The sequence below is a fragment of the Adiantum capillus-veneris genome, chromosome 12 (genome assembly GCF_014529385.1).
Source record: "Adiantum capillus-veneris isolate H3 chromosome 12, ASM1452938v2, whole genome shotgun sequence".
NCBI lineage: Eukaryota > Viridiplantae > Streptophyta > Polypodiopsida > Polypodiales > Pteridaceae > Adiantum > Adiantum capillus-veneris.
Window position 1 is genome coordinate 79,270,659 of NC_140942.1, and position 144,179 is coordinate 79,414,837.

The 144,179-nt window shown below is 40.5% G+C and overlaps 1 pseudogene; it reads left to right on the plus strand.

The window, feature by feature from the left end:
* The first annotated feature begins 54,191 nt into the window (after nt 1-54,191).
* Nucleotides 54,192-55,652, plus strand: LOC147446007 (uncharacterized; annotated as a pseudogene).
* Nucleotides 55,653-144,179: the final 88,527 nt, after the last annotated feature.

Below are 144,179 nucleotides of genomic sequence, written 5' to 3' on the forward strand. Positions count from 1 at the left end.
GTCAATATGTATAAAAAGTGAGGGCCTCTCTTTAGATTCTATCACCTATGCATGCATCTTGAAGGCATGTGGCTCTACGCAAGATGCTGATATGGGTGCAAAAATTCACAATTATATTGATAGTCAAAGGATATTGAAAAACAATGTCGTGCTTGGAACTGTCTTGGTCAATATGTAGGCCAAAATGTGGTGCTCTTAAGAAAGCACAAAAAGTGCCCGAGGAGCTTCCTGTCCAAAATGTCACATCTTCAAATGCACTAGTTGTGGGATGTGCGGAACAAGAGCACCACTAGAGGCTGTTGAAAAAAGATGTCCTACTTGGCACGGTCTTGGTCGATATGTATGGAAAGCGAGGGCCTCTCTTCAAACGGAGTCATCTATGCATGCATCTTGAAGGTTGTGGCTCTAAGCAAGATACTAATATGGGCACAAAAAATCAAAATTATATTGTTAGTTAAAGGCTCTTGAAAAGAGGTGTTATGCTTGGAATCATTGTCAATATATATGCGAACCGAGGCCCTGTGTCCAAATGCAATCACCTATGCATGCATCTTGAAGGCATGTGACTCTAGGCATGATGTTGATATGGGCACAAAAATTCATAATTTTATTGTTAGTCAGAGATTGTTCAAAAAAGATGTCGTGCTTGGCACTGTCTTGATTGATATGTAAAGAGAGGGCCTCTCTCCAGATGCAATCACCTACACATCCATCTTGAAGGCATGTGGCTCTACAGAAGATGTTGATATGGGCACAAAAATTCAGAATTATATTGTTAGTCATAGGCTATTGAAAAAAGATGCCGTGCTTGGCACTATCTTGGTCAATATGTATGCCAAATGTGGTGCACTTGAGAAAGGACAAAAGTGCTTAATGAGCTTCCTATCGGGCACTGATTGGCAGGATGTGCATAACAAGAGCATCTCCAGAGCTTGTTGAAAAAAGATGTTGTGCTTGGCACTCTCTTGGTTGAGATGTATGCCAAATGTGGTGCGTTTGAGAAAGCACAAAAAGTGCTTGAGGCGCTTTCACATGGTATCAGAATTCACGATGTGAGTGCTAGTCAGGGTTGTTGGGAGAATGGTGTCATGCTTGCTAGTGGTTTGATCAATATGTATACCAAATGTGGTGTCCTCACAATAGCATAGAAACTTCTTGAAGGACATCCTCCCTAGGATGTCGTCTCTTGTAGCGGAATAAGTGCAAAAGATGCCCAACATTGTTGATGCAAGGAAGTGCATTGCCGATAGACATTCAATTGTGTGATGAGTAAGCATTATCATTTTTTGATTTTTGACATTGAGAAAGCAGTTAATGAATGCACTAAAATTTGTACGCTATCGTGAGAATGGCTTCACTTCTATTATAAAAATTGGGGAGGACTCTGCAAACTTCCCCATCCAAGGAGACTTGCATGTTTTCTTTCTTTTGAAACATAAAAATGGAACAACAAACAATTAATCACATTGACATCGTGTATGATCATGAACATTGATCTTGAAAAAACTCTACCCCTCTGAAGCACTACGCTCGTTATCCCATTTTTGTGAGGTGCACCTTTGAAGCACGATGCAGTATCCCAAGCACTCTTAGGTAAAAAAATCTAACATGCTCTGATAAAAAATGTGTGTGTGTGTGTGTGTTTCATTTTCTCTCTCTCGGGTAAGAAAATATAACACCCTTTGATGAAAACTCTCTCTCTCTCTCTCACACACACACACACACATTCGTGCACACACATACACAAACTGTTTGCTCATAGTCATTCTTCTGTCACTCGGTTAGGTTCTTAGAGAATCCAACTCTTGTTAGGTGGAAAAACATTCAGGTAGAGAATCGCGACGCAAGGGTTAAAGCCATGAATGGGGAAAAGGAGATAAATTGATGCAAGCAACGATGAGCCTCCCTAAAAGTGCCAACATCGGATGAAAAGGAAAATAATGTGAAGGTGATAGTTTATCACTTGCTATGTCTCCAACAATGCAGGGATGAGCTTACCTATGAGCTAAGCTATTTGCAAAAAAGAAGCCCATAAAGGGTGGAAGGAGCATCAATTTTCAATTACATCATATGAATATCAAGGTTATTGGAAAGCATCCACTTGTTAAAAGTATACAATCTAGTGGGATCATTGAGACCTAAATAGGTGATGCAAACGTTGTTTTTGGGTTGAATTAAAGCGAATCAATTGAGATGCTATCTTTTGTCTTGAGGAAAAAGAGGGAACAAGGAACGTGGAGGTGTCAAATTGAGGAAGAGAGAGAAGGGAGAGGTGTAAAGGTGGGAGAAGAGAGAAGGAGAGATTTTCTCTGTCGGACACGACAGGTGGAAGAAGATTAAGGCCTTCTCTCTCTTATGGCGATATGCAGGGTGGAACCCGGGTACACAGGGAAGTGTCACGATGCAGGCAGGGGCAGGTTCGCAAGAGCAGTGGTTGAGGCAGATCTGTTGTGATCTCTCTCTCTTTCTCTGTGTGTGTGTGTGTGCATGTGCACGCGCGCATGTAAATCTCTTGGATGCGAGAGATATGCCCCTTGTCACCCTGGTGCCATTGTTGCTACTGCCAAAGTTTGTCCTTGTTGTTGGAGCTGTTAGAAATGCCAATTGATCCTTAGGCTTAAAAAAATGGATTTCAAACAATCTAGAACTAGCATAAATGATTTTATCAACTACTGGGTGCTTAAACCCCGTGATTTCAGGCATGTGAGGTAATTTACCAACAAAGAACATAACCACATATCGATCTTTGAAATTTGCTAATTGTGACCATATAACAAAAGATTTCAAGGTTACTACGTGTTCCCCTTTCAATTCAAGTTCATGTGAAGGTCAATGCATCATTCAAAAAATTAGCCATGATAGCAAGGTCATATTCAACAGAACACTGTCCTAAGACTACATGTTCTGCAAGAGTGCGGGGGTCTAATTGGAAAGCAGAGGGCAAATCCATGCTCAATTGAGCAAAATGCTGACCTTATGATGAAGTTGGCAATGATGATTCACATCTCTATAAGAAGAAATTAGATATGTGTTCTTGTATTGTTTTAGTGTCATATCACTTCATGTCTACAAGGAGAAAAGAAAGAAAAAGGGCCAATGTTTGGGAAAGGTGTGTCACATCTCAACATTGAGCTAGTTAAAAATTCAAGACAACCAATTGAAAGAAGATTAAAAGGAGAATATTACGCTCAAACTTTGCAAGAAAATATCTAAATTTGGAATTTTTTCGCTCGAGGATTGGCTTAAAGGGATTTGAGTGTGTTCAAAATAAAGGTTTTTCCCAAAAAATTGCTTAGACTTTGGCCATTATCTGGTTCTTTGGGCAGTTGGTCAATAAGGCACTTGAACTTTGAGTGCCAACAAGGATTTGGGCATGTAGGCTTTTGGCCACAATGGTTATCCATTATTTTAAGCGGTTTTGGCAATTCGGATAAAATTATGGGGAGCATTACAAATTTTGTGGGTCTTTGGGCTTGGGCACCGGCTAATTGAGCACCCTAATTTATAATGTGGAGGCAATTTATTGTAAGAACCGAGAGATTGCTTGAGAGATTCATCCACCCTACCTACCTTTATATAGGCTCGTAGCCATCTTTTTTAGAGTCCCCTATCCACACCCAGCAGCAGGCCATTTGCCTGAGTCCATGATTCCCCTTGGGTTATCCCTTGGCCTTACATTACCCCCCCCCCCCCCCCCCCCCTTGGAGAATTGTTTTTATCCTTGAAAACAAAAGTGGTGATAGTCTTGTAAAGAACACAATGGCATCCTTCACGGACCCAACTGTCCGTTTGACCAAAGCACCGTACAATAGGAGGCTCATTGAAATCAAGAAGAGTATCTTGGATTTCCACATTTTGTCTTTTTGCAACCGTTTGCATAATCGGCCCATATCTAACATAGCGTATAAACTCTAATTAGAATTCACTTGAGTATACTAGCTGGGTTATCACAACGAGGAGGTGTTGAAAAGAATATCTCCTCTCACTTTTCATGAAAGTAACAAGTTGACATAACTCATCAACAAATCTTAAGACCTTGACTTGTTATTTTATCACATCAATAAACAACCCCACCATAACTAGTGTTCAAAGTTGAGAACTTGATTTAAATGTAAATAAACTTCTAGTCACCAACATGCTTTACCTTATGGTAAGCAAATTCCAACTAGAGAGATACATGCTTTCTAATTGGATTGCTTAGTGCTAAGGTGCACGCTTTGCATATCCTTTAGAACAAGATTGCACTTGTAATCTGCCTATCCTCTTTGGATAAATGACAATACTGAGGTGTGTTTCCCCACAATTTAGAGACAATCTTCTAAATTGACTGGTAAACAGTGATCACAATGCCCTACAACATTGTTGAGTAATCAACAATGTTATAAATAACCATCTTGCTTAACTTGAAAGATCCACAAGCGCCACCCAAACCAAGCCATGATCTCTATTGGTGATTGTTAGATCTACGTCATGAATCAGACTTTTGTAATTGAAATCGGTTTACCCAATCATTAGAAAAGTGGATTACAAGCTGGAGCCTATTAGAAAATTTCGTAGGTCATTTGGAGGGCCTTGTAAGAAATTGTATTTCTCTCTCTAGAAACTTTTTATAAAATGCACTTGCACCTTGTGAGTACGTCCAAAAGGACAACCAGACACTCTAAAAAGTAGATTTATATTCCCAATCGTCCTTGAAAACGGTCACTTTTTTATTTAATGCGAGCGTCTTTTTCAAGAGGCAGGTGCGGCGCATTCAATGCAGCTTACGTCATCACTAAAAGTTAAAAAGTCACAAACTGTCAAATAGTGATAGATTTTGAGGCTTTTGACACCACCAATGCGTCCGGAACGCCAAAATACCCTAAAAACGAATGTTTACTTGCCTCATTCCGACAACCGGAGAGGCAAAAAATATCAAAAAACCCCAAAAAATGGGCTTTTTACTTAAGGCGCGCGAGGAGGCATTTCTAAATTCTAGAATGCCCCTCTGCGCGCCGTTAGTACAAAGCTTCTTTTAGTGATTTTTGGACACTTATCTTTCCAGAAAGCCCCTGTTTAAAGGTTTTTGGACATTTTCCTCTCAAAAAGCTCCCTAAAAAGAGGAAAAAGGGGCTTTTTACTAACGGTGCGCAAGGAGGCATTCCAAAATTCTAGATTGCCCCTCTGCGCGTCGTTAGTATAAAGCTCCTTTTAGTGATTTTTGGACACCTATCTTTTCAAAAAGCCCCTTTTTAGAGGTTTTTGGACATTTTCCTATCAAAAAGCTCCCTAAAAAGAGGAAAAAGGGGCTTTTTACTAACGGCGCGCGAGGAGCATTACAAAATTTTGGAATGGCCCCTCGCGCGCCGTTAGTAAAATGTTCCTTTAGGGCTTTTTGACATTTTTTTGCCTCTTTGGATGTCTGAGCGAGACAATTGGACATTCATTTCTAGGAGATATGTGCGTTCCGGACGCATTGACAATATCAAAAGTTTCAAAATCTTCCACCACTTGATTGTTTTGTGACTTTTTGAGTTCTAGTGATGACGTAGCCCGTATCAAATGCACCGCATCTACCTTCTAAAAAAGGTGCTTACATTAAATGAAAGAGAGTGCTCGTCTTCAAGGACCACTAGATTATTAAATGAGGAGAGGGACACCTTTTATATTTTTGTTAATATCAATCTATTTTTCTACGTAACGTAGGCTCTTCTCTCATTGGAGGAGATTATTTTCCTCTCTATTCCAAAAGGCCCTCCAAAAGACCTCCGAAATCTCCTAATAGCTTTGGAGTCGCTTGAGCGTACATACAACAAAATTATTTTCTCTTCCAAAGTTAAGACTCCCTTCACATTAAGGCTATTGACATTTATACCTAGGGATTTCTAAATGGTCAGTGGCTAGCTCACATGGACCTTTACAATTACCATGACATAATTACAACTCAGAGAATTAACCTACTATGCTGGAATCATGATTTACACACAGTAGCTCAAAAAAAAAAAAGAGTACAAATGTGGTGTTCGGCTACGTATTCGGCCAGGTGGGCACCCGTTTGATCAATCTGCTAACACACTTTAAAATAAGTATTTCAAGAAATTACTATGCTTGTAGCTATGTGTTACGTTCACAAATGTTCACCTATCATATAATTGGTAGGAGACAATGTACATGGTGGAAAGGGCCGTGCACGCCAAAGAATAGATATACCATATCTTATCAATTTACCTAAATGCAAATGACATAAGGAGATTCACCATGTGTATTTAGCAGTCAACATTTCTAAGAATCAAAGAACAAAGCAACATTTGCAATTTCTAGACTACATAGGCTATATCTATATTGTATCCTATACAAAGAATATAGCAAATAGATACCTACTAAATGGCATTTAAAAGATGGTTGACAACTATTCATTAAAGTTCTATGAATCCAATGCATGAAGACACTATTTTCTCTCATGTTATCCCATGAAATTAAAGCATAACTTTTGCAATTTTTCTCGCTTAAACTTTGTAATTGAAAGCCTCCTCTTTTCCACATTGACCAAGATTTTCTCAACCTTTCCCCGTGGGTAGCGAGTAGGTAAAAACATGTATTTGTGGTACCACTCTTTGCTCTTTTTGGTGGTACTTTTAAAAAAAGTAAGGACTTGTAATTTTTTTGCTAAAAAATTCAAAACTTGTCGGACTTTTTAGTTTTAGATTCTACATGAAAAAATCTATCCATTGATATATAACATACTATCTTATTTTACATGTAACATAGGAAGATGGGGTTTATAAAGCGCTACCAAAGGACTATCCAAGATACCCCTTTTTGGTACCACCAATACATGCTTTGGCCCGACTGCATCTTGCAAGATATATGAGGTGATCAACTCTGTAAGTTGCTCTACTTGAGTAGCGAGCAGTTAAACCCGAACAACTAGTTTTTGAAATTGATCATCAAACTTTTGAAGCTCATGTTGCGTGATGTACTCCTTTGGTTCAGGTAAATTGCTGGTATCCTCCAGAATTTCCAATACACTCTGAGGATGAGGAGTTGATTCCCTCGGGGAAAGTTCAAAATTGAAAAGGTGACTCTCAGGTAATTCCATCTCTAGAGAATCAAACATGGGGTTGATGATGCAATAGAAAATAATTACCTTATCAATATGGTGCTTGTCCGTGCCAAATCAAACCTGGAAAGAGATGAGGTCAATGCCGAAAACAAAGTCATAGTTTTCAAAAAGATCACTTTGATACTTTGCCGAAGGGTTGCAAGAGCATGTCAAAATATCATGAAGAAATCTTCAAATCTCGTATCGAATGAAGGTAACCCTTCTGTTGACTTTTGTCTAGGTAGACGGGAAACCTATAATCCCAAGGTACTTTGAACTCCTCATTGGAATTTGTCTGTAGAAATCTATCAAGCATCGACTTTGACTACACAGGAGTGTGTGTGGGCACTTCCTTGCTGAGTTTGCTCGAACCCTTCTTGAGAGAGTATGTTCACTTGAGGGATGTGTGCCCCGGTGGTTAACCAAATTAAATTGGCCAAATGGAATGACTTGGGCACCCTAAGGTATGAAAATACCTTTAAAATCTTAGCAATGGGATCTCTTCAGTAGCACAACAAAGACGTTTTGGAGAGAGAGAGAGAGAACCACTTGAGGATGTATGTTCACTTGAGGGATGTGTTCCCCGATGGGTAACCAAATTAAATTGGCCAAATCAAATGACTTGGGCACCCTAAGGTATGAAAATACCTTCAAAATCTTGGCAATGAGATCTCAGTAGCACAGCAAAGATGTTTTGGAGAGAGAGAGAACCATGTTTCTTGGTTTGGCCCGTGACACAGATGCAAAAAGCTACCCAAAGACACACAATTCCAAAGGTCTTGGCCCTATGCACGTTGGTGTAGGTCGACTTTCCCATCCTCCTCCAAGCTAGCCGGCATGCACGTGCTGCAACCAGTCCAGCTTCATCTTCCCCTTGCTTAGCTGCCTTTCACACGGGTTCCACTTGCCCTCCACGGTTTGCATGCATGCAAATTATGCCAATTTTAAAGGACCATGCCCCCCTCTCTCTTCCCAAAAGCTTTGATACCAATGTAAGAACCCAGGGACTGCTTGAGAGATTCATCCACCCTACCACCTTTTATATAGGCTCATAGGAGTCTTGTTTAGAATCCCATGTCAATACCTAGCAGCCGACCCTTGGCCTGAGTCTGTGACCCCCCCTGGGTTTTCCCCTGGCCTTACATTTATACATGTGAGTTTTAAAGCTCAACAATGAAATGATGGTGGCAAACAAGATGATGTGAGATGCGTTTTGGAACTTGTAGTGCTTAAAAGTCAATTGAATATGCTATTGAATCAAGAATTCTTCAAGGATCTAATGCATTCCGTTTTGGTACCAAAAGTAGTGTGTTTTGTGTGGGTTAGGATGACAGATGTCACATCATCTGTCAAGTTTCCCACGTAGCATTTTTGAAAAGGAAAAGGGGGCATTTTGATGTCCACCATGTGAGGGTTAAAAGCTAGAACTAGGTAGAGTAGGATCTATAAATAGGGGGGTTTTGATTCATTTGTAAAGGAATTTGGTTGTAGAAATGCAGAGTCAGCAATCATGGGAGGGAATATAGGGACATTAAGTAAGAAGAAAATGTTGGAAGGCATTCAAGTGGGTTTCAAAAAGTGTAAAATTATTTATTGATGTATATTTGTGCTCAACTTCTCTCAAAACTCATTTAGCCAAAGGTCCCCTACCTATCCAGCTAAAGTAACATTCTTTTGCTCATAAAATTTTTTCCTCGATCTAACATTTGGTAAACCTGCAAAATGGACAGAATGGAGGCATAAGAGAAGATGGCCAATCTAGAAGAGGGAGGGATGCTATCGATGATGGATGGATGTATCACTTTTCTTTGGTTCAATAAAATTATGACATGCGTGATGTGGGGTGAGGATCCAGAGAGTGCAAGATGCAAGAGAGGGAAGGAGAGATGGGGGAAGGAGAACACAGCCTGTTTGGTGGGAGCTTAGTGAGCCAATGTTCTCCGACTCCTTATTTCCATTATAACCAAAATAATAGAATGAATGGGCAGGCGCCCAACCAAACCTGCCACGGGCCTGAAGCCTAAAAATATCCCACTTGAAGGTGAATGTGGCCCAAGTGGCTGAAGAATGTAGGGGCTATTATGTACAAATATACAAAATGTGAAGCATGACCATATCTTCACCCTACGCCCATCATCTCTATGCAATGTGCAAACCACTATGAGGCTAAGCTCTTCGTTGGAGCATCCGTTGGGTTTTCATCTGTGTGAACTTTGGCTCACTCAATGCGTTTGCTAGCCAAAATATCTCATACCACCTGATACCTGACCTCTAAGGCTCTATGTGTTTTGACTTGGAGTAAAATACGGGGTTCTTTACTAACACAATTGCACTCTGACTGTCGCAATGTAGTACTCGAGTCTGGTGTATACCAAGGTCTCCCACTAGATGAGATAACCACACAACTTCCTTACTGGAATTGGAAACTGCAACATACTTTGCCTCAGTGGTGGAAGACAAAGTGCAATTTTGGAGACATGATCTCCAAGAAACTGCTGCTCTAGCAAACAAGAAAACATAGCCAGATGTGGATTTCCTAGTGTCCACACAACCTGCATAATCCGAACCAGTGTATCCAACTCTATGGATGAATCACTATTCCCAAAGCGTAAGCACTTACTAACTGAGCCCTTGATGTACTCAAGATGTGCTTCATTGCTTCCCAATGCTTTTTGCCTAGATTTGCTATATACATGCTGACTACTCCCACTGCATATGCAATGTCTGGCTATGTGCTAACCATGGCAAACATGAGACTACCGACTACCAAAGAATGCGACACCTTTTACATTTCTACCTCTTTGGCATCCGATTTGGGACAATCATGCTTGCTAAGTTTTTTGTATTCACTCAATGATTTTCCCCCTTGCATAATAAAATGCTGCAAGACCTTGTCAACATACTCTTCCGTCAAAAGTTCAAGTATACCACGTTTGCGATCGCTCTTCATACGCATACCAAGAAAGTGATGTGCATCGCCCAAATCTTTCATAGCAAACTGCTTGCTTAAGGCATCCTTGAGAAGTTCAATCTCATCTTTAAACTTCCCGGCTATGAGCATATCATCCATGTACAAAATAAGAATGATGAGGGAACCATCATTCAACCTCCTTGTGTACAAGTAGTGATCCTCTTGGCTCCGTACGTAACCTTGGGATTGAATGTTATTATTGAACTTGATGTACCATTGCCTTGAGCCTTGCTTTAAACCATACAAAGCCTTCTTGAGTCTACACACCAGTTCTGCCCGTGTTGGCTTCTCAGGCTTTATCAAAAACCTTCTGGCTGTTTCATGTAGACATCCTCTTTAAGATCCCCATGAAGAAATGTTGTCTTCACATCCAGTTGGACCAATTCCATGTCCTCGATAGCTACTAGACCAAGCACAAGATGCAGTGTAGTCATCTTGACCACGAGAGAAAAGATTTCATGGACATCTATGCCTTTCACTTGCTTGAACTCTTTAGCAACCAATCTAGCCTTATACTTAGGCTCAAGATTATCTGTGGTATATTTCTTCTTGTACACCTATTTGCATGGCAATGCCTCGCCATAGGTACCTCTATCAATTCCCAAGTTTCATTTTCTAAGATCGAGCTATACTCAGATTGCATAGACTCTTTCCACTTCACGGTATTGTCCATTTGAATGGCCTCTTTGTAGCAAGTGGGTTCAACACCGTTAGTGACTAGCAAGTAGTCCAATCCTGGCTCAAAACGCTCAAGTGCAATAGATATACGTGTAGATCTTTGAAGTGCCTAATTGCTAGATTTTTCTCTCTCTAGAGTAACATGTGTGCGTGTACTAGTGGAAGGTGCATCACTAGCACATCCAACATTCTCTGTAATTGGTGGTGAGGCAACATCCTCTACCGTACTCTGCAATATTCAATGTCTTTCACTGGCCTCTATGCATCTTAAAGTCATTGAATATCACCTTTGAACTGCATGTAAGCTTCTTAGATTCCAGGTGCTAGAGACGATATCCCATCTCTCCGTCTTCACCAAATCCAATGAAGATGAACTTGTGTGATCTGGGGTCCAGCTTTTGTCTAAGCTCTTTTGGCACATGTGAGAATGTCTCACACCCACAAACACGTAATCTGTCATAATTGGGTTGTTTGCCCGTCCACATCTCCTGCATAACCTTGTACTTCAATGGTGTACTAGTTGACCGATTGATCAAATAAGCAGCCGTCATAACAGCTTCTCCCAAAATTCTTGAGGTAAACTGGTTGTAGACAACATAGAAGTGACCCATTCCTGAATGGTTCTATTCATCCTCTCAGCCACACCATTTTGGGCGGGTGTGTAAGGCATGAAAAACTATCTTCTAATGCCTCCTTTACTGCAGAAATCCTTAAACTTGAAGGAGATGTATTTACCTCCGTTGTCACTTTGCAAAGATTTAAGCTTTCTATCCAATTGGTTCTCTACCAATGCTAAGAAATTCTAAAAGACACTAAAGACGTTTCTCTTTTGGTTCAAGAGATAAACCCACACCTTCCTAGTAGGGTCATCTATGATTGTCAGGAAGTATAATGCTCCTCTAGAGACTTGATTGGAATAGGTCCGCACAAGTCTCTATGAATGAGATCTAGAGGACTTCCTAACTCCTTGTCTAAAGGCACTAATGTCAACCTAGTTTGTTTGCCATAGATGCAACACTCACATAAAGAGAAGTTAGAGTAATCTAACACAAGTATATAACCAAAATGTTGCAAGACTTTTATTTCCTTTTAACTCATATGACCTAGCCGGCTATGCCACAACTCTATAGATGACAGCTTGGCTACACAAATAGAATTTTCTTTCATGGAAGAGACATAAAGTGAGTACAATGAGCCAAACTTCTGGCCTTTAAGCATGACCAAATTCCCCTTCTTGATAACATAAGAACCATAAGCAATGTTTGTAGTGTAACCCAAATCATCAAAATTGTCCAAAACTCTTTGTCAATTTGGGTACATGTCTGACATTGTGTAGCATAAACTCAGTTCCATTAAGCATAGAAAAATTGATGTTACCACACCGCATATATCAATCTCATAAGAGTTGCCTAGCTTCATTGTGCCATGAGTGGTCTTGTATGTAGAAAACCACTCCTTGTGAGGAGTCACATGAAAGCTAGCACTTGAGTCCAAAATCCAATTCTATGCATAACTTTGTCAAGAGCAAATAATGCATCAGGACTCAAATCTAATGTGAAAATCGACACATCATTTGGCACGTCAAAAATTGTCTCAATGGCTGAAGACTCAACCACATTAATCTCTTCAAGTTTTATGATGCTTTTAGGTTTGTCAGACTTTGCTTTCTCCTAGCCCTTGTCATGCTGTAATGTGTGGAAATCTTTCTTCAAGTGTCCCTTTTTATGGCAGTAGTCGCACTCAACATTTCTCATGTCTTTGACGTGACTCTTGCTACGACCTTGTCTGCAACCTGAGATCGACCTCGGCTACGACAACACTGCCTTTGCTTGTCATGACTGCCACTAGCCATATACGCATCACCATGCCCACTCGCATAAAGAGATTGACATCTAATCTCCTCAGTGAGAAGCGCATTAGCAACATTGCTGAAAACTAGCTTGCCATTAGGTGCAAAATTGCATATAGCTGGATGTGGTGGGATCTCATTTGAGGAGAATAGTACCCTCAAATTTTTGGACCCACAAGATTACAAGGGGCCTCCACCCCTCAAAAGAGAGTGTCCAAACACTTTTGCAACACACAATGCGGATGAGAGTTGATTTTTCAAATCTTGGTTTACCATGCCTTTGCTGATTTTCTTGTGAACCTACACCAAATTTATCCTTACATAAGTCCCACACAAAGTGTGAATTGCCTTGCTTATGGAAAGACTTGAGTTTGTGTGGCACCTCTCCACAGTCTAAACATAGCCTTACATTGAAAAAGGTATGCAATCAACCTCTTGATTGTTAATGAACTGTCTTTTATATGGAAATAAATCATGCTTGGTTAACACAAGTAATTTCAATATGAGTAGTATCATAGAGTTTGTGCCGCAACTAGTGTTGTCAAATAAGGTAGAAGATAAGGAAGTTAATAACATGGTATGATGCGATTCTTCTATAGATAGATGAGAAAGTTATCCGCCTCGCAAATCCTTTCATGTAAAGTACTGTTACCATGTATCTTGATGACCACATTCAGCCATATAAAAAGTATAGCAATTTTGTGTGTGTGTGTGTGTGTGTGTTTTCACATTAACCAAAAGTAAGCTGCATGATCAGGCTACACCTAATCACTCTTTGTATTTTTAGGCTCACAATCAACTTGCTATTGTCAAGTTTCACTCACTCTTCTCTCTCTCTCTCTCTCTCTCTCTCTCTCTCTCTATCTCTCTCTCTCTCTCTCTCTCACACACACACACACACACACACACACACACACACACAGGACGCTTATATAGTATCCATTTGTGTTTGCATTTAGAACACATTTTGTGTCAATTTTTTTCTAATTCTCACATCAATTAATTTCATTGAGTTCATTTTCTCCTTGCATTGGTCACATAACCTTGAAGTGCTCAACACAAGCTCTCCATAGAACCTTCAAGTTATCCATTTTGAGCTTGTAAGCCCGAGATTAGAAAGTTATCCATCTGTAAACTCCATCCATGTTCAATACTGCTACTAGCTTAATATTCATGTTGTAATCATGTTGTATATATACCATCTCTCTCTCTCTCTAAAAATTCCTTGATTCTATATTAGAATATGTTACAATTTTACATTATATGTAGGAACTTCATCATAAGTTCCTGTTGGGGTGCCAAATCGAGCCAAGCAATATTCAAGCAACTTATCTCTTATGATATTCCAAAGCAATGTGAAATTGTGAAATGTGTGACCATCAAACAAAGTGAAATTTTTCGCATTTCATAAAATATACATCATCCGTATTCTAAGAGAAATAATACATAAATCTAATCATGTAGATTTTGTTAGGATTGTACCAAATAAGAGTCTGAATTGTGTAGCTTTAATTTTCCAATGAAAAAGAGATATATCATACAAACATTCTCACCAAGCATGCACCGTAGGGAGTTTGGTTGTCTCTAGCTGACCACATCTGGGACATTTACTATTTGACACCCCCTTTCTTGCCAAGAGTTCCTTTAAAGTAAGAACCCGTAGCATAATCCTCCACAAAACCATTTTATCCTTGAAGCTTATAAGGGAGCACCAGACTTTGCTAAGCTTTAGAAAGCACCATTTTTCATCTCGACTGAACTGCCAAATCTTGTTACCTCTGACCTCAATCAGGGATTGTAGAAACAACTACTTGTAAAACTATTTGGTTGGGGAGGTCTACCAACTAGCTGAAGTATTAGATAGTTCCCAATCTTTAAACCTCTTATTCACATCCTAATTACCTTAAGGTTGCTAAGATGTGCACAAAATTGACCCATGCAACTATGAAACCATTCCTTCTCTCTCTCTCTCTCTCTCTCTCTCTCTCTCTCTCTCTCTCCTCTTTTTTTTGGGAAAATTATGTACATTAAATTACATCATGTCATCTTGGTCTCTTCTTTTGCAGTAACGTCACAATTGTGCCATAAACTGCAAACATCTCTCCCTGAGCTTTCCATCAGAGTCATTGGTAAAATCCTCCATCATCTTTTTCTTAATGATCTCCCATGGGATAGTGACTTTACACAGCAAGACTATTTCAAAGCATGCATGATTCCTCGCATTCCAAAAGAAAAACGTACCCATACTCTCAAAGACTGCATACAAAACTTCCTAGCATCATCTTGAGACTTGCACGAGCCAAAAGTCATAGAGAAAATAGACAATTTAATAGGGACCCAATTTTGCACATGTTGTAGAATCCACAACCACCACTGCCTTAAACTTTTACAATTCCAAAACTTATGTTTGACAGTTTCCTTAGCCTTACATATAGGACGTTTTCCATCAGCAATACATTTTTTCAATAGTAGTTCTCCACAGCGAAGGGAACACTTTGTCTCCACATAAACACTTTGTGTTTGTTTGAGCAAAGGAGACTTTATAAAGTAGCCAGTCTCTGTATCCACCAGTCTTGTTAATCTGTTTAATCTCTAGAACCTGTTACATCTAGCAAATCTGTCCACAATTGGAATGACCAAACTGTAAAATTGAGTTGTAGAAGACCCCTGCATTCCTCGGGAGGTAAATCTCTCCCATAGGTTCTCTGTAATGGGAACTTGCAACCTGAAAGTATGAATACACAAATTTGTCCAACTTGTTCTGAAAGCATTGGAAAGTTTGAATTGTCTTCTAGTTGCAAAAAAGGGGCCAAGCAATCCTTGAGTGTCCAACATTTTTTCAATGATAAAACCCATTGAACCAGCGTGCACCCCTATGGGTGGATGTATGAATAGGTGGACCAAAAACCTTGTCCCGGACAGAGGTTTTATAACCGGTACATAAAACCATCTATATTAGTTCAATTCGATATATTCTTTTGAACAGCTTTTTAATTAAATATAGAATTTCCACAGCTTTTTTAAATATAGAAGACGGCTCTGTACCTCTTAACTATGCATGTCACCAAGCTCTTTATACCATTACTATTTCCACACCTCTTTTTCAAATATAGAAGATGGCTCTGTAGCTATGAACTATGCATGTCAACCAGCTCTTTGTCTTCTCTCTCTCTCATTTTCCTGTCTCTCTCTAACTCTCTGTGTAGGAGCACATATTATTGTTTTACTTTGTAGGCCTATCATACATCTATTGCAGTCATATACTGCTCTTGCTCTCTGTAGGCCTATCACCTCGCTCAATCTCTCCCTCTCTAGCATGGAGCAAGAACATCACATTGTATGTGACTGCTCTCAGCCTCACTGTGAACTGTGTGCTAGGTATGTTGTTGATGCGGTCAAGGAATATCATGCTAGGAGAAAGAGGGAGCAGCGTGCTAAGAACAAGCTTGAGCAGGTAGCACGTGAGGAAGATAATGATCAAAATGGTGCTGATGATGCAAAGCATCAAAGACTTTGCAATGACCTTGTTATGCTCTTCAATTGGCGTACAAAGGCCCTCAATGTTGCATCACGCTCAGATATTTTGTGCAAGTTTGTCAATCATCCTTCTCTTGGAGACCTTGAAATGCCCAGGGCACAAACAACCTTCGTTGAAGCCATACGCAACACAATAGATGCAATCAAATTACCCAAGAGCGGACAAGAGCTCTTTCTTAAAAGGTTTATCACCACAATGCTTTTGAATGTTGATTGTATATCTACCTCAAAAGTGAATGTTTCAGCTGCATCTAAATTGCTAAATTTGCACAAGAGGAACTTCATAGATGCAAAGAATCGGTTGAGGGCAGCAGGTGATGGCAATTTGCCAATATCTTTGTATGCTCGACAGCCCATGGATCGAGGTTGCATAACACCTGATGAGAGAGTTGATCTTCTCTTTTTGGATGTCTAACACTCGTGTTTCACCCAATAAGAAGGATGTGTGCAGAAAGTGTATTGGAAGAAATTCATATGTTAAACATCCTGTGCATCTTCTTGAACAATCTCAGGTAATAACTTGCTTCACTATATCCATTTTTGTTTTCTAATATTTGCATTCATATATTCACTATAATTGGGTTGATAAGAGTAGATATGAAATTGGATATGAAGTTATAAATGGAAATAAGGGGAATCTGTATTTGGTCCTAGACTAAGAGTAGATAAATATTGGATGTGAAGGAGAATGTAAATGGAAACATAGTTTTTATCATACGCGTATGTTTGCTGAAACATACGTTTGCAGACGCATACTTTCACACGCGTATGATATGTATAAACAAATGGGACTAAAATTAAAAACCCCAAATTTCCATGCGATTGTACTATGCGAGTCTGCTCCTGCCTGCATAGCGTTCATAGTATGCCCTTCCTTGCTTCGCAGCCTTGCCTCATCTCTTCCACATGGTAGTTGCTCCCCAATTGACAGGTCCGAGTCAGCACTAGTAGCGAATTCAGTATGCAGGTTTGTGCTAGGTTCTTTGTGCTAGGTTAACCTAACCAGTTATGTAATAACTAATACCGATTTCAAATGAAAAAATTGGTTTACATAGCCAGTAGATTAATTTTAGCTGGTTAACACTTTTTTCCCACCAGTATAGAGCTTGGTCAAGTGTATATATGTGGTATGTGAAAGATGTACTAGTTAGCCCGACCAATTATGCACTTACTAATACCGGTTTGAAATGAAAAGACCGGTTATATAACGAGTAAATTAATTTCAACTAGTTAACACATTTTCAAAGTAGTTTACAGCTCGGTCAAGTGTATATGTGGTATGTAGTAGACATACTACATAACCAATTATATAAAAACTAATAGCGGTTTGATATTACAATACCGGTTTACATAACCAGTAAATAGATTTAAAATCGTTTACACATTTTATGCCTGTAAACATCTTGGTCGAGTGTTCACATGTACTGTTTGTCATACCAGTTAGGTAAAAAAATGGTTTACATAACCAGTGAAAAACTTTTAGCACTTATTTCTCACTGGTATACATCGTGGTTAAGTGTTCACATGTACTGGTCGAGTGTTCACATGTACTGTTTATCATGTCAGATAGGTAAAAAACATATCGGTTTGAAAGGAAAATACAAGTTTACATATCCAGTAAATTTTTTTTAACACTTATTTCTCACTGGTATACATCGTGGTTAAGTGCTCACATGTACTGGTTAGGTAAATAACATACCGATTTTAAATGAAAAGACTAGTTTACATCAGCAGTAAGAACATTTGAACTGGTTGACACTTATATACCACTGGTACGTACCAAGGACATGTGTTCATTTTTTTTAACACTTATTTTTCACCGGTATACATCGTGGTTAAGTGCTCACATGTACTGGTTAGGTAAATAGCATACCGGTTTTAAATGAAAAGACTGGTTTACATCAGCAGTAAGAACATTTGAACTGTTGACACTTATATACCACTGGTACGTACCAAGGACATGTGTTCATTTTTTTTAACACTTATTTCTCACTGGTATACATCATGGTTAAGTGCTCACATGTACTGGTTAGGTAAATAACATACCGGTTTTAAATGAAAAGACTGGTTTACATCAACAGTAAGATCATTTGAACTGGTTGACACTTATATACCACTAGTACGTACCAAGGACATGTGTTCATTTTTTAAAACACTTATTTCTCACTGGTATAAATCGTGGTTAAGTGCTCATATATACCAGTTAGGTAAATAACATACCGGTTTTAAATGAAAAGTCTGGTTTACATCAGTAGTAAGAACATTTGAACTGGTTGAAACTTATATACCACTGGTACGTACCAAGGACATGTGTTCATATGTACTGGTTTGCCTAACCAATTAAGTGAAAAAACATATTGGTTTGAAATAAAAATACTGGTTTATAGTAATGTAACAGTTTTCTTCAAAGATAATAAAAACCTGCAGTTTTCTTCAATGTTCTTTAACCATATATGTTTTTCATTGTAGGTGGAGCTCTTTCTCAACTTCAAAGAAAAATACCATGAAATTGTAATAAGGCAGCGTGCGTTTGAGTACATGAAGCCATATTTTGTGCGGAAATTGAGAGACCAATATACTTGCTGCTACATTTCACATGTTCAAATGTCCTTCCTAAAGGATGCCATAAATCACATGCGAAGTTCTGTATTCGGTCTGCATGGAAAAGCTTGCCAATGTCAATGCAACATATGCAAAGACGATGGTGGATGCAAGGCACCAAAAAACCCTATCAAGAGTGTAACAGCCTTACTGGACTCTATACTGTGTCCAAAATCAGATACGTCCACCTTCCATGGCCTTGCCTGCTTGAGTGGTCAATGTAAAAGGTGTGGCCCGGATAAGTTAGATTTTTGTGCTGCAGAGGCTGCATTTATTGCTAAAAAGATTGTGGTGAAGATTTTTGAGGACCTAGAAGTAGGAATTGCGCGTGACGATCAGAAGAAGAAAAGGAAAGTCTTGTCGCATAAGGAAATATCATGCCAGGATCTCTCAGTCATGTTCAAAGACCATCTTAAGAAATACATAATGCATAATTTTGTGTATAGATGGCAAGCAGAACAATATAAGGAATGTATACAAAGCTTTCCAGAAGATGTTGTTGTGTCAATTGTTGACTTTGCTGAAAATTATAGTTTCAAAGAACAAAATGAGATTCAATCCATGCACTGGTATTCAAATCAAGTAACTATTTTTGTGCACATAACATATTTCCGAATTGCAGGTAATGAAATCACCCTAGATCAATATTATTTCTTTTGTATTAAGCATTCAATAATTTATGATTTTTATATTATGCAGGTGACATCCACAAGACAATTCACTTCTTCATTTCAGATGATAAGCAACATGACACACATTTTGTTCAACACTGTTTTCTGAAACATGCGAAATGGCTAAAGCAATTTGTTCTAAACATAAGGCGTCATTGGGTATGGTCTGATGGAGCAGCTTCACAATTCAAAGCAAGAAGACCATTCTATTTCCTTGCGAGGTATACCATGTTCTAACAAACATTATCTGAAGGTGGTTTTAATATAGAGACCTATAATATTGGCATTAAAGTTGTAATAAAATGCTTGTCTAACATTAGTAATATTATAATACGTGTTTTTTTTGGTAATTTTATCGTGCCAAGAGTATATTAATCTTCTTCTATCCATTGAATAAAAGGCAGATACAATGTTTTTACGGGATGGAAAATGCCTTGGAACTTTTTTGGATCCGGCCATGGTAAGGGAGAACACAACGGTGCGGGAGCAGTGATAAAAAGGTCTTTAACTCAATAGCAATTGCAGCCAAACTGCTCAAAGATAGACTGTGATGCAGATGTTGTGGCATTATTGAGACGGACCTTGTCAGATGGTGCTACAGCCACCTATGCATCCCACGCCCGTTATGTAAGCAGTATTTTTTGGGTGATTGAATTGGGGGATGTCGAAAGGGGAAAAAATTGGGATGTGAAGGCTGTAAAAAGTACCCGCTCAATGCACTCTGTTTCTGCATAGTCAGAGCATGATACAACTGCTTTGAGAACATGTTCACTGTCTTCTTTTTGTAGTGCATGTAAACAGGTAAAGTGCAGGAGATGTGTGAGCAAGTCACACGTTCCTTTCTGGACATACCTTATTTTGGATCCTACAGAAGAAGGGGAAGACGATGACGATGAAATAAATGAGGATGCAGCGTATAAAGGACACTATGACACCCTCAGTCAAGCTCTTATTGTTGGTGATAATTTTGTTGTTCCCGTACCAAATGACAATGAAGAAAAAGTGGATTTCTATATAGTGAAATGCACTGCAGCTACTCAGGAGTTTCATTGGGACGCTGAAGATGACTGGGGCAATATCATTGGGCGAGGATCCTATGCTATCAAAGGGTTTTACTATCGTATGATAAATGAGCAGACCTACGAGCTTTTGGACAAAAAGCCAGAGGTGTTCATATATTCACATCTTGTTTGGGAAATCAAAATCCTCATGATACCCCATCCTAGCAACTCAAAACTATATACAATATCACTTGATGCGAGTGAGTCTATCTACAATAGTATGCCTTTTGAGCTATAACCATATTAAGAAATACATAATGCATAATTTTGTGTATATCTGCCTTTAACTGTAAACTGAACTGTGTTTGAAACCAGTCACTTCTCAGTATCATACCGGTATCATACCAGTCACTTCTCAATATCATACCGATATGATACCGATATCATACAAGTCATTTCTCAGTATCATACCGGTATCATACCAGTCACTTCTCAATATCATACCGATATGATACCGATATCATACCAGTCATTTCTCAGTATCATACCGGTATCATACATCCCCTCTCTCTCTCTCTCTCTCTCTCTCTCTCTCTCTCTCTCTGCTACAGAGACAACTTACACAACACCCCACCTAGATAGGGCCATGGCTACAACCATTGAAGTGTTTTCTTGCTTCCACAGGTCTATCTCTATCTTTGTCACTTCTTAGTATCAAACCGGTATCATACCAGTCACTCCTCAGTATCATACCGGTATCATACAAGTCTCTCTCTCTCTCTCTCTCTCTCTCTCTCTCTCTCTCTCTCTCTCTCACTCACACACACACACACACTTCTCACTATCATACCTGTCACTTCTCAGTATCATACCGGTATCATACCTGTCACTTCTCAGTATCATACCGGTATCATACTAGTCACTTCACAGTATCATACCAGTATTATACGAGTATCATACCAATCACTTCTCAGTATCAGACTCTCTCTCTCTCTCTCTCTCTCTCTCTCTCTCTCTCTCTCTCTCTCTATGTCACTTCTCAGTATCGTACCGGTATCATACCAGTCACTTCCCGGTATCATACCAGTCATTTCTAAGTATCATACTCTCTCTCTCTCTCTCTCTCTCTCTCTCTCTCTCTCTCTCTCTCTCTCTCTCTCTCTCTCTCTCTCTCTCTCTCTCTCTGTCACTTCTCAGTATCGTACCGGTATCATACCAATCACTTCCCGGTATCATACCAGTCGTTTCTAAGTATCATCTCTCTCTCTCTCTCTCTCTCTCTCTCTCTCTCTCTCTCTCTCTCTCTCTCTCTCTCTCTCTCTCTATGTCACTTCTCAGTATCGTACCGGTATCATACCAGTCACTTCCTGGTATCATACCAGTCGTTTCTAAGTATCATACTGTGTGTGTGTGTGTGTGTGTGTGTGTGTGTGTGTGTGTCCCTCTCCCTCTCTCCTTTTATTTGCAAGATACTTCAAATATAGAACACAACGTATTTCTATGCAACTTGCTTGTAAATGTATTATACATGAATTTTGTTACATTGATTGACAAGAAGGCTGAGTAATTCTCCATTTACATCCATCGACAAAAAAATACATCGACAAAAGTTGCCCACTTCATAGACTTTATGAAGCTTCTTTTTAATTAAAAAAATATGTTCCTTTCTTCTGGAAAAATTCAATCCTCTATTTCCAATAAAAACGACGCACATAGGTGTCGTCAGGTTGTCCGTCTGCACAAATTACAGTCCTCTTTGTATACTCAATTTTGTCCTTAGAGATCAACCAGTGTGCCAGCCAGTTTATGACAGTGGTTGATAGAAAACAGGCGCGCACTTCTTTAGACTGCTTTTCTAGCTTGGGAAAAACAAGAAATGACCCCAATGGATTAAACATTAGCTTATATCCAGAATCATCAAAGATAAGTGTGTCAGGTGGTAGGTCAGGAAATGTTTTGAGATTCTTGTGGAACACCAGTTTATATGTCGCGCCCAATTTAAAAGGGGCCCTTGTGCACTGCGCCTGACTTACCACTCTATTGAATCTTTTGTGGTGGTCAGGGAACACTGTCGCTAGCGTGCGTTTGAGCTTCTCAAACTCACAGCAGCTCCATATCCACACTTCGAACCATCTGAAACAAAAATTCAGAAACACTTCTGCATCGGGCCTTACCCAAAACTGTGTATCCCCTTCAACAACATATCGCATTTCTGGCCAGTAGGGCAATTCTTCACCATATTTTTCATCAAATTTCTTGAGCAGTAATCCATTAACACTAGAATGGTAACAGGACACTTTTATGTCCTTGGACACTTTTGTGTCCTGTTAAGTGACCATTTTGCTTGAATTATTTGAAGAGTATGAAAATGAATTTCTAGGTGCTATATATCCACAAAGTTTCCTTATGAGCTGAAAAAAACTTAGCATTTTTTTTGGAGTATCAATCTCACCATTAACCTTACTCTTGCAAAACATTTTTGAACCTAAACTGTGTGAAAAAACGGGTCCTATTTTTGGCTTTTTTTCAAATTTTGGCAACTATACCACTCTAAACTTCATGTTTGTGAGGTTTAGATGGCTAGAGGTTAGGCCTTCATAGTTCTCAACATGTTTTGATGCTTGTAGGGAGAGCTAAGTGTTAAAATTGAAAGTTATTACCGATTTACAAGAATTGCATAATCCTGTTTTTTGGCCAAAAGTAGCACTTTTATGATTTTTTTGGTGGCTTTCTTGATATCCAAATTCAATTTTGATTTTGTAAGTGTAATGTATAACATAAATCTAATATTCCTTGAGTTTTGGGGGACCTAATATGCTATATAGCATAGTATATGATGATAGTTGAGTTTTTTGATTGCTGAAGAATACGATACATTTTAGAGTAGCAAGTATAACTTTCTCAATATTACTAGTTTCTTAAGCCAATTTGTGTGTATTTTGTAGGTAGTAACCATATCTAATCATAGACTACAAACTTGGCTAGATGTTGAGTAGTTTCTATGGGTTTCTAGAGGTCATAATGCTAAACCGAGTTTTTTCATGTTTGCTGTATTTAGCACTTTATCATTGCCCCCAAAGTTCCAATTGTAAGAGATCCATTATCCTTTTGACATGCTCCATGGCTCCTTTTGAATCCAAAGGCCCAAAGGTAACTAAGAAAACATGTATATAGTATCTGTATTGAGCGTGACTATAGAAACTTTGATGATAGGTCCGCAAAATGGAAAAAATGCAACTTTTTTGTACCTTTTTTTTGCCCAAAAAAAAATTAGTGAGGTAAAAGCAACCATATGTTTTGGTCACCAACCCACTGAAGTTAACGGGGCATTTTATCTCATGTCCTACAAAAATCCCCACTCTTATTTATATGCAATCAACTGTAAGAAATTGTTGTTTTGGGCAAAATGCACTGGTCTATCAACTTTGGAGGCTTGTAGTGACCAAGGGATGAGAAAAATTACAAGTTTCTCATTTTTTCCATACGTAGTAGTTATTGAACTATAAGCTCATGAAAGGATTTTTCAAAATGAGTGGATCTACTATGGTTTTGGATTTTTTTCCCAAAACCCTGAAAGGACACTTTTATGTCCTGTTAGGTTACCATTCTAGTGTTAAGGTCCAAAATGAGAACCCTACGGTGGACGCTCAACGGAGGTGGTGGCCTTGGCCATATTAGTGGGATTCTTTTAATTAGTCTATACCATAGAGGAAACACGAGCACTACAGGAGACAACACGCAATTCCATATTGCACGAATGTCAGCCCTGCCATTCTGCTTGTCAGCCCTGAACCTATCTGCAAGGCACCATTCTTCAACTGAAAACATACTGCAGATGCAAAATTACACAAGACTCAAACATCAATATGCAATTAGGACATATCTACAGATTGAAATCATACAATAAAAATACACAATGTTCAAAAATTAGGCACAAGATGAAAGAGACGTCGAATGGGAAAGAAAGTTATATTAATTTCAGAAGTGGTTACATAAAAAGAAACATAGGGGGGGCAAACTATAATCTTTTGCAAGCTCTGGGTTTAGGGTCAGAACTTGTGCCAGTATTCTGCATCTCCTTAGTGTCTTCTATGTCCATCTCCTCTTCTGGCTGCCCCTGGGTCTCTTCCTCTTCCTTTCTTTTTTGCTCCATTTCAGGCTTCTCATCTGCAGTCTTCTCGAAAAAAAAAAAATTTGCCTTTCTTATATGCTGAGCAAGGGTCTCCTCGATACTTCCCTCCAGCCTAACATCTACACAACCATCAGCTTTAGAAAGATGTGCAGCAAAAGATCACTTATTAGAGCCTTAATCAATGAAAAAACTTACTCTTGCCACATTGGCCTTGTTTTCTCGGGGTCTTTGATCTTGTCACCCGCACGCCAGAGTCTAGCAACACATCGTCTTCCTCATTCTGGGTTTTCTTTTCAGCACCAGTCGTACTCTGCTCCTTTACCTCAAAGTTTTATTCTTCTTCTGTTGTTTCCAAAACAGGTTTCTCATCATTACCAGGGACACTTTCATCAAGAAAAACCTCCATAGGTGTCTTGTATGCAGGCGTCACTGCATCGTTCCCTGTGTCTTTACTGGAAGTAGTTCTAAAGCACCTTGACTCTGAAAAAACATCAGAGAAGACAAAAATCAACCACCTGATTAAAACAATGGTGTGTTTCTTACCCATTGAAACAATTTTCTCACTTGTTTTTGGGCATGGTTCAACTAGCTTCTTCTTTAGAAGGGACTGGTCTTCTGCAGAAATAACTCCAGGGAAATCCTTAAGTATGCACTTTCCTTTCTCAGCCAAGTGAGCATAGCATAATGCATGGTATGCATGTGAACAAGGCAATAGAACAACATGGCTTGAGCGATTGTGATCATGAATTTTCACACCACAAGCATTGCACACATCAATGAGAACAACACTATGTCCAGGAGCTGAAACTCGTGCAGGCAAGACTATGGTTTCAGGTAGCATTGGTTGACTAATCATGTATGTCGCAAACATGACACAGAGACTAAAGGTTTCCTCACGCTCCAAGAATTTGGATTCTTCTTGTAGGCAAGAGACCTCTGTTATCAGACAATGTCAAACAGGTATAAAATCGGTATGAATGCTTGAAGATCGAAATAATGATGTTATCATACCGGTATGATTACATCTTGCCGGTATGATGTTATCCCACCGGTATGATGTTGTTATACTGGATAGTATAACATCATACCGGTAGGATAACATCCAATACATCATACCGCAAGCATAACATCAAACCGGTTGGATTTTATCATACCGATCGGATCTACCCATACCAGTCGGATGTAACCATACCGGTAGGATATAATCATACCGGTAGGATGTAATCATACCGGTAGGATGTAATCATACCGGTAGGATATAATCCTACCGGTATGATAACATCCTACCGGTATTGTCATCTACCCTTACCGAATATGATATAATCCTACAGGTATGAAAAATCATACCGTATGGTACTTTGTGCTACAGCCGAAAGCCTGGCTGCCCTGCAAAATACTCAAAAATAGCACATAGCAAGACATAAATGACTAAATCTACGTACTTGCCGACTCGCATAGCACATAAACACGACGTATGCAAATAGAGAGAGATAGAGAGCGGGAGAGAGCGAGATAGCACGTGTAGACGCACCTCCTAGAGTGGAGTGCTACGCCGGCACTGTGAGAGAGGAGGGAGGAGAGAAGAGAAGAAGACACAAGCACTGGGTGCAATCTCCCCCCGTGCAAGAGTGACCATTTCCCTTTTGCACGTATATCATTTATAGATTTCTTGAATGGTCAAATTGAGTACAAACTGGCCGGCCGGCCATAAATGGCCAAAGCTCATAAAAGAGCACTTGAATAATAAAATGTACAATGTATATATTTTCATTCGCATAAGCCTAGCTTGGTCTAGTCTTTTCCACCTGTCATCACAACTGCAATAAATAAGATATCAATTCCATAACATACCTCTCCGCTGGAAAGCAACTGTCCTCAGTTTGCGAAGATAAAAATCTGCAAACAATACTTGTCAAAAACAATGATTAGAAATCTATAGAAAATAGTAAAAGAAAAATCCATAAAATTAGACAACTTATGCCTGCCGTCATCCACATACTACCTATTCTAGTGTCCCATACCACTAGAATAAGCAGTATATGTCATACCCTGATGAATCAGGATATCATTGGTCACACTCATCATTGTATAAATCAATTCTCATCAATCTCAAGTTCACTTCCATAAAGACTGTCACGACAGAAAATCATCATATACCAATTCCAAATCCAAAATATCTTTCCTTTTCTATACCCGAGTTACAGTGGTGGCCAGCCACTGCAGCATGATTTTGTGATTGGTGTTGCCTCATCTGGGGAGTCTACACCAATAAAACGTACTGCCTAAATCGGAGAATCTGCACTAATGCTGCCTAGGTATAAGTGTAAAAATAATGAATCTGCAATTTATCAATGTGCTACCTAAATCGGCGGATGTGCACCAAGATGAGTATCTACACACTACCTAAATCGGCGAATCTGTGTGTCCGTGACCAATGGACTAGACAAGACATAAAAGGGAAAAGTATGTACTATGTGTGTGACACCATTTTGGAGTATAGCAAGGTTCTTACAAAGTGTTGGTCACTATCCAGAGCACCGTAGCTCACATGAGTATCTGCATAGCTTATTGACAAATCATCTCAACAAAGAATTCTTTCAATACAATCAGAATCCATGTCCTTAGTAGTGTTGTTTGAGTATTCAGCGTAGAACACAATGGAGAGAAATGAAATAAGAAAAGAGGAATGACGTATTTGATGTACCTACCAGGAGGGTAAACTGTATTTGAATATATAGACCATTGTTGGTATATGGATGAGGTACAAGTGCTGCAACTCACGTTTTACACCAAAGTATAGTTAACAAAGTCAAAAATGTGGTAATTTTGTGTTAGTAATTTTCAATGAAATAAAAGAATATCCTGCCTATCGATTCAATATTAGTGTTTGAGTACACTTTTAGAATGTACAGTGTTGGCAGCTTGACTCGACAATCGAAAAGTTAAAAATAAAGTAAACTCGAACACAAATAAAAAGTTATACACAACCTTGCTGAAACTGAAACGTGAGATAGCTTAGCGAGAAGAAAAAAACTCTGTAGGCAAATTAATATCATAGATGAATTTGAGTCATAAATAAAGACAGAAACTCATAAGAAAGCAAAGCTGTCTATCGAGCGAGAATATGTAGAGCGGGTGATTGTTATAGAAATTAAAAATACTCTTTTATATCCCAATTTTCATGGATGATATATATATATATATATATACCATGAAAATACACCTAGTAATTAAATTGATAGGGAAGTTATGAAATAACTGTCTATGTATGAATGGAGTGCCACGAGGGGAAGTAAACTTTTGTACAAAGGAAAATAAGCCAAATTGACAAGGTTTAAAACGCTCGCTTAATTGTCAGGTCCCTGGATTCAATCTATAAATGAATTGTGGTAATGAAACTTCATTGTGCCACGTCTACACTGACACGGACCATATTGTAATGAATCTTTTAGGGTTGTCTACAGCTGTTAATACACAAGTTTGAGAGATAGAGATAGAGATAGAGAAAGAGAGAAGACTTAACACTTGACGTGGCCATGAATCCAAGTACAGTAGTACGTGAGCACCTCACCGTGGACACCAAAAAGCCATAATAGAATTTTGAATATCAACCCGGCCCCTGGCTTAGGGCTTGGTAATATAGTCTATATCCATCATTTTACAAAGAAAAATTGAACTTGAAAAAATTATGGATGTGAACAACAACTCCCCGATATGAAAGATCATATAGAACACGCACAACATGTGTGTGTATGTGTATTTTAAAAGGTCAAAGAGACCAAACTGAAACTATCTTTGTGGATCTAATCTACTGCTGGGTTTTTTTTCAAAATTATTTATAAATGAATTTAAAGTTAAAGATTACTAAAACTAAAAGCATAAAATAGCAAGGTGTAAATCATCATCATCACGATCAATGCCCAAGGATGCCTAGGGTTGTGCAAAAAAAGTATTGTAGCAGCCGCGGTAGAGCTTCGTGAAAGGGCCAGCCACCGGAGGTAGTCGCACTAGGAAGGGGAAGAGAGATGGAGAAATGAAATGTTATATGAATAGTTTACAAAAGGCTAGAACTCCATATGAAGCCACAGAGATACAATCTGTGTGAATCTAATCTAATGGCAGGGTACAAATTAAAATGAAGTAAGGTTAAAAACTGGGAAGCTCTACCCAAACCCTAATTTCTACATCACCCTAATCACAAAGTCCCATATGAGAGAGTCACAATCTTTTGCAAAATTTAGCTGCAGAAAAAGAATGTTCTAGTTATTCTTTTGGCCTGCTTCCCTTCCAAGCATGACTACCAAAATGTTTTCAAGAATTGACCTCCCTCCAATCAATCTTGATTGTGCCTCAAGTACCTATTTCCTAAGAAAGGGTAACATTTTAACAGCAATGGCCTTGGCCAACGATTTGTACAAGATCCCCATCATGGTGATGGGTCTCCATTGTGTCAAAGAAGAGGGAATAGTTTTTCTTTAGGTAGTAGCTTAATGATCCCCTACTTCAACAAGAGGCTCATGCATTGAGTTAGCCAAATGTGGTTTATGGCAGCCGTGATCATTGGATGGAGTTTATCCCAAACTCCACCAAAAACCCTTTTGTTAGTCCACATATCTCAGGGGGGATATTTTTTGGCGAGCATTTTTTGGCGCGCGCTTTTTTGGAATTCGGTGATCAGATTCCAAAAGGATTCTTTCTTCTCTTCTCAACATTATTCTCTCTCTCTCTCTCTCTCTCTCTCTCTCTCTCTCTCTCTCTCTCTCTCTCTCTCATATTTTTTTCCTTGGTAAACACACCTCGATCCCACATCATCATCACCATCACTTTTTTTCCTTTTTTCTCTTTCATGACCCTCTGTTGGCCTCTCTCTCTCTCTCTCTCTCTCTCTCTCTCTCTCTCTATATATATATATATATATATATATATATATATATATATATATATATATATATATATATATATGTCTCTCTTACATATTGAAGGTCAAAACAAAAGGTGTAAATGTACCTCAGTCAAGGAGACTCACTTAAAAAAGAACCCAAAATGGGTATGGACAAACAAATGTTGACAAATAGATTGAAAATCATCAGAGCATCGAATGGTGCATGCCTGATAAAGGTAAGTGAACAGTTGGCACCGAATGCATTACCCTGGCTCTCTTAAGCACATGGGGGCAATTAAAGCACCGAATGTGGATTCGTGAAGCTACACTTATAAAAACGCAGACAAAGAACACTACAAGCCCACCCAAAACTCCTTACGCACAGGCATAAGGCTCCTCACATGGATACCTAATGCCCCACAAGCCCCCATCAGACCTACACACGCTGTTGGATCTTCTCATACACATAACACGCACACGTGAAGTTTTTACTGCCCAGTTCTTCTCATACATAACACATAAACTACACGCACACACACACACACACTCACTCACTCACACACCTCTTACGACAAAAAGCCCCATCATACAACGGCCTTCGAGCACCAAGAATCACGAACTGTCTCATCTTTTGGTGGCAGCAAAGCGGCACATAAGAAGGATTGGTGGTAATCAGCAACTGTTTTTTGTGACTTTTTGGTGTTTTTTGGATTTGAATTGGTGAAAAAACTGTGATATACATATTCATTAATTTATGATCTATCGGTCATAAGACTCTGATTTAAAACAATGTTTGCATAACATTCCTTACAAGGTAGTATACTTGTTGGGTATTTATACAAGCATTAGAGAGGTATAGATGGTCTTTTCCCAGAAAAACATTCCATAATGTAAGAGGAAAATTCTAATCTAGAAAACCTTGAGTAGGAAAAATGTTGCATGGTCTGAAACAATGTATGATATGAAGTAATGACTCTAGGATATACCATGTTGGTCTTTGGGTTTTAAAAACAGGCTAAATTTTATGAAAGTTTTGGTATATTGTGGAATCTCTCAAAATATATGATCTGCATAGTATTAGATACAAGCTGATTATACTTAGCTCATATTCAAACAGCTAAGGTGAATTAATGTCGAGCTATCTTTTGGGTTTCCCAAAAACATTGAATAATGTAAAGAACATTCTGATATGGAAAAATGAAAATGATATGCATGGTGTGACAAACCGTAAGGTATAGTTTGTTAGCTCCATGAACATGCATATGATTTACCTTGTTGTTTTTTTGTTGTAAGACAAATTTTGAAATTTATTATGGATAATCTTGAGAAGGACTTGGCAATTAGATATATACATCGTATATCTTACTTAAATGGCTTTTTGGACATAAAAATGAACCCTATTTGACTGTAAGTCAGAATATGTGGAACATCCTCTCAGGAATTGGCATCTTGTATGGTCTTTTTGGCAGCCCTAGATTGGATATCATACAGGTGCAGTTTCAACACAAATCATACGAATGACAATCCTGAGCTTTCAAGTTGACCTTCTGTCTACTAAGAGGATGTGCAACCAAATTCTGGCATATTTTCTTTTTAGGTTTAATTTTCTAGACATTGTAATATTAATGTTTATAACAAGTTGCTTTTGAGTATTAAGAGAAAATAATTTTGAAACAGTGGGAACGGTTTTTTTGTACATTATGAGGAACGGTCTACGAACTTGTGAGAAGAAAGTTTCTTTGGAAATAATATGCTGATTGGTATACTTGTTGAGGAACAAGTTTCCAAGCTTGTTTTTTTGTTTTTTACAAAAAAGAAAATCCTCATGTGAGGCTCCTCAGAGAGAGGGGCATGTTTATGTTGAAAAATGGATCCAATTATAAACGAGGCTCTTCCAAAACGTTGGCAAAATCACTAGTAAAAAACTATTTCTAGATTATTTTTTTACATAACAACAAAGTCAAGTCCATCATAACCTTGTCCATAAATTGATATACATACTGAATTAAAGTTTTTCGCGTATTTCTTAGTTTGGTTTTTAAATAAAAGAAAATACTCATGTTTACTTTTGAAAAATGGGTCTACTTACAAACAGAATTTTGCCAAAATTTTGGCAAAAACATTAGTTAAATACTACTTCTAGATGGAAAGTGGGATACATCTTGCCTTTCAAAAAGATCGTCTACAGATTTTATGTCCCCAAACTTGATCTCTTTCCCTCTCTCTCTCTCTCTCTCTCTCTCTCTCTCTCTCTCACTCACTCTATCCACCTTTGTTGTAGTCTTTCCAGCTTCACGAATAATCTCTATACAAAACGTTGCTTTCTTCTCTCTCTCTCTCTCTCTCTCTCTCTCTCTCTCTCTCTCTCTCTCTCTCTCTCTCTCTCTCTCTCTCTCTCTCTCTCTCTCTCTCCCTCTCCAGGTATTTTTAGAAGATACCATCTCTAGCACAGACCACTAATAGACAATATTTGGTTTATGCAAATGTACTGTAACATTTATTGGGCTAAAATCCTTTGTGTAGCGGAATTTAGCATGAACATAGTGGGCATTTCATTAGAGTTGATTTCTAATGAGAATTACAAGAGTGCTTGGGTGGAGAGAGCAACAAAAAGCATAACACCTAGTTAGATAGCATCGACAATACTTTCAAAAGAGAGAGCAATTAAGCTATTGACAACAGTTGAGGACCGGATTTGCATGGAGCCGGTCCCCCCTCCAAAAGGCTTTGTATTATGGTTTCTCCCATCAAGAGAGACATTGTACAATACAATTCTTTGTGTTCCTTCAAGACTAGCTAGTGCAATGAAGATGGAAGCTTCATACACCAAGCAAAACACTTAATCAAACACAACTTGAATTATCCCCGTTCTCAGACCCAAGACCTCACACACCTTCGAAGATGGTGAGAGCTAGCAGGGTATGAGAGTAGATTGAGAGGAAAAAGAAGTATCTTACGAGAAAGAAGTACATCTCCTCACATAATCACTCATATTAGCATAGCTTAGCTTAGTAATTAGCTTGGTAGAGAAGATGAGCATGCATTGAAGCTTGGCTCTTGGTTGGATTTGCATCCACATGCCAAGAGAGTGTTGATGTAGGCTTCTATCTCACAAGCTTGGAGTAGGTGATGAGCTCTCCATTAAAGCTTGGGAGGAGATAGAGTATTTTCCCTTCACACATGGTCAAGTGTGAGAGTGTGTGTGTCAATGCCAAGCAAAAATCAGCCCCCCCCCTCTCTTGGGCGAGCCCTAGCTGCTAAGTAAGTCTGGCTTTTGCCTCATTGGACCTCCCCAGGTCAAGCCAATAGGGATTAAGCAGCATAAGTGATAGCCTTCTGACATGTGTCCCCCTTTCCCCTTTTGTGAGAGCTTTAGGTAATTAAATAATTAAACTAAACTCTCATTGGACCCCTTTGCCTCCTGGCCAATAGGAATCAGGCAAGCCATGGGGCTCCTGAATGCTCATTGGACCCCTTGGGAGACTGCCCAATAGTCTTCTAGGACACTTAATTCTTATTGGTTTCTTTTATTAAATGTTTTTAAATTAATTAAACTAGATTTACTCTAGCTTAATTCTCATTGGTCCACTTCAAGGGTCTTCCAATAGGAATTGGGCACACCTTGTGGGCATCTGGCCTAGGGAGCTGACATGTGTCCCTCATTCCCTTTGTGTAAAGGGAGCCTGTGTGTGTGTGTGTGTGGCTTTCTCTCTCATCCCCTAGCTTTGGGGCTCGCCCCCTCCCATGTAGGGATATGCAAAGACTTTTAGGGCACACACTAAGCATCCAATTTTCCCTAGGGTTGACCTTTGGACACAACCTTTGAATTTTGGAACCTTAGCATTTTGGAAGTCTTAATGGGCTGAACCTTAGGGTCTTTTTGGCCCATTGTTTCACATGGCTCTTTTGCAGATGGCCCCCCCTTTGGATCCCTATTTTCCCTCCTTTGGATCCCTACTGTGGCCGGTCTGCTAACTTAACCCATATTCTAGCTTTTTCTCCCTTGGCACTTCCCCACATTAAATGATCAGTTTAATATGAGAAAATCATTTAGGAGAATTAGATATTGATTATTATGACATTACCTCTCTCTTGAAATCATAGTCGTCCTCGACTATGGTGTAGAGAAGATAAAGCATACGCATGAGTCCTTTTCTTAGCGGGTAGAGGATCCCTATGTTACCCTACGACATCATTCCATAATGGATGACTAGTCCATTTGGCGCTTGAGAGCCTAAGGCTGCCGCAAGCATGTCTGCACATTAGTCCTATCAGTCTTCCATAGTAGAGTGACAAGCTCTACTTGGTGTTTGGGAGACGTCGTCTCCGCAAACTTGATCTAAGCATGCATACTACTTCATTTTTGTGCACAAATAAAGAAAAAGGAGTCTTATAAGACAAAAATTTTTGTTCATTTTTAACATTTTGTACATTTGCTTACTCTTGGGAAGCATTGTAAGCATTGACAAGGTTTAGGTTATCCTTTAATTGTATGCCTTGCATCCATCTAGCATCTTCAAAAGGATAATTCTTAAACTTAATAAGATATCGTCTGATAGTCTTACCGCCTCTTAATACCTTGTCTTCATGTCGGAGAATGGACTCGGGCTGCAGCACCTCTTCGTGGTCCTCGATCTCCGGTGGGTCTTCAATAGTTGGTTCTTGAGGTGGCTCTCCTTTGTAAGGCTTTAAGAGGCTCACATGAAAAGCATTGTGTATGAGCCAATGATTGGGCAACTTAAGTTGATAGTCCATCTCATTGATTGGCCTAAGAATCTGGAAGGGACCATAGTACCTTTTTGCTAGTTTAGCATAGTACTTTTGGTGGCCCGTAGGATTCTTGCCCGTAGTGTGCCTTAATCGAGCCTTGGGAAACTTTAACAAGACCCAATCGTTTTCTTTAAAGGCTTGGGCTCTTCTGTGCTTGTCAGCAGCAGCCTTTTGCCTTTGCTGTGAGATAGAGATAGCATCCTTAATCTTTTGGAAAGATTCTTGTAGGTCTCGGCTATACTCATCTGCAGCGAAGATCTTCCCATGTACCTTAAGTAGCAAGGGACTTTTTGATCTTCCCTCAATTACCTCGAAAGGTGCTTTTCCTGTAGAAGTATGTACAGTGTTATTGTAAGCATACTCTACTAAGGGTAAGTACTTCTCCCATTGGGATCTTTGATCTACTTCCGTTACATAGGCTTTTAGTAGATCGAGAATAGTTAGGTTAGCTATTTCACTTTGGCCATCAGTTTGTGGATGATAGGCCGAAGAGAAGTTTAGCCTTGTTCCTAAATTCTCAAAGAGACCCTTCCAGAAATTACTGGTCATTCTAGGATCTCTATCCGACACTATGGACATTGGCAAGCCATGGTACTTGAAAATTTGTGAAATGAAGAGGGTTGCCATTTGATGGGCTTTGATAGTCTTTTTGACAGGTATAAAATGAGCTTGTTTACTGAACCTGTCTACTATCGTCCATATTCCCGTATTCCCATGGATAGACTTAGGCAATCCAAAGATAAAATCCATGGATATGCTCTCCCACGGTGAATTAGGGATTGGCAAGGGTTGAAGCAATCCAAGTTGCTTCCCTCTATCAAATTTTGTCTTTTGACATACCACACATTTGGAAACATACTCATGTATGTTCACTTTCATGGTAGGCCAATAGAAATATGTTTCAATTCCCTTTAGGGTAGACTGAATCCCTCTATGCCCCGCATATGGGGGAGCATGAGATTCATACATTACTTTCTCACGTAGTGAGTTAGTAACGCATAGTCTATTGCCATAGAGAAGATAACCATCTTGTAAAGTAAATGGTTCTTCTTTCTTCCCTAATGCAAGGGCTGAAATCACATCTCTAAAATCGGGATCAATAGCATACTCATCTATCATTAAAGATAGATCATTGTGAGTTGCTATGGAAACCGCATTCACTCTCGGTCGTCTTGAGAGTGCATCGGCTACTTGATTATGCTTGCCAGCAATGTGAGCAATATGAAAATGAAATTGCGAAAGGAAATTTGCCCACCTCATTTGTTTGTCGGAGAGCTTGGTCTGCGTCATGAAGTACTTAAGACTTTGGTGATCCGTTCGCAGAATGAAAGGAGTCCCCAATAAATAGTGCTTCCATGAGTCTAAGGCATGTAGAACTGCAAGGAGTTCTTTTTCGTATATGCCTAGAGCTTGCTCAACAGGGTCGAGCCTTCGACTCTCATAGCCTATGGCGTGCCCTTCTTGGAGCAGAACAGCCCCAAGGCAATCACCACAAGCATCACATTGGACCTCAAATGGTTTTGAGAGATCCGGTAGTGTAAGCACAGGTTGAGAGATAAGCTTTTCTTTAAGCTTTTCGAAAGCATTGTTCTCCTTAGCAGACCACGTATACCTAACATTTTTCTTTGTTAGGTCATGTAATGGTCCCGCAATTTGTGAGAACTTTTCTATGAAGCGTCTATAGTATGCACACATACCTATAAAGCTTCTTAGTTCATGAAGATTCCTTGGTTTAGGCCATCCTTTTATTACCTCTAACTTGGATGGATCCATTTGGATTCCATCTTGAGAGATAATGTGACCTAAATATTGAATCTCTTGCAAGAAAAATTCACTTTTCTTTCGATTAACATAAAGTTTATTCTCTCTTAAAACTTGAAATATTACCTGGAGGTGTTGCTTGTGTTCCTCTAATGAATTAGAGTAGATGATAATATCATCAAAGAACACTCCAGTGAAGGTTCGATGAGGTCTGAACAGCTTCTCCATCAAGCGGTTAAATGTGGCTGGTGCATTAGTCAAGCCAAAAGGCATGACAATGTATTCGTAAAGACCAAATGTAGTACGAAATGCGGTCTTTACAATGTCTTGATCAACTATCCTTATTTGATGATAGCCACTTTTTAGGTCAATCCTACTGAAGTAGGTCGATCCTTGTAGCTTATCAAATAGGTCTTCTACCCGTGGAACGGGAAACCTATTCTTGATAGTGATCCTATTTAGTGCTCTATAGTCGACACACATACGATATGTGCCGTCTTTCTTTTGCACTAATAGCACAGGTGAGCAAAATGGAGATGAGCTAGGCCTAACCATGCCCTTCTCAATTAACTCATGCACTTGCCGCATAATCTCCTCTTGTTGAGCTTGAGAAACTCTATAAGGAGGTTTGTTAGGCGGTGAACTTCCTGGAAGAAGTTCAATTGCATGGTCGTCATTACCTCGTTTAGGAGGTAGCTCACAAGGGATGTCGTCAATAAAGACATCTTGAAACCCCTTGAGAAAATTGGATAACTCTAATTCCTTTTGGTTGCTTTTATTTTCTTTTGCTAAAGCATTAGGTTCATTTTGAGAATCTTTAACAAAAATCATGTACACGGAAATAGAGCTCTTTATTGACTTGTTGAAAGCTGGTGTATGTACAATGGGGATGGTGTTACCCATCTCCCTAGCATCTATATACATGTCCTTTTCCCTGAACTTAAAGGAGATTCTCCTTTCAGGAAATTTAACATGGGCAGCCAGACGGTCAAACCATGGTGCCCCTAGGATTACATCCTCATGCTTGAGAGGAGAGATAAAGAAGTCCTCTTTGTCCACATAGCCTTGGACATGAAGCCTCAATTTCCCGATTAAGGGAGTGACTGAAGCTTCTTGCCCCTTGAAGGCACTGTCTGCGGGTAGGATATCTCCCATCTCGTAGGATTGTATGCCTAGCTTGGTGGCTAACTCCATAGATATAAAATTGTGAGTAGAACCAGGGTCAAAGAGAATAAAAGCATCATGTTCTCTTACCTTTCCCCAAGCATGGCATAGAGGAGATCCTTTGTGGTGAGTTTGGTGAATCTCCTCCTCTTGGATTTCAACCAAAGAAGCTCTAGGAGGATCTTGGCGGTTGTTCTTTTGGGGACAAGCGCGGTACGCATGCCCTTGTTCGCCGCACTTGAAACACCGGTTATCTTTACGATAACGCTCAAGCTCTTCAGGAGAGAGTTTATTCTTTCCTTTGTAAACTCCCTTCTCTTTAGCTTTGTTGGAATTGCCCTTAGGAGACTTTTGGACATTGTCCTTCCCCTTAGGCTCATTGGAACCCTTGTTTTCCGGGGGCTTATTATTTCTTTTACCCCCCGTTTGGAAATTGATTCGCGAGGCCACCATAGTATGGTGTATTACCGCCGATATGGTACGTGGCCTTTGGGAGTTGACATACTCCGCCATTTCTTCGGTTAAGCCCGCACAAAATTGTTGCTTTTGCTCTCCAAAATCCAACTTTTTGAAGACAGTGGCTTTGAGTTGTAGGTCCCAAAACTTGTCTACATATTTGTGGATGGATTCATTGGGAGAGAGCTTTAAGCTTCGCCATTCGGTGAGTACTTTGTCTTTGGCATCGGTGGCCAAAAACTGCTTCATAATGGAAGCTCTTAAAGCCTTCCATGTTCGTGGAGCTTCACCGTTGGCTCGTAGGCTAGACCACCATTGTCTGGCGGACTTTTGAAAGTGCATAGCTACATGGCGTAGCTTAGAGGACTCCGTGAAGCCCTCATCTCCAAACGCCGCATCGAATTGCTGGATAAAGGCCAAAACTTTGTCTGTAGCACCGAAGGTGCCATCATAGGTAAGGAAAGAGATGCTCTTCCCTCCCTCTTTGAATTTCTTCAGCTTGGACGACCTCTTCCATGCGGCATAGGATTTCCTATGGCCTCTTCTTTTTGATGGTTCAAAAGTTGCACCATCACTTTCTTCAGAAGATGAAGAATTTGAAGAAGGTGGAGAAGAGGGTGACCTCTTTCTCGCCTTTTTCTTGTCTTGATCTTTGTCGTCTTCACCATAGCTTTCATAAGAGGAAGAGGATGAAGAAGATGGAGAAGAGGGTGTCCTCTTTCTCGCCTTTTTCTTCTCTTGCTTTTTATCATCCCTCTTTGAATTATGGCGTGGAGAAGAGTGTGATGGTCTTCTCCGCTTTGGTGGTGATGGAGAGCGTTTAGCCCGCCGTCTTCGTGGAGCCATCTCCGCCGAGGTGGCGGGAGACTCGCTTCTTTCTCGTTCCTTCGGTGGAGGCTCTTGAGTTCTCCTTTGGGAAGGAGATGCATCATCAAGAAGTAAGTTCTTGAGCCCTTCATATGGATTCTCTTCTTCTTCCCGAATCGGAGAGAGACCTCTTTTGGTAGTCTCACAAGGAGGCTTCCTAGGTGTTCTCTCGTCATGGTGATGAGCTTGGAGAATCCCGTGAGCACGGAGCTGCCGTTGCACTTCACTTTGGAGAGATGGATTGCCCATGGCTTGTTGAAGCCTAGAAACAAGATAATTAACAAGCATTGAAGCATCATTAGTAGCTTGCTCATGAGCAAAATCAAAGTTATCAACATTAATTTCACTCTCTTTAATATTGTCAGCCATTCTAACAACTTTTAGGTGTAAACTTTTTAGGTGTACTTTGGCACTTCAAGCCCTAGTTGCTACTCCTCTTTACCCCTTTAGAAAAAGCACTCAAGCTACTGTACCCGCGGCTCGAATACCATTAATTGCAAGGAATAGAAGAGAGGGTCTTTCGACACCAAAACAGCACCGGCTCCTGTCAAGCTTCTAATAGCTCAATAGTGGTTAAGCCGTAGGCAAGCCCCGTAGGACTCCACTATTAAGACCATAGCTCTCGACGGTGATGCCCCGTTAACTGCACAAAGGCAGGCGCACTGCAAGGCTGAAAAATCCCTATTCTACTTACTCACAGGCAATTAATAATACCAACCATTTGTAGCTAGCTTGAGGACCTCCCTTCTTGAGCAAGAAAAGAGAAACCTTGAGCTCTGATACCAATGTAACATTTAATGGCCTAAAATCTTTTGTGTAGCGGAATTAGCATGAACATAGTGGGCATTTCATTAGAGTTGATTCCTAATGAGAATTACAAGAGTGCTTGGGTGGAGAGAGCAACAAAAAGCATAACACCTAGTTAGATAGCATCGACAATACTTTCAAAAGAGAGAGCAATTAAGCTATTGACAACAGTTGAGGACCGGATTTGCATGGAGCCGGTCCCCCCTCCAAAAGGCTTTGTATTATGGTTTCTCCCATCAAGAGAGACATTGTACAATACAATTCTTTGTGTTCCTTCAAGACTAGCTAGTGCAATGAAGATGGAAGCTTCATACACCAAGCAAAACACTTAATCAAACACAACTTGAATTATCCCCGTTCTCAGACCCAAGACCTCACACACCTTCGAAGATGGTGAGAGCTAGCAGGGTATGAGAGTAGATTGAGAGGAAAAAGAAGTATCTTACGAGAAAGAAGTACATCTCCTCACATAATCACTCATATTAGCATAGCTTAGCTTAGTAATTAGCTTGGTAGAGAAGATGAGCATGCATTGAAGCTTGGCTCTTGGTTGGATTTGCATCCACATGCCAAGAGAGTGTTGATGTAGGCTTCTATCTCACAAGCTTGGAGTAGGTGATGAGCTCTCCATTAAAGCTTGGGAGGAGATAGAGTATTTTCCCTTCACACATGGTCAAGTGTGAGAGTGTGTGTGTCAATGCCAAGCAAAAATCAGCCCCCCCCTCTCTCTTGGGCGAGCCCTAGCTGCTAAGTAAGTCTGGCTTTTGCCTCATTGGACCTCCCCAAGGTCAAGCCAATAGGGATTAAGCAGCATAAGTGATAGCCTTCTGACATGTGTCCCCCTTTCCCCTTTTGTGAGAGCTTTAGGTAATTAAATAATTAAACTAAACTCTCATTGGACCCCTTTGCCTCCTGGCCAATAGGAATCAGGCAAGCCATGGGGCTCCTGAATGCTCATTGGACCCCTTGGGAGACTGCCCAATAGTCTTCTAGGACACTTAATTCTTATTGGTTTCTTTTATTAAATGTTTTTAAATTAATTAAACTAGATTTACTCTAGCTTAATTCTCATTGGTCCACTTCAAGGGTCTTCCAATAGGAATTGGGCACACCTTGTGGGCATCTGGCCTAGGGAGCTGACATGTGTCCCTCATTCCCTTTGTGTAAAGGGAGCCTGTGTGTGTGTGTGTGGCTTTCTCTCTCATCCCCTAGCTTTGGGGCTCGCCCCCTCCCATGTAGGGATGTGCAAAGACTTTTAGGGCACACACTAAGCATCCAATTTTCCCTAGGGTTGACCTTTGGACACAACCTTTGAATTTTGGAACCTTAGCATTTTGGAAGTCTTAATGGGCTGAACCTTAGGGTCTTTTTGGCCCATTGTTTCACATGGCTCTTTTGCAGATGGCCCCCCCTTTGGATCCCTATTTTCCCTCCTTTGGATCCCTACTGTGGCCGGTCTGCTAACTTAACCCATATTCTAGCTTTTTCTCCCTTGGCACTTCCCCACATTAAATGATCAGTTTAATATGAGAAAATCATTTAGGAGAATTAGATATTGATTATTATGACATGTACTACACGGTATGGTGCTTTCTATTGGAAGTTACGCCCACTTGCGGTGGATATACCATCCTTTGAGAATGCGAGCCCTAAAACTCACAAGAGATGTTACCTATCCAATGGAAAGCCTCGTTCCTCCACCATACGTGATTTTTTGGATGGGTGTAAACCAGTCTTCCTCATCAAACCAGAAACACCCGTACAACGGGGAAAAAGGGGGAAATGGGGGGGGGGGGGGGGGGGGGGGGGGGGGGGGGAGGGGGGAGGGACTACAGGGTCTACGTGAAAGTCTATGTGGATTGCAGGTGGCCTACAGTCCACGTGGACTCTGCAACGTCCCCGTGCGTGTCCCCCTTACGCACCCATCCCCTCGCATCACTGTCGTACGTGCCCCCCGCACCTATGTTCCCCGCCGTGTGTGTCATCTGCGTCCCCCTAACCCATACCAACCCTTCATGCGCTCGATCCCCCCCCCCCTGCCACATGTCTCGAGCCACCCTCGGGCCGTAGCTGCCCCCTGCCACCCTACCCCCCTTGCATCCCCACCTCCCACCCTTCCATGCACCTATCCCATTGCCCCCCTCTCCCCTTGCACGCACGCCCCCTATGCCGACCAAACCACCCCCCCCCCCCCCCCCCCCCCCCCCCTAAAATGCCTATAAAGGCTTACTCTTGGACTCTTTATTTTTCCTCATAGTTCTACACTTCCTTAAGCTTTAGTGATCTCTATCTTTTAGAAAACCAAATTATTATTTTTTCATTCCTTCATACCTTTAGAAACCTGCTACTCCTACTCTCTTTTATTTCATTTCTCTTAAATCGTCTTCCCACACATTCAAACCTCTCATATTACTTTCACCTTCACCTTTCATCAGTTCTTTGAAAACCATAAGCATACTAATAAACAAACAAAACACCAATTTTAACAAGAAAATAATCCAAAGATGTGGACTGCCAAGAAGAGATAACGATTCAAATCACCCAAGAAGAAAATCCTCTGCACACCACTCAAGAGAGTGGTTTCATGGTTGGAGCGTTCGTTTTGACAATGATACAAGTGCCTCTTTTGACAAGTGCAATCACGTCAACGACCATCCTTGCAAAAAACACGAGTAATGATCCTCTTACAGATTTATTTGTATCCGTGGTTGATAGCCACATCTCATCGGGTTGGATTGATGCATGTGTTGTGTCATACAATCATTTGTTGGCTCGCATCCTCCTTTGTCGCCTTTTGGCCAACCCGGCAATTAGATTATGTGGTTGAACTAACAACCTCTTTAGCGGAAAGAGGTTACCAGCCCATGATGGCTTGCTTCATTGTGTTTGAAGCTTTTCTCGGACAAGATCCTATACCATTCAATAGGCGTGGCACTTACGGGAGAGAGTTAGTGATGTCGGCCACATTTAATGACCAAATTAGAGACATTCTCGAGCTCTCTCACATAGAGGAGAAAATGTTCATTTTTTGGGATGGAAACCACTAGCTCCATGCTTGGAAAGATTGGGCATTGCGGGAGCGGTTGGATGAATACTCTACACCAATGATTGAGTGCATGCTTATGAAGTGCAACTTTGCAAAAATGGCGGAATTTCTCTTGGTGCTCGGCATGATCAACAAGTAAGTTTCTTCACACTTCTATTGGTGCACTTGATATTATCAATTATTAATATAATGTTTCATTTAAAACTAGGGTGACGAAAGTCCATGTGCCTCACACCATTGCGCATGACATATTTATGATGCGCAAAATTAGTGCTTGCAGACCCACAATCCTTATTGGACAAATCCAATGAAGAATATAGGTAAAAACTTATAGAACACTTTGTGGGATGGAAATGAACCGTTCAAAATGGCTTAAACTACCTATGTCTTTGCTAGGGCAACTACTGAGGAAGATAATCATAAATTTATAATACACATGCATTAGATAAGCACATAGGGTTTTTTTTAGACATGAGTTTGATTTGGCGATTTGTATTGTAGGAAGAGTTTGATGCAATGTATCGGCTGAAAACACAAAATTTACCAGTGAAGGGGAGTAGAGAGTACCACATGCACGAACATGATTACAAGGCAAGCTATGATTTGGCTGTGAAAGAGATCGAGAATTTTCTTGTGCAAAAGGGACTAGAGATAGCAATCATAGCCAATCCCAAAAATGGAATAATTTTTTTTCAAAAATGCATCTCTTTTGTGGGCTGGGGAGAGAAGGGTTGCAAAATGGCCACTTCAGAGTCTCCATGGTTGCACCCGTGGGTGCCCGCATGTAGATTAGTCCTTTGGAGTAAATACTATTTGCTTTTGAAAGCATTGTTTGTTCTCCTTAATTTTTTAAGAATGTTATCCAATGATACATTGCAAAATTATATCGCCTGATCAATATATTGGCCAAGGGTGATGTGTCGTTAGTGGAAGCATCTATTCCGATGCAGGAGAGGCCGTTCTCACAACGGTTGAGAATGCACGTATATTGGTGGCAGCTTGAAAGGTTAGCATACTAACACTAGAGTTTGGGGTCTTATCTAGTATTTCCACATTACTAATACTTAATGTGCAGGGGTGTATTGAGTGTGGCCGAAAAGATGGAGAGTTAAAGAAGCTACATGCATGCACCGCACGTGATTGTGATATATCTCTTAGCAATGCATTGCAGGGTTTTTGAAAAAACCACTTTGGCATGGTAAGGCTTTTGTACAATGGAAGCAAACCATACGAGCTACCCACACCACAGAGGAGCAGCCACATTTCGCTTGTACTGTTCGACGCATGCTATACATGTATTGAACTATACAATATTAAAATTGTGTGTTATAAATGGTAGAGTTATTACTCTTGTTTTTTTTAGATGGTGGTTGGGCTCCCTTAAAATAGGCCCTCGAAGTCCATACCTTGAGCATCCCAATGATGCATTGGTGGAGTTTAAAAGAGAGGAGAGTGGTCTCTATCCTAATGTTTTGATAGAGATGGTAAGGAAACGTAGAGAGACTATCCATGGTTTTTGAACTATGGGGATGGCAAATTTTCCAAAGATGAAGCTAAAGCATACAAAGGTAAGTAATGTTTTTCTTGTTCAACTAATGTGTTTAATTTGCTATAGTGTCATCACTTTTTTGTGGACTTGTAGCATTGCACAAGGAGGTTAAGGGTACGGGCAAAAGCAAAAGTGTCACCATCAATTAGCCTCCCACCGATGCCATTTTTTCTAGCACAATCAAGGGACGTTGAAGCCCCAAAATTGCTTAGGACAGACCTAAACTAGGCAAGAAGAGAGGGCAATCAGTCATCATCAGTGATTTTTTAGAGTTCTCAAAGGAGTTTTAGAATGAAAGGAGTGAGCACGAAGGTGGCAAGTCAGATTATGAGCAAGGTGATTCTTAACATCACTTTGAGTCACGGAGATCTAGACCTTCCCAAGCCTCGAGATCCCGAGGTCCTTAGCGAACCATATCCATTGGTATTGGACATAGCAAAGAAAACTACCCAGTTTCTATTTGGCCACCCAAACCACTTGACTCCTTTCCACTAGGTAAGAAATGCCACCACAAATAAATGCATGTTTTGACAACAACAAAATTGTAGTACCTAACATTTCATTAAATTCTGTGTTTGACACAGTTTCGGCTCACTCTAACGCAAAAATGGCAGCAATTTTAAGTGTTGGGGTAGTCCCAGTACATCTTGCAGTACTTGATGATGTATGCCATCTACGGAAATCTATCATGGATCCAACGATTTCTTTTGAGTGAGTTTATGATACTTTGGCTTGCACTTTGAATTTGGTAAGCACTCTCTCAATCTTCTTTTGCATGGTATTTATGTACTGCAGGAGCCTTCGAGTGATCCAACGTTTGATTGAATCTCTCTCACACTCTGACAAAATGGAGCCTAATCAGCACCTTGGAGGGGTGCGACTTGTGTGGGCAGACCTTCCCACACATTGCAAACTTGATTTCGGCATTGGTGGTATACCCCGATGGAATGAATTCTCTGTTGAACTCGTTGCTAGTGTGTTCACCTTAGCTATAGAGTTTTTACTATCGGATGGCACAATAGTCATGGTGTGTCGGGCAGACCACTTAGTACTCATCACCGAGGAGGCCCGCTTGTGAATTATAAATTATGAATGTTTGATCTAGTGACAAAGAGAGAGAGAGAGAGAGAGAGAGAGAGAGAGAGAGAGAGAGAGAGAGAGAGAGAGAGAGAGAGAGACGATGATGATGGAAAAGAAGAAGCTTGGGTGGTATAGTGATAGAACCATCTATGACTTTTTTTTTAACACACATACAACCATCGTCAGAGCACACACATATCTATGTGTGTGTGTGTGTGTGTGTGTGTGTGTGTGTGTGTGTGTGTGTGAGTGAGAGAGAGAGAGAGAGAGAGAGAGAGAGAGAGAGACCCAAGAGAGAGAATAAAGTTGATAAAGGAGAAAGAATCTTCTTGAAATCTTCTCATCCGATTCCAAAAAAGCGCTCACCGAAAAATGCTCGTCAAAAAATTACGTCCAAATCCCAAGTGTTTTATCATGGGCCACCTTTTTAAGAGCTTGGTGCCCCAACATCGACAAAGGTTTCCCAAAATTTAGTTTCTAACTTGGTAATGGTAGTACCTGAAGAAATAGTATCATGGGCCCCATAAACAATGTTAAAATTTCCCCCACTATGCTAGAAAAGGAATAGTGGACAACCATTGCCATAATTCCACTCTTAATTTAAGGATATTATCTACATAAATATTGATTACCAATAAAGATCCCCATTGAATGTCTATAGTAAAAATAGAACATCTTTCACTTGGATGACCCAATATCCATTTTGAGTTGAGTGAAGCTCAAAGACAAGTGACCACACCACAGTACCCATCTTTAGCTTCCCCATAGAAACACTACATCCCCCTATAGTGAAGGGTTGTTCTTACTTTATCATGCCTATTGTGCTCTTGCACCATATGAATATCAAGGTTATTGGGAAGAATCAACTTGTTAAAACTATACAATCTATATGGATCATTGAGACCCTACTTGACATTGAAAGTGGTAGTTTTCATAGGAGAGTGTCGAGTAAGGCCGATCTAATAGCAGTAGGGAGGATGGCTTGAGGGGAGCCGCTGAGAGGATAAATAAAGAGAGATATTTTTTCTCTCAACCTTTTCGAGACTCGTAAGAAGTGGGCGAAAGACCAAGAATAATGTTTCCTTCTTATGTTGATGGAAACGGAGATGTAGAGAGAGGTCTTGTGATAGGCCATAGCTGATAGAGATTGAATAGACATTATTGTGGGAGAGATCTTTCAGTTTTCTAATTTGAAAGCGAAAGAGAGGGAGGTAGTGAGTGTATGAGAGAGAGAGAGAGAGAGAGAGAGAGAGAGAGAGAGAGAGAGATGAGAAGCCTTTTTTGAGTTGCAAGAGATGAGATATCAGCCTTGATTAAGGGTTAGTGGAAAAGTATTGTGCTGACCTATAGAATGTAAGCCAAAGCTTGGTCTGTTGGCATCATTCAAAATTCTTGAAGCCTTGAAGATACGAAGTGTTCTTGAATACAAAGATAAGTTTTGTTACATTGTTGTAAAAGAAATTTCAATAGTCATAAATACACGATAATTTTACACCATTTTTCCCACACAATAGTGTGAATTTCCTTGCTCATGGAAAGACTTGAGTTTGTGTTGCACCTGTGCACACTCTAAACATAGCAAACATTGAAAATGGTATACAATCAACCTCTTGATTGTTGATGAACCTTGTTTTATATGGGAATTAATCATGCTTGATTAACATAACTAATTTCAATATGAGTAGTATCATAGAGTCTATTCCGCAACCCGTTTTGTCAAATAAGGTAGAAAATAAGGAAGTTATACCATGGTATGATGTGATTCTTCTATAGATGGATGAGCACGTTATCTGCCTCTCAAATCCTTTCTTGTACAGTATTGTTACCATATATCTTAATGATAACATTCCAGCCATATTATATATATATATATATATATATATATATATATATATATATATATATATATATATATATCATCTATGTGTGGATGTGTGTGTGTGTTCACACTAACCAGTAGTAAGCTACATGATCAAGCTATGCCTAATCTCTCTTTGTATTTTCAGGCTCACAATCTACTTGCTACTCTCAAGTTGCTCTCTCTCTCTCTCTCTCTCTCTCTCTCTCTCTCTCTCTCTCTTTTTGTGAGGAAGCTTAAGCAATTGCATGTCGGGGTTTATTGAATTTTACTTTGCAAACCCACTAAATCTCATCATTTCATTATTACATTTAACTACACAAAGAATTAATTACCCTCTAGTTTCTTCTTTAATTTTCTATAAATAAATTTTTTTCTTATATTACATATTCCATAATTTCCTACAAGTTTTTACAAGAAAATATCCAATGACAAATCATTGTACACAATAATTCTATTGAGACTCAATTTTCCTAACATGAGTGTGAGGGAAAATTGGGTCTCAATAGAATTAGTGTGTACATTGATTTGTCAATGGATGCTTTCTTGTTAGAACTTGTAAAAAATATTAGATGTAATATAAGGACTGTTTTAGTTATAGAAAGAAGAAACTTAAGGGTAATTCTTTGTGTAGGTAAATGTGATAATGATGAGATTTAATAGGTTTGCAAAGTTAAATTTAATAAAGCCCAACACGCACTTGCAGAAGATTTATGTTAGAGAGAGAGAGAGAGGCTTACAAGATCGTGGTATACAGTAACAATAAGGATACTATAGAATAACAATAAGGATTTCTAGAGAGAGAGAGAGAGAGAGAGAGAGAGAGAGAGAGAGAGAGAGAGAGAGAGAGAGAGAGAGAGAGAGAGAGAGAGAGAGAGCATAGCTTGATCATGCAGCTTATTGTTGGTTAGTATCAACATACACACACACCCACAGAGAGAGGAAGAGAGAGAGAGAGAGAGAGAGAGAGAGAGAGAGAGAGAGAGAGAGAGAGAGAGAGAGATGGTACATATATTATATGGCTAGATCGGGTTACTAAGCTAGTAGCAATACTTTACACGAAAGGATTTGAGAGGCGGATAGCTTGCTCATCCTGCTGCACAAGAATCACATCATACCATGTTATAACTTCCTTACCTTTTGCCTCATTACAATATCAGCCTCACCATCCAAATCATAATTAGATGATACAGCCACATTTAACATTAACATTGGTCATGTGGGTACCAACTCAGTGGTTGTGCCTCCTACCACGTTTTTGAAGCTTTTGCCTTCTTAGTAAATGTTTTATTAGACACTCTCGTCTTGATGCTGGTGCTACCAACTTGTCCCTCATCGCCATAAGCATAATGTTTGGTAGACAATATACTGCCGCCTGCTCCTATCCCTTACTCTCAAAATTCATTGCTACCGTTGCTACCTTTGCTTTCGCTTTAGCGGGTGATGCGGTGTTAGGAAATAAGACGTAGCTAAATAGATAATTGAGTAGATTACTTAATGGAGAGAGACAGATTTATATACACGAGATTATAGAGTAGAGAGAGAGAGAGAGAGAGAGAGAGAGAGAGAGTACACACGATATACGTGGTTCACCCAATGTGGGCTACGTCCACGGGAAAGCAGCCACTCAATGGCTTTAGTACTTCAAAACAAGAAGTAGTTTACAAAGGGATTATACCTTTAATGGAGCTCCCGCCTTGCTTCACTCTCACCACCTCACACTCACCTTGTTGCATCAACTTCACACTATGAAATGTGTGTAGAAATGGCCTCCTTTTATAGGCCAAAAGGGCTGCCCTCTCTTATGAGAGACAGCCATGTGTAGCCGCCCTTGTGCGAATAAGTCCAAATCGGACCCTCCAATCCGCCCATGTGTGGCCGCCCTTGAGAAGACAAGTCCGCTTTTGAATTCGGCCACCGGCTACCAGCCATTGACTTCCGACCACTTTCCGGCCGCCGTCCGGCCTTTAAAGTTGCCCCTGATTCTTGTCCGTGAAAATTTTGATTTCCGGTGAGTGATTTTCCTTCACGCACGATGGCTTCTCCTCATAATGGGGGCCTTACAAATGTGCGCTTTTACCACAGAAAATTACAAGGGTAAATCAGGCTCCATACTTAACATGCGGAGCTCGCCATCAAAGGTGAGGGAGAATATTCTGTTTTCTTTCTCACTCCACACATGATCATCTAGGTAGTTGTGGTGATACGATATTAATGGGAGTGGTAGGTGATTTGGATGGAGGCAAAAGTTTCACGACGTCATTCTTCTTGATAATTTCCTTATGTGTCTATAATATCTCTAGGGCTGATTTGATCATGATATCATCGAAGACAATAAAGCTTGTATGCGCTATTGTTGCATGGTAGATTGAAGAGCATGGGCTCGTGCAAAGTAACCAGATTTTGCAAAAGATCGATAAGGGAGTTACCCTACTTTTATGAAAGAATTTTCTCCAAACCCTGGACATATACTCGGTAAGGGAGTTACCCTACCTATCTGATACCTTTGAGACATTATTGCCCATTCAACACTACTTTGCTCCATGATCTATTTCAACCTGTTTTTTTGTGGAGAAAAGCATTGAAATCAATGGTCCTTTCAATGTAGTGAAATTTATGACAACAAACCGAGGTGATCTCCCCAATCTTGGAAAAATACAAATCCTTTCAAAACATATAGTGAAAGGTGAGTTTAAAAAATGAAAAGCAATAGTGAAAGGTCAAAAGACTGTCAATGCCTATATAAGGATACATTTTTGCGTTGTGATACATTTTTATATTTCTTCTTTATTACGTTTCCTTCAGCGTTTTATTACGTTCCTTCAGAGTTACGTTGCACTATTTTATTACGTTAATTAATTTAGAATTGATCAACAAAATCATTGCTGTTACCGGCTTATATAGTTGACATAACTGAATTCCACATTGATGCTCTGTCGCTGAAGAATTCCACATTCCAGAAGAATCATGAGCGCACCAACTTACCAAGAATCATGAGCGCCGGGCGGCATGTGTCGAGTCTAACGTTGTTGGCGACCAAGTTACCAACATTAGTCTCGACATGCAGGGCGCCGACGGCAGCAGCTGGCGCTGCAGCACTCATATCTGTCCATGAGAGGGTCCTTCAATATTTGGAAGGGTTGCATGATATCAGACTCCGTATTCTCATAAACAGGGTCTCCAAAAAAATTAGAAACAACACGTGTCGCCGGTGCTGCTGCACTCAGATTTGTGCACTCATGATTCTTGGTGTCTGCTAGTCAACTAGTTGACGTCCAAGTAGGCGGCTGGACCTGCTAATGTAGGTAATACTAATTATGTAATACTTATATAATTAGTTGCATAGCACAGTTAATGCAGTTAATACTTACACCACACAGCTTATGAATCTGACAAAAAATATTGCAAATAGGTTAGCGTATAGGTAAGTTGCATACCTGCATTAATTAGGCATAGCTGAAGACGTAGACGGTGGCAAGTAGTAAACTGTTATCTTCACGTTATTTTCCTTTTCATCCACTGCTGGGACGTAGTCGCAGGGAGACTGCACCATTCATGGCCATAGCCCTTGCGTCACGATTCTGTTTCTGAATGTTCTTCCACGAGAGAGAGAGAGAGAGAGAGAGAGAGAGAGAGAGAGAGAGAGAGTCTGTTACTGGGATAGTGTGTGTTTTTCATGTGTATGTGTGTGGTGTACCATGTATGCCAAGTGACAGAACTAGAATGACTGTGAGCAACGATGTGTGTATGTGCGCGCACGAGAGAACGAGAGAGAGAGAGAGAGAGAGAGAGAGAGAGAGAGACATTTGGGGGGGGGGGGGGGGGGAGAGGAGGGGGATTCCGAGAGGGACTCATGGGCTGAGAGAGAGCGTGTGTTTTTGTGGGTATGACAGAAGAACGATTTTACATACTTGCAATGAAGCGTCCCACTAGTGTCGGGTTAAGCCTCCATGCGTTATGAGGGAGTTTTCTCCTAGCCGCAATAACTCCCAAAATTTTTCTTTTTTGGCCTCATGCGTAATTAACGCATTTTCAATTGCATTAAGCAACAAATGTGGCTAGAGACGTACATAGATACTTCCACTATGCCTAAAACACACCAATGCTTTCATTCCAATCACCCATTCTACGATTACTTTCATTTGCTTGCTGGGTCTTCAATACAAGAAATAGGTACCTTAGAAATCCTTGTAAGTAAAGAGACAATCGGGCGGGTGCTACCCCATCATTTGTGCTACCGGCCTTGATATCGCACCATCACACCGTCGATATTTTCTCAATTCAAGCCCCGACCTTGATACTATGAATGTTAAATTTTAACTAAAACCATCAAAGCCCAGTGGATGGTAACAAAGGAAACATTTTCAGACTATGCAGGTTATGTTAACACCTACAATCGAGGTAAAAGGGCCAATGTGCCCAGCCTCACTCATGACGGTCAGGGCTTTGAACAACCTTTGATTTACAAATACCTCTCCAAAGCTTGCTTCTTACATGGTATCGAGGGCCATTTTGTCAGAAATTGTCCGGTCAAGAACCCTTCCCCTGCCCCTCAACCAGCTGTCTGCTGCCCAACCCGCTGCTCCGCCTTCTTCTCAGGCTCGACCTCACCCTAACCCCTCTGCTCAGCCTGCTAAACCTCCTTCAGCCCCTATCCGCTCTACTGCCCAAAGGCCACCTCCCAGACCTATAAATTTGCAGTTCTAGCATCTCTAGTTGAGTTTGCTGATTCTTTCAATTCTGACAATGAAGAATGTGTCCTTCCCACTCCTGTAGCCACCTCTTCCCCCCTTGAACAATAGGTAGACGACCTTGATAGTATGGCCAGCAAGGGCCACAACAAAGAGAACTCCGCACCGTCCTCAGCGCTTGTTCTCGTATCTAGCCCCACCCCCATGCACATTCTCAAAGATAACAAATGCAACCATGCAAATGTCTCTCAGACCCCCCCCCCTAGTCTGACAGTGCAGGGAAACGACCTCAACGTAGTCATAGATGAGAGCCATCTCATGGAATATAAAGGGGCTTTCTCACCATGCTAAGACTAAGAAGATTTCTAGCTGGCTAAAGGAGAAACGGGTTGAGGTTGTTGCTCTTCACGAAATCAAAACCACGGGTGCAAATCTAGACAGACGCCTTGCTGAAGTTTCCAAAGATGTCAAATGGATATACACCTCCCATTCAAGAGGTACTGGGGGCTTAGCACTAGGCTTCCCCAAACATTGGTCCTCCTCCTCTGCCAGAGTAGGCAAATACTGGTGCTCCATTTGTCCCCCTAAACCGGCTAACTTCAGAATAATTTCTATGTATGATGGAGGGTCCACTGCTACTGACAAGACAGATCTATGGGGAGAACTCACAAAGTTCAATGGGCCATGTCTCATCATGGCGGATTTCAATATGGTTGAGACAATAGAAGATCAATTCCTCGACAAAGGGATAACTATTTCAGGATGGCAAAAAGAAGAATGGAAAGGCCTAAAGGACTCCCTTTACCTTTGGGATGCAAGGACTCTTGGGGAGTTCACCTGGCAAAATTATAGCAAGGGCGATTTGGCCAGAAAAGCACGCCTAGACTGGTGTTATGTGAGCCTCCCAAATGCTAATTTGTATGACGGGATCAAGGTTGAAACTGAGTTCACCAGCTACCTTTTTGATCATTACCCCCTTAGCATCATCCTTGATGACAAGGCCAAGAAGGTAATGAATCATTGGTTCCACACAGACCCAGAGCTATTCAAGCTTCAGGCAGTCTAGGAGCACATTTCCCAAATCTTGAATGGATGGTTTTCATCCTCATCCTCCCCTGCAAAATCCTGGTCCTCAGCAGTCAAGAACACTCAACAAATGTTGATCAAAACGAGGAAAGAGGAAACCAGCATTAGGAGGAAAAGAAAAGAAGTAATGTATGTAGAGATTATTCACCTTGAAAACTCCCAACCTTATCAACATCAGCAATCCCCGATTCTATCCTAAGAGCTCAAATCAGAGCTGAAAAGGATTTAGCTCTTAAACATGCCTCCCTCTTTTTTAAAGAATGGTGGGCTGGCATGGTGGACAGGCCCTCCAAAAGCATGTTTAAAGCCCTAAGAAGGAAAAACTCCCGTGAAACCGTCCCCCTCTTTGTTGACCACAAAAAGAAGGTCTCTAACGATCAAGAAAATCTCAAATATGCCAGATCTCACTTTGAGGACCTGTTCAGTCCAAAGGAAGTTATATCACCATAAATTGAGGCAGCTAGGAAATAACTATTTGCTGCCCAAAAGAGAGTTATCCCACTTGAGGACTCTGTTAGGATGGACTCTCCTCTGTCTATCAATGAAATTCAAATTGGCAATTGAATCTCTCAAGGTCAACAAGACCCCTAGTATGGACGGTCTACCTCTGAGTTCTTCCAAACTTTCAAAGAATTGACGGCCCTTTTCATTTTGAAGTCTGGAAGGAATCACTTTCTCATAAAGCTCTTCCCTTCTCCATCAACACTGGGTCATCAAGCTGCTCCACAAAAGGGGCCCTAGGGAATCCCTGTCTAACTGGCGCCCCCTCACCATGCTCAATACTGTGTACAAAATCTTTGCTCGGACTGTTGCAAATAGAATCACTCATTCTCTAACGAAATGGAATTCCTCTAAATAGAAAGGTTATATAAAAGGTTGTAACATCTTGGAGGAGTAATCGCGATTTGGGAAGGCATTGAGTATGCCCAAGAGTCCAATCAGGATAAAATGTCTTTGTAAAAATCGATTTTGACAAAGCCTATGACAGGCTAGAATGGTCCTTCATTCTTCTAAGTTTGGAAATGATGGGTTTTGGCGCTACACTGTTAAGTTTTGTCCAAGCCCTATTCAGACACACCCAGGCAAGGGTTGCCTTAATGGGCTCCTCTCCAATTTTTTTACCCTAAACAGTTCAATTAGACAGGGCTGCCCCCTCTCTCCCCTATTGTTTGCAGTAGTTGTTGATGGTCTGAATTGATTAGTCAAATCCAACTTCCTTGAAGGGAAAATTAAAGGCATAAACCTGTCAAACTCCAGTGGGCAGCAATGCCTCTCTCAATTTGCGAATGATACCAATGGTTTACTTGCTAATGAAGAAGAGACTCTGTCGGAATTCTGGCAATTCTTGCATATATTACGCACTACCTCTGGCTCTTGAATGAATCACACAAAGACTAGAGTTAAGCACGGCTCCTCTGAACTCCCTCAATGGCTTTTGGCTTCAAGTTGCAAACTGATCCTCCCTCACCAGCCCTTTCAGCTGCTTGGTATCCCCATGGGTTTTGAAATTTTTCTTAAAGATAGGTGGAAGTGGGTCGTCTTAGAAAGATTTTAGACCAAACTGGAAAGGTGGAAAGGATTCCAAAGTCCCCTCATGGGTAGAGTCATTGTCATCAATCATTTCTTGATAGCCTATGTCGTCTTCTTCCTCTCATGTTGGAGACCCCTGACTGTCACCTCAAGGAACTTGTCAAAGTCTGTTGTAACTTCCTATGGTCTGGGGACCCCTTCACTAAAGGTAGAGCAAAGTTCAGGTGGGACATTTTCCGTTTACCAAAAAATAAGGGAGGTTTAGGCATCATCAACATCCTCACCTTAGCTGATAAACTAGCCATAAAGCTAGTGGTCAAAGCAATCCATCAGCACAGTGAAGAGTGGTCAGTACTCCTGCTCAAAAACACTCTCAATTTTAGAGCCTCTAGCTCAAAAGGATGGAAGAACTTTCCTTTTCTCACTTTGTTGTTTAGCCCTTACTCATATGTTTTAGGCTTTGACCTTCTACGTTCAGTTTGGGGAGCTTGGAACAGGCACAGGTCTCTGTTCTCCCCTAATTGGAAGTCCAACCGTAGTCAACCTTTGTTGCTCAATGACTCCATTTGGTGACCCTGGGTCACCCTGAAGTATCTTCCAGTAGAAAGTTCAAGACTAGCTTTCACCATCCACAACAAAGGGGTTAAAACCTGGCAAGATGCATGGTCTCCTCCAGCATTTGATTGGCTCTCTAATATGGAGCTTTCCCTAAAGTTTCAGCTACAACCTTGGGAGTTGTCCTATCTCAAGCGTAGAGTGGCCCTCCTCTCTAACTCTCTTAGATGGTTCTTGAACTGCTCCCCCTCCCTCTCTCTCAAAGGGATAGTGTGGCTAGGAGGTTTCTCTCTCCTTCACCCTCAAGTCTACCCCAAACCCATCTCCCCTCCCATTCACATCATTCTCAATAAGAGATGTGGGCTTTCTCTGGATAGGAAACAATGGATGTTTAAATTCAAAACTCTTTGGGACCATACCTACTCTCCCAAGAAAGTTGCTCTTCTTTGGCTCCTTCTCTACAAAGCTATATGGTCAGGTCAAAGGCTGGTGCAGGTTGGGCTCTCATCAGGATTGAGCCCAAGATGCAATAACACTATTGAGGACCTTCCTCATCTGTTTTTCACGAACAGTCCGCTTAATATCCCTTTCTGGAGAATTGTCTTGCTCTATCTTGGCCGTTTCATCACTTGGAAACATGTGCTTCTAGGAGACTACATAGACTTTCCTTCTATTATTTGGAACCACATTAGGGAAAAATTCATGTGGGCTATTTGGAGACAGAGGAATTGTGTGATGTATGAGGAGGCTTACCAATTCTCAAACCTAAGAATATTCTTTGATGAAATTTTTTTGCAGGAAGAAAGGCTAGCCCTTGAAGGATGCCACATATATAGAAGGAAGAAGAAGGTGCTAGGCATTGCTGGAAACCTGTTTCAACTCACTAGAGTGGACCCAAATACATGCTACACTAGGGATGTGATAGAGAGATACATCCAGGAGGACCCGGATCTGCTCACCAATAACTGGAATGAAGCTAGAGCCCTTCTTGTTAAGATCAGAGCTAAGATTGATGCTCTTAAAAACTGAATCTCCCGTTGTAATTACTGACTAGCTAATCCTCATGCTCCTTCCTTGAGCATTTTGCTGTAATGTGTGTCCTTTTTCTAAATATAATCACCACCGCCTTCTGGTAAATAATGTGCCCAGCCATGTCCAATTGCTCAACACTTACATTTATCAACCATCATTATTCTTATCGCAAATAGTGACAGGGAGTTATAGATCATAGGCTTGTTGTAAGAGCCCCACCCCACTCGTGGTGTCCTCTTGCACTCTCGCTCTCCATGCAGGCACACACCTAGTATCACTCATTGAAGTAGAATCAGAGTTGGTGGTGGCTTGATTCTACAGAGGGCGTGAAGACAACATACATGATCGGGTTCAAGTGGGGAAAACGAGCTTGTTGAATCTTGGTTTTTTTATCGGCAATAATGTATGCTATGAAGCTTGAGAGCTCATAACTCTCTATGTGCGTACACAAGGAAACTAGGTTGTAAAGCATTGCCCATGTCTCATAGGCAAGAAACTTTAATAAGTAGACAATTCCTTCAAAAAAAAGTAGTGATTTTCTTAATTAAAGTCAACCAAGTCGTTAACTTGAAGTCTGCAAGCCGTCTTTATTCACTTGAGCAGACAGTGCTGCATAAAATGCTAATATCAACATACATTTGGTACATCATAAAAGCAACAACGTCTTTTTCTTTTCAGTAAGCTACACATAGCGTTAAATATGATGCAAGCAATTTCGTGCAACTCACAATGCTAGGTTTGAGCAGGAGATGAGACAATTGTAAAGTCCAATTGGTAGTACTAAACTCGAACTAGCAGTGTGGAAATGATCTGGCAGCATCACCTCATGCTATACACTTTGAAACTAGTTGTTTGAAGTCCATTTGTCCATCAAACACTCATGACACTTCAATATTTTTTTCAATGCTATCCATTAAAATTTTTTTCTAATCCAAGGAAAGATAGGAAAGTGATACTCACTTGTTTACTATATGCTAGCCCAATTGAGTGCATATTTTCCATGTGATTTTAGTTGTTTTATTCACTCGTGCCCTAGTATCCAAATAAGAGATGTTACCATGTCAATACCAGCATTTCTACGGTTGCATTGCATACTCAAGGGGTGGCACTTATAAGAACCCATATATATCATGTGTATTCAAATGGTTAAAAAAAAGCCCTTGTACTTACACATGTATGATGTGAGGAAATAAGATGACCCCTTTTTTGTAAACTCAAGGTTTTTTTATAATTTTTTTAAAACACTTTTGTGAGTAAAATAGTTAAAATAAGACAAATCTTGTGAATCAAAATACCCCTCCTTCTCAGCACGTTGTCGTGCCGCTTTGTGGGCACATGGTGAAAGAAATATTTTTTAATGAATTTTCAAGGTTTTGGCAAACTTATGATTTATGTCAAAAGCTGTTATGACATCAAGATGATGGAATGTATGCTAATTGTGGATTTTGGGGCCAAGAAATGAATTTGTTGTCTACAAGTTGAGTTGCATTGATGTTTTCAAAATGTGGTTTTATAGATTAGAACTGTAGTGCTTGAAGTGCTCTATAGGTCTTTCTTTACGGCTCGTCAATTTGAGCTATGGTAAGGAAGTTATAACAGTTTGAAGTCGAGATGGTTTGTAGATCTGTACCGGGTTGGGCAACTGCTGATGACAGGAAAAAATTGGTATGAGTGCATAGTCCTAAAGTGCTCATTCTATGGTGCACCACTACAAGAGGCTATTCATATTAGCGACGCTCACACAGCGACGCTAAAAAAAAAAATTCCCGGCGTCGCTATGAGCATCGCAAATTTCTTTGTAAATTTGCGACGCTCATAGCGACGCCGGCTGGGCTAAAAAAATAACCGAGCGCGCCCAAAAACTCAGATCTCAGATCTGAGTTTTTCGGCGCCCTCAAGCAAGGAGCAGGTAACGCTCTCCCTCACTCTCTCTCTCTCTCTCTCTCTCTCTCTCTCTTTCTTCTCCACACACACACACACACACACACACACACACACACACACACACACACACACACACACACACACGAGGAGAGGAAGAAGAGCCAGGTATGCTCCTTCCCTCTCCTCATTCTCATGTTCCCTTCCCCTCTTTCTCTCTCCCTCTCTCTCTCTCACACACACACACATACACACACACACATAGTGTTTTTGAGAGAGAGAGAGAGAGAGAGAGAGAGAGAGAGAGAGAGTACAAACAAAAACAAAAATGCACACACACATACATAAACAAAGAATGCACACACACATTGAGAGAGAAAAAGAGAGAGAGAGAGCATGCATAAACAAAAAACGCACGCATTGAGAGAGAAAAAGAGAGAGAGAACATGCATAAACAAAAAACGCACACATTGAGAGAGGAAAAGAGAGAGAAAACATGCATACGATCCAAAAAAACGCACACACATTGAGAGAGAAAGAGAGAGAAACTAATTTAACGTCGTAGGAAACTAATTAAAATTAAAAGACCTAAAGATCTAGCCGACGAGGAGTTGAACTCAAGACCTATTATTCAAGAGGGAAATGGCATAATCAATCTATCATACTTGGCATGGGTGATAGAAAGGTTATACCATTTATCTCTTTTTATTGGCACACACATCCACACACGCGCACACACACAAGAAGAAGAGAGTTATAACCGTAGGAAACTATCTTAAAAGACGTTAAAGATTAGGTTATATGTAGACTTACATTAAATTAGATTTAGGTTTATTTTTAACTAGATTTACGTTTATTTACGCTAGATTTAGATTTACGTTATATTAGATTAGATTTAGGTCTCCATAGACTGCGATGCCTGCATGAAGCGGGTGAAGAAAGCCCTCAATGGAATATAGGGTATTGCTGCCTTCACTCATGGTGGGCTCCGTCGATCCAAAAGTACTGGTGAAATGTCTTCAGAAGATAGGGAAGAAGGTGGATCTTCAGGGCGGCAAGAGTCACTACATCCCCGACACAATGACCATCTAGACAACCTCTAGTCATTCAACAGCAACTTCAAAGTTAGTAACAAGAGCAAGAACGGTCTAAAGGGCCAATTGCTGTCGTCAGATGTGGATGGAGATGAGGTAGCGTCACCGCCGGAAGTTAACTCTCACATCTTTAGTGATGAGAATGCCAACTCTTGCTGAGTTATGTGAAAAATTATGTGTTAAATCAGTTTTAAGGTTCTTATAATCCCTGTTAGTTTAGTTCTTTGTTTTTAATATAACATAACTTACGTTAGATTTAGATTTATGTTATATTAGATTAGACTTAGGTTTATTTAGGTTTACCCACACACACACACACACACACACACACACAAGAAGAAGAGAGTTTTAACGTCGTAGGAAACTATCCCAAAAGACGTTAAAGATTAGGTTAGATGTAGACTTACGTTAAATTAGATTTAGGTTTATTTTTAGTTAGTCTTATGTTTATTTAGATTTACGCTTATTTACGTTAGATCGAGTCCACGCAAGAATTACTTACGGTTTAGGGTTTAGAGTTAGACGAATAGTGAAAAGATCTACTGTGAAAAGATGTTAAGATGCTGTGAAGTGCTACAGCTAGAGAAGAGGCAAAGGGGTTTTGTCCACTACATGCAGTATCATGTAGACGTGGGTGTGTAGATTTCTTGTACCCACAAATATAGGTATTGACCAATAAAGACGAGATTATAACCCGGTGGTTCTGATCTCCGTGCACCTCTAGACCGAGGTGTGCGGGGATTGGACATGAATAGAGAATGTGAGGTAAAGAGAGAGAGAGAGAGAGAGAGAGAGAGAGAGAGAGAGAGAGAGAGAGAGAGAGAGAGAGAGAGAGAGAGAGAGAGAGATAAGACGAAGAATGCCAATAGAATATTAAATTTGTTGTCCAGGTTATAAGTTTTTTCTCCTCATTATGAGTAGCGACGAGGATGTGGGACCGTCCAACCGAAACACCTATCTCTCAACGAGGGTCTTATGTCCTTGTAATCAATGCAAGCATGCTGTGCGACGGATAAGACGTGTTTCTTTGCAGCACGTTCGCGAATTTGGCGAGTTCGATCCATCTATTATAGATCGAGTTGTTGCCAATTATAACTCGTCAAACTCTGACGCTGGCCAACAAGCAGCAATCTTGCAACCCAATAGACGTGTTCGCAGGCGCTTTGGTCAAGCAGCATATGTGAGGCCACAAGATGTAGCCTCTGACAGCTCGGGGGATGATCATGCAGAGCACATTCCCAACGAGGCAATGTTTGAGCCCGAGATTGATGAAATGATCGAGACGATCATGGATTCAGAAAGGCTTATCTATGATGATATGAAAAGTGAAGCCGATACGCCATTGTATAATGGAGCACGTATGTCTAGATTGAAAGCACTCCTGGTTCTTCTCAACATGCAGGCAAAGTTTGGATGGAGTGACACTAGCGTCACAGCGCTTTTCAGGTGATCTATTACAATTAGTTTACTTTAATAAAACTCTAAATGTATAATGATCTGATAGATTTTTACACGACTGTATCATATTTTTATGTTGTGTAGATTGCTGAAAGAGCACATACTACCAGCTGACAATGTGATGCCAGATTCCCGAGATGAAGCAAGAAAGATTTTGCGAAACTTGGGGATGGATTACAATTCTATCCACGCTTGTCCTAATGACTGCATTCTTTTCAGAGGGGAATACATAGACATGGAGAAGTGTCCGAAATGTGATTCCGAAAGATATCGAGTAGATCTCCACGGGACAAAAATTCCACAAAAGGTTTTGCGACATTTCCCTCTGCTTCCTCGCATCAAGCATTTCTTCGAATGTAAGTCCATGGCCGCCCTAGCATCATGGCATGAGGAGAATAAATCTTCGGATGGTGTGCTACGAATTCCTGCAGATTGCGTAGCGTGGAAACATATAGATGGAACATGGTCGGATTTTGCCAGGGAAGCTCGAAATTTGCGCTTAGGCCTGGCTATGGATGGCGTAAATCCATTTGGTCAAAGATCAACATCTTACAGTGTATGGCCCGTTGTCATCGTCAACTACAACATTCCCCGTGGTTGACTACGAAGAAGGGGCACCTATGGCTAAGCTTGATTGTGCCAGGGCGATATAAAGTGGGGAATATGGATGTGTATCTTCGTCCACTATTGGAAGAGCTACAACAATTGTGGATTGGCATAGAGGTGGTGGATATGAGCCGACACACAGGACGACGGAATGCTTTGATCAGAGGCATTCTAATGTGGACCATGCATGACTATCCCGGGCTAACAGAATGCTCAGGTGATCTATTGACACTCCTCACTCAGACACTGTAAATCTTGTTTTTTCCCATAGTTGATCTATTATCATGTGTATACATGCAGGGCTTCAAACAAGCGGATACAGAGCATGTGTCACATGTGGACCTAGACTGAATGCACGTAGGGCACCCTCACTGAAGAAGCAAATCTACGAAGGTCATCAAGCGTATCTTCCAGAGAATCATGTGTTACGCGACGGCTTTTTGGGAAGAGAGCCACCAAGGATGTCTGCACAAGCATGGTTAGAGCAGAAGGAGATGTGCGATGACGGATTGCCTCCAGGGATGAAGAGACTATCTCTATGGTACGAGTTACCATACTGGCCCCGACTCATGATCAATCACTTGCTCGATCCAATGCACATATTCAAGAATGTGGGTAATCTACTATGGGACCATCTGACCGGCAAGAAAGATACTTTGGGAGCCAGAGTTGACCTTAGAAATGTGGATCGTATGGAGCAATATTGGCTGCAAACAGCTTCTGATGGATCGATAAAACTCCCTAAAGCACCATGGATTTTCACAGGAGCCCAAGAACGCAAAGTAAAAGAGACCATTCGATCTTTGCGGACCCCCACTGGCATAATGCACTCGCTCCGAACGTGTTTTACTAAAGAAGGAAAGCTTACCAGTTTGAAGTCACACGATTGGCATAAAATGTGTCAGGTACGTTCATAGTGGACTTTAATATCATTGCATAAAATATGGACTTTAATATCATTGCTACACATACTTTACAGTTTATTTTACCGGTTGCCATTGAGAGATGTTTGTCTCTCGACATCCGTAACACAATCTACAAACTTGCAAAGCTGGTGCAATGGATCTCACAAAAGGAGATCAACGTAGACTCCATACCATTCGCCAAACTAAATGCTGCGGAGCTTGTGTGCATGTTTGAGAAACATTTTCCTACTACAATGCTAACCATTCAGGTGCATCTTCTTGTTCACATAGTTGATGAGGTGGAAATATCTGGCACAGTTCATTCCAGATGGATGTTCTTCTTAGAACGTTTCATGAAAACGCTTAAGGGATATGTGCGTCAAAAGGCACGTCTGAAGGGTAGCATGGCAGAAGGTTGTTTGGTATCAGAGTCCCTAGTGTACATTGGAGAGTGGCTAGACGGATTTGATAAATCTCGGGACACGCTATGATGAACCATAGATGATGAGCGCATATCTGGGATTGTCATGTGCAATCTCGGTGTTGAGAAGAAGATGACGGAAGATCTAGAGGCTAAAATCAACCGATTTTGCATGCTTCACAATCCAGTGATGCAAAAGTGGATTTCACAATATGAGGATGCAAAGCAAGAGCGACAAAAGGCACGAATCGAGTGGAGACGGGGAAGATGACCACCGACACTACAAGACGTTGTGTGCTCTTGTGACGCTGTTAGCGACGGAAATACACTGGGTTTTTATAACCCCCGGCGTCGCTAAAACCGTCGCTACAAGAGCGTCGCTATAGGCATCGCTATATGCGTCTCTATAAGCGTCGCTATATAGCGACGCTCATAGAGACGCTTATAGCGACGCCTATAGCGACGCATATAGCGACGTTTACACAGAAGACTATAGCGACGCTCATAGCGACGCTACAGAGCCGTAAATAGCGACGCTTATAGCGACGCCCGAGAGATTTTTTTTTTGGTGGCAGGGCATTGAATGCCCTGCCACCCATCAACCATATTGTACTTGATTCACTTTTTAAAAAAAGTGCAAGGGTAGATAATAGACCCAAAATAGTCACCCACAAGACGCATTGTTTGCAAAATTGACAATTGTACACATCATAGGCAAAATGAATTGATTGGCAAATGTAATAATGACAATTGTACAACATTATAGGCATAAAGAATTGATTGGCAAAAGGAACTGCGGTGACAAATGTAATAATATACATGGTTCAAAAAGACGTATAAAATCCGTCTCATGATACATAAGCAATGAGAAACCCTAAACTAATGCTATCTAGCTACGGCTAAACTGACGTCGTCTAGTCAGACGTCTCATCGCGTCCAAGCGGAGTATCAGTCGGATTCTGCAAAAAAAAGACAATAAGACAGCTTTCAGTAAGTATAAACATATAACGACATTTATAAAACAATACAAAAAATAAAAAAGAGTAAACCCTAATACTAACCATGCCGCCGCGAGAACTGAGAATGTCTATCAGGGCGTTTAAGCCCTTCCTGCCTACGTACTCGCGCTCGTACGGTGTGGGATCACGTCCTGTCATCGACCACTGTCAAAACATACAAAGATTTCATTATGTTAGAATTAAAAAACTCATAAACCCTAAACTATCGAACATAAAGAGCAATGTGAAAACACTTACAAAATCGGCCTCAAATGATGCCCATCCACCGCTCCCCAAGTGGTGCGAGCTCCCTGCCTCTACTCGCGCTCTGGCTGCATCCTTTTGTTGCTTCCACTTGTCGGGATTCTCGCGCGCTGCTTTCTTCGCATTCTTCCAATCTTCTTTGGCCAGCCAATCTGGCCTGTTCCACCCATTCTTGATTGCTTTTTGCACTTCGGAACGCTTGTGTTTGCAGTATTCGCGCATTCGAATCTTCATCAGGTCTTCATTGAAGCGCTGATCCGTGTTGGAACGGGAAACTCATCATGAAGTATGCTGATGACTCTGTTTTTTAAATCACTTGGTACTTCACTCCATTTGTTTAGTATGTAGTGTCTAAACAGCTGAGAGCAAAGACCACGCATGCGCGAGATCACCTTCTTGCCGTCATCATCCATGATGATGCCGCCGCTGATGTCGACGGAGTAAGGCAAGCCCTCTGGCCGGTGACGCGTGAACATGGGTGTCCCGGTAGGGGTCTCTAGCGGCGTGTCGATGGGGGTACGGACGTCAGGTGTCTCCACCGACGTCTGGGCCCCGAAGCGAGGAGTGTCGAGTGGGGTGGCTCCTGGCGGAGTAGGTAGAGGTGTGTAGCTTCTAGGAACAGTCAGCCGTGCAAAACCTGGCGTAGATGGCGATGATGTGGCTGGTGTGGGGGCGGGCAAAGAAGGAGAGGGTAAAGAGCCTCGTCGAACACGAGGCGGTGTGGAGGCATCGGTGGCGGAATCCCCACAACAACCGCCACCGCCACCACTAGAGCGCCGGTGTCTAGACGAGTGTGAAGCTCGTCTCGTCGACGCCGAAGCTTCGGAGTGCGCCGAATGCTCCGAAAGAGAGGGAGATGCGGATGGAGTAGGAACGCGCGATGATGCGTCAGAGCGATGACGCTCCACGTACCACTGTCTCTGCTGCGGTGACAAAGAAGAAAGAAACTCCTCATCATCCATACATGCATTAAACACACCAATATTTAAACTTAATATTGAATGAATAGAGTAGACAATGACGCAAAGACCATTAAATACAATGACGTAATGACGCATATAAATACAATGACGCAATGAATTGAGTGATAAAAGAGGCAAGTCGAAAACTCAGAATTTTCAATCAAAAGATGTGAGCGCGAGTAGAAAAGAGCGTTATACACCATGGAAGGTACTTAGAGAGCCAGAGCTTTTACAACACGGAGCAAAATTGTTCAAATACAATATTTGTGGCTTTAAGAGATCTCTCTCTCATCCTCGCATAACTCAGCATAACTTCCTATATCTATATAGAGCTCTCCGTTTAAACACATATCCTCTGTTTCATTTTGTAGCTCCTCTGCATGCACCCCATATAGAGTAGTAGCATCTTGATGCTCGTCTGGCACCACCGCAGCGGCTTCTGATTGAGCATCTTCGCTGATCTCCTCCATTGATGTCGTTGTGATTGGCACATGGTAGCCTTCATATGTTCTTGCACTACGAGGGGCTACCTCTATGACTTACCACCAGTTTGATGTAGACTTTGTAGGATGAAATATTACCTGCCAGAGCCACATAACTTACATGAGAGCTTTCAAGCACATAACTTGTAAAAGGGGGATGTTAACTATTTACATACTTACTTGTTCACAATCCTCCGGTAGTACGAAAGTGTCTCTTAGGTCAGTCCATTTCTTAGTAGAATCCACCTCAAGAAAACCAGACTCTCCTCTACGCACAGTAGCGTTGCGACCCTCCATGATTATCTTGAACCATTGCACGTCGAACAAGTCGACAAAAAATCCTCTGTAATCGATCCTCAAAATCTCTTGCAGCGTGCCGAAGTAAGTGAGTTCCGCCACCACAGGATCTGCATCAGAGGAACGTCGTCGACTACACTGTTCAAATTTTTCCATGATTCCACAATCTTGAGTAAAACGCTTTTTGTCGATTCGTTCCACCCTAAAATGTCGACCTTTACACCATACTACTGTGTATGACTTATACTACAACGAACAAAGATTATGAGTGGCCGTTTAAACGTTTATAAATAAAGTAACTTGCTAGTCGTACATTGCAAACTTACCTTGGTCGCGCAACCTGAGCATTCTGTTAGCCCGGGATAGTCATGCATGGTCCACATCAGAATCTCTCTGACCAAATCATTCCGTCGTCCTGTGTGTCGGCTCATATCCACCACCTCTATGCCAATCCACAATTGTTGTAGCTCTTCCAATAGTGGACGAAGATACACATCCATATTCCCCACTTTATATCGCCCTGGCACAATCAAGCTTAGCCATAGGTGCCCCTTCTTCGTAGTCAACCACGGGGGAATGTTGTAGTTGACGATGACAACGGGCCATACACTGTAAGATGTTGATCTTTGACCAAATGGATTTACGCCATCCATAGCCACGCCTAAGCGCAAATTTTGAGCTTCCCTGGCAAAATCCGACCATGTTCCATCTATATGTTTCCACGCTACGCAATCTGCAGGAATTCGTAGCACACCATCCGAAGATTTATTCTCCTCATGCCATGATGCTAGGGCGGCCATGGACTTACATTCGAAGAAATTCTTGATGCGAGGAAGCAGAGGGAAATGTCGCAAAACCTTTTGTGGAATTTTTGTCCCGTGGAGATCTACTCGATATCTTTCGGAATCACATTTCGGACACTTCTCCATGTCTATGTATTCCCCTCTGAAAAGAATGCAGTCATTAGGACAAGCGTGGATAGAATTGTAATCCATCCCCAAGTTTCGCAAAATCTTTCTTGCTTCATCTCGGGAATCTGGCATCACATTGTTAGCTGGTAGTATGTGCTCTTTCAACAATCTACACAACATAAAAATATGATACAGTCGTGTAAAAATCTATCAGATCATTATACATTTAGAGTTTTATTAAAGTAAACTAATTGTAATAGATCACCTGAAAAGCGCTGTGACGCTAGTATCACTCCATCCAAACTTTGCTTGCATGTTGAGAAGAACCAGGAGTGCTTTCAATCTAGACATACGTGCTCCATTATACAATGGCGTATCGGCTTCACTTTTCATATCATCATAGATAAGCCTTTCTGAATCCATGATCGTCTCGATCATTTCATCAATCTCGGGCTCAAACATTGCCTCGTTGGGAATGTGCTCTGCATGATCATCCCCCGAGCTGTCAGAGGCTACATCTTGTGGCCTCACATATGCTGCTTGATCAAAGCGCCTGCGAACACGTCTATTGGGTTGCAAGATTGCTGCTTGTTGGCCAGCGTCAGAGTCCGACGAGTTATAATTGGCAACAACTCGATCTATAATAGATGGATCGAACTCGCCAAATTCGCGAACGTGCTGCAAAGAAACACGTCTTGTCAGTCGCACAGCATGCTTGCATTGATTACAAGGACATAAGACCCTCGTTGAGAGATAGTTGTTTCGGTTGGACGGTCCCACATCCTCGTCACTACTCATAATGAGGATAAAAAACTTATAACCTGGACAACAAATTTAATATTCTATTGGCATTCTTCGTCTTATCTCTCTCTCTCTCTCTCTCTCTCTCTCTCTCTCTCTCTCTCTCTCTCTATACACCTCACATTCTCTAGTCATGTCCAATCCCCGCACACCTCGATCTAGAGGTGCACGGAGATCAGAACCACCGGGTTATAATCTCGTCTTTATTGGTCAATACCTATATTTGTGGGTACAAGAAATCTACACACCCACGTCTACATGATACTGCATGTAGTGGACAAAACCCCTTTGCCTCTTCTCTAGCTGTAGCACTTCACAGCATCTTAACATCTTTTCACAGTAGATCTTTTCACTGTTCGTCTAACTCTAAACCCTAAACCGTAAGTAATTCTTGCGTGGACTCGATCTAACGTAAATAAGCGTAAATCTTAATAAACGTAAATCTAACTAAAAATAAACCTAAATCTAATTTAACGTAAGTCTACATCTAACCTACTCTTTAACGTCTTTTGGGATAGTTTCCTACGACGTTAAAACTCTCTTCTTCTTGTGTGTGTGTGTGTGTGTGTGTGTGTGTGTGGGTAAACCTAAATAAACCTAAGTCTAATATAATATAACATAAATCTAAATCTAACGTAAATTATGTTATATTAAAAACAAAGAACTAAACTAACAGGGATTATAAGAACCTTAAAACTGATTTAACACATAATTTTTCACATAACTCGGCAAGAGTTGGCATTCTCATCACTACAGATGTGAGAGTTAACTTCCGGCGGTGACGTTGCCTCATCTCCATCCACATCTGACGACAGCAATTGGCCCTTTAGACCGTTCTTGCTCTTGTTACTAACTTTGAAGTTGCTGTTGAATGACTAGAGGTTGTCTAGATGGTCATTGTGTCGGAGATGTAGTGACTCTTGCCGCCCTGAAGATCCACCTTCTTCCCTATCTTCTGAAGACATTTCACCAGTACTTTTGGATCAATGGAGCCCACCATGAGTGAAGGCAGTAATACCCTATATTCCATTGAGGGCTTTCTTCACCCGCTTCATGCAGGCATCGCAGTCTATGGAGACCTAAATCTAATCTAATATAACGTAAATCTAAATCTAGCGTAAATAAACGTAAATCTAGTTAAAAATAAACCTAAATCTAATTTAATGTAAGTCTACATATAACCTAATCTTTAACGTCTTTTAAGATAGTTTCCTACGGTTATAACTCTCTTCTTCTTGTGTGTGTGCGCGTGTGTGGATGTGTGTGCCAATAAAAAGAGATAAATGGTATAACCTTTCTATCACCCATGCCAAGTATGATAGATTGATTATGCCATTTCCCTCTTGAATAATAGGTCTTGAGTTCAACTCCTCGTCGGCTAGATCTTTAGTTCTTTTAATTTTAATTAGTTTCCTACGACGTTAAATTAGTTTCTCTCTCTTTCTCTCTCAAAGTGTGTGCGTTTTTTTGGATCGTATGCATGTTTTCTCTCTCTTTTCCTCTCTCAATGTGTGCGTTTTTTGTTTATGCATGTTCTCTCTCTCTTTTCCTCTCTCAATGCGTGCGTTTTTTGTTTATGCATGCTCTCTCTCTCTTTTTCTCTCTCAATGTGTGTGTGCACTCTTTGTTTATTTATGTGTGTGTGCGTTTTTGTTTTTGTTTGTACTCTCTCTCTCTCTCTCTCTCTCTCTCTCTCTCTCTCTCAAAAACACTATGTGTGTGTGTGTATGTGTGTGTGTGAGAGAGAGAGAGAGGGAAAGAGAAAGAGGGGAAGGGAACATGAGAATGAGGAGAGGGAAGGAGCATACCTGGCTCTCCTTCCTCTCCTTGTGTGTGTGTGTGTGTGTGTGGAGAAGAAAAAGAGAGAGAGAGAGAGAGAGGGAGAGAGAAAGAGGGGAAGGGAACATGAGAATGAGGAGAGGGAAGGAGCATACCTGGCTCTCCTTCCTCTCCTCGTGTGTGTGTGTGTGTGTGTGTGTGGAGAAGAAAGAGAGAGAGAGAGAGAGAGAGAGAGAGTGAGGGAGAGCATTACCTGCTCCTTGCTTGAGGGCGCCGAAAAACTCAGATCTGAGATCTGAGTTTTTGGGCGCGCTCGGTTATTTTTTTAGCCCAGCCGGCGTCGCTATGAGCGTCGCAAATTTCGCTATGAGAAATTTGCAACGCTCATAGCGAAGCCGGGAATTTTTTTTTTGAGCATCGCTGTGTGAGCGTCGCTAATATGAATAACCTCTTGTAGTGCGATGCACTATCCAGCGGTTCTAGAGAGCCTACCAACCTTCATGAGCTTAAGATGGTTGCACAACCAATTGAAAAGCGCACAACAATGCGGTGACGAAGTGACTGAAGAAGAGTGGGAGTACTCTCGGGGTTGTGCGACCAAGGTAAGTTTGCAATGTACGACTAGCAAGTGACTTTATTTATAAACGTTTGAACGGCCACTCATAATCTTTGTTCGTTGTAGTATAAGTCATACACAGCAGCATGGTGTAAAGGTCGACATTTTAGGGTGGAACGAATCGACAAAAAGCGTTTTACTCAAGATTGTGGAATCATGGCAAAATTTGAACAGTTTAGTCGACGACGTTCCTCTGATGCAGATCCTGTGGTGGCGGAACTCACTTACTTCGGCACGCTGCAAGAGATTTTGAGGATCGATTACAGAGGATTTTTTGTCGACTTGTTCGACGTGCAATGGTTCAAGATAATCATGGAGGGTCGCAACGCTACTGTGCGTAGAGGAGAGTCTGGTTTTCTTGAGGTGGATTCTACTAAGAAATGGAATGACCTAAGAGACACTTTCGTACTACCCGAGCATTGTGAACAAGTAAGTATGTAAATAGTTAACATCCCCCTTTTACAAGTTATGTGCTTGAAAGCTCTCATGTAAGTTATGTGGCTCTGGCAGGTAATATTTCATCCTACAAAGTCTACATCAAACTGGTGGTACGTTATAGAGGTAGCCCCTCGTATTGCAAGGACGTATGAAGGCTACCATGTGCCAATCACAACGGCATCAATGGAGGAGATCAGAGAAGATGCTCAATCAGAAGCCGCTGCGGTGGTGCCAGACGAGCATCAAGATGCTACTACTCTATATGGGGTGCATGCAGAGGAGCTACAAAATGAAACAGAGGATATGTGTTTAAACGGAGAGCTCTATATAGATATAGGAAGTTATGCTGAGTTATGCGAGGATGAGAGAGAGATCTCTTAAAGCCACAAATATTGTATTTGAACAATTTTGCTCCGTGTTGTAAAAGCTCTGGCTCTCTAAGTACCTTCCATGGTGTATAACGCTCTTTTCTACTCGCGCTCACATCTTTTGATTGAAAATTCTGAGTTTTCGACTTGCCTCTTCTATCACTCAATTCATTGCGTCATTGTATTTAATGGTCTTTGCGTCATTGTCTACTCTATTCATTCAATATTAAGTTTAAATATTCGTGTGTTTAATGCAGGTATGGATGATGAGGAGTTTCTTTCTTCTTTGTCACCACAGCAGAGACAGTGGTACGTGGAGCGTCATCGCTCTGGTGCATCATCGCGCGTTCCTACTACATCCGCATCTCCCTCTCTTTCGGAGCATTCAGCGCGCTCCGAAGCTTCGGCGTCGACGAGACGAGCTTCACACTCGTCTAGACACCGGCGCTCTAGTGGTGGCGGTGGCGGTTGTTGTGGGGATTCCGCCACCGATGCCTCCACACCGCCTCGTGTTCGACGAGGCTCTTTATCCTCCCCTTCTTTGCCCGCCCCCACACCAGCCACAGCATCGCCATCTACGCCAGGTTTTGCACGGCTGACTGTTCCTAGAAGCTACACACCTCTACCTACTCCGCCAGGAGCCACCGCACTCGACACTCCTCGCTTCGGGGCCCAGACGCCGGTGGAGACACCTGACGTCCGTACCCCCATCGGCACGCCGCTAGAGACCCCTCCCGGGACACCCAGGTTCACGCGTCACCGGCCAGAGGGCTTGTCTTACTCCATCGACTTCAGCGGCGGCATCATCATGGATGATGACGGCAAGAAGGTGATCTCGCGCATGCGTGGTCTTTGCTCTCAGCTGTTTAGACACTACATACTAAACAAATGGAGTGAAGTACCAAGTGATTTAAAAAACAGAGTCATCAGCATTCTTCATGATGAGTTTCCCGTTCCAACACGGGATCAGCGCTTCAATGAAGACCTGATGAAGATTCGAATGCGCGAATACTGCAAACACAAGCGTTCCGAAGTGCAAAAAGCAATCAAGAATGGGTGGAACAGGCCAGATTGGCTGGCCAAAGAAGATTGGAAGAATGCGAAGAAAGCAGCGCGCGAGAATCCCGACAAGTGGAAGCAACAAAAGGATGCAGCCAGAGCGCGAGTAGAGGCAGGGAGCTCGCACCACTTGGGGAGCGGTGGATGGGCATCATTTGAGGCCGATTTTGTAAGTGTTTTCACATTGCTCTTTATGTTCGATAGTTTAGGGTTTATGAGTTTTTTAATTCTAACATAATGAAATCTTTGTATGTTTTGACAGTGGTCGATGACAGGACGTGATCCCACACCGTACGAGCGCGAGTACGTAGGCAGGAAGGGCTTAAACGCCCTGATGGACATTCTCAGTTCTCGCGGTGGCATGGTTAGTATTAGGGTTTACTCTTTTTTATTTTTTGTATTGTTTTATAAATGTCGTTATATGTTTATACTTACTGAAAGCTATCTTCTTGTCTTTTTTTGCAGAATCCGACAGATACGCCGCTTGGACGCGATGAGACGTCTGACTAGACGACATCAGTTTAGCCGTAGCTAGATAGCATTAGTTTAGGGTTTCTCATAGCTTATGTATCATGAGACGGATTTTATACGTCTTTTTGAACCATGTATATTATTACATTTGTCACCGTAGTTCCTTTTGCCAATCAATTCTTTATGCCTATGATGTTGTATAATTGTCATTATTACATTTGCCAATCAATTCATTTTGCCTATGATGTGCACAATTGTCAATTTTGCAAACAATGCGTCTTGTGGGTGACTATTTTGGGTCTATTATCTACCCTTGCACTTTTTTTAAAAAGTGAATCATGTACAATATGGTTGATGGGTGGCAGGGCATTCAATGCCCTGCCACCAAAAAAAAATTCTCTCGGGCGTCGCTATAACCGTCGCTATTTATGGCTCTGTAGCGTCGCTATGAGCGTCGCTATAGTCTTCTGTGTAAACGTCGCTATAACCGTCGCTATGAGCGTCTCTATATAGAGACGCTTATAGCGACGCTCCCGTAGCGATGCTCGTAGCGACGGTTTTAGCGACGCCGAGGGTTATAAAAACCCAGTGTATTTCCGTCGCTAACAGCGTCACAAGAGCACACAACCTCTTGTAGTGCACGTCAATCTTTTCAAATCAGAAATTGGAGTTCTGGTTGCCAAGATATTTCCCGTTGAAGTTTCAACGAGGGCCATCGATTTTGTACCAGTTTGGTCGTCCCAGCCAGTGTGCCATTTGGAAGTTTTTTGGATTTAGCCAAGTTTTGGAATATGGTACATTTAATAGAGTAATAAGTGTGCAAGGAGCATCTTGCCTAGAATGTCATCTCTTATAGTGCATTGATTTCTAGGTTTGTTGGTGGACTTGTGCTTGAGACTATCGTGGTCCAGATATATGCGTAATGTAGTGATTTGGCAATGCCCAACATGGTAGTGGGAAGGTGGCTAGGATGTGATAGGCAATGCTTTGGTTGGTATGTCATGCCTAGCAATGCTTTGCTCAAGTATGCATGCCATTAAAGGTTTTTGAAGGAAGCTATGTTTGTAGTGCTTGGTCGATGTATACGCCAAATGTGGCGCCTTTACAAAAGCATGTTAAGTTTTTGATGAGCTTTGTGCCTCGAATGTGGGGCAAAGTGCTTTGGTCGATGTACATGCCCGATATTGTGTACCTAAAGGGTGGATGAACATTGGCAAGCAATGATCGCCCATAACCATGTCAATGGTCGGCCATTTAATAAACACATAAGGGCTTATGTATGTAAAAGGGGGGAAGAGAGAGAGAGAGAGAGAGAGAGAGAGAGAGAGAGAGAGAGAGAGAGAGAAGGACAACGACGGTGCCCTCGTTGCCCCTCTATCCTAAAAAGCCTCTTTTTAAGGCATGAGACAAGAAAAGAAGAAGAAAGAGAAAGAAAAGAAAGGAGGGGAAGGAGGGCTGTCATTGGGGGGGGAGAGAGAGAGAGAGAGAGAGAGAGAGAGAGAGAGGAAACAAAGGGAGGAGGAAGGAAAGAAGAAGCGAAAGAAAGGAAGGAGGAGAAAGAAGAAGAAGGGAGAAAGAAAAAAGAGAAAAAGAGGAAAGGAAGGAAAAAGAAAAAAAAAACAAAACGAAAGAAGAAGAAGAAAGGGAAGAAAAAAAAGTAGGCACAAGAAAAAGAAGCGTGGATTGGAGGTGTGAATGAGGAGATTGGAAGCCAGGGAAGCAAAGCTTGACTGGGGAAAGGACAAAGCTGGTTCGATATTGAGAAGAAAAAGGGTGAAATGTCTCTCTCACTCACTCGACACCGGCGAGCTTTCTCTCTCGCACTTGGAAACTGCCAATAGAGGAAGCAAAGAAAAAGAGAAGGATTATTTCTCTCTCAATCAATCTTAGAGAGGAGAAACACAAGCATAAGCAATCAAATGAAGGAAAGGCATTTTGGGATTACTTTAATTTATATAGATTCATGCCTTTCACCACATGCCCGCAAAGTGGAACGACATCCACCCCCTCTAAACCTACACAGTCTCCGATCTCTGCCAATCATTATTCCAAACTGCAAGAAAAAACATATATAAAGTTATAAGCATTTCCGCACTGTGAACATGCTTTGAGAAAATTTCTATATGTGGCCTTATTAGAATATACCCTCCTCCAAGATCATAGGGAAAACACAACAATTTCCCAACAGTAGAGCATAAGCATGAATTAATCCATAAACCATCATGAACCCCACCTGGATCATATGGCATATAAGTCAATCACCCCAAACCATGCAGATATCCATCTCCACCTAGATTAATTGGCACATTGATCAATTGCCCCGAACCACGCATAAAACCGTCTCCTCCTAGATCAAAAGTTAGTAGAAAATCCCCTACATCATAGGGTAACAAAAAATCCCACATAGCATCAAGCAACATTTGATATTGCCATCTCCCTTGTGCATCATGCTCATCTAATTGTTGACCATCTATCACAGGTAGGAGCATTGGAAATGCAGCTTTACTCCCTCTAGTATTGAAATTTTGATCATGCATATATGGACACATCAAGTCTCTGGAAAAATTCTCTTCATTGAATTCCCGAGATGCATCAGAAAACATTCCCCTAGTTTGTATATACCCAAAACCAAATAGAGCATCATCCAACACCTGCATAAGGTCACCATCAACCACATCTAGATAAATGTGCTTATGCATGAAACCAAATTTTTCGGTACCCTTTGCATCCGTAATTGAGAAGCCTTCCAAATCTTCATTCAATAATCACATAAGCTCTAGGTCTTCCGCTTCAAAAGAATATTCCACTTTGCTATATCTCAGGCAGCCAACTAGTCATTCCACATATGTTATGCATACTAGCCACATCTATTCTAGATTTCTCATCAAGTTTCTCCCCCTCATCCAAATATCTTTCAATTTTTGTAGCACAAAGCTCACTATGCATATTGAAAATTGCATCTACATCCCTGTCCATATATCGGCACAATGAACCCAACCATATGAAACACCAAAAGATTGCAATTCATTATGCACTCCCTCTTAAAAAGCATCATCAAATTCACAATCACTTTGCCATATTAAGAGCTTTGCATCACAAAATCTTGATAAAGAAGGAGTCTACCACCCCTCTAAATCATCTCCATGCGGATCTTCAAGCACATACCCTTGCTCATCCAGGCCCTTAAAATCTGGTGTATCCAAACCTTGTAAATATGATATACACAAGTCATGTAGATGCTCATGTACATCCACACCCTATGAACCCTCGTGTGTGTACAAACCCTTTGAATGCTCATGCTTTTCTCGACCATGTAAGTGTTCAACTTCATCCATTAGCATGGAATTTGCAATTCCAAGCTTTTCATAGACAATTTGGAAAACCTTTTCATCGTCTTTATCTTGTAATAGCCTATCATCCTCAAGAAATAATTCATCAATAGCAGTTTTGAGCTTAGCCCTAATCTACTTGCAAACCTCTGCATAGGTAGGCATATTAACACAATCCTCATCATCTTCATACATACTTGGATCCCATCTTTGTTGGATGACAGTAGCTTTAAAGTTGCTCCAGCTATGCAGATTTTGTTGTTGAAGTTCTTGCACTCTCTCAATAAAATATGGGATCACAAATCTATCAAATTTTAGAACCTTATTCTCTTTTGGCACCCCATGCAGCTCTAGCTCCTCTTCATAGCAATCCATGTATCCGATTGGATCATAACCATCAAAAATCCTCCACTGATCAAAAACTGAGCATTCAGTATTTTCAAGGGCCAATTGTTACAACATCGATCTCTTGTTTTTAGTCAACTGGCGCTTTGGATTCCCTCTTTCCCATTGTTGACTCTGACACTTAAAAAAAAATTATATTCATCTGCTTTTCAAATCCACCTAGTTCACCTGTTGGAGACTACTGGAATGCTTGGTTCTCTATCTTCAAATTGGCATCCAAATTTTGGTTCATTTTTTGTACTTGATTTGAATATTGTTGCTGCAAAATAGCATCCATTAACCCCATAATCTGTTGCATCTCTTCCTCTTGGTTTGTCGACATGGCTAGCTCCATCTACCTCGGTCAAGTTCCGCATCGGGTGCACCAAAGATATGTAAATGGGCCATTAAATTTCTATGATGACTAAATAAAGATTGAAGATTTTAAAAATTAATTACAGCTCTATTAAAATCATACATGTGAGCATTGTCTTCTTTCACTTGAATTAAATATCTCCCACCTTTTAACAAATATCAAAGGAGTTTAAGGAGCTTTTCATGTCACTAGTGTCTTGTATTAAGTACACTATTGAGATTGACTATCTTGCCTTCTAGTAAAAATTTCCTATTTTTGCTAGCTCTGTTGTGTTATGAAACAAGATGGGCATGGACCACTAGGAGTGTATAGCTATAATGCAAGAAAAACCAGAAACAAAAAGTCTAATTCAAATTATTCGGCACAACGATGGCAACCAAGCATGGATAGTTTCCCTAATAAAGATGGTAAATTAATAACCAAGAGTTTGATTGTATGTCTTTGTTTACTTTAAAATACATCTTTGGCTTAATGGATTGCCTTAACCACTTAAGTTGCCATTTTGAGCTTTTGTGAAATGATCATCCCTATATCTTGGACTTAAAGTATAATTTTGTCTCCCCCTCTAAAATAAAAAAAATTGTGAATCTTACTCTATAATAAAGGACAATGAACGTCCTAAACATACTAAAGCTTTATGTGTTTGCCATGTGATAGTCCAAACAAAGGAGCTTTTGCTTTTTAAACTCTCTCTCTAGTAAACAGTCTCGCAAAGATGTATATTAGAGCTAGTTTAGACTACATGGACAACAAGATAGGACATGGATGTGGTGGGATCTCATTAGAGCAAAATAGGACCCTCGGTTTTTTTGGACCCACAAGATTACAAGCGGCCTCCACCCCTCGAAAGAGAGTGTCCAAACACTTTTGCAACACACAATGCGTATGAGAGTTGATTTTTCAAATCTTGGTCTACCATCCCTTAGCTAATTTGCTATCATGTATGACTTATACTACAACCAACAACAATAATGAGTGACCGTCAATACAAAAAATATCCCACGGGTCTAAAACTATAAGGATACCTTGGGGCTGCATCCTCTTGAGTACTCCCACTCCTCCTCACTCACTCACCTATTTGCCATGTTGTTGTGCTCTTTTCCAAACATTGTGCAACTATCTTAAGCTCATGAATGTTGATAGGCTCTTCTGACCCACCGGACAATGCGCCGGTGGTCATATTCCCCATCTCCACTCAAGGTACGCACTTTGTCGCTCTTGCTTTGCATCCTCATACTGTGAAATCCACTTTTTCATCATTGGGTTGTGAAGCATGAAAAAATGATTTATCTTAGCCTCTAGATCCTCTGTCATGTTCTTTTGCACACCGAGATTGCACATCACAATCCTAGATATATGTTCATTATCAATGGACCACAAAAGCATATCTCCTACACAATGAGCTCCAGAGAGCCACTCTCCAATGTACACAAGGGACTTTGAATTCAGGCAACCATCTACCATGCTACCCTCTAGACGTGCCTTCTGATGCACATATCCCTCTGTCTCTAGACGTGCCATTTGACGCATATACATAAATAAATAAATATATATATATAAATATATATAAATATAAATATATATATATATATATATATATACACACACACACACAAACCATAAACCTAACCCCAAACCAACACCCTAATCCTTACCTTAGATTTAAACCTAGATTTCTCATTATCTCTATCTCTAGCTCTCTCGTTCTCTCTATCTCTATCTCTCTCTCTCTCTCTTTCTTGCTATCTCTCTCTCTATATATCTCTCTATCTCTTGTTTTCTCTCTCTCTCTGTGTGTGTGTGTGTGTGTGTGTGTGTGTGTGTGTGTGTGTGTGTGTGTGTGTGTGAAATCCCCAACCCGCCAATACCAAGATCGGGACGGGATCCTTGACAGGTCTCTAGGTCTGATAAAAATCAGAGTCTCTAAACAAGAAAAACCCAAGGAATAGACCTTTACCATTGACAATGGCTTGGGTCTATAGCCTTAGAAGAAGACCTATTCATGTCTTGCAGTGAAAACAGGACAACGTATTAAAAATCCAAAAAACTATTTCGGCCCTATAATTGCCACAATTGGGCTAAGGTATCCTCAACCAACATCTTTAAACTTAAGACAAGGTAATGTCAATCAAAACATTGTCCATAATAACCATGACCAGTACTCTTCTTGTTTCAAAATCACCTAAGGGTGAAAAAACGACACCCATTCCTTATTCACAATCCGGAGTGGATAAACCCCCACCCAAGGTTCCGGGTGACCTAGGAACAAACCAGTGGCCCATACAACCGGGCGGCTCCCCTAGGATTAAAAAAACGGTATCCTAACTTATGTAGAAACATCAAGACATGACACGGAGTACAAACTCAACGTTCATGGGGGTAATCGACTTATCCGTGGCTGCAAAGCCATCATTATTCATCAAAATATACCAAGGAGTCGGAGGTGTCTTGAGACAAGCTGTTTTAAGGATGATCAATCATATCTTTCCTAATTCAACTAGTTTTAACCGAAACAATTCTTTCCTACTTTATAAACAATTACACGTTGGTTTCTTGGAAGTTACCTTTTGACCAACTATTCCTTTTCTGATTCTTACTCACTCCTTACGTATGCAATGTTAACTTATAAAAGAACTTAAACTATTTAAAAACTCAATTGAATAATAGGAAACCCACTTGGGAGTGATTGGCCATCTGCTACTGCGCTGGCACTTGAAGACTCTCCTCCATAGGCCTACTACTAGGCCTAGCTTCACCGTCGTGTGACGCTCTAGTTCTTTTTAGAGTTCTGCCCTCATCATCAGATGTAGGATTGGCTCGAGTCCTTTTAGGTGCCATAACTTCTTATTCCTTATAAAAAGGACGTCTAATCATTTGGAAAATTATCCGAAAGCTAGAATTAACCTTTATATCCAATTTTATCCAAATCTAGGTTAAATTTATAGTTTTAATTGGTCAATTCTTGACTTAGTAATTTTTTATTTGCCTAAAATAGGCATGATAACTTTTTCCACAGCTTCCCTAAGGGTTTTCTAGGCTATCCTAATTTTCTTATAATTTTCTATATCTTTTTTCTAATTTCCCCATTGAATCTTAAGCTTGGAATCTGCTTATTTTGAGCTTAATATTTATTCTATTTTTTTTTCTCTCAAATATTTCATTTTCTCAACTTTATATCACAGGTTTACACTTACTGTAATTTTCCTAAAATCTTTTGACCGCAAAGTCTATTTATTTTAATTAATCTTTGGTCAAAAATACAACTTTTAATCAATTATAATTTTCTAAACTTGCTAATAAATTATGGTATAATTATCACAAGTAGATAGAGATATTTTTAACCTCTAATAATTATCTTATTATTTTCCAAATTAATTATATAATTTCCATGTTCAATTTTCAGTTAAAATTAGTATAATTTGACTTAAATAAATATCTATACTATTTTTCTAACCTTGAATTAATTATAACCACCTTTTTATTATGTAATCTAACTCTGATAAATAGAATATAATCATATAACATGATTTACTAATTTCCCCCTTTAAATTTTTGCCAGAATTAGTATATTTGAACTTAGATAAATATCTATACTAAGTTTCTAACCTTGAAATAAGTATCACGGCCTTTTCAACATGTAATCTAGCTCTGATAAATAGCATGTACTCATATAGCATGATTTACTAATTTCCCTCTTTAGTTTTCAACTAGAATTAGTATCATTTGACTTAGATAATTATCTATACTAACTTTCTAGCCTTGACATAATTATCACGACCTTTTTACCACGTAGTCTAACTCTGATAAAAAGTATGTAATCATATCACACGATTTACGAATTGCCCCCTTTACTTTACCCTCAAAAATAGTGTTTTTCTACTAAGATAATTAGCTAAACTAATTATCTATGGTCAAGATAATTATCACGGATTCTTTAAGATGTGATTTACCTCTGATAATTATCTCAATGGTTTTTAGTTTAATTTACTATTTTGAGTCTTTAAGTTTTTCTTAAAAACAGTGTTTTCTTACTAAGATAATTAGTTAAACTAATTATCTGAGATTAAGATAATTATCAAGGGTTACTTAAGATGTTTTACTCCTTTGATAATTATCTCAATGCATTTTGGATGAGTTTGCTATTTTTCCCTATTTATTTTGTCCTAACAACAGTGTAATTCTGCTTAGATAATTAGTTATACTAATTATCTGAGGTTCAAATAACTATCACAAGTTTGATAGGATGTGGATTTCCTCTGATAATTATCTCAAAGTATTTTTGATCAATTTGCTATTTTTCCCCTTTTAATTTTCCCTAAAAATAGTGCCATTATGTTGAAATAATTAGTTAAAATAATTATCTGATGTTAAGATAATTATCACGAGTTTTATAACATATGATTCACCTTTGATAATTATCTCAAAGAATTTTGAATCAATTTGCTATTTTTTTCCTTTTAATTTTCCTAAAAAAATATAATTATGCTGAGATTATTAGTTAAACTAATTATCTGAGGTTACGATAACTATCACGAGTTCCATAAAATTTGATTTACCTTTGATAATTATCTTAAAGCATTTTGGATCAATTTGCTATTTTCCCCCTTTTAATTTCCCCTAAAAATAGTGTAATTATGCTAAAATAATTAGTTCAACTAATTATCTGAGGTTGCGATAATTATCAAAATTTGCATAAGATGTGATTTACCTCTGATAATTGTCTCAAAGAATGCTATTTTTCTCCTTTTAATTTCCCCTTAAAACAATGTAATTCTACTAAGATAATTAGGTAAACTAATTATCTGAGGTTAAGATAATTATCACAAGTTCCCTAAGATGTGATTTACTTTTGATAAGTATCTCAAAGAATTTTGGATTAGTTTGATCATTTTCCCCTTTACTTTTCTCTTAAAAATAGTGTAATTCTGCTTAGTTAATTATGAAAATTACTCAAAAACTTACAAGATAATTTTCCTAGCATAATGATAGTCTAGCATAGCTTTGATAATTATCTCATCTTAACCTAAACTTAATTAGTATAATTATCATTAATTTATGGTTAAAATCAGTAATTTCAGCCATAATATGATATAATAATTAATTAGCTTAGTATCCCTAAGTTTAATCACAATAATCAACAGAGAATTTTGAATTAAGAGAGAATTTTAGACCATACATAGGTTTAATCTTCAATTAATTAAGAAAATTATAAATAGGTTAACCTAGTTTTACTAATTAAAAAATGTTAGTGCTAATTACCGTTGATTAACCAACTAGAGCTTTGCTCTCTAGTTATTTTTGCATAGAGGTCTCTCTAAATGAGAGAGAATATGCCAAGGCTCCAAGTCTGTCTGAAATTGTGAAGCAAGGGTCATATTTATACGTTTCTGGGCACTCACGGGCTGGAAAATGGCAGTAACTTGCATTCCAAGCAACCCTACAACTCCAAATACGCCCTTGCTACTAAATCTAGTCTGTAAAAGTTCATCATTATCCCACACAGCCCCGCAGATACACATAATCGATTTTTTGCTAGTTTGTTCACTTTTAATGATTAATTTTGGAAATATCTACAATTTCTAGAACCTTAGGATAAAAATTCTTTAGCAATAATAATTACTGAAACCATTCCATTTTACTTAACTAATTAAATTCATAGTGTAACCTTTTAGAGCCCGTAACTTTTCCAGATTTATTGGAATTCGGTTCTGAAAAATTATAACCCAAGTAAAGCTCTGGTTACGATTCCAAAAATACCAATATTTACCATAGTTGGATCATTCTACAGTGTTTTCTTAACAACCAAGTTAATTTGATCAAGCTTTGTACAATTTCTAAGGTTTCAAAAACTGAAAACCTTACTCTCTCTCTCTCTCTCTCTCTCTCTCTCAAAGTTGTTATATTACATTGCTTTATACAAGACTATAAAAGCTCAATGTAACATTGCATCTTAATTTGCAATGTTTTAGGCATAACAAGGTAATCCTCTCTCATCCTTATCTTCAAAAGACCCCACGAAAGAAAAGATCCATGAGAGCAAAGGTCAAATATGGCAAAATTCCTAGCTTCCCAAATGAGTGTAAGCATCCAAATTCTAAGGGACATCAAGCATAGCTTTAGATCCTCATCGTGAGTTTGAACCAATCCAAAAAGCATCCTATACTTAAAAATCTTAATCTGCCAATAAAGTATACAATAATCTTGAAGTGAATTCCACCAATTTCTTACATGCATACAGGCTTTAAAAAAAGTGTTTCATTGATTGGAGCTTTGAACATCTGATACATAATCCTGGTGACACGTTTTTTCTTGCTAGAAACTCCTTAATTAGTAGGGCCCCTGCCATGATTCTCCAAAGAAAAACTTTGTGTCTGTACACATAATGAGCACCCAATTTGACTAAGATTTGTATAACCACCATTGCCCAGTGTGTTGGAAACCCCAAATTCCATTGCATCTTGCATGGATATGACTCTCTGACACGAGCAATTGATAGAAGATCTTTGTGGAGGAGGTCCACCAATTTTCCGAGGTGTTCAGGACTTCCCAATCCCGAAATTTTTGGGATGAATTTTGATTACATGGAACCTAAAGGTTGAGAACCATTGCTTCCAGTAGTCTCTCTCTCTCTCTCTCTCTCTCTCTCTCTCTCTCTCTCTCTCTCTCTCTCTCTCTCTCTGTGTGTGTGTGTGTGTGTGTGTGTGTGTGTGTGTGTGCGTGCGTGCGCACGCACACGCGTGTGCGTTCATGCGTGCGTGCATGCGTGTGCGCGTGTGTGTGTGTGTGTGTGTGTGTGTGTGTGTGTGTGTGTGTGAGAGAGAGAGAGAGAGAGAGAGAGAGAGAGAGAGAGAGAGAGAGTGGGAGGGAGAAAGAAAAGAAAGGAAGGGAACATGAGAGAGTGGAGAGGGAGGGAGCATACCTGGCTCTCACTCCTCTCCGCGCACGTGTGTGTACGTGTGTGTGTGTGTGTGTGTGTGTGTGTGTGCATGAGAGGGAGGTCATGGCATATACTTGTTTTTGTTGTCATTTACCCAAGAGCATTGGAACTCAGCACATATCTAAGTTTTGGCACTCTCATGTTATTTTTAGTTGTAGAGTCATCATCGATATAGTCGACTCTATGAGTGTCGCTATAGGTGTCGCTATATAGCGACGCTTATAGCGGCGACTATAGCGAGGCTCATAGCATCGCCGAGTTTTGAGCATTACACAATGAGCATCGCTAAGCTTAAGCACCTCTTGTATTGGAAGAGAAAACAAGATCAAGAGGGAGAAAGCTTGTAGTGTAAAAGTTATATAAGCTTGATTTAAATCAATGATGATGTTTGTAGGGTCTAAAAGGGTAAAATTCTTTGTCGGTGTGTATTTTGGCTCAAGAGGGAATGAGAGCAACATGGAAAAGGCTTGTAGTGTAAAAGTTGTGTAAGCTTGATGTAATTGAATCATGGTGTTTGTGGGGTCTAAAAGTGTATAATAATTTGTCTATGTGTATTTTGGCTCAATTCTCCTCAAAATCACCTAGCTAGAGGTCGTGCGTCTATGCAGCAAAAGTTACATTCTTTTGCTTGTGCTAGATTCATCTCGATTGGACAATGTCATCTAAACCTCACAAACATTGAAGGAGGATTAGCGAGAGAAACAAAGATCTTAATTGTGTAGACTTTACGCAATTTATATGTGCATCATCACTATTCTTTAAAGATCCCGTGTTTATATATGTAAATGGGCCATTAAATTTCGATGATGACCACATAAATGTTTGGTGGATACAGCAGACTGTCACCAAAAAACCCAAATACATGTCACACATTGTTGTATTCAATCCCTTTTTGCCAAAAGAAGCCTTGTAATTTTGCTATTAATTATTCTTGAAGTGTAATCTAGCATGTTATTCTCTATTACCCACTCAGAACCTACAAGCCTTGTAAAGTGGCCAATGGCTATGGGAAAGGGTCCCAAGTTTTTAAGTCAAAACCCTTAGTTTGAAAGAAACATTGTCATTATCTTTGGGAATTATTGGATGTCGACGGAGAGTTGTATTTCTGCTGCAATTTGTAATCAACCTTTCTCCTTGTCTGGTAATTAGAATTCGATTCTGAATAGCACATTGTGTTCCTTGTCTCGTGCTCTTTAATCTAACTGTAATCATTCTCAATTTGTTGTGGTTTGAAACATCTTGTATGTGAGCTAAATGTGTTGATTTGAGGACTCAAATGGTTAATTTTTTATGTTTTGACCTTGGAAGAGTGTTTCTAAGCCTGAAGGGAACCTTTTTGTGTAGTTCTGTTTCAGTTTTCTATACATTTTTTTTGGATGGATCGTGATTTTTTACCTTCCCAGATGATTGCAGAACTTGGTAGGATTATGCCCTTCGGTGTTGTTATACCCCTCCTTAAGTTTCATTGCATTCCGAATCCATTTGGATGCCGAAAAGGCATGATGACCTAGAGCAATGAGACTAGACATAGGCTGATTTTTTGACTAGAAAGTGATTGATTTGCTATTGTAGATGCATGAACAGTTCTTTAGGTTTACTTCTTTGAGATTGACAATCTCATTGAGTCTCCGTGCCCCATCCCGAGTCGCTTCCCTGCGTATTGACATTATGTTAGAGCCATAGCTATGCTACAAACGTCTGTCTCGCAGCAACCCGTTAACATTGGTTCCACTACTGGGGAACTCGATCCTTAGGTGGTGAGTGACTTAGTTGTACAAAAAAATCCTTTCCAGAGACTTTGACTCCCATTCCATTTACATCTAGACAATAAAGTAGCTAGACGTAGGTTTAGTGTTAGTAGAGACTGGAGTCAAGGACTAGCCAGTTCTACTCTTATAAGCAAAGAGAGCTATGAGTGAAGTACAAGAAGTATTTCATTCTTTGATTTTCCCTATGCTTAAAAAGGACTGTTTCACCTTACATTTTGTTGTCATTTATGCACTCTTAAACTCATTATGTTTGTAGATACATTTCAGTTTATAGGAGTAGGTTAAGTAACAATTTCCACTATCAATTGGGGCTAAAAGGATGAGGGTGAAAACTATCCGAAACCTTATTTTGGTACCAAAGACCATAACTCTGAAAATTTGCAAAATTGATGGCAAGAGCTTCACAGTTAAATTAAACTTAACAAAACCTAGCAAAAGGGGATATACAAGTTTGCAAGAGGCACACTGAATAGTTTTTTCCCAGATTGCCCATCCAACATGGATCGCGATCCATGCACCTCTATGACCAATTGACTAAAAATTACCCTCATTTGTTTAAACTAACTCTCATACACCAAAATCCTGAGTTTGGCCAAAAATAGGTTGCAAAAAGAACATCCAAATCAAGAAATTGGGCAAATCTGTACAAACCCTTCAAAATTAAATAAAATTTTGAGAAACTGAACTCGTAGTTGTCCAAATTCAAAACGGGGTGAGAATTGGGTTCAACAAAAGGCAAGGAACCAGCATGACAAATTTCATAACCAGATGTTTTCGAACGTGGATCGCAATCCATGTACCAAGTTGGCATTTGGACATGATAATTGACCAATACACTCCTTAGAATTGAGGGAACAATTTTTCCAAAAGATTCCACAGCAAAAAAGTGCAAAAGCCTGATCAAAATACCAAAAAATAGTTGATAGCCAAAAACCGCAAAACAAACACAAAATATTGCTTTTGGCTGGGCAAAAGTGGTTTGTATCCAAAAAGATTTGGGGAAAAGTATCACCATACCCAAGATTATAAGCTGACCAAATCTCATGTCAAAATGAGGCCCAACATGGATCGCGATCCATGTACCTCATTTGGATTTTGACCTGAATTTGACAGGTGGATAGCTGGTAAGATTGGAAGAACATTTCCCAAAACAACTATTGTCAAAAAAGTTCAAAAAGTCGGTTAAAAGGACAAAAAATAGTTCAAGGTGAAAACCTTGATACAGACCTAAGGATTGACTTTTGGTTGGCCTAAAAGAGTCCAAATCCCACAAAAACCATATAGTAGACATCAGGGGACCAAGGGAAAACTGTGTGCCAAGTTTCAATGCATTCTTGCACTTAGGGACATGGATCACGATCCATGTTCCTCTATCACAGATTCATACCAAACTTGCACCATAGCTAGAGCACATCACAGGGAACCTAGTGGTCTTTTCAAAACTGGATTGGGATATCAAAAACAAAATCAAAAGCCCAATATTGCCAAGCATTCAAAGAAAGTAACAAAATTGACCTAAATTCCAATCCAAAAATCCATTCTCAAAAAATTTAGTACCAAAGGACCTACTAATCATGCTAATTCTACTGGAGCTAAGAAAAATCATTTTGGCCTCCCAACATGGATCACGATCCATGTTCCTCTAAGACAAAATAAGAGCAGACTTTCACCATAGATAGAGATAGTCTCCAGGACCTAGGTGGTCTTTTCAAATTTGAAATTGGACTTGAATTGTGGATGTTACAAGCAAAATTAGGAAGTTATTGAAAGTGTCAGATAAAATTTTGTTGATTGTAAGCTTGAACTAGTAAGAGCGGTTGTAAAATCATAGCCATCAAGCATTTTTTGATAGGTTGCAAGTGCTAGAGAGTAAAACCCAACAAGTAAGACAAATTGGAGAATACAAGTTAGCTAATGAGGTAACAAGGTTTGGGTTTTGTAAGATCAATTTTTCATGTATTTGTGATCAGGAAGATTCTACCAGAGTAGGAATCCCAGCGTAAGAGACCAAGTGAGAAACCACTCAATAAAAGTTAGTGTGAATCAAAATCCATTGCATCCTCTAGAAGCCATCTTAGAGGAAAGTTTCTTTGATACTTCATCAGAAAGATCATACACCATAATGGCTAAGGAATTCAACAGGGTGAACTTTAAGGACGGAACTTCCACAGGGACAGTTCCTTCTTGACATGCATATGATGTCATATAATTGTATCTAAAATTTCAATTCAAGAACAACTTAAAGCCAAAATCTATAAGGATGGAATGGACCGCTACTGTGTTAAGTTGGAAAACAAGCCAAGTGAGTTCAAGGACCTTGCAGATGTGGACTATAACGGAGACAGATACTTTGACCGGGAAGGAATGATGTACTTAGTTGTACACAACTCCTTTATTGTGGACAAATGGGGATTAATTGGTACCAAGGACAAGGCAGATGAGGATTTAGTGGATGAATCGCCCAAGTTGGACAAGCAAAATGCGGTGCTTAGATGCACTAACAAGATGGAGTAGCTTAATACAGACAACACTTAAGTGGGGCTATATAAGTTCAATAATGGAGAGTAGACACTCTACTATAGATGTGATGAACCCCGCATCGAGGAGCTGACCGACCATAAGAGACTATATGTTTTTACATACATAGAGGGGAGAAGTATCCAAGTGGTCATGATGGATAAGCATGGTCGTAAATACTCTCCTATAGGCCATAAGGAGCTAGAGAGGTATACATACTTTGGTGGACCACTCCACCAATATTATGTACATCTCAAGTGATTTAAACCCACGAAGACTCAAAGAGACCCAAAATTGGATACATGAGTCCAGTAAGAACGAGAGTGGAAGATTCAATTGGGCACCAACGTTTCTTGAATACAGGACCCATGAGATCAATGGGGTCTAGGGTTTCTTTGAATACACACAGAGGTAGTGAAGCACCAAATTTGACTTACGCAACTAGGACCCCTTCGACTATTACATGAGATCGAGCAAAACAACCAGATGAGAGAATGGCGGATTGTAGTGCCAAGGGGAGAATATGAAACTAGAGAGACCACATCAGGAGGACCGGGGATGGTTATGATGGTTGCAGACGCATGCGATCGTCTCAAGTGGCCAAGTGTGTACCCAAAAAGTATAGTGGATCAATCGATCTGTATGCTCATGTTTTAATCTTCAAACAAGTGGTGAGGGTTGAACAGGTAATAGATTTCCATACCCAATACGAAGGATTTGGATTGACCCTAGAAGGAACAGCCTTGACCTGGTTCCAACCATTAAACAGCCAAGAATTCCCCAACATAGAACAACTTCTACGAGAATTTACAGAGGAATTCTCAAAGAGAGGGATTAAGCATAATACGATCTCCCAAACCTATGCATTTAGACAAAAAGAGAAAGAAAAGGTGAAGGAAGCCTCGCTTTCATTCAAGAAATACATAGAAAGATGTCCTGCTAGAGAGCTACCTTAGGATGAGAGGTTGTAAGTCCTTTTCATAGAAGGTCTACGAAATGATATTCTCAAAAAGGATCTGGACTCAAAGGCATGTGTTTCATTTGAGAAAGTCACGAAAGAGGCTCTGTATCTGGTAGACAATTGTAAGGCATATGGGGAGGTGATTGAGGACACAAACCAAGGGGCGAGTAGCACCTCAACCACTAGTGAATCCATGATGAAACTGGGTGGGCAAAACCCAATTTTGGCAGACTTTGATCAAATGATCAAGGAAGTGATCAGAAGGATGAACCAAGGAAACATGACGAACCCAAACACACGACAACAACAGCCCACACAAACATGTGACACCTATGGAGGAGACCATCCAACTCAATGGTGCAACGTGCAACCGAGGCCTCCTAGGAGCAAACATACAGCGTGTATTGAAGTGGTGTGCTATCAAACAAAAATGGACAAAACATGAGACCCACAAATGTTTCTACAATAGAAACTATGTTAGAGAAAGACCATATGGAAATCCTGGAGGGCAACAATTGCCACCACCTCCAAGATACCAAGTAGGACAAAATAACGCAGTCCAAGGGCAGGGAAAACCTTAACCTGTGTTGGGACATTAGCCTCCTTTACCCCAAGAAAAAAAATCTATGGTAAGAATTTCACAACCCATAGAGTCACCTGCGGATCAAAGTATGGTACAGGTAGTTTCATACCGAGAAGATTCAGATAGCTCTTATGAGAGAGGATAAGACAGTAGTTCCTATGCTTCTGAAGAACAAATTCCATGGATAGGTTCTGAAGCGATGTCAAAAGCATTATAACACAACCAACAAAAAACCATTACCTGGTCAATGAGAATATGTTCATGTTCATGGAAAACCAGAACTACAGACCTAGGGGGTACCCTCCTGGAATTGGAAACCAATGGGGGCTCCACAAGCTTCTCCACCACCAGTATGACCATGCTATGAATGTGGCGGTGATCATTGGGCAAGAAGTTGTCCACAAAAAGGAGAGTGTATCAAACTCTTTGGGTACTATGAGGGTGTACAAATGACCATTTAATTCCACATTGTCTAAAAAACCCGGATAACAAAGGCAAGGCTACCATGAACAAAATAGAAATTGTATCAAGCTCAAGTGGATCAAATATGGAACTAGCAATTCCAATGAATGCTATAACAAGAGCACAAGCACGAGAGGTAGCAAGTTTTTCGTGATGTATTAATGTAAAATCTTGTAACTCAAGCAATTTCGCTCCCATTAATACATATGGCATTTTGAATCTCTTTCTATTTTTAATTTGTTCAAGATTTCGTTTGAAATGTGCAATTTTTTTAATTTAGAGCGTGGTGACTTTCAATGGCTTGTCGCGTAATTTTGTTTGTAATTATAGTTTTAAGTTAATTTGACGTTAATTTTAAGTCCTTTTGAAAAGTGAAATTGAGTATAAAAGTGATTTTCTAAGTTTTAAACTTCATTTCTCACATTCACAAAACACTAGCTTTCAGCTCTCTTTCCATCTTCTTCGTGAACAGACCCATGGAAACATCTTCTGATGCACTTCTCACACAACTACAGCAGATAGGACTTGTAGATCATGCACATGAACTAGTCAATGTGTTTGAGGGGATGATCGACATGCATGCCACTACTAGCCTTCATGTAGAGGGATTCCAAATCCCTCTTGACTACAAGATGGAGCACATGGAAGAATATGCAATAGTCTTTGAGGGATCCCACATGGCATGGTTGCCAGTGGATTTTCTCAAACACTTCTATGTGGCCGACAAAACCTTTTGCTATGGATTGTTGAGGTTTGTAAAAGGGCTTACTGAGCAGGACTAGAGGACAGAGGATGAGGATGACCTCATAGACTTGGGCATGGGTGCATAGGCATCCAATTCATCTCTTGGGACATGGTTTTGGTCTTGCTTGTGCTTGAGGGCATGAGAAGGGAAAATCAAAGGAAAAGGCCAACCACAAACCTCCTGTAACCATTGTGGAGGAATCAAATGAATTTATTGAAGAGGTTGATGAGCAAGCTAAAGCATCTATGGCACTCATCCTCCTACAAGGTCCCAGCTCCACTAGGGAGGAAGATCGGATGATAGAGGGAGACTAGGTGTTGGAGGAAGTTCCTGACCTCCAAATTCTCATTTTGCATGCAGTGGTGGTCGATGGTCGTCACTTCTTGTTCCTTGATGAAATTGCAAAGACACTAGGACTCATAGAAGATGAATCGCTCTCAGTGCTCTCTATCTATGTGGGCATGAAAGATTCCAATGGAAAGCAAGAGAAGGTCAACTTTCAAATTGACTTTGAAGACCAAGGTCTCCCACCAAGCCTCTCATTCCTTCCTAGTGAAAATGAACAGAATTTGGTACAAACCGTGGCAAATACACTCATGGAAATCAAATCATGTGTCTCATTTTATGAAAGCATCCCGGAAAGCACTTTTCATCCACACAAACCGTTGATCATTATGGGCGGAGAAGATCACTCTAGCATCGACCTTACAAGGAAAACTCTTGAAGAGATGGATGAAGAGATTGAGGTAACCACTTTTTAACCTTATCGATAGTCTATTGTACCCTATAGCAAGTGTTGAAGTTGTTTAAAATATTTTGCAGACCGCATACCATGTTGATAAGTTTGCAATGCGTACTCGAGGTTCACGCAACGTTCATATGGGTAGAGATAGCTCCCTATGGCAATACCTTGGCCATCTGGGGCCATCCGTTCTTCAAGTTTCTCACACAGAGTTCTCCAAGCATGGTTTTGCGAAGCTGCTCAAGTCCAAAGCATTAAGTGCCATCCTTGCTAAAGATTCCCTTACCCTTAATGCTCACAAGTGTATCTTGGTGGACCGAGAGGCGGCATTGTATGCCTTTATAGGAAAGCACCCTGGGTCAGTCCTCTCCCATTATGCCTTAAGCTTAGGTCAAGGGGTGACAAACCCAAAAAATATTTTCAAAACCTTTGGTGTCAAGTCTACCATTTTTCCTATACCTACAGATGTAATTTACAAGAAAACCAACTAACCATGATGTAATATCCAAAGCAATATATATTAATTTTATCCTTCGTAATTTTTTTTGTCACTTATTGTACTTCTTTTTTCTATATATTGGCCAATAAATCTTTTTTTTTCAACGTGTTCACACCTTCCTCAACCATCCAAGCACCCACCGGACATGGGATGCCTACCGGTGAAAATTTTGCGAAATGGAGCCATTTTGGGTGCATACGGAGGCCGTGGGACCATCAAAATGCACGCGATGACCAGCGATGCCACACGGCCAAAAAAAAGGCCCTGTGCTCCACAACATGCATGGGCCAATTTTGGCCCGTGCGGTGCCACTGGTCATCGTCATGCATTTTGGCGGTCCCACAGCCTTTGTACACACCCAAAACGACTCCATTTTGCAAAATGTTGATCAATAGGCGTCCCACATTCGGTGGGTGCTTGGATGGTCGAGGAGGTGAAATCTAACAACTTGATTAATTCAAATACCTCAACAACAGAAAGTACACAATTAACTATTAGAGCTACACCAAATGGTAGAAAATCAACTCATTCATATTATCTGGAAAGATTACAAATCTCATAAACAGAGGTTACATGCGGAAACTAATTCTTATGGAGGCATCCGTCATTCCTCAGATTGATCGCTATGGCTAGATCTGTATTTTTTAGACTAACGCTCTTAGCATGCACCATACAAGATACGCCATCTTGGAACAACTGCACCAAAATTTCCTCGACGGCATCCTGTAAGGCCAATAGAGCTGCATGCTAGATACATGTAACAGAATTTGAATATTCATCCATTATTTCTCTTACCACCTGAGAGAAATTTGCCTTTGGTATTATTGGTTGGGTTCTCTTTTGATGTTTTTGGATCTCATGTAGAGCAACTGTGCCAGGCTTCCATTGTCGTTTCTTCTGCACTGTTGGTGGTGGTCGAGGAGCCGCTTGTCTGTCCCATTGAGGAGGGTCATTTTTGTAGTTTTTCCTCCTCTCTTCTTGGGCTTGTTGCTCTTCATGTGTGAGCTTGTCCTTTTTCTTTTTTGCATATTGTCCATGAGGTGTGCTCTTGTGTATCGTCCATGTTGTGCAACATGTTGTCCATTTTGACAGATTTTATTGAGTTTTTTTTATATATATAGTTTAAGTACTATATACGTCAAAACTCACAACTTAAAGTTCATTTCTTGTTTGCATGTTTAAGAAGATCCTCTCGAGCCCAAACATACACGCGCTCATATCTTGCACAACATGGACGATACACAAGAGCACACCTTGTGATTTTTGGATTGGATCATGAAGTGATCAAGATGGTTTATGGTAGACGTGTAAGGGTACAGACCCTGTAAAATCTAACTGTTTGGAAAAGGAATTGTTTATGCATCTGGGAAGTGCTATTGTGATTGGACTCATGTGTTATGTTCCTCATAGCAGCGTGGCAACAAGACTAGGATCACCTACATCGCTTAGCCTTAGACTAAAGGGTCACTGACCTGGGGCTTTGCTGTATCGGGGGTGTTGCCTAGGTCTTCTTCTTTTTGTTAGGCTCATCTACACGGTTAGTGCGTCGGGGGTTGAATGACCTACACGGTTAACACGTCGGGGATCTTGCCTTGCCTTGGCCTAAACACCCGATGTTGGGCATTGAAGAGGCATGGCGCCTAAATTGGTATGGTTGGTGTTGATACCCTACCACCTGCTGGTATTTGGGATCCTTTCAGACATCAGGTTCATGGAGGGAGGCGAAGTGGCTTCACCTATGTCTGGCTCAAGTAGGATAGAGGTGTTTTGCCTCACTCCTGGTGAAGTGAAATTCTCTATGTCTGTAGTAGAGCGGAAGTGGATGGGTGGACCGGTCGATCCCTACACAGCGTCCAGTGCTCTGCTAGTTATTTTGTCATAAACTTTTTGATGTTATTGTATACCCAGATTTTGTCATTGCATTAATACATGGTTGCCTGTTCCATTTAGATGGGCATTTAAAGATTCTTTGTTATCAATTTCTCATGTCTCTATGCACTCTATTTCACCCTCCACTATATTCTCTCTCTCTCTCTCTCTTCCCGCAACATGGTGTACACATATATTCACCCTCCACAATGTTATATTTTTTCTTGAGTACGCTTTCATTCATAACACCCATTCAGGGGTAGCACTAGTCGTTACGTATCTGTAACTCTGATGTATATTGAAAATTGTGTAAATGTGTAAATTGTATATCCTATACATAGACCCCTGGGGAGGGGTATCTCTCAACTGGTATCAGAGCCAATGCTTAAGGTTATAGGGGTAGCCTAATGCGTGATACTAGTCGGGTTAGTTATGCATCATGCACGCATTCATGCATGCTGTTTGAGAAAGGATATTGTATTCATGATGCATCTATAAGTGACATTGATTGGTGGCACTTGTTTGACTTGTCTTCTTGAGTGGAACTGTTTGGTTTGAGTTATGATAAAATGATTGAAGTGTTCAACAACGACCATGTAATTTTATTTGAATGTTTGTTTTGTAGTAACCAATGGCTCCCAGAGTGACATCTGAATGCTTTAGCCAAGGGAATGAGGTTTTGGCCATTGTGTTCAACAACATGGTGACACAATTGTCCAAGGATAAACGAGAACTCTTTCACTTAGAAATTGGGACCAAAGTCTTTGGCATACCAGGAAGCACAACTTGTTGGAAGAGTATTGACCGTAGTTACCTTACCTGTCACCAGGTACCTTTCCGTCAATTCTTCATCTATATTGATGACAGTCCAAGAGATTGGTTTGCGAATCTCATACTACTTCAACTCAGAATATGGCTAGGCTTAGAAGACATGTTCTACTACTTTGTGATGCGTTCCCAAATGTTGAGGATTGCCGAAGTTTCCAAGAAGTTTGAAGCTCTTGAAGCTATCATAGGAAAAGAAAAGTTAGAGGATAACTACAGACCACGTTGTCGCGTGAGAGGTCTGAGAGAATATTGTTATGAGAGTTAAAAGGATATTTAGAGAATTAGCTCCAAGACATCCATAATATTGTAATGAAATCATAAAGATCAAATTTTGATGAATAGGAGAAGCATAAACTTAGTTTTGATTCACATGTGTACTAAGTTTTCTCTTTTTCTCTTATTATAGATGGATCTTCTTAATTGTCTTTATAAACTCCCGAGTAATTTTGCACATAGAATCTTTTTCAATTACGCGGTTGGATTCAATCTCGATTGGGGAATTGAAGTGACTGAGTTTCAAAGAGGACTCGGGATTTCCTTATACCCAACACTTACGTAGCATGGGAGTTATATGTTGAAGCTCAGTCCGAACATCAAAGACAAGTACCTAATAGATTCATGACCAACCCACAGCTTTTGGTGAAAGAAAAGATCCAAGAAGGCAATGTTAAAGTGTAAGGATAAGTTCTTTACATTAACTTATGCTCTCTTTTGGACATACCGAGTCGTGAACTCATACTTAGTAAAAAGGTCCTTATGCTAAACCAAAGATACGACTTTTGTGAGAAGGTCATAATCAGAGTATGGAAGAAGTCAAATGGTGGCAACCAATTCTATTATGTACCCAAGGATTGATTCAATAGAGTTTATGGACCCATTCTCAAGTACAACCCTCACAATGTTACCATTACCTTTGATGACTACGAGAAATCAAGGTGCATTAGTGACTTTGCTCGGGCACAACCAATAGCAGTGAACTCGAGTAGATATTGCTACATAAATGATGTAAATGAATGACAGGCCCATGTAAACTGTTTTAATGGATTACCACCCAAGGATGTGTCACGGGGGGAAGAATGCTATAAAGAGAAAGACATGACTTTTAGTGCACAAGTTGAAGTGCTAAACTTTTACACCTGTGATGTGAACAAATATACGGGTAGAACCTCAGTTGTAGGAACCAAGAATTGGTTCATTGGACCCTTTCGTATTTATGTATCTCCCAAGAAACACTGTGTACCATCTTGATCTTCTATAGTTATTAAAAAAAAAATGTTTTTATATAACGCATGTTATTTTGAGGATATAATACTTGAGTTTGAATCTTGGTTTTTATCCTTCTAACTGACATGAGTGATGGGGTGTGTGTGTAGATGATTGAAATCTTACCTTCAAGGATATGGGCGGATATACTCTCTCGCCTTATGGTGGAAGAGAATTTCCAAACTGGAGTGGAAGTACAAAAACTTGTCACTACCACGCATAACGGGGAAGAAAGAAAAAGGTTGATGTCTACGGATTTCATTGTACCAAATACTTTCAGAGCTTGGTATCACTATGCTGCAGGGAATCCCGAGTTTAGACCATCTCAACATAAACCTTCACCTATTGGGTGTATCGAGTGGAAACATTCTAGGCTGGGAAAGGAAATTGTTGTCACTAACCAAATATTGTATATAAATGCGTATGAGCTTACATTAAGACCAACAAAGGAAACGTGGATAGCTAGAAACATATTACCCTTAGTAATGGCTATACGGGGTGTTTCAGCATTGTTATGTTTAATGTATGGGGGCGGCAGTGCGAGAGCAATGACCGACATTCTTATAGTCCAATACCTTGGAAGTTATTCTTTGACTTATTTGGAAAGTCACTAATCTACAACCCTCTCAATATAAATATTTTATGCAATGCCTACATCAGACCTCAGTGCCTTGCGGATTGTGCAAATATTCACAGCTCGGTTGGATGGGACACACTGGATGTGTTATCCAAAGCTGCTTTCTTAGATAACTACTTCAGGCACAGGAAGGAGATTATCCACAATGAAATGGGGGTACCTGTAACAAACAAATCTCTTACTCAAGAATGGTATGACTCACACGCCAACAAAGAGATGTTCCGCCGAAGATCGTAAAGGACTATTGGAGTCAACCATCAGACATACTGAAGGAATGGGACAACTATGCTCCATTGATGGAAGGATGTCACAATGGATATTACTAAGTACATTATTTTAGAGCCACTAGGATTTATTAGAGACTTCCGAAATACCTTGTAGACTTTTGAAAACCCAAAGTTTTGTGATATCGAAATTTGATTGATTTATTATTCCTTCCCCTAATTGCTTCTCATCTTATCTTAAACATCTATTCTAATTGATTTAAGGACTTCGAGTGAAATAGAATATTTTGCTAAGTGTGACCTTGGTTGATATGGTGCAGTAAGTTACCATGCCTCCTACAGGAAATGCGACTGCTGCTAATGCAAATGCACCTATTGTTCCTCAACACACCATCATCAATAGAGACGTCGATGCTATGCTTCACAAGTCTCAACCTGGAAATTTTAGCAGGGAAGGCAAAGATATAGGCAAGATTCTTGAAGATTGGATTGAGCGCATGGATGACTACTTTGATTTGGCTCACTCATCCGCAGAGAATAAGGTTATCATTGCTAAGTTCAAACTGGAAAAAACAGCCAAGCGTTGGTGGAGAGACCATTGCATAGAGAACAATGTTGATCCTAATGCTGCAACTTGGGATTATCTTAAGACCCAACTTAAGAAGAACTATCAAAACAAATTTTATCATTTAGACCATATGAATGAGTTTCTTGATTGTACTCAAGGGACCAGAGATCTGGAATCATACTATCAGCATTTCTTAACCCTTGTCAAGTATGCTCCAGCAGGGATGACTCAAGAGGTTAAGGTAGCTCGATTCGTGTCAGGACTACATAATCCTATGAAGACTAGGCTCCAAAGTCTTCGCCTTACCAATTTTGCAAATGTCCTTGATGCAGAAAAACCCATTGAAATGTAGTTATCTACTACTGGAAAGAGGAAACCAGAACCTGTTTCTGTTCCTGAGATCAAAAGACCTCGTTCAGAGGAGGAACAAAGATCTGGAACTTCACAACAAAGAAGAGAGAGCTTATTACGTATGAAAGCTAAACAGTATCATTTATGCTACACTTGTTTTGATCCTGGTCATCAATCCAGGGATTGTCCCTTTAACAACTCAAGCTTCACAGGATTGCTAGACAATTATGAACATAGAAATTCTATTCCAAATTGGAATTATGGAAACTTTAGACCCCAGGCCATCGGTAGTTCAGAGGAACTTCAATTAGCATAACTTTAACCAAAACCAGAGACCGCCTCAAAACCAGGGGATTTTAGACCAGGCAATCCGCCTTTTGTTTGGAACGGACCACCTGTCACAACAATAACAACAATGGGAATGTTAATCGTCAACTTCGTCCAGAAGGAGCGGGAAATCAAAGACCTCAAGAAAGACCTAAGCTAACAGAGCTCAAGGGGCTAGAGGTGAAGGAAATCAGGCAAACGCGTATGTTCATGCTGCAATTGAACATCAGGGAGTGAATGAACAATTTTCAGTTATTCAAACCCCAGCGGAGTATCAAGGTAACCATTTTACCCTATTGGTTGATTCAGGAAGTACCCATTCTTTCATATCTCCTAAGTGCATCAAAAACCTCATTTTGATTGAACACCCTAATACAGACCTTACAGTAGAATTAGCTACGGGTAGGAAGGTTAGATCTTCTGCTTCAGTGGTTTGAATTTTGCTTTGGATGTTCATAATACTTCTGCAAACTTCAGAGTCTTACCCATCAAAATTTACGATGGAATCCTAGGGATGGATTGGCTTAAAGACAACGATGCTCACATACATTGTAAAGACACTTCATTGACTTTTCAAAATGATCAAGACACTAGAGTTACAGTCGCTAGAAAACGAGGAAAGCCTAAGCTCAAACTAGTTAACTTTACCAAACTTATGAAGAGTCATAGAAAGAATAGAGGATTTACGCAGTAAAGCTTAACCCTAAAGAGAAGAAGATAGATTCACCTGAACCCGAATGGATAACAAAGTTTGATGATGTGTTTCTCGAAGAACTTTCTCATCTACCACCCACGCATGATGTTGATCATGCAATAGAGCTTACTCCAGGAGCTCACCAGCTGCTCGTAGACCTTACAAGATGTCAGTACTCGAATCTGTGGAACTCAAGGAGCAATTAACACAACTTCTTGAACAAGGCTTCATTCGACCTAGTGTTTCTCCATGGAGTACTCCTGTTCTCTTTTAATAGGAAGAAGGATGGTACCTTACGTCTCTGTATTGATTATCGTGGATTGAACTAGGTAACAGTCAAGAATAAGTATGCAATACCAAGGATTGACGAATTGCTTGATCGATTACATGGATCTTCTATCTTCACAAAGATTGATCTTAGGTCAGGGTATTACCAAATCCAAATCAAGGAGGAGGACATACCAAAGACCGGATTCAATACTCGTTTTGGACATTCTGTCTTAAGAAGGAAAACCAATAGCTTATGAATCTCGTAAGTTACATGTACATGAGTTGAATTATCCTACATATGACTTATAATTATTGGCCGTTGTACATGCTCTTAAAGTATGGTGACATTATCTTCTTGGAAGGAGATTTGAACTACATATCGACCATAGAAGCCTAAAGTGGATCTACACCCAACCTGACCTTAATATGCGACAGAGAAGATAGATGGAGTTGTTATGCGAATATGATTTTGAAATCGGGTATAAACCTGGGAAGGAAAATCTGCTGGCTGATTCCTTGAGCAGGAAGAGTACGGTAGCAGTTGTCACAACCTCTACTACTTCTCTAATTGACCTTATTTGAGAAGGTATGACTAATGACGCGTATTACTTAAGAATCCAATACTTGATAAACCTAAATAATTGCACAAAGAAGTAGGAATGGCAAATCAAAGGCTTCCATGTTGAAGGTGATGACCTTTACTTTGTTTATCGTCTTTGTATTCCAAATCAAGCTAAAATCAAACTTCAGATATTACAAGAAGCTCATGATACCTATAGCAGGACATCTAGGATACATTAAGACTTACTCTACTGTAAGAAAGAGTTTCTTTTGGCCAGGACTAAAGCGCGATGTATTGAACTATGTTACAAGATGTTTAACATGTCAACATATTAAAGATGAACGAATTCTATATCCCAGTAAGCTTCAACCTATTGATACTCCACAAATGAAGTGGGAATGCATATCTATGGATTTTATTACAGGACTTCCTACATCTCTGGGATATGATTCTATTTTTATGGTTCTTGATATGCTTACAAAAATGACCAATTTATTTCCAGTCAAGACAACATCTACGGCTAAGGACATAGCTCGAGTCTTCATGAAAGGTGTTTCTATGTATCATGGTCTACCTCGAAGGATAATATCTGATCGTGATGCAAAGTTCACCTATAATTTTTGAAAAGCGTTATTCTTAGCTACAGGAACCTATTTATCCTTTGGTACTGCTTATCATCCTCAAACTGATGGGCAGACAGAGAGAACAAATCAAATCATTGAAGACATGTTGAGAGCTTATTGTATGCATGAACAGAGTAAATGGACCAGGTATTTGTATTTGGTTGAATTTGCGTATAACTCATCATTCCAACGATCAATTGGAATGTCTCCTTTTCAAGCATTGTATGGACAAGAGTGTCTTACTCCACTCATATGGACAGACCCTCTCATACGAGTTCAAGCATCCAAAGAAATGTAACTACAAACCGATCTTATACGGCAAGATATTAAGACTACTCAAGATAGACAGAAGAGTTACGCTAATCCAAAATGATCTACCAGACTTTTTGAAGAAGGAGATATGGTATTCTTGAGGGTGAAACCCAAACATAGTTCTTTATCAATGGGTAAGTGTAAGAAGCTAAGTCCAAGATGGTGTGGACCTTTTGTAATCACAGAATAAGTTAATGACCAAGCTTATAGACTCTTGTTACCACCACATATAAATGTACATGATGTTTTTCACGTCAGCTTACTCAAGAAGTATGTACCTGATCCACAACATATTCTTGATGACTCTCTATTATCTACATCCACCGACGGAACTTTTGAAGTATATCCGAAGAAATACTTCAACGCAGAATCAAGCCTCTATGTAATCGGACCATTATTGAACACCTTCTTAAATGGTCAACGTATCATCAGGAAGACACCACTTGGGAACGTGACGATGTAATGAGATTAAATTACCCAGACTTCATGTCGAGGTGAGGACACCTCAAATTTTTCAAGTGTGGGAGGATGTAAAATCCCCAATTTTTGGGTCTCTTCTAAAAATAAGAAAAATAACTTTCAATATCTACTTCGTCGAATTTTGATTGACAGCATTGAAAAGTCATAATTATGTCGGGATGTTACAGTGTGGCGTAGTTTAGCTACGGTTTTCATTACTTGGTTAGATACTGTTTGGATGGTCAAATTGAATGGTAAGTGGGAGAGTTGACCACCAAAAATCAAAGGCTTTTTTTTAGGAAAGAAAGAGTCTTTTTAAAAAAAGGGGAGGAGAAGCTTAGTTTAGGACTCTTTTCTTGGAAGCCAAGCTTCTTCTTAGAGTCTCTAAATCATGCATCGAAATCCGTGTCCTCAAAAAAAAAAAGCTACGAACATGCGCGAACTTGTCTCTCCTTGCCTCACTCTATTCTTAGCTAGTGCTTTTGGCCTTGAGAGCTTATGTAAAGACCTCTCTTCTTTCACTTGAGGAGGATAGATACACTCTCAGACGCGGAAGCTCTCTTGCCTTGACGTTAGAATTACTTATCTATTATACGGAGTGGTGAAAGATCTTCATCACCATCTCCATAAACTCTTCTCTTTCGTGAAGAAGAAGAAGAAGGATACTCTCTCTCTATTTCCTTATTATCTTCTCTCTCGTTTTACGGTGTACGCGCTCTCTGGAAGTTTTCGTGGCGGATACCTCTACGTGCTCTCATCACCAATCTCTTGCGGCAAAGCAAGAAGCCTTTTAACAACCCCAAATCAATTCGAAAGCACGGTGAGAAACCATAAACTTCATAGTCATCATCTCTCTCTCTATGTCGTTTTTTTCTGCGTAGTCACCCTCTCGTTGATTTTTTCGTATACGAGTGCATGTATGGATTAACCAAGTACATACAAGGTTGCTCATCATTTTTTCATCATGTTTTACATGTTTATTTATGCACATGATGCGTTATGGTCACGCACGTGCATAAAGAAGCGCTTTTCGTTTCACGTCAAGGAAGCAATAGGAATACTGTTTTGGTCATAAATCGCGAACTCTTATGAATCATTCCGAACCCTTTACACAATAGATAAAACACATCATTTAGAACATTTTCTCTATTATGTGTCATGTGAAAAACACGCACGAGTTAAGAGATATGGTCAAAAAACAAATTGCTTTCCACTACAGAACCAAAATTTCTGACTCCAAGCTCCTTGGAGAACTACTATATAGATTCACCGGATGGGCAAACCCACTTAACCAATTGGAAAACTTGATAAAACTTGATGATAAATGAATTTAGGTCTATGTTATCACTTCGGAAATGCGAGTTATTAATCACTCTAGTATCAGTTTTACCTACACGCGTAGGAGTGCTATCAAAGGGGGATACCATATGACGTCGTGAGTTAACCAAGCCGTTTTGATATGTTTTATGGTTTTTTTTGGTGAGTTGATTTCAATTATTAGATGGCCCTAAACTTACATGAGAGTATATGGTTAAACATTCCGAACCACATAGGCATATATGAATAAAGTGACTTCTTTGGGGGTTACCGTTTGTTGTGTGAGTATCATATGGCCAAACTGATGTGATGGAGTGATAGTCTATATCATGGAACTGAAATTGATGCATTGGTTTGAGGTCAAGAACTTTCATTTGCATGCTCCCAAAAATGTCAAAAAGTTGTTTTGCATATGTGTGAAGTTATGGTTTATGGTTGACCTAAAGGTTCGAGTTGTTTCGTATCATGTTTATGGTGTTGGAATGTTATCATATGATGTATGGGAACTCATGGATTTATTTGCATGCCTCATATGTATGGTTATGATTGCTTTCCACCTTTTTAGGTTAAAACTAGCTCTATGTGCTAGAGTGGTGAAGTGCGGATGTGATGCATCAACTTTGCATGGTTGGATGATGTCAAAATTGGATTTTTATATCATGATTAGTTTCTGGTCGGAATCTTTTTATGCATGAAAGAATCACATCTTAAGGGTCACATGTGTGTAGACTCCGATTGATTGCAAGGGACATGTCAAACTCTAAGTGTGGGAGTTGGTTCAGTGTGATTATGATTTATGGTTAAGGGCTGAGACTTCCTCATGGATTACGGTTGATATTTTATGGTAGAAGCCGGTGTGGCTTATTGTTTTTTTTCTTTGGATTGAGTTATGCTGTCGAAATTTTTACAGTCATGTTATGTTCTAAAGTGGTTATGCAAGATTGGTCGTGTCTTACCCAAGTAGGGTGGAGAGCTCACCCGTGTGATGTGATTGGATTATGGTTTATGTTTTTTGGATTGGATCGTGAAGTGATCAAGATGGTTTATGGTAGACATGTAAGGATAGAGACCCTGTACGGTCTAACTCTTTGGAAAAGGAATTTTTTGTGCATCTAGGAAGTGCTATTGTGATTGGACTCATGTGTTATGTTTCTCATGGCAGCGTCTCTACAAGACTATAATCACCTACCTCGCTTAGCCTTAGACTAAAGGGTCGCTGACCTGGGGCTTTGTTGGATCGGGGGTGTTGCCTAGGTCTTCTTCTTTTTGTTAGGCTCATCTACACGGTTAGTGCATCGGAGGTTGAATGACCTACACGGCTAACGTGTCGAGGATCTTGCCTTGGCTTGACCTAAACACCCGATGATGGGCATCGAAGAGGCATGGCGCCTAAACTAGTATGGTTGGTGTTGATACCCTACCATGTGCTGGTATTTGGGATCCTTTCAGAGCTCGGGTTCATGGAGGGAGGCGAAGCGGCCTCACCTATGTCTGGCTTACGTAGGATGGAGGTGTTCTTGCTCGCTCCCGGCGAAGTGAAATTCTCTCTTTCCGTGGTAGAGCGGAAGTGGATGGGTGGAGCGGTCGATCCCTACACAGGGTCCGATGCTCTACTAGTTATTTTATCATAAACTTTTTGATGTTATGGTATACCCAAATTTTTTCATTGCATTAATACATGGTTTCCTGTTCCATTTAGATGGGCATTTAAAGATTCTTTGTTGTCAATATCTCATGTCTCTGTGCACTCTATTTCACCCTCCACTATATTCTCTCTCTCTCTCTCTCTTTTCCCGCAACACGGTGTATACATATATTCACCCTCCATAATGTTATATTTTTTCTTGAGTACGCTTTCATTCATAACACGCACTCAGGGATAGCACTAGTCGCTAGGTACCTCTGGATGCAGTCCGACTCATGGCCTAAACTCCATGCTTGGTTGGGTGCTAAGAACTCCTCCCCTATACAAATGCTTCCGCAACTCTCATGTATATTGAAAATTGTGTAAATGTGTAAATTGTATATTCTGTGCATAGACCCCTGGGGAGGGGTATCTCTCAGCAAGAAAGATTTTGAGGGGTAATTCAAAAAGATGGTGTAGCTATAAAAGAATATGACATGGCTTTGCAAGGTGGCACCCCTTTAAGAATGGTTTTCAGAACGAGGGTATGTGCTCTCATCTTACTGTGCACTGTGCATGAGTGTTGGACTCTACAACACTTCACCAATTGTAAGTTAATAGACTTTGACTCTTATGTTCATCTCATCCAGCATGGGCAACACGACTTTAGATATGCTCAACTCTTCCAGCTTTAGCGTAAGCCTAATAACTACGACTCTTAGCACAGAATTTAATATGACTTGAAGCTTTGGGACTAATGCTTTGCTCATTTTATGGCTCAGTAACCCGATTCTAACTATGCCAAAGAGTGTTTTTTGTACCCTGGCGACTTGATTTTTCACATTCTTGTGCTTACTACAAACATTTCTTCAGGTAAAAGTAAGCTTGTATCCTCAAAAAGAGGATTAGTGAAGGACCAAGCTGGCATTGAAGGTTTCTTTTGCCATACCTGTTTTAGCTTCTTCAAATCTGCATTCTCGTTGTTTGGGCTGTTCTTCTTTGACTGTGAAGACTCCATTATCTATTTGATTCTCCAATTGGGCTGGTTGATAGGAGTCTTTGATGTTGTTGTAGGCCTTTGTTCATTGTCGGCATTTGGCTTTTGACTAGGAGCATTGGAAGACTTAGGAATCCAAATCTCTTGATGACCTTTGTATCTCCTTTGTTAACTTTGTTGAGCTCTAGGTCTTTTTGAGCTCTTGAGATCTTCATGCAGGTCTGGTGTAGTTTCAGCTGGCTTGTGATTGATTGGTAGCCAAATCTTTGTATAGCCTGTGTAGTTTCCTTCTCCAATAGGAACATTCCTTGAGATCTGTCTTTATTCTGTATCCTCTTGAGAGTTGTGGTAGACTTTAGCATCATTCAATGTTGTTCTGTTGCATACCTGCTGCTTAGGTATCCTAGGATATTGTCGAGGTTGATACCTTGTGGGCCTTCTTTCTTGGGAGGGTCCTGACTTCACTTCATATGCCCTAACATGTGGTTTTGGTACCCATATGTGTCTGTTACTTCCATAGTACTCATGTTCCTTCAAGCTCCATTGTGATGCTATCCATCCCAAGTGTTTGTCTTTTTGTGTTGATTTCCCATCTTTAACCCAAATAGGATCATTGACTTTGACTAAACTGCTCGGAACGAACACCTGCTTAACTTTTCTTTGCTTTCTTGAGTACTTTGGCTGATATACCTTTGCTTTTCCAGGTGTCTCCATTGAGGTTTCAGTTGGGTCAACAATTGACTTGAAGTTTTGAAAGCCTAACTTGCTTGAAGAAGCTGATCCATCAGGGTTCTTTGATGTAGAGGCATATGCTTTCACACCTTCTTTGCTAATCGGTGGAAGTTCCACTTTAGCTTTACCTTTGTCTACACGATTTGTCCTTGATTCTAGTGACTCTTGGAGCTCTAAATCTAGCATTAATGGTACCTATAATTGTTGCTGGCTACCTCTTGGAGAAGAGAGTATTAGAATTTTATCTTCTTTGTAGGCCTTGTGTTGGTCTAACCACTGATGTCCAAGAATGACATCTGCAAGCATTTCCTTTGTAGGCTTCACCTTGAAACTTCACCTGCTTTTCATGATTTTGGATATCAAGGGTAGCAACCATTTCTTTTTTACTTGTATGAAAACCTCGCATTGTTTTTCTATCATGTTTGAATGGAGTGATCTAGAGAATCCTTTGGATGTTCTCTGCAACCATATTGTATTTTGCTTCTTTATCCAATAGAGCATTGCATCTGACACTTGCTCCTTTTGTACTGCTGAGAACTATAGCTATTCTCATTGTTGGTTCTATTGAAGATCTTTGTATTTGTTTTGATTTTTTCATGGTCTCATCTTGATCTGATTGTGTCTCTATGGAGAGTAGCTTGAGACTTTGCGTTCCAATCTGGCTTGCATCAGCTGATTCGACTGGCACTGTCTAATTGATCTTTCGACTTCCTATTTCTTCCTGGTTGTTTGCAACCTCATTCTTCTTAACTTCTGGCTCTGGTGGCATTCTTTGCTCAATAGCTATCGTGGTTGCTTTTTGTTCTGTTTGATTTGCACTTGCTATTGCCTGATTTTATTTAAGCTCTTTTGAAGTTCTAAATGATGGAGATGAATCATCTTCAATAAGCTTTTCTTTGGCATCAGTCTCCATTTTAACTGTGCTTGAGGACTTTGTACTATCGTCCGCGGGTGACCAGTCTTGGTCTTCATTCTTTGTTGTCTGTGAAGACTGCATCTTCATTGAACTATATCTCTAGGACCTTTTGGGCCATTGGCATTCCCATTATGATGTCTTCTAGCATATCCGTTGCTGTGATCAAGTGGAATTGAGCTTTGATGATCTATTAATTTACTTCAATGGTGGCGGAGATGATTCCCCACCATTCTACTCGATTATCTCCACATATGCCCACAAATTCAAGAGTATCTTCCATGTAATGGAAATGGCCTATGAACTTAGAGAATAGCGGAATTTAGAGTCAGCAATTTTGAGAGCATAGAGGGTGAACTTAATTGGTAGTAGCAACTCTATCATAACACTTAATTAACTAGGCATGAACAATACTTTTACAAGAGAGAGAGTGTAGAGAATATGACAACAATTGAGGACCGGATTTATGTGGAGCCGGTCCCCCCTCCAAAAGGCATTTGTATTATAGATTCTCTCATTAAGAGAGACTTGGTACAATACAATCTTTGTGTTCCTTGAGACCTCCTTGGCATTATGGAGATGGAAGGTTCACACACCAATCTTTTGCATAATTTCAACAATCAATCTTAGCTTGAAAACAATCAAGAACTTGTGAACATCATTAATCCTTGTGTTCCCTAAATCATTTGAGTGCATGAAGATGTATACTTTTATGCATCAACTTGTGCTTAAAGCAATAATTAATCTACCTTGCAATACAATTAATCTACTTGCATTAAGTAATTAATCTACTTCCAATAAACCATTAGCCTTCTTGCAATAATCATAACATGCACTTGTAGAAAGCATTAACTATCCCAAGCCTCAATCCCAAGACCTCAAACACCTTCGAAGGTGGAGAGAGCTAGCAGGGAATGAGGGTAGGTAAGAGGAAGAAGAAACATTTCACTGGGAGAAAGAATTAGTTCCTCACTTATCATACTCTTGTTGCTAGCATACATAATAGCATAGTAATGGAGAAGAAGAAGATGGCAAGCTTAAGCATTGAAGCATAGCTCTTGGTTGGATTTGCATTCCATAGCCGAGAGAGTTGATGTAGGCTCTCTACTTCTCAAGGAGCTTCGAGAAGGAGATGGAGCTCTTGCACTTTGCATAGCACCCCATGAGAGTGTTTGTGAGTGTGTGTGGGTGAGTATAACCCCTAAGCAACCCCCTAGCTTGCTTGGGTCGACCCCCCCTTGTAGCTCATTGGACCCCTCCAGGCCTAGCCAATCACAAGCAGGAGCCATTACAAGCAACAGGGATAGCCTTGGGACAAGTGTCTCCCTTTCCCCTTTTAGAGAGAGGACTTGATAAATGCAAAATCAATTAATTAAATATCCTAAATTATCATTGGACCCCTTGGGTGGCCAAGCAATAGGCTTCAGGCACACCATGAGGGCAACATGAGGAGGAACTTGACAAGTGTCCTTGCTGCCTCTTCAAGCTGGGGTTTCCCTTGTGTGTGTGTGTGTGTGTGTGTGTGTGTGTGTGTGTTCTCTCTCATCCCCCCCCCTTGTAGGCTCGCCCCCCTCCTTGTAGGGATCTTTTTGACTTTGGATGAGCAAGCCCCTTAGTCATCAAGCATGACAAAGCACTTGAACTAGGGGGTGTTCCCACAAGCATCTCAGGCAAGCATCTCAAGGCACCTCAAGCACCTTAATCATGTAGCAAGTGAAGCACCTCAAGCATGGAGCCAGTCAAGCAGCTCAAGCATCTTAATCAAGCACCTCAAGCATGTCAAGCACCTCAAGCACGACAAGCACCTCAAGCAGGACAAGCACCTCGAGCTTAGGCCGGGTTCCCACCTCAAGCTCAGCCCTAGCTTGCCTAAGGTCAAAGGAATTTTACACACATTATTGGAGGTCTTCAATGAAGCTAACCCTAAGGTCTTATGCTCCATTGGTTAGCCTTGCTCTTTGATAGACCATCTCTCATTTGGGCCCCTTGACCATTGGCCCCGTGTTGAGATAGATCTATAAGCACATGTCTATATCTTAAACCTTGTTCCCGTGTATTCTCCCACATTACGTGATCAGTTTAATATGAGAAAATCATTTGGGTTGGATAGATATTAATTTTTATGACATTACCTCTCTCTTGAAATCATCGTCGTCCTCGACTATGAGGTAGAGATGGTAAAGTCTCACCCATTAGTCCATTGGTCTTAGCGGGTAGAGGATCCATTTTTACCCTACGACATCATTCCAGAGTGGATGACTAATCCACTTGGTGCTTGAGAGACATTGTCTGCCGCAAGCATGTCTGCTCTTTTTAGTCCATATCATACTTCCAAAGTAGAGTGACAAGGTCTACTTGGTGTTTGGGAGACGTAGTCACCACAAACATGATCCTAAGTATGCATACTTTAAAATTTGTGCACAAAACATAAAAAGAGAGTCTTATAAGACAAAAACATTGATCATTCAAAATTCATTTCTTTTACATTTGCTTACTCTTTTGTGTCATTGTAAGAATCATTGACAAGGTTCATATTATCCTTAAGACATGTTCTTTGCATGCATTTAGCATCTTTCAAAGGATAATTAAATAAGATACTGTCAGTAATCTTACCATTTCTTAATACCTTGTCTTCTTGTTGAAGGATGAACTTGGGTTGGAGCTCCTCTGCTTCATCCTCGATCTGTGGCGGGTCTTCATTTGTGTGTAATTTGCCTTAGATGAGCCTTGGGAAAGTTTAGTAAGACCCAACCTTTTTTTTTTAAAAAAAGGATAAGGCTCTTTTGTGCCTAACGGCAGGAGCCTCTTTTGCCTAGCTAATAAATGGATATAGCCTGTTTAATCTTGTAAAAAGATTCTTTTTTATCTCGGCTATACTCTTTTGCAATGAAGATCTTCCCAAGTATCTTAAGCTACAAGGGACTTTCGGATCTTCCGTCTTTAGCCTTGAAAGGTAGTTTCTCCTTAGAAGTATGTTCACGTTATTAGAGACATATTGTTGTTAAGATAAGTACTTCTCTCATTTTGAGCATTGATCTACTTCGAATCACAGACTTTTAGTAGATCAAGGGTTATTAGTTTTGTATCTTTTGGCCATCCATTGGAATAGTAGGCCGACATAAGAGGGCTACTCTAGTTCTGATAGAGATTCTATCAAAAATTAATGGTCATGGTAGGATTTCTATCCAACACTATTAGATGTTGGCAAGCCATGGTCCTTTTTTCATACTTCATCTTTTGGTATACCATACATTTTGAAACATTCTCTTGTATGTTATTGTTTCTTGGTAAGCCAATACAAGTATGCTTCTACTCCTAGCAGAGCAAATTCGAATTCCTCTTTGCCCCGCATATGGAAGGAGCATGGGAAGCAAGGAAGATATAGCCTATTGAGGTATGGAAGATAACCATTCTTTTACGTGAGTGGTTCTTTTTCTTCCATTTGTAAGGCTATTATCATATCCCTAAAGCCTGGGTTAGAAGCATATTTAACTATCATAAAACATAGCTCATTGTAAGTTGCTATTGATATCCTATCTACCCTTGGCCATTGGGAAAGTGCATCGGCTACATGATTGTGCTTGCCAGCAATGTGAGCAAAGTAGAATTTAAGTTGGAAAAAGAAATTTTCCTACCTCATTTGATTGTCCGAGATCTTGGTTTGCATCATGAATGGAGTCCGCAAGAAGTACTTCTATGTGTCTAGAGCATTTAAAACAGCTCATAGGTCCTTTTGTATATGACCAACATTCGCTCATTGGAGTTGAGTCTTTGAATCTCGTATGCTATGGTATTCCCTTCTTGAAGAAAAGTTTTGCTCAAAGGCAATCATCCAGGCATTACATTGGACCTCAAATAGCTTTGAGAGATCCCATAAGTTGAGAAATAAGTTTCTCTTTAAACTTTTTAGAAGTATTTTTATCTCTTTGCGGTCCATGTATACTTAACGTTCTTTTTTGTTAAGTCATGTATTGGACCTGCTATAAGCATGGATTTTTCCTATGAAGCATCTTTAGTATGCACTCATACCTTTAGAGCTTTGCAACTCATGTAGATTCCTTGGATTAGGCCATCTTTTATTACCTCTACTTTTTGTGGATCCATCGAAATACCACCTTTAGAGATAATGTGACCTAATTATTGAATCTCTCTCGAAACTTACCAGTCCATGTTATTGCCTTTTTGAACTCCTCTTGTGGAGCTTGTAAAGCTCAATAAGGAGGCTTATTAGGCAATGAGCTTCATGGTAAAAGCTCCATTGTATGGCCATTGTCCCCTCATTGTGGAGATAGCTCACGGGGGTATCATCATTAAAAACATTTTGGAATCCATTTAGGAATTTAGACAATTCTAATTCCTCTTGATTCCCGTTTTTTTTAATTATTATTTATTTAATAATATTGTTATTGGTTGAAACATTAAATTCATTTATAGACTTTCTAACAGAAATCATATATATGAAAATATAAATTTTCATTAACTTGTGAAAGCATGCATATTTACAAGGGATAGGATACTACCCGACTCATAAACATGTATGTACATATCTTCTAGCATAGGAAAAACAAAAGCCTTTTTCTATAAGCATCCTCTTTTGGAGTTTCCAACATAGAAACTCAAGGTGGCTTGTTGCGTGCATTTCTTTGGGGACAAGCACGATAGACATGCCCTTGTTGTCCACACTTGTAGCATTTGTTATCCTTACGATAACACTCTAGCTCTATTGCAGAGAGTTTATTCTTACCTTTATAGACTCCTTTCTCCTTATCTTTGTTATCGGTGTTGCTAGAGTTCCCTTTGGAGGAAGTTTGAGCATTAGTCCTCCCTCTAGGCTCATTTTGATCCTTCACTTCCATGGGTTTAGAGTTTTTCTTCACCCCTTGTTGGGAATCGATTTGAGAGGCGACCATAGTATGATGTATGACCGTCGATATGGTATTAGGCCTTTGTGAGTTAATATACTCGGCCTTCTCTTCAGAAATACCCGCACATAATTGTTTCTCTTGCTCCCCAAAGTCTATCTTTTTGTAGATAGTGGCTTTGAGAAATAAATCCCAAAACTTATCTACATACTTTTGGATAGACTCGTAGGGAGAGAGTTTCAAGTTTTTCCATTCTGTGAGGACATTTTCTTGAGCGTTGCTTGTCAGAAACTGTTTTATGATGGAGGCTCTTAAAGCCTTCCATGTCTTTGGAGCTTTTCTTTGGGCTTGTAGGCTATCCCACCATTGTCGAGCGGAACTTTGGTAATGCATAGATAGTTGACGTAGTTTAGAGGACTCTATGAAGCCCTCATCACCAAAGGCCGCATCAAGCTGTTGGATGAAGGCCAAGACCTTGTCCATAGCACCAAAGGTGCCAGCATAGGCAAGGAAAGTGGTGTTCTTCCCTCCCTCTTTGAACTTCTTTAGCTTCTTGGACCTTCTCCATACCGGATAGAACTTGCGATGGCCTTTCCTCTTGGGCTCTTTGAGAGAAGAGCCGCTACCTTCATTGGAATATGAGGAAGTTGATTAAGATGGAGAAGAGGGTGACCTCTTTCTCTCCTTTTCCTTTATTTGGTACCTCTCTTCCCTTTTGTGATAACGAGGAGGAGGACTTTGCAGTGATCTTTCCCTCTTGGGGGAAGTTGGAGATCGTTGAGGCTGCCATCTTCTTGGAGCCATATCTTTGGAAGTATTGGAAGACTCACTTTCTTCTCCTCCTCTTGGTGAAGTCTCTAAAGTAGAGACTTTATCTTTCTTCTTGGATGGAGGTAAGCCCTCTAGTAAACATTTAAGCGCTTCATATGGGTTCTCCTCTTCTCTCGCCGTAGAGAGCCCTCTCTTGGAAATCTCATGAAGAGACTTCTCAGGTGCTCTCTCTTTTGGGGGAGTTTGGAGAATCCCATAACTATGAAGTTGTTGGAAAACTTCACCTTGTAGGAATGGGTTTTCCATAGCTTGTTGCAGCTTAGAAGCAAGACATTTGATAAACATGGGAGCATCATCATTAGCACTTTCATGTGCAAAATCAAAGTTATCAATGTTCATTCTACTCTCTTGATTATTGTCAGCCATGTTAACAGAATTTATGTATGTACTTAGTGTATGCTTTGGCAATTCAAAACCTTAGTTGCCACTTGTGCGCTCCTTGCCGCACTGTCGAAGCAAGGGACTTGCCAATACATATTATGCGAGCCACAAACGGCTCCAAGCACACAACAAGCCTAAACTAGCAAGCTCAAGGAAACAAAGGGTGTGTCACTCACCGCTCTACGCTCGCCTTCGTGGTGGATTCCTCGCCGCGATGAAGAAGAAGCTGCAGTCGTGCCGCACTCAACCGCTTCGCCGCCGTCGTGCCTTCGTAATGCTCGATCGCACACACACTCTCCCTCTCTCTCTCTCTCTCACACACACACACACAAGGAGGTGAAGAAGAAGAAGATGGAGATGGAGCAAGAGCACTCTTCAATTGCACAAATGAGAGAATGAGTAAAAATTAGGTTTAGTTGGCTTTTATAGGAGCTCACCCCATTCACACTTGGGCGCCCATGCTTAGCCAACTAATCCCTTGAATGTCCAAGTTAAAGTGCGCCTCTCATCGACGATCACTCTACCTTTCCCTATTGGTCCGACAAGCCCGGTACCTGACTCTACCAAATACATAATACACGTCCGTCATAGGTGATGGGGTGTCCGTGAGCCGTGAGGGTTAACATGCCCCCCTTCCTGATGTAGATTCCGTCCTCGGAAGCTATTGAGTTGAAGCTGGGTCGTCGAGGTGGAAGAGCATTTGAGATGAATGTCCTTAGCCTTCTTCAGTCACTGCAAAATCAAACAACATTGGCACAGTAATGGCATTCTCTTAAAAAGCATATGCAGTTTTAGGTAGACACATTGATTGGTCAAAGAATTTCAAACAATTTGTTAGCAATGAACATTAAATTGCAATGTAATCAAATGCATAAACAGATGTAAAGGTAAAAAATTAAACAAGTCTGAGGTCACTAATTTGACGGTCGAAAGGCACTAAAGATCAAGTATTAATACCATGGGTAAGCTTCTTAATTTTCTGTGGTCAATTAAGTTGTTTAATCGCGAGAGCCAAGTATTCATGTTCGAGGGCTGACTAGAGGCTATACCTAGAAGACTTTGTAGTTAAGCTACCATAAAAGGAATTTCTCATGAAATCATCGCCTGACTGATTACTTTTTCTTTGACCCCCCAAAGTCTTTTCACACTGATTCAATTTTGATGTGTGTGCTTATTTTGTATGCCTTGGGTTTTTTGCTTTTCAAGGAAAAGCGCCCACGCTGGGAACCTCTAGGGCTCTAGTACCATAGGCGATACTTGTGAGTGAAGTACCAAATCAAGGTGAGATTTCTCTTCCAGCTTAAAATTTTACATTGTGGCACTTTGATTTTTTGTTTGTTCATTTTCAACATTTTAATTTTGTAACTTTGGGGGGTCATATAACACTGTTACCCTCCCCAGGCTCATCACATTAGTTAACTCCCTTTATAATACTTAAGCTAAAGGTCACTAGGGTTAAGCCCACTAGAAAGCCCTAGTACATTTCATACAATGCTGCCTAAATCGGATTAAGAACCTAAGTAACCATTGCTTATTAGGAAGGCATTCCCCATGGTATTAAGAGAAGATTTCTAATATCTAGCTTGGTCAAACTAGCTTAGTCGGACTGCTTGATTTTTACACCTAAACGAGTGATTATGACAAAACATTACATTGAATTAAATGTTTGATACTAAGCCAATGCGCTGAATATTATGCTACCAATCACAATCAAAGCAGACAATCATAGATGCAAAAAGATAACGGCAATGCTAATGGACAAGAAACACCTGTTTGTGTTGATGGTCGTGCTTGATTTGAAGGTTCCATGAAGATCCAAATCCTATCAATAGCAACACGCTCCTGTACACACTAGGAAACAAAAGGAATACCTCCAGGAGGCACATCAGTGGAAAAAATTAAAACTCCTAAAAAACAAACTCAAAACACAATCTAGACCCCTAACCTACCTATCTGTCACCCCTTTTAGAATCAAGGAAAGAGGATATTATATAAACCGGGTGGCCACCCTAAGGCTAGGCCTCTATCCTCATCATCTAGATAAATAAAATCGTTGTCCGTGAGGCCATAGTCTTCCTCGGTCTCTATTAGTTCCTCTTCATCATCCTCTTGTGCAAGCATGCTAATCAAGAACCTCGTGATGCGTGGATACTCATCTTGTGCAAAAGAATAAGCATGTGCCATTGGAGACACATTCGCTACTGGGTAGGGATCACTAGTTAGCCATAGACGTATCAGCCATTCTAACTCCTCAAAATTTCTCTCACATGCAAGGCTCTCTATCAAATCCCATTCGCAAGAAAGTATAGGGTAGCATACGTAGAACACTTGTTGAAAAGACAAGGGGTACCTTTCATCAAAAATAGAAGTGCATGCCTCTGGTGAAGTAGCCATTTCTGACAAGACAGATAGATTTGGTTAGGCCTTTAAAACATAAGAGTTGTTTTTGTGTGTTGCTTGAATTGACACGGTGAATTTGGACTTATATGTAAGATCTGATAGGGTGCTCTCTCATTGCTAGGCGCTCTTGCTCTTTACTATTTTTGTTTTTTTGTGAGTATAAGGCTATATATATACATTCCCTAAGATCGGAGATTAAGAGGTCAGGGAAAAAGGTTGAGAGGGAAGCAAGTGAATGATGGATGTCCACAAACACTCCCCCCTTCCTTGGGTAGATCATACCGTTTGAAATGAGCTTGTCACCCTTTGAAACCAATTGTTCCAGTTGGTAATAGGTGAGGATTTTTGCCAGTAGTTTTCTATTACCCTAGGTGCCTCGTCAAGTTGCAACGGTGGTAAGGTACTCTCCCAGGATCGAACTTGAAGTGGTTCATTAGGTGATTCTTGAACACCGGGAGGTGTGGATTCTTTTGTAGCTTCATGGAGGTCCACTACTATAGATGGAGGCGGTGTAGAAGCTTTTACCTCTATGGATGTATTACATGAGGAGCTAAAAGCTTCATGGGACTCCCCCCTTCCTGAGCTAGGTGGAACAAATCGTTCTTTCTTTGGTACCCAAACTAGCTCGGGAGCGGGTGTGTAGCATTTTGTGATTTTTTTCTTTCCACAATCATTGATTCGTTTTGGAGCTACGGGATTGGGCTCACTTGGGTCAGGTGATAGGTAAGAGCACAATCTACGTTTCGGCACCCAGATTTGATCATTTCCTTGATAGTAGCCTTGGGCTTCCAATAGTCGTTTAGGGATCCATCGCACGAGTGGTACGTTTCTTACAAGGTTTCTGTTTTTTAGCACTAGCTATGGTCACTAAAGAAGCTTTAGGGACCCACTTGTATGTTTTCTTCGTTACATTAGGATGAGTCTTGTCGGAAGCGATATGCATTGCTTGTAGCATATTTAAGGGTACATGCATTTCATCCCCCTCAGGTGTTACCCAGGTCGTCCCCCTATTTCCCCAAGTGTCTATGGTTGATGCTAGGTGGACCCAATCCACATTGTCTGATTCCGTCATACCCGGTAACACATCCATGTAAGGAGAATCTTGGCCAATGTCTGTATCCTTCTTACAAGTGTAACACCGAGTGAACTGTGGTGTCAGAGCGATGATCAATAATGGTTTTACTCCCTAAGGGGTGTACCTTACCAGTCACCAAATCCACTCTAAGGACAGAGTCTTGGAATTGCAAATAGACATGATTTTTAGACCAATCGTGAACCATTTGTGCTTCCCTCATGAATGGTCGTCCTAAAATCATTTCATATGACATAAGGTGTTTAGAGAAATCCATTACAATGAACGTATGTCGTACCTTGTGTCCTAGAACTTTGATCTTAAGATCCTTGAGCATCCCCATAGGTTTGGCTATGGTACCATTTGCCATCTTTACCACAATGTTAGTAACACTGAGGCGGGGTTTTCCAATGGATTCCCAACAATCTTTTGTAACGATGCTAACTCCCGCACCACCATCAAGAATTCCCTTTATAGTTAATCCCTTGGTAGTGATGGGTAGGGTCGCATTAGACTCGTCGCCTTCAAAATACTGCCCTAATTCATTAATGGGTACCTCGATCACAGACTCGTGTCCATCTAAGTCAAGTGATTGCACATGATTTTCCTCATCAATCATAATCGAGTCAGGCCTATTTGGTTGCGCAAACTGCGGTAATCCCGTTCGTAGCTCTCCATTAAGGAATGCTCGAAGTGCAAGGAATAACTCAGGATCTCCATACAGCTTTGCTATGATCGTGGTTCGGACCTCAGAAGACATGAAGTCCACTAGTTTGGCAACATTCATTGGCGTTTTGCAGGGTGTAGGTCCTTGACTAGGAACTGGTGAGGATGGAATCTCATATTCCTCAATGGGATCAGGTATTCCTTCGTTAAACATCCTTTCCAACAAGAAGGGTGTATGCTCACTTTCTGATGTCCTGTCCTCACTCCCTTCTTGGATGATACTAGATATGGCTAACGGTCTATGGTTCATGTGGGGTGGATGAACTTGCGTGGGAAACACTGTGTCATGAATTTTGACCTGCATGGGTTCTGGTTCTAGTTTCCTTTGAGTCTCCTCCACTAAACCTCTTAGATGTTTCACCTGCTTAATCGCGTCTACTGGGTTTGGGTACGTCCCAATCTTCTTTTTACGATTCTTCCCTTTTTGCCCCTGCGGTTTATCTTGGGGGTCTTGGATTGGATTTGGAAACACTTGTGGTGTTTTCAGAGGATCTTTATGATTTTCTCTTATTCGGTTTTCATTTGGTTCCATGTTACGGTTTTCTGTGTCGGTCTTTCTCTTTGTGGTATTGGTTCTAGTCTCCATTGTCTCGACTGAATTTGAATCATCCTCGAGGTCATTCATATACACGGGGTCATCTCCTGTTCCTATGTTTGTTTTGGAACTTGGCTTTGAATTTTCCGTATTCTGCGACTTCTTCCTTCGTGTCTTCTTTTTCTTTGCTTGGATAACTGACGCGGTATCTCTCTCTTCGAGGATATGGCCTGGCCCTTGAAGCATGGACCGTGTAATCGCATAAGCGGGTGCGACGGGTGGTATTGGCGATGTCACACTAGCAATTTCGACCAAATTCAGGGGTGTGATTTTAGGCGCATTTGGGTTATAGGGGCATTGGGCAATCAAGTGATCTAGGCCACAACGATTACATGTGAGTATTGGCATTGCAGACGTGCTCCCTTGATTCACTTGCATCTGTGCAGCATTCTTTTGCAGCCTAATAGGGCACTCCGCTACTCGATGTGGTCCACCACACTCGTAGCATTGAAGAGGTGGCCTCCTAGCCTGGGTGTTGATATTTTGACCTCTGGATGCGAGAGCAGCAGCTTGATAAACCGGCTTGACTTGTCCCCAACAATCTTCCATGTAGTATATAGGACACTCTTCCAATGTATCAAGTCCGTAGGCAATACTAGTGTCTATTTCCTCCTCACAGCCATTTGGATAAGCATTTGATGGCTCGCAACCCACTTGGTTCATAGGGGCGACTCTTGGATGCGGGGACTGCGGTCCTAGCACATGAGGTGGTAGCGGTGTAGCTTGTACAACATTTTGAGATCTAGGGACCATGTGTTGCGGTAGTTGCTCAACAGGTGGAGTAGGCATCAATACAGGAGCTCGAGGTGCATCCGTCCAGGCTACAGGTGGTCTATTTGCCATCATACGTTTGATCATTAAACAATCCTTAGCTTGGTGACCATACCTACCACATGCGTTGCAAGTTCCATTAAATTTTACTCTAAACGTAGGGCACTCACTAGTGCTATGTGGACCTAAGCAAATGGAACACCATTGTTGCTCCCTTCTTGGATACATGTGACTATTTTGAGGGGGTCGATTATCCTTAAGAGACTCTTGGATTGCCTTGGTGAGGTCTGTCAAGAATGTCTCAAATACCTTTGGCTCATTGGCAATGGGCTTTGCAGTCATGGGTTCATACTCAATGGCTTGTGAGCTAGTGGATCTCGTGTCAGTAGACACCCTCATGCCTGCTATCATCAAGTTGTCCTCTAATTGGATTGCATTGGCAGTGACATCTTCCCAGGTTGTGATACCTCTAATCACTAGTCCATTATAGATTCCTTCATTCCTCAATCCTCGAATGAATCGATCAAGCAGTTGGTTATTGTTGAAGCGCTCATTTACAGGGCAGCGAGAGTTTAAGTGCTTTAGACAACCAATGAAGTCCCTTACTGACTCTCCTTCCTTACGTTCGGCCTTCTGTAGCTGAGATGCTACACCCCAAAGCACACCTTCTCGTATGTACTCCTTTAGAAACAACCTTCGAAGGGTAGGGTAGATTGTTTTCTCGTCCACCCTTAGGGTCCTATACCAATCTCCAGCCTTCCCACTTAATGTCAAGCTTAAGGCATTGCACTTCTGTAGTTCGTTGCGTTCCCCTAAGGAATCACATACTTGTTCAAACACTTCAATGTGTTTTCTAGCATCTTCGTCCCCATTGAATTTTTGCGTGAGTTTGGCAATTTGTACTGCCTTACTTCTAGGCTCTCTATCAGATGCGTGACGCATATTTTCCGCGATAGATCGACCTATGGTTTGAGCAAACGCTGCGAAGTCACCTATGTGAGGAGGCAGGGCCGGTGGAGGTACTCTTGGAATCATATGTGGGAGAGGGACGGGTGACGGTCTTGGCATATGTGTGGATGATGCAGGATATGGAACATAACCGGGCATAGGTCCACTCGGATAAGGGCTAGGGAGCGGCACTCGAGGAGCGTAAGCAAGTGGTACTATTGGAGGTGTGGGGGCCATGTGTGCATAAGGGGCTAGAGGCACATATGGTCGAGGCCCCATATTAGGTACTACGACACTAGGTAGTGGCACTGCGCTAACCGTAGATGTCATCGGTACATTCTCTGTCAGGCTTATCCCTGGAGTGAGCACTGTGTTTTCCTTGATAGAGGGTTGAGCCAAGTTAGGGAAGCTAAAGTTTTCGCTCGGAGGCTCAGATTGCATAGAGACCCCAGGTGAAATGACGTAAGATGGGTCCATGGGGCTCATTAGAGGAGTCTCCATTTGTGATAGAGTAGGCTGTTGAGCCTTGCTCGTATCCAGAAATATCATGGGGCCAGTTGAGAGTATATTTACCCCTCGGTTTTGCCTTTCTGATTGAATAATGCCATGGATAACATTACAGATCATTTTCTGTTGATCTTCGATGCTCGTGGCACTAGAGGTGGATTGTACAATCTCTATCCATCCTACATGGTAGGCGTGGCCAGAGTGTAGATCCGTCAACACCTCAGTGTGGAGGTCCTATGTCCAATGATCATTAATGAACAATCCTTCTAGAGTCGACGTGTTAACGGTTTCTTGTGAGGTAGAAGCAATGTTGCTCCCCGTGGTTTTACTTGTCACCAACGGTACTCTAGAGGGAACTTCTGAAGGAGGCAGCTCAACAGGGCCTTCTTGGTAAGAAGTTGGTAGGATATCCACATGGACACTCTTTGGGGGTGTGGGGTCCACGTGCGATGTGAAAGGAGAGTCCACTTCCCCACCCCCTTCGTGTGCTTCATTTGCCTCAGGTTCCGAGCGAGTAGCTCTACCTAATGTTTCCATGAAACGGCTAAACATACTAGTACTAGGCTGTGGAGCTTCGGGAGGTGCATGGCCTTCTCTCTCAGTGTTTTGGGTAGGGTATGCTTCCATGATTTCTGAGTCGGAGGAGGAATCACTAGCGGCTATTTTAGGGTCTTGGGTGGTGCTACCTTGTGTCCCCGCTGAGGGTCTAGAGCTTATCGTGGATGGGTAATGGGTGTCCGTATGAACAGAGGCACTCTCAATATGGTCGTGTTCTAGCACCCGCCCAGAGCGTAAGTGCATGTGCTTTTGATACCCTAAGGTGTCAAAAAGATGCTCTAGGAGGCCTTGTGACTAGTTTTTAGCGTGTTTTTTGTTTGTTTTTTTGCTAGATTTTTTAGAGCGTGTCGTGGAATGGGCCGTGTGATAGCTCGAAACGAGCGTATCGGTCAGAGAGTCGTGTTGTGCTTTACAGCCCTCCGTTTGGTCACTCTATGCCCTCGGAATCCCTAAAATTGTCAATTTCCAGTAGGGAACTAGGCCCAAACTAGAAAGTCTAAGGGTGCAAGTGGGAAGAGAAAGGAGGAGAGTGGAGGACTTGTCCCACATGCTCTCATTCTCTCTTGAGGGAGTAGGGTATATATATAAGAGTGAGTCTAGTATATATCATAAGATTGAGGCCTGGGCCTGGGCCTGGGCTTGGGCTTGGGCTTGGGAAAACGATCCCGATCTATCTTTTATACAAACCAACCCGTCCGTTTTAAGAGTCACGTTTTTTATTTTCGAAAAATTTCGCCGCCCGCTCACTCGCGTTTTTAATTTCCGATTTTTTTTTCCCAGAATTTTTTTTTTTTGGAGAAAAAAAAATTTTAAATTTTTTTTCTTTTTGGTGCAGAAAATACAGAAATTGAAAACGCAGATATGCAAAAATTGCAGAAAACGCAGATATGCAGAAAATTAAAAAAACGCAGAAATGCAAAAAATTGCAGAAATTGAAAACGCCGAACTTGAAAATGCAGAAATTGCAGAAATTGAAAAAACGCAGACAATAGCAGAAATTGAAACTTGACAGCAAATGCAGAAAACGCAAAAAACAGAAATCTCCACACACTCCTTCCCTGCCTTTCCTATGATAGAAATTGCACCACAAGGAAGCGTAAAGTGCTAACCGAGCTTAGTGTAGGGCATATCCCCGGCAGCGGCGCCAAAAATGTGCGCTCGTTGCCGCACTGTCGAAGCAAGGGACTTGCAGATACACCGTATGCGAGCCACAAACGGCTCCAAGCACACAACAAGCCTAAACTAGCAAGCTCAAGGAAACAAAGGGTGTGTCACTCACCGCTCTACGCTCGCCTTCGTGGTGGATTCCTCGCCGCGATGAAGAAGAAGCTGCAGCCGTGCCGCGCTCAACCGCTTCGCCGCCGTTGTGCCTTCGTAATGCTCGATCGCACACACACTCTCCCTCTCTCTCTCTCTCACACACACACACACAAGGAGGTGAAGAAGAAGAAGATGGAGATGGAGCAAGAGCACTCTTCAATTGCACAAATGAGAGAATAAGTAAAAATTAGGTTTAGTTGGCTTTTATAGGAGCTCACCCCATTCACACTTGGGCGCCCATGCTTAGCCAACTAATCCCTTGAATGTCCAAGTTAAAGTGCGCCTCTCATCGACGATCACTCTACCTTTCCCTATTGGTCCGACAAGCCCGGTACCTGACTTTACCAAATACATAATACACGTCCGTCGTAGGTGATGGGGTGTCCGTGAGCCGTGAGGGTTAACACCACTCCTCTTAGCCTTTGAAAATCGGCTCTTAAGTATCTACACCCACGGCTCAAAGTGGTTAATTATAGAGAGTAGAGGAGTAGGTCTAACATAGCAGAATTGCCAAGGGCTAGCTCCTTTCGGACTTCTTATGGCTCAATAATGGTAAAGCCGTAGGCAAGTCTAAAAAGACTCCATTATTAAGTCCAAAGCTCCCGAGGTGTGCACCATCCCCCACAGAGTGGGCTTAACAAAACCGATATTAGATCCCAGTTCCACTTACCCTATTATAATTAACAACATCAACCATTTATAGGCTACTTAAGGACCCCTCTTCTTAAGCAAGAAAAGAGATACCAAATGCTCTGATACCAATGTAATGGGAATGGCCTATGAACTTAGAGAATAGCGGAATTTAGAGTGAGCAATTTTGAGAGCATAGAGGGTGAACTTAATTGGTAGTAGCAACTCTATCATAACACTTAATTAACTAGGCATGAGCAATACTTTTACAAGAGAGAGAGTGTAGAGAATATGACAACAGTTGAGGACCGGATTTATGTGGAGCTGGTCCCCCCTCCAAAAGGCATTTGTATTATAGATTCTCTCATTAAGAGAGACTTGGTACAATACAATCTTTGTGTTCCTTGAGACCTCCTTGGCAATATGGAGATGGAAGGTTCACACACCAAGCTTTTGCATAATTTCAACAATCAATCTTAGCTTGAAAACAATCAAGAACTTGTGAACATCATTAATCTTTGTGTTCCCTAAATCATTTGAGTGCATGAAGATGTATACTTTTATGCATCAACTTGTGCTTAAAGCAATAATTAATCTACCTTGCAATACAATTAATCTACTTGCAATAAACCATTAGCCTTCTTGCAATAAGCATAACATGCACTTGTAGAAAGCATTAACTATCCCAAGCCTCAATCCCAAGACCTCAAACACCTTCGAAGGTGGAGAGAGCTAGCAGGGAATGAGGGTAGGTAAGAGGAAGAAGAAACATTTCATAGGAGAAAGAATTGGTTCCTCACTTATCATACTCTTGTTGCTAGCATACATAATAGCATAGTAATGGAGAAGAAGAAGATGGCAAGCTTAAGCATTGAAGCATAGCTATTGGTTGGATTTGCATTCCATAGCCAAGAGAGTTGGTGTAGACTCTCTACTTCTCAAGGAGCTTCGAGAAGGAGATGGAGCTCTTGCACTTTTCATAGCACCCCATGAGAGTGTTTGTGAGTGTGTGTGGGTGAGTATAACCCCTAAGAAACCCCCTAGCTTTCTTGGGTCGACCCCCCCTTGTAGCTCATGATTGAAGCTCATTGGACCCCTCCAGGCCTAGCCAATCACAAGCAGGAGCCATTACAAGCAATAGGGGTAGCCTTGGGACAAGTGTCTCCCTTTCCCCTTTGAGAGAGACAACTTGATAAATGCAAAATCAATTAATTAAATATCCTAAATTATCATTGGACCCCTTGGGTGGCCAACCAATACGCTTCAGGCACACCATGAGGGCAACATGAGGAGGAACTTGACAAGTGTCCTTGCTGCCTCTTCAAGCTGGGGTTTCCCTTGTGTGTGTGTGTGTGTGTGTGTGTGTGTGTGTGTGTGTTCTCTCTCATCCCCCCCCTTGTAGGCTCGCCCCCCTCCTTGTAGGGATCTTTTTGACTTTGGATGAGCAAGCCCCTTAGTCATCAAGCATGACAAAGCACTTGAACTAGGGGGTGTTCCCACAAGCATCTCAGGCAAGCATCTCAGGTAAGCATCTCAAGGCACCTCAAGCAACTTAATCATGTAGCAAGTGAAGCACCTCAAGCATGGAGCCAGTCAAGCAGCTCAAGCATCTTAATCAAGCACCTCAAGCATGTCAAGCACCTCAAGCACGACAAGCACCTCAAGCAAGACAATCACCTCGAGCTTAGGCCGGGTTCCCACCTCAAGCTCAGGCCTAGCTTGCCTAAGGTCAAAGGACTTTTACACACATTATTGGAGGTCTTCAATGAAGCTAACCCTAAGGTCTTATGCTCCATTGGTTAGCCTTGCTCTTTGATAGACCATCTCTCATTTGGGCCCCTTGACCATTGGCCTCGTGTTGAGATAGATCTATAAGCACATGTCTATATCTTAACCCTTGTTCCCGTGTATTCTCCCACATTAAGTGATCAGTTTAATATGAGAAAATCATTTGGGTTGGATAGATATTAATTTTTATGACATTCCACTTGTGGTTGGCCACATATTTTCCAAGTGCAAAAAGACATGAGGTTTTTGTCTAACTGGAAATCTAGCTTTACTTCACTTGAGAGTTTTTCTTCGTTTTCACCAACAATGTTGCACTTGATTGAACTTGGTTGAACTTTATCTGCATTTTCTTTGCTTTCACCACCTGCTTCCGTTGATGTTGGCTCATTTTGTTGTAATACTGCACCTTTTTCTTGCAACTATTGAGCATTGTGTGCCTGCATTTGAGTAACTTTTGATCTTAGAAGATTCATTGTGCTTTCTGGCAGAATGTCTCTTCGGAGGAGATTTTGGTGGTGACCTTTGTGTGGCCTTTTGGACTTTAGCTTTCATTGATTTTGTCTTTTTTATCACTTGTTCTGGTAGCTTGAGGCGTTGCATCATCTCCAGATAGTCCTTGACTTCAGGTTTAGCATCTGTTGGGGCTTGTACAAGGTCATGAAACTGCGAGAATCATTGCCATTTGCATCTCGATATGCATATGCGAGCTTGGTCTCATGCAACTGTTTGAACACTATTGAATTTCTCGTCTTTTGACTTTGACTTGTAAAGATCAACTGAAACTTTTGTCCCCGATGATCTTCATAGAAGAATTTTTCTTCAGATTTTGATGGTTTCTAGGTCAATGGAAAACTTCCAACAACCATAGGATCTTTCAATGGTTTCTGTTTTAAAGGGGTCTGCTGGCTAGAAGTTCTTGGGCTTCTAACTGGTGTAGCATTTTTTGGTACTAGAGCTGAGCTTGATGAATTTGCAGCTCCCCCCTTCCTAGGGTGATCACTATAGCATGCTTCATTTTGAGAGCTCAAAACTGTTTGGCTCTGGTTGAGTCTCACCTTTTGAGATTGTGATAGCACTGTTGATGTTTGGCATTTGTAAACCTTCTGCATAGTTTCCTATGTATCTCCATGAAACATGACAAATTATTCCCCAAGTCAAGCTGTAGCATTATCTTTGCCCTAATATTGTCTATCCCATGGGTCTCCTATGATATGAGCTTCTGTGGTTTCAAGACCCAAGGCATCATAAATGCTAGAGTCTCGTCTATATCTACGACTGTTTTGCTCAAAGTATATGCTCATTTGGTCACAACATCGAAACTTGATTTTTGATGGAGGAGAGTTTAGCTCATAATAGATTTCTGGGTTTGCTCAGGTAATATCCTTCAGCTCTAGAGAGGATGGGCTATAATATATTCTTTCCTCTGAAATGAACCATCCTTTCTGATCTATCACTGGACACACTTCTATGAGTTGGTATGTGGGCCGTTCAAACACTGGTTGATCCTTTTTGTACAATTTCCCTTTTTGGTCTACATAGTGTGCATATGAATGATGTGTACCATACAATGCTAACATCATTCTATTTGATTTGTCCCTTAAACTTGTGAATGATTGCACACTTGTGGCAGTGGATGCAAAATCATTTGCAAACCTAACAATATTTTCACCCTTTGGTGATATCTCGACACCTTTACTAAATTCATGCAAGAATTTATTGTTCAAAGAATCAATTTTAAGCTTTTCAGGTGCATGTGCATCTTTATGCTGATTTTGAACTTGCAGTGCTTTGAATTGTGCTTCTAATGGTAATGTAGAATCATCTGATTGCATTAAAAATGACGAGTTAAATGCACTTACATCAAGATTCGCATTTCCAATTTGCTATGTACCTTGCTTGGCAGTTGATGTGTCCTTGTTGTCTGGATTTCCTGGACAATCTTCAGCAAAATGTCCACCTTTTCATCCACAATCTGAGCAATATACCGTGATTGGTGGTATTTCAATGGGCTCTTTTATGTCAAGCTCTTGCTGAGAAGTTTCTGTCTCTATGCTGACCAAGTTATCGGCGTCTTCCTATAGAACATTGAGCATCAAGCTATAGACTGCTCCATCTTGACCTTTGTACCATCTTTGGCTTGGTTCTCCAATTAGACTAGTTTCTATTGATTGATCTATTGGATCTTCTAATTCTGGTTCTATATTATAGATCTAAGCATTGTAGTCCATGTACAATGACCCTGATTGCATATGCACTAAATGTATGTTTTGCGGACTTATGCAGATTTTTGGATAAACACTTGAATTGATTTTTTGCACCTCTATCTGCACTTCATCTTTGAGCTTGCAATACCTGGCTCCACTGAAGTCTGTGAGCATCTGGGAGTTTTTAGAATCTGGTTTTACTCTGATCACTAAGATCTTGGCTCCTGTGCTGCTTTTGTTGTTCATCAAGTATCTATGGCCTTTTGAATCTGTATACAAGACTTTATCTCCATTGTAGCCATAAAGCTGTAAAATCTGCTCTGTTGCACTTGTACCTGTGTTACCACTGCTACTGGCTTGTTCTGTTGTACTTGAACTCTCAGCTCGAGATGAGTCCATGTCGATTGGTTCTGTAAAAACTGTCTCCTAACAGATTTTGGTATTGATTAACAAAAAAAAATTTGCTCGAGTTTGATAAGATTGCTTTTGCCAAAGTACTTTTGGTAGTTGATTTCTCTTAGACTCACAAGATTTCTCTTTTGGCAGTTGATTTCTCTTAGACTCACAAGAGTTGATTAACTCTAGCTCGAAAGTGTCAAAATTGATTGCTGCCTTTGAAATGATGAAAATCTAGGCCTTGAATAACCTAACCTGCAGATTAGATTGTTATCCATTTTTCTACTTGACTTGAATTCAGCTCTTGTCAAGCTCCCAACTCTTTGCCTGCAACCTGGTTCTTCAATCTGAGCTAAGTGAGTCAGTAATTGAAATTTCCAAATTCTATCCTTGCAAGGAGCTAAAGGACTAATCTGCAACTTGAAAACTGAGTTAACAGGTACCAATTTGGATCCGATGGAACCCAAAATTGACCAGTGGCCTTAAATTATGATGTTCTAGCATTGTATAAGCTCGAAAGTCCCAAAATCTTGTTTCTAGGACTCAAACGTAAATAATTCCGATTATTTACTTTTCTCACTTTCTATACTTTTTAGGCTTGTTTTGCCAAGTAATTACCTTGTTCTGGTCTCTGGACAAGTTTGGTTGAGTTTGATCAAGATTTGTGCAAGTTATCGACTGTTTAGTGTCCGCAGACACTGATTCCAAGAATCTGGCTTAAGTCTCAATTTTGTGATCCAAATTTCACCAAATTGGATTTGTGGAGTCTACTTGATGTGGTTGACCTTGTGGTATATTTATTTGTGCCAAATTTCTCAATTCTAGAGCAAATGTAAATAATCGCGATTATTTACTACAAGTTTTTTTTCCCCCCTCAAAAGTAAATAATCGCGATTATTTACTTTTGGTAATTTTTTGCATATTTTTTGTCATCTGAGCATGTTCACTTGTTTAACACATCAATATAAGCCTATGAGTCAAGTTTCACTAAATTTGACCAAGATGTACCAAGTCACACTCAAGTTTTCGACATTCAGTACAGATTTCAGTTTTTATCAGGGTTTTGGTCTGTTTTGTGATCCAAACTTCATGACCCTTCACAAAAGATGTTTGCAATCATGCTTAGAGTCTATGGTATCAACCTTGATCAGTTTTGAGCCAAAAATTAATAATCACGATTATTAACTTTTGACCTAAAATGAACATTTTTTCAACTTTTTCCCTAAACAGTCTTTTTATGATCTATTTTGAACCTATGAATCAAGTTAAAACTTATTTGAACAAGATTCATCAAGTCAGACTCAATTTCTCGACAATTAGTATAGATTTCAGTTTTTAACATGTTTTGTGATCTAAACTCTATGAGCCTTCACAAAAGACGTTTGCAATCATGCATACAGTCTCTGGTATCAATCTTGATCAGTTTTGAGCCAAAAGTTAATAATCACAATTATTAACTTTTGACCTAAAATGAACAATTTTTTCAACTTTTTCACTGACAGCCTTTTTATGATCTATTTTGAGCCTATGAATCAAGTTAAAACTTAATTTGAACAAGATTCATCAAGTCATACTCAATTTCTCGACAATCAGTACAGATTTCAGTTTTTACTAAGTTTTTAGCCTGTTTTGTGATCCAAACTCTATGAGCCTTTCACAAAAGATGTTTACAATCATGCATAGAGTCTCTTGTATCAACGTTGATCAGTTTTGAGCCAAAAGTTCATAATCGCGATTATTAACTTTTGACCTAAAATGAACAATTTTTTCAACTTTTTCACTAGACAATCTTTTTATGATCTATTTTGAGTCTCTGGGTCAAGTTAAAACTTAATTTGGACAAGGTTCATCAAGTTTATCAACTGTTTCGTGTCCGTAGACTCTGATTTCATGAATTTGGCTTAAGTCTCACTTTTGTGATCCAAATTTCACCAAAATGGATTTATGAGGTCTACTTGATGTGCTTGACCTTGTGGTATGCCCAAATATGTAAGATTGCCAATTTTTGGAGCAGATGTAAATAATCGCGATTATTTACTTCTGCTAAATTTGCAAGTTTTTGTTTCAATCTTGACACAGATCTGTTAAGCACCTCAAGTTAAGGTCTCTAGCCAAGTTTCATAAAGTTTGGACAAGTTTTGGTCAAATGGTCATCAATTTTCTTTCCGCAGACTGACTTTACAAATTTAGTCACAAATTTTAATCCAATGATCCAAATCTTACCAAATTTGGTTTGTGGACTTATTACAACATGGTTAAACTAGTGGTATGCTTACTTGGTCAAAAAAGTTGAAAAATGGAGCAAATGTAAATAATCGCGATTATTTACAACTCGCAACTTATTGCATCTTTTTGATCTAGTGATCATGTACACATGTTTATCACATCAATATAAGCCTATGAATAAAATTTCATCAAGTTTGGATAAATTTTCCCCCAATTTACACTCAAGTTTCAAAAAGTCAGTACAAACTTTAGTTTTAACCCAGTTTTTTACCAGTTTGGTGATCCAAATCTTTTGTGCCTTTACAAAAGATGTTTGTACACATGCAATGAGTCAATGGTATGAACCTTCGTCAAATCTGAGCTGAAAGTTAATAATCGCGATTATTAACTTTAGGCCCAAACTGACACTTTTTTGAACTTTTTCATTGGACAGTCTTTTCATGATCTATTTTGAGCCTATAAATCAAGCCAAAATTTAATTTGGTCTAAAATGTCAAGAAAAAGTAAATAATCTGAGTTTTGGCCAACTCTTGAAATTTTTACCTCAAAGTGTCCTTGAGCTTACTCACTGGTAAATACAACTTTTAGGTTTACTCTCGAGTCGGATTGAGTAGTTTGGAGTCTTTTCGTACTATTTATAGCCGTAGATCTGAAACTCTACAACTTCACATAAACAACTCACGGATGACTAGTTTGGAGTGAGCCATGTTCTGAAATCCACCTCGGATCCTTCTTACTCCTAGGTTCTCATGCAATGGGTTTGTGGAAAGTGTTCACAAACACTCGTTTTCTTGTTTTTTACGATTTTCAGATCCTTGATCTTAAGACTTGTCTCATCTTTCAATCATTCTCCAAATTCTAATCTAAATCTGCAATCCTACAACCCTAAAGGCACTCAGCAAGTACAATTACTTCCAAGCTACCTCTACACAGCAAAAGATGACAATCTTAAGCTATGCGGTTTTTAAAAACAAAGTTTTACTCTAGGTGAACCTAGAGGAAGTTAATGGACAACTACACAAGATGCTCGTGTTTTCCCTAGTTTAGGTCTATTCATCCCTGGCAGCAGCACCAAATGTGGGACGCATGTCTAACGTCACCATCCTATCTTATTGCAGTATTAGCGAGAACCACGATTACCATGGGACGAAGTTGACTCGACTAGTGCATAGAGGCTACAAGAGGTTGTCAATCTCTCGGAAAACAACTAACAACTCGCATCTAACTCAAGCTACACTCAAGTGACTGAAATCACCAAAAGCTAATCGCTCATTGGCAAACAAATCACATCCATTACAGCATCAAATGACATCCAAACGTAACGAAACTTCTAGGACAAGTTTATAAGACCTAAGCACACATGCTTATGGTCTCAAATCCCACTTTAGGTCAAGTTCTAAAATCGCGATTATTAACAGCAGTGGATTTTTGGCCTAGTCATTTTCGACCCAGAATGCATCTAAATGCTTAACAATGATGCCCCAATACCCCATATATGCTTAGTTTTCGATTTAAAAGTGTAAATTCCTAGTTATGATGAAATTAGGCCGCCGTTCGGCGACGCCAAAAGCTACAAAATACTGTGAACTGCTTACATCAATGCGTAGAGCTCTTACCTGCAGTTGCAATGCAACAAACACAATCGCAATGTGGTAACCGGGGAGGGAGTAGGAAGCACGAGAAGGAGAGGAGTGAGTGCCGTTAGCTCACGCTGTGTATTTCTTGTCCAAAAACTTAATAAAATCTTTACAAAGTTGGATTTTATACCTTAGCCAAGGTCTAAAATGTGTAATGACCGACGCCGAAGACCTTTGAGACTCCACACTTATTGTATCTGCAACTCAGGTACGCTAAGTGACCTATGGTTTACATCTTGGAACTCTTATTGAGCCCGTAACACATTACAATTATCACAATGGCTAAATAATTCGGGAAATTACAATACATGGTCATTTTCAAAAAATGTGAAAAGTGTGTAACTTCAATCTTCACTGCTTCTTCATATTCATCTTCGATGTGCATTCATAAGGCTTCAATATTTAGCAGCTCCTGTTAACTGACATCGGCTAAGTTAACAAAAGGTATATTGGTTCTAAGATATGACAATAGGTTTGACACTAGGAAGGATTAAAAAACTTCAACTAGATGGGAGGGGCTATTTGTCATTAGGAAGCACTACAACAATGGCAGTTACCGATTGATGGATGTAGATGGTAGGCTCCACAAAACACGTGTCAATGGATGAAGGCTCAAGTAGTACTTTCTAAGGTTTGATCAAGCACCAATGATGGATATTCCTAAGCAGGGACAATCCTCACACCTCAACCAAAGAAGAATCAAGTACAGAGCTAGAGGCATAAATGCCTCTAGCTTAGGGGGAGGGCTAATGAGGGTCACTCTTTGAATTTTGGTTCACCTCTCTCTTGGTATGCACTTGACGGAAAGGCTTCTAGGCTTCACGGATGAATGCCCACTTGAAGACTCGAATCTTGGAGAAAAATCTCTTATGAGAGCTTGCCATGGGACTGATGGTCAAGAGGGTGCATTATGGTCAAGCATTGGTCTTTTCCATGATTTCTTTCCATGGACTCAACTCTTAATTTATTTAAGCAATATAATATCTATAGTTTGAAAATAGGGTAGCCAATAATGAGAAGAGAAGGGCCTCCTTGTCTCCTCTCTCTCTCTCCCTCTCCCTCAGCCCGCCACCTCTCTCTCTCTCTCTCTCTCTCTCTCTCTCTCTCTCTTAGCTTGTCTCTTCTCTCTCTCCTCTTTGATCAACAAAAAGCTCTATCTCTCTCCTACACACACACACACACAAGCTGAAAATAGCCAATTTTTAGCCCATACACACTCACACATACACTCTTCTCTCACACTCTCTTACTCACTCTCTTACTTTCTCTCTCTCTCCATGGATGAAAATTCTCTCTTTTTCCTCTCTAAAAAAAAATCAATGGTTCTCTCTCTTCTTCCTCTCTCATGCACACATACTTTCACGCACTCACATGACTACTTGTAAATTTCTTGTTTTACTCTACCTATCATCACCCTTACCTTTTTTTGCTATTTTAGAGAAACCAAATATTTATTATATATTCTCCTTCTATCCCTGTCTGTGGCCACCCATCGACTCAAGAGCATCTACCTTGCATCATCATCCCTAAATAATTCTAGGTTAGTGGTCTTCCTAGTAGGGTTGGGCCATGTGCAAGGGCCCTCTTATCTGGCATTAAAAATTGTAGAAGGTTCCTCCTCTCCATCTATATAAGGAGGGTTAGAGGTCACTCTTAGGAGGGAGAGAGAGACAATTCCCAACACAAGATCATCACACACACCATATGCATTTCACGTAACAATCATTCACTAAGGGAGTAGGCAAGCACTTGAAGGCACCATGAGCACTCTAGGGCAATGATCAACAATGCCATTCTAATTTTGGGAATTCCTAGTGCTTGTCATCGCTCACAATGATAGCGACATTCCCATCCTCGTGATGTTTCCTATACTAATCTTGCCACTAGCTTGCTAACTTTGGAGATTTCCATGCACCATATGACAGTCCGTACTCCTTCACGTATGCTCTACATCATGAGCTCTCTCTCTCTCTCTCTCTCTCTCTCTCTTCTCCCCTTCTTGGATGTTGGTGTCATCTCCAAACCACCATTGTAAGTATCATTAAGAAAATAAGTTTGATCTCCTTATGCTTGTATGTGATCCTCTCTCTCTCCCTAGCTCTCCATTTGGGATCATGCTCGCTAGTGTCTTTGCAAGGCACATTGTCTTGATTTTGTCAAATGTCTCATGCTACAATGCCTCCACTATCCAATATCCCTGTCAAAAAATCTATGACATAAAATACTCACATATGCCATGCATATCACCGTGTTGAGTGTACTCCTCCCACTCCATGTATCATAAGTGTTTTCTCATCGACCTTGTGCCATTCCTATCATCTTAACTATCTACATATGTGTCCTAGCAGCATCCCAACCTAGGTGGTGCCCCTATTGTGTACCTCCCATGATGAGGCCATCGTGCATAGTCTTGGTATAGAGGCCATCGGTCTATTTTGCACCTCCGTCTCTTAGCAGCAATGCAATTTTTGCCTCAGTGTGACTTGCATAAAGACCAACCGAAATCTCCCAAGCCTGTTTTTCAAATTTTGTTGAATGAATGTGAGAAGTATTGGTGTGTGCTTCACAGACAATACAATCAATGCATGATCCTGTGCATCTTTACATCCCAACAAGCTTGCTCGGCCATAGGCAAAACAGCTCTGGCAGGAGCAATCCTACGATCAAAACTTGCAACATCCCCTACATCCTCAGAACTAGGATGTACATCAATGCCCTGCACAATATTCCATACACCCTTTGCCACAAGGACATGTTGCATAATATAAGCCCATATAGGGTAATTGTCCGCATCCAATCTATGCTATCAACAGCAAACATCTTGAACACATTTGTGTTGTTGTCAGCCATGGTAAATGTTGCACTTGATGTGAAAACTCTTTGAAAAGAGGAGAAAGAAAGTGCAAACAACACATTCTATAGTGTGAGTGCGCGGATGAGGTGCGCGTGTGCAGAGAGTGCGAAGGGGGGAGAGAGAGAGTACATAGGATGTGGGTGGAGCTCCCAAATCTCACTGTATAAGCATCATGTGAGAATATGAGTGAGAGCTCCTTATTCTTTGTATCTATAAAGAATAAGGAGATAAATGTGAGCGACCGGACACTAGCCGGCGGACACGGGCAAAGCACGGTGAGGCACACCGCCTTTACCTAACATTCTCCCACTAAAGGTTGTGTGCCGATAAGTGGCGAGAAGACTAGCCTACAACTAGTATATACAAGAGGTGAGAGAAGACGACTCTCAACCTATGTCCACTAGCTCACTCCAAACATGCTCTAGTATAGATGCAACATGCACACCACTAGGGCTAGAGCTACGATGACACTCATGATGCAGGTATCGAGTGGTGACGACCTGCATGTCTCCACAATGCACAATGCCAGCGTCACTCATCGCACGACTAAAAACTCCCACTGCAAATGCACCAACAGCATAAGCAAGATCAGGTCTTGAAACCAAAAGGTCAGACATGAGAGACCCGAAAGCCGACGAAACATGCACTATGTGTGCCAACCTATCCCTGTCAGCAACCTCAGTGCCATATGCATTCTCATCAAGAACCACCTGACTATGCATCACCATGTCAACATCCTCTGGCAAAGGCATATCTGCTGAGAATGATTGCAAAACCAAATAATCAACACCACTGCAATCACACACAGCTGTCTGAAGGACACTGTTGCCCTCAAACTTATCAGACGCATCATAGAACAATGCATCGGTCTCTGGCTCAATTGATGTCACCTCAACTGATGACTGACAAAGCTGTGCATTCCCATAGATACCACTGTCTGTGTGAATATCACCACAAGACAAATGCACAACCTACTCTCCATGCAGCACATCCGCAAAAGAGACACACCTCGTCTCTCGCTCCAAACATGGCTACAAATACACAGAGACTATACTGCCTCATGTGTCAGAAATATGCAAAGGGTATATCAGATCACTTCTAGCACCTCTGTCTATCACCAGTGATCCCATATGCATCTGGAATGATCGCTCTTCAAGCAGTACACAATGTCCACTACTCTGCAACTGACGCACTGAAATGAGACTCTGACCGAGTCCTAGTACATAACGTACATCTCGTAGCGTAATGAATGCACCACTAGGTAAAGACATGCATACATCTCCAGCACCCTCTATGTCATATGTTGAACCATCAGCAAACTGCACACAACCAAGTCTCCCACTAGAGAAAGAGGAAAACAAATCACAACGTGGCGTCATGTGAAAAACTGCATGCTCGTCTAGTAGAAAACGCATAGACAATGTGCTATCACAACACACAAAGTAGTCTGAAGGCAAGCTAAACTCAAAAGTGACATGCCCGTCACATGCATACTCTCTAGCATCTGTCCTCATAATAGCACCATGCATCTACCTCTTCCGCTTCCTCATATGCCTGAAGCATCAGCGCTTAATATGCCCCTTGTGGCCACAATACCAACATGTCAGTCGCGCCGTGAACAAAAATCGCCTCTCATGGCCATGGCAAACAATGCTCGAGATCACAAAACTCTCCCACGTGAGAGCAAACCACTATCTCAAGCAGACAAAGTGAGCAAACTATTAAGCTCACAAGCCTCTACAATAGGCAAACAAATTTGACAAAATTTTGGCAGAGTCTCCCTTGTAACTGAAGCAAAAACTCAACATTAAATCGCAAATGGAGACAACACAAAATGCCCAAATGGCCAAATATGGGAATGTAGTCGTCCGGAATCACCTCACAAAGTCATACAAAGAGCAAGCACGCTCTAGTCGGAGTACCACTCAACGGAATGTTGACAAAACCTTCAACTTGTTTGCATAAACAAGCTTCAATGGATGCGTATAAACAAGTGCTCAACTGCGAGCATCAATCATGCATCCAAAATACTTAGCCATGATGGCTCCACATCTGTTCCGCATACATCAGTACAAAACCATGTGCCGAGAAACTGCATACAGATGTGCCTTAGTCCAAGAACCACATCCCAAATCAACACTTGTATACACAATTTCAAGTTAAATCAGAACCCAATGGACTCCACAATGTGACGTACATATCTCTAGACGCAATCTACACAATGATTTGCAGTATACAAGCCCTTAACTGTCAAATCTTTTGTGTCTCAAAAAAACACAGGTTGCTGTAGAAAATTCAGAGTTCAGAATTTCAGAATTTTGATATCACCATTGCATCCGGAACGTTGACAAACCCTGGGGTAGACCACTAGATCATATATATATGAGTCCGAGTGTGCAAGATATGCCAAAAAACACTGTTTTCGGCTCAAAAAACGCAGCAAAAACTTGCTGCTGTTGCAAAAATTTCAGAGGTCAAAATCAGCTCAAATGGACATTACCATTGAGTCCGGAGTGTGCCAAAACCACAGGTTACACCCTGACCTTGCATAAATCGCATTCCGTATGCAAAGTCATGCAAAAAAACGTTGTTTTTGGGGCTCGAAAAATGACCTACGGAAATGAAAATATGCATTCTTCCTGCAAATATGGCTGCAAATAACCATACACACTTGCAATACACTCTTCCCTCAAGATTGGGAATGCCCCTCAAGCTTCCATGAGCGTTGCTCACCGATCTCAAGCTTCCACCGAAAGCGAGCTCACCATAGCCGAAAGCTCACTTCTTTGTAGCACTCCATCTGTCGCGAAGCCAAAGTTCTGATACCAATTGTGAGTGCGCGGATGCGGTGCGCGTGCACAGAGAGTGCAAAGAGGGAAGAGAGAGAGTACACAGGATGTGGGTGGAGCTCCCAAATTTCATTGTATAAGCACCATGTGAGAATATGAGTGAGAGCTCCTTATTCTTTGTATGTATATAGAATAAAGAGATAAATGTGGGCGGCCGGACACTGACCGGCGAACACGGGCAAAGCACGGTGAGGCACACCACCTTTACCTAACATATAGCACAAACCATAGAAGACTGTAAGGGACCTGTTATAGTAGTGATTGAATTTTTGCACAAAATGACAAAATAGCCTACACAGTATTGCCTGTAGTGGAAACGGAGGCCGAAATGAGCCCAAATCAAAAATTTGAGCAGACCATGCTCTACAAGCTCTCCCAAAATATTTGTTGATCTACAAAGGCTTGCAAAGCTCACTAAAATTGGAGAAAGTGAGCAGGCGGGTGCTGGAGCTACCGGCGGCTAAGCCCGAGAGGACGCAATCTGCTCTAATACCAATTGTTGGAATTATGGTTGCAAGGAAACACACACAGCTTGGAGAAGATGAAGGAATCTCAAGGCACACAAGAGAGAGTGTATTACTTAGTGTGCAACGGAAAGATAGATATCCCTAGAGTGATGGGCGTATATATAATGCAGGAGGGAAAAACCTCGTAGTAGTGAAGGGAAAAATGCCCTTTTGGTCCTATGTGTGTTCACACACATCACTACCACATGTATATGGTAACAGCATATAGCCTAATTTCCATGTTCTAAGTTTCCTTTCTCTAAGTTATACCTTATGAATCTTCCCTTCTTCCAAATGCCTTCTCTAATTCTAAGTTCTCCAACTCTCTATCCCTAATTCTCAATATGCCCACCCTATATCTGTACTCTATGTTTTTCCTTATTCCCTCTCTCAATTTTCCTTCCTAATCAAACTTTGAGAGTCTTCTATTGGCTTCAAAGCACATCTGAATGCTCTCTATGGGCTTGAATCCCACTTGAATGCTCTCACCCTCATTGAATGACTTCCACTGTATCTTCCTTATTGAATGTCCCTAACTTCCCTCCTACAATTACCTACTCCATGTTTTAACAACTAAAACCCATTACAAATGGCTTAAAAATCCCATATTTATAGCTCCTACCCTACCTAATCCTAGCTTTTTTCCCTCACATAGTCGGCACTGATAAAACATCATGTGGGAAACCCAAAAGATGACATGGAAGCTACCTTCTTGACCCTAACCAAGCATGCTATTTTGGTCCAAAACTCAACACCCTAGATCCTTGATGCATTCTTGATTTTGTGGGATAGTCAACATGCTCTGAAAAGAATCTCCCACCATCTTGCTCACTACATGATTGCATTTTTAAGAATTTAAACTCGCATGTTCACATTGCCTCCCCATAAATTGGGCATCAAATTAATTGGTTGACAATCCTAAAAAACCACAAAATCTGTAATGCCCAGAATTTGGTCCCAATTTCCAAAATGCCTTAAAAGATTGGACAGCCATTGTGGCCAAAAGCCTGTGTAGAAACTCTTTTTAAAACTCAAAGGCCAAGTTTCCAAAGAACCAAATATTGTTCAAAGTCCAAGCAGTGTTGGGAAAAACCTTATCCCACATATACACAAATCCCTTTAAGCCAATCCTCATGTGGAAATTTTGCAAAATTTCACTATTTTATTGTAAAATGCAAATAGAATTTTTCCTTTTCAATCTCTTCTCAATCGGTTATCTTAAATTTCTAATGGGATCAAGGCCAAGTTGTAACACACTTATTCCAAACCTATTTTTTCAGCTTTTCTCCTTGTAGACACGATGTGATGCAACAACATAGTAATACATAGATTCTTGAGAGATTTAGTTGGGGTCTTGCCTTGCCTTTGAATTAAATATTCTTATCAAAAAGTTGATGAGTACATTCAATAGATTTTTAAATGTTGGATTCTAGCTCATAATAGAAGCTCTTCTTGTGTAGAACCGGCTCCGATGCTTCTTCAATTGCATTATCCATTGAGTTTTTCTTTACTACTTGGTTTTCTGCTCTATCCAAAATGATCTCCAACATCTCACCCATTAGATTTCAAGCCCGTGGTCTGTTTGGTTGGGTGCCCACCCATTAATTCTATTCTTTTGGTTATAGTGGAAATAAGGAGTGTGAGCACATTGGCTCACTAAGCTCCACCAAACAGGTTGTGTTCTCCTTCCCCCTTCTCTCCTTCCCTCTCTTGCAACCTGCACTCTCCGGATCCTCACCCCACAAGTGGTATCAGAGCTCAGGGAGCTTGGCAGACCTCGGCACACACAATCCCCCTTGCATCTTCAATGGAAATCTTGGAACCTTGAGAGCTTTTAGAAGCTCTGCAGAATTGAGGGAAGCAAGAGCTTGCAAAATCGGGCAAAACGAGCACAAGAAAATCAATTGAGAAAGGAAGGTCTCTTGTAAAGAAAAAGAGAGAGCAATTTGGGGTAGCTGAGCACACTCAATCAAACGAGTTGGGTGGCGAGTGAAACCGAGTCGGGTAGCTCTACACATAGGCACGGTAACCAATAGGGAGTCAGGGAGGATAGCATTAGGCATTGACAAGCATCAAAGGAGATGGGCTTTGGAAAGCATTGCAGTAGTTTGAAAGCGAGGAGGACGTGTAAGCTTCAAATTGGACAAGCTGCAGAATTCGAACTTGGAGTAGCGAGCTTGGAGAGTAGACCACACACACGCTTTGCTCGTCGTTCCTTGGCCACACACCGACAGTCGCCAGGCTGTAGGAGCAGCAGTAAACAAATATTTTTTTTAACACTAAACTTGAAAGTGTCTGCAGGGGAACATTCCCACGCACTCAAGTTAAGAGAGAGAGAAATTTTTGAAGTGCAATCAAAGCAGTGGCTGAGCATCGTGCAAGGGGCAGCTCATACACACATGAGGCCTTAGCCAAACACCGGATCACTCATAGCTCAAAGAGCACTCTCACCATCGTAGTTTAGGTATTATCTTACAACTTAGCATCGATTTAGATACCATTTTAACATCTATTTGGCTAGCTTACTTCTGTCTGGCAATGGATGGCGACATCGGCTTCACTTTTTTGGAATCAACTTCCTCGATGATCTTTCGGCAATCTTTTGGCATGCACGGGCCAGGTACCTCTATCATAGAGAAGTGACCATGGCATCCAATTTGAGCACATTTCCATCCCGTGATAGAAATCGGTACCGACATTCCCATTCTACATCGACATGCAGGTTTACAAGGGGTTTTTGAGCCCACATACACCAGGTTCTCCAGGTTTTCAGATACTTACGAGCACAGCGCCTTTCAGGTGATTTCGATAGTTATTTTGATAGCAGTTTCTCTATGGACAGGTACATTGATAGATGCATATTTGTTTGAGCATGCATATTGCTATTGAGCTCTTTTGAGAGCAGATATCCTTGCAAGGATCCTTTTTATTTCACGCAGCAGTTCTTGGCGCCTGTTCGTGCACGGTCACTCATGTACATTAAGTTGCAATTACTACCTTTGTATGTCTTTTGTGGCACCGTTTCAGCTTGACATTTTGGTAATTTTTCCATCCATTTTTTGAGACTTGGACTGGAAAATCCCCCGAAAATCCCTTTCAGAGACTATGGCTAGTCATTTTGGTTTTGGATTGTCGTTGCATGAGGTTTTTTTTGAGCTCGAATGTTGAGATACCTTTGGTGATACAAGTAATTGGAGCTCCCCTCTTACGGTACCCTCGCTATAGGACATGTATCTCGTCAAATATTTTTGCTTTTGATGCCGAGTTGGCAATCACATGGCAGTTGTTTTGAGCATTTTATGCCCAGTGGTTGTTTTGAGCAGTTTAAGCGCTTACTTTTGTCTTGTTAGGTTTGAGAGTTTGCTCCCCGTACAGAGGAGACTCTGTCGAATTTTTCTTGCAAGTCCATTTTATGCATTCTTGGCACCCTTGATTGTTTTTAGACAATGATCTTACTTCATTTAGTTTGCATTTTTGCTCCTATTATAGGGGGAACTCTGCCAAAATTATCCCATGAATTTTTCCATAAAGTTTTTTACCACATTCTCTTGAGTCATGGTTGCGAGTATTGCTGCCAAAAGAGAAGAGTAATAGATCAAAAAGTTTGATGGCACAAACTTTGCTATTTGGTGGCAGTGTATGCAAGATGTTTTGATCAACAAAGGCTTGATAGCACCCTTGCGTGAAAGAAGAGAGAATGTGTACACTGATGATTAGTGGAAAGACTTGAATGAGTGTGCCATGGCATGCACCTTGGTGAATCCATTTAATTTACCATAATGGATAAGACCAATGCCAAAGATTCATGGGATGCTCTATGTGCAGCATAGGATGGCAACAATACCTCAAACAAGGTTTTCTTAATGAAGAAACTTATGTGCATGAATATGAAAGAAGGCACTAACGTTAGTTCTCACTTGAATGAGTTCAAAAACATATTCTCATTGATTACTTCAAAAGGTCGTGCATGTACTCTAAGGTAGCTCTAATGTACATCTTTTTGAGTGTTTGCTAGAGAGAGAGAGAGAGAGAGAGAGAGAGAGAGAGAGAGAGAGAGAGAGAGAGAGAGAGATTTTGTTATTGTCCTTAGATAGATAGATAGATTTTATTATCATCCTTGGAGGTTAAATATGACATATGGGTCCAAAATTACATGTGATGTAGTATGTGTGTGAATGATGAGTGACTCTTGATGATCCAAAACTGTTGTGATGAGAGTCTCAATGGAGAGCCCACATTGTGGTTGGGAGAGGAAAGTCATGACTTCTTTATGTCTTGCATTCATCCCGTGCTCAAGATCTTGCTTTTATGTGTCTTTTGAACTTTTTTGCTTGCTTCCCATGCAGTTGTAGGAAGTTGATGTGAGGCGTTTTGATACATCTTTATCATGTACTCCCCATGCCCATAACCTCAATTAAAAGAGATCCCAACTCAAGTTGTAGGAGCATATATGGTGTTTGTGTCTTAAGTTGGAGAAAGTTTGTAAGAAAACACTTTTGGACATTATCAAACTCTTTCCGAGTAGACTTTGAGATGCTCCCACCCCACACTTCAACTCCATAAAGAAGAACCGGTGTCACGAATGTGTCAAAAAGGTTCTTCTTGAGAACCCAATACTTGATGTTTCCCGCATTACCCATGTTTTCAAATGAATAGTATGCTCTCTTTCCCGCTTCCGAACGACGCCTAGCACATTCATGCCACTTGCGATTGGATTGGAACCTCAAGGCCAAGGTACTTAAAGCTCTCAAAAACTTCAAGCGTCTCATTGTTGTACACAATGCATGGCTTCTCCTTATGGTTGGTTTTCACAAGCATAAACTTTGTTTTGGATTCATTCACAATCTGCCTATCCACAGAGAGAGAGAGAGAGAGGGGGGCGGGGGGGGGGGGGGGAGGGAGAGTAGAGTAGAGTAAGAAAAATTTGAGAGTAGCAAGTTGATCATGAGTTTGAAAATACGAAGAGTGATTAGGCATAGCCTGATCATGCAGTGCTGCTGGTTAGTGTGATCACACACACACATACACACACATAGACGGTGTATATGTAATATGGTTGGAATGATGTCATTAAGATATCAATAGTATTATATAGGAAAGTATTTGAGAGGTAGATAACTTGCTGATTCATCTGTAGAAGAATCATATCATACCATGTTATAACTTCCTTATCGTCTACCTTATTTGACAACAATGATCACGGAATGAACTCTACGATACTACTCATATTGAAAGTAGTTGTTTTAACCAATCATGATTAGATATTATATAAAATAATGTTCACTAACAATCAAGAGGTTGATTGTATACTGTGCAGAGGTGTAACATAAACTCAAGTCTTATGTAAAGATACACTACAAGAGCCTCTTAAGCTTAACGATGCTCATTGTGTGATACTAAAAACTTTCGGCATTGCTATGTGCATCTCTATAAGCATTGCTAGTATAGAAATGCACATAGAGACTCTCATAGCAACGGCGACAGTGTGGGTGAAATATAAGCGAGAAAGTCAAAACTCAGATCTAGATATGAGTTTTGGTGCACTTGGGTAAGCAACAAAGAAGAAGATAATTCCTTCACCTTCCTCTCTCTCTCTCTCTCTCTCTCTCTCTCTCTCTCTCTCTCTCTCTCTCTCTCTCTCTCTCTCTCTCTCACACACACACACACACACACACACACACACACACACACACCATAATTTTTCTCCATTTGAGATTTATGTAGGAACCTACCCATAATTTTAAAAATTCCATCATTTAGAATTCTTGGCAAAATATGTAAGGATACCAAGTGACGTGGGCATCCATTATACATGAGGGGTTAAATCAAAGTACCGCCCTACATGAATCCACCATCCCAGTCTTTGGACTTATCCTTGCATGGTGGGTGCAATAAAAAACTACCTCGAGGTCCACCACCTCCCCCACTACCCCACTCCCTCAACACCACAATTCTAACTGCCTGTATTCTCATGCATGGAGCACCTTCAACTATATATGAAGGTGGTGGTATTTGATCCTAAGGCTCTCATCCTCATTGGGCCTTATGGAGCCAACCAATTATATATGGATCTTCCCACTCAGTTTTTAGAAAAACACGAGTAATTTTTTATTTTGTGTTTAGCATATAGTTGACATTGATAACAAGTGCCCCACTTACATGACACTTGAAGTCTATGAGTGAAGCACTAATTTGTTCTTTTTCTCATAATGGATACATGTATCATTTGTGGAGTTTTCGATATTTTGCACACAAATTCTTCTAAATAAGCACTCTGTTGTAACTACCAACCTAATGGAAGTACCTATTTTTTTGAAGCATCTATACTCTGTACTTGTGTTAAGTTGATGTCCTTAGCTCCCTTCGTTGAAAGCTACCTACACACACTAATGGTCTTGACAGCTCACAAGTAGACCAAGATCCTTTGTCTTATAAATGAGCTAATATTTTCCTACATGTAGGACATTGTATCTACTTGGAATGAAGAACTCATGTGGCTAGCGTACTCGATCGATTACCTGTTGTAGCCTCTTTCGTAAAAGGCCTACTGCTTTGAATAAGGGACCCTATCTTTCACAACATCATCATTGAACATGATTTAGCACGTGTCAATGCTGGAGCAAGATTTGGCACTCTACTCTTAGCCATCCTAGACATCTAAGCATGGTTGTGCATCTATGCCCTAGCCCAAGAAAACCCATCACTAGCCATGGAGAAGGTTTGAGAAATCATAATCAACATCCCTAATATTCTGAGTGAGTATTTTTGGGAAAACAAAGAGTGGTGAGAGAATTACCCTTCCATCATGAAAGGAGAATCGTAGAGATTCATGGGAAGATGCTTGTAAATGACCCTCTAATCAGGCAAAGAAAGAAAATCATGCTGCAAGAGGCCCCCATGGTGTCTTTTTCACCACCTTCAAACCCTATGAGAGTAACCTCATTCAGCTAGAAGAACTTGAGGATGATGAGCAAGACGCTATCAAGGAGGAATTTTCAATTGTTGGAACTCTTCTAGAGAAGGTCTCTAAACCTATGGATGCTTATAGTGAACCTTTTATCCCTCATGGAAGGATGGAACCTATGCTACAAGACACCCATCAAAAGGTCTAGGGGTTTAAGAACTATGCCCTACTAGCTCCTATTAATGAGAAATTTTCTCCTCACCTTGCTTAATGACAAGGACAAGGATGCAACAAAAATTGGTTTGCATCACATTTTGGTAACCAATCCTTCCAATACCATTGAGACCTATCTCATTGCCTACCCATTTACAATGGCACAATTTGAGAGACAAAAATTATCTATCAACTTGGGATGTGTCCTTGGAGTAAAAGAAGTGAGACCCTAGCTACACTACGTAGTTGTGGAATATTCATAGACCATTTATTAAATGTGGCTGTGGGTTTAATGGTGAAGGAGACCACTGTTGTGATGGAAATGTACTTTGGTTTGACCATGCTTTATGGATAATGATGTTTAATGTCACCTCCTTTTTTCTGACAAGCTCTTTCAAGAAAAACATCCTCAAAATGGGTCTCTACTGAAGGACACAAATCCATCAAATCCCTTCTCATTCACTTTATGGATCAGGAGAGGTTAAAGAGATTCATTAAGCAAGATGCCCTAGTCCAACAAGTGTCCTTGGATGTTCAAAACAAAGAAGTGGATGCATTTCTCCAAAAGAATGTTCTACCCACCAGAGAATCTAGCTTTGATTATAGGCATGGAAAGCAAGGGTGGTGGACCAAGGCAGAGGTAAAAACAAGAAGAGTCAAAACCCACATTATTTGACTCAACCACCTACCCCACCTACTCAGCCTTTGGAACCGTGTTTTCTCCCCTTGTGAGTCATCAAATAGTCACTTAACTTTCAATCGGTCTACAAGCCAAGCTGCAAGGTAGTCACCATCCACCCCTGACTTCAATCAAAACCCTACATCCACATCAAGAACTCGCTCTGTAATTACACATGGTTGTATCCCTAGTGCTAAAAATTTGTTATATTTTTTAATGGCTGCAAGTCACTAACAAGGATGAAGTGAAGTCATCCAAACATTACTCCCCCAAACTCAACGTAGAAACCACATTATCTTTCACTTAACCTATTAGAATGCCTTCATGGACTTAAGGTCCGTTCAAGCTTTTTTTGGACTATTTTTGTATGGAATCAACATCACACCTAATGGAATATGGGATGATGTATGTTTTGCATGGTATTTCATTGCCCCATCAAGCTTATGGTATGTAATGCTAAGGATGTCTTTACTCACCCTTTAGTGCCTCTATGTCATTGTAATAAAGCAATGCCCGGTTATCACCAAGACTTTAAACATGTTTTGTTTTTTATCATGCTTCTTGAAGATAATCTCTTAAGAAACACACTCATGAAAGGTTTGAATCACATTCCCACTCAATCCTATGTAGACATATTGCCACCAATGAGCTTTGGCTGTGTCTTGTGAAAATCATAAAAGAGGGCATTGTGATACTACCCCCTCACTTACATGAGGATTATGTTAAAAGTCTCTTTTGGAAGTACTGTAAAACTTACCTTCCACCAAAAATATCCTAAAAAATGATAACTCCACTAGACCCCTACATTGATAATCTAAAGATCAAGTTCTTTATTACTTGTGTAGACAAAGAAACTAACAACCCTGTATTCATCTACTCATCCTTATAATACAAGAAGCTTGGAAGAGATTGCAGGGCAATGATTTCCTACCTAGTAAAAATTCCCCCTCCAACACTCTAAATCCTTCTTCGGAAAATTTCA